General features: G+C 37.6%; 1 protein-coding gene across 1 annotated transcript; it reads right to left on the minus strand.

The window, feature by feature from the left end:
- Positions 1-57,121: 57,121 nt before the first annotated feature.
- Positions 57,122-119,749, minus strand: AVPR1B (arginine vasopressin receptor 1B). The gene is made up of 3 exons (XM_044076844.1): positions 118,437-119,749; positions 58,118-58,363; positions 57,122-57,752 (listed from the first exon to the last, which is right to left on the minus strand). The coding sequence occupies exons 1-2, from the start codon at positions 119,416-119,418 to the stop codon at positions 58,146-58,148; spliced, it is 1,200 nt and encodes a 399-aa protein (XP_043932779.1). The 5' UTR covers positions 119,419-119,749; the 3' UTR covers positions 57,122-57,752; positions 58,118-58,145.
- Between the last annotated feature and the right edge of the window lie 16,648 nt (positions 119,750-136,397).

The following is a 136,397-nucleotide window of genomic DNA, read 5'->3' on the forward strand; positions in this document are numbered from 1 at the left end:
AAGAAAAATAAACAACTGAATTTAGAAACCCCAATCCTGCATCTTCACTCACAACACACTTCTTTTCACTGGGTTTAATCTTGAACCCTATATGAAACTAAACACCACCTGTACAGTTTCCTTTTCATATTTTTGTGGGGTCATATAAACATTTAACATATGTGCTACTTTTTCCATTAATACAGAATTCACCAGATAAACCCTTTTCCTGCATGCTAATCTATGCATGCTCCACAGAAGACATATTTATTTCATTTCTTTTATCAAATCTTCCAATGTCATCATAACTCCATCAATTTCCCAAATGTTATCCTCAGTAAAGACAACTTTTACAATGAAAAATACACCCCCCAATTTTCACCACCTCACCCAAATTCTTACTTTTATCTTCATTCAAGGTCATTCCCATTTCCTTTAAATGTCCATTCAGACAAAGCAACACTTACCTCTTTTATATTTTATTCTTAGCAACTACAACTATATCATCCACATATGTCAAAACTACTGGAATCAGCATCTCCTTTTGCATCACATATTTTGCATCATTCATTTTATAAGCTATTTCACTTACCACCATATTTATTACCACTACAAACAGTATTCCACTCATGGGACAGCCTTGTCTTATACCACAATATTTGTATATTTCTTTTACTCTGCCACCCATTCACTTACACTCTCACTCTACAATGTTGATATGCTAACATACAAACTCTTCTATTACTTATTCCCTAGTTCTCCATAACATCCCACAAAGCATTATGTCCTCCTGTATCAAATGCCAAATTGCTAGTGTCACATACCATAAGTTTCAGATCCTTCCTTTTACTTATATCATCATCCACAATTTCTGTCACAACTAATAACAACTATTGACATCCTGTCCCTTTTATACCATATATACCTTATTCCATAATATCCCTTATCATTCCTTCTATTCTCCTCTGTATTCTCATAAAAAGTTACAATCTTTGTTAATTAGTGTGATTCATCTCCAGTTTTATATTGCATTCTTCTTATCTTTCTTTCTTGTAAATTTTAATACCCTATCGCATACCTCTTCAGAAATGAACCCTTCATTCAACCATTCATTCAGTACCTTTACACAATATTCTGTTTGCTGGTATGCTGACATTCCATTCCCTATATCTTCTGGGCCTGATACTGAACCAACATTTACTTTCCTAAGTATTTCATCCAGTTCCTTAATAGTAATTTATTTTTCACATTTTTCTTTAACTCATTCTGGAAAATTGTTTATTCTGTTTTCTCTTATTTTCCATTTTACTCATATATTTTTTCCACATGCTGTACTGCAATACTCATAATTTATTCATGTTCATTTTGCCTTTCCTTTTACATTTTTACTTTTCCTCATTATACTAATATCCTTCTTTACTATTTTACCCAAATATGTGGATGCCTCCTCCCTTCTTATTTGCAAAGTATTTCTGCCTAAACAGTAATGGCTTATTACCTTCTTGATTTCTTTTATATATTTCTTTTTCCATATCATAATACCCTCTTGTATTATTCTCTAACTTTTTATACCTCTTTTTATAGTCAATTCACCATTCGTAGTTGTATGATACTTCCATAATTGTAGTACTTCCCACTCTCCAATTTCATCCCATAATCTCCCATTTATTCTTTTTATTCCCTTTTCTACTTTAATATACTCTCTTTCTTCCATAAATGGTCTGAAAACTCTTCACAACGGTGTCACCATCTGCTACCCCCAAATCTTCTAACACAAAATAATCAATTTCATATTCAAGTGCCCCTTCTATAAGTCTATTGATTTAATTTGCATCTTTTCACTACCTGTATTTTTTACATCTTTCCCTTTATTTTCACATTTTCTCCTTAAATCACAATTAAAGTCCCCAGAATTATGATTTTCATGTTAACCACCACACAGGCCAATATTTGATGAAACTGATTCTCTCTTTCCTTGATAGTTATATATGCATATAATGCTATAATTATATAAACATGTTTCCTCCACCTCACATCCACAATAGTTAACCTTCCTGTCCTTACCATCATTGCATCTAGTATTTTCACTGCTTTTTACACAACTCAGCCACTCCCGAACAATGTTCACTTCCTTAGTTCCATATTATATTTCCATTTCACAATTTTTCTATTTGCAGTCTTTCTTCACCTGTCAATAATTTTACATCCCCTAACAGAATAATATCCACATCACATTTAGCACACCATTTCAGTACCCATATCTTTCTTACAGTGTTAATAATTCTGCTCACATTTATTGAACATACTCTAAAACTGTTGTTTTCCTTCTTTTTAAGTTTAGGAGAAATATTTTAACATTTTTATCCCCCTATTTTCACTCTTTCCCCAAAGAATATTTTCCTTACTTTATGTACAAATAATTTTTGATCCTCACAATCAAATTTTTCACTGACTAGAACTTCAATTATTAGTGTCGACACCTTCTCCTGACCTCTCTTCCTACATACACACTCTCTCTCTCTCATTTTTCTTCGTCTACATATTTTTTTCTTTTCCTACAGTTTCTTCACCTATATCACCCTCTTTCCCAGCCTGTTGCTGTTCTTCTTTGTGTATGTTTTCTTCCCTTTAACCTTCTTTTTCAGAATTTACTATTTGCTCTTGACAATCCACCCAAAAGTTTCCCTTTTTTACACAACCCGCATTCAGGCACACGCCTTCTTGCTGTATGTCTTTTCTACCCACAATGGTTACATTGTACCTTGCCACATCAATTAAACGAGAAAAGTCCCCACAAAAGAAACATGATTTAGGCTGGCCAGCATATCTTAATGCCCTTCTATGACCAGCCATAAAAATAACACTTTGCAAATGTTTCCCTTTGTTTTTTTTTGTTTGTTTTTGTTTTGTTTTTTAACATTTCAAAACAGCTTCCAGCTCTGCCCTCCATTCCATACATTTTTCTCATCTGTAACTTTCACAGTGTTATCAACAGTTTCAGACAGACCCTGCATACATTTTTTAATACAGTCTTCTTCCAGTTCATCAATTTTAAACTGCAAAGTAACATTTTTTTAAGTTGCTACCAAAAAACAAATTGTTCCAAGGATAAATGTCCTTTCTGTTACATAGTTCCAGAAATGTCACCAGTCCATCAGTTTCAAATGTTAAGTCACAAAGTCTCTCTCCCAATATGTGTAAAAACTGAATTTCTTTAGATTTAAAACCCAGAAGAGTTACCAAATTGTCCAGTACATAATATCCATCAACAACAGTGTCACGTTTTTGTTCTTATTTTAACAGTTGATCTTCTCTTCTGTTTAAAAACAGTTTTACTTGTAGTTTGTTGCTGCTCTCCTTTTGCTTGCTCTCACTACTGTATAAGTTTGTTACTGTGTTCTCTGCCACAAAAACAGACACGTTCTCACTTTGTCACGGCTTTCATCTTATATTTTCACTCACTGCTGCATTCTCTGCTGCCCATCACCTGGTTCCTTTTCCACATTACCGTCCTTAGCACTTCTGAAAAATGTATCTACCATCTCACCGCATGAAACAGCAGAACCGTCACTCAGATCATCCTGCTATGATTATTTTTAACAGAACATCATTAACAAGCTCTCCTGATGCCAGTTCTGTTATCTGCACCACTTCAACAAACTTACTTGCTTTCTTCCCCGGGGAGACAGCTAAACATTGTTCATTTGCAACATCCACCACAAAGGAATCTTTATTTACATTCTGAAGCTCCATATTGAACATTTTTCTTCAAATTCTCACTTTCCACCTTCAAAACTCTTAACAACGTTTCTCTCCACCTCCATGCTGCTGCTTCCCTTAGGCTTTTTCCTTGCTGTTGTAGGAGCCCGTCTGCTACCATCTAGCAGCTCCAAAGATTAGGGGAAGTTCCTGGATGCCCTGGCCAAATTTACCCAGTAGTATAAATAGCCCCTCAGGTCTCGCCTGAAAAGTGGCCACTAGCCTAGTGGGACTAATCTAGTCAGCAAAGGATAAATAAAATATAACTTTTTTTCTGGTGAATCACCAAGGATTACTGTCAGTCAATAATGCCAGAAATTGCAGTTTCATAGATTTTATTATTTAGAGAGTAGACATCCATGTGTCAAGTATTGTTCTGTTAATATTTTATGCGATTTGAAGTTGTCAAACAGTTACATTAATGCCTGTTTCCTATACACAAAAGTACAGGTTTTGAATCCTTTCACTTCATTTGCATACTTTGTGACTTTGAGTAAGTCACTTAATAAGACAGTGATCCCAGGTCACCCCTGATGAAGTACACTTAGCCCACTGAGTTTACCTGGTTGACAACACTATCAGCTGCACAGTGGCATAGCTGATGGTGTTCTTAATTTACAGCAAGAGGGGCCCTAACTGGATGTTTGGCTGGGGTGTCTTCTCTGTGGAGGCTGCATGTCCTCCCTGTGTTCATGTGGGTTTCCTTTAGGTGCTCCAGTTTCCTCCCACATTCCAAATACATGCATTAGGTGGATTGGGCACTAAACCAGCCTTGGGTGTGTGTGTGTGTGTGTGTGTGTGTGTGTGTGTGTGTGTGTGTGTGTGTGTGTGTGTGTGTGTGTGTGTGTGTGTGTGTGTGTGTGTGTGTGTGTGTGTGTGTGTGTGTGTGTGTGTGTGTCATGGAAGAACTACCATGATAAGGTCAGCCACCCGGCGGTGTAAACTTTGGCAATAGATGATGGTCACTGTTGAAGTGACACCCCAACCCCATGTGCAAAAATGGGAAAAAGAAGCTGTGGAGGGATGGATGGAAATTCATAAAATAAGAATTAAAATGTGTCCATTTGTGCCCCCTATTATTTTTGGCATTGCCCAGAATTCTTAAACAAAGAATGTGAGAACTGTATTGGCCTGCTCCATGTAAAATGTGTGGCTTCTAGCAAATTGTTATGGATTACAGTCCTTAAATGTCAAGCACGTGAATGCCAGATTTTTGTATGCTTCAGAAAATGCTTAAAATGAGAAGCTTATTATTCTCTTAACTTTCTAAGTATATAAAATAAATATTTAAAAGCGGTTTCTGATCATGCTCCTTGTTTATGATTCTTGAACTAAGAAGCTGAGAGGGCAGAGGGAAGTTTCATTGAACGATTCTGATATCAGCTAGCTGAGATACATTTCCGGACCTTTTTTTATGAATTTATTCATTCACTTTATCTCAAGCAAATATCTGAGCTACACAGTCATACAACTGGCTGTAATTGATGGCTGTGTGTGGAGGATGGGTCAATGATCAAAGTAGTAGCAACATAGGAGGTAGAATGAAGTAACAACAGCTGACATGGGAATAATGGCTAAAGTAGTTTGTCACTGAAGAATTTGTAACTAGATATAGTGGGTGTCGGTGTGTGTAAGATCAAAATATCACCACTGTAGTGGGTAAAATGACGTGATAACTTAGATGGGGAGAAAGACTAATGCAGTTTGCCACTGAGAATTTATAACTAGACATGCTATGAGAATATGAAAATAATTTGCCTGTGTGTTGGTGGCAGAGGGTCCTGGGCTTTTCAAATTACTTTCAAGTCTCGAATGTTTGAAAAGCTGGGTGTGTCATAAAACACAATATATCACAGTTGTTTAACTTTTTTGTCTTAAAAGTAGTGTAAAAGCACGAACAACCTTACACATTGGCAAACTAGGCAATCACCTAGGGCGCCATTGTTATAAGACTACCTTTTTCTCCATATATATTTCTTTATTTTTTTGAGCAATATTTCTCCGCTCTAAAAAAAATAAGTAAATAAACAGCCATACTAAAAAAAAAATGTCTGCAGCAGGTGCCGTAGGGGGTGGGGTGGTAGTCTAGTAAATTTAACTTGATGTTCACTTCACATTAAGTTAAAATGTTGTGAGGTGACGGGAGTACAGACCTTGCATCATTCAAAACTAAGCACAAAAGTGCCTAAAGAAAGTTTTTTTTTTTAATTTTATTTTAATTTAAATTGAGGTGGGAAGCATAAAAATGCTGGGGATGTGATGCTACAGAGATTGAGGAGTAGCTGTGAGAGATGTTTGTGATATGATCAGTTAAGATAGTTTTGGCAATATTTTCTGGCTTCATGGTTTTATGTAGATATCTGATGAGAGAAATGGCACCATAAGATGAGTGTTATTACTGCTTATTTTAATTACATCAGCAATTATCAGACACGTATATTTTGACAATCTTTATATGGATTTGTGATTTATGAGGAACAACTTGACTGGAATACTAACCTGTAAGGCAACTTGTTTGTGTGGACTGTGGAGCATGTTGTTATTGTTTTTTTCATACTAACAGGAAGGATCAACCAGATATTTTTGGACAAGTGAAGACGTGAAACAAAGTTCCTCCCTAACCCAATTCAAGTGCAACCTGGACAATTGAATGGGGAACAGGAAGTCCATCCCTGGTCTGGCACCTATTTCTTTAATGGACACAGGCAACCTATAAATGGTTCATGTCTCAGGTCCTCACTTGTAAACGTTTCATCCCCCAATCCCCTGCTTACTCTTATCAAGAGTATCAAATCTTGTCAGAGATTTGGGATGCATAGCTAGGCTTAAAAAGGCCCTTGTGGTTGTTAGCCTAGTAAACATCTATGAACAATACTTCCCTGGCTTTGTGATTGTTGCAAAAACAGTTATTCTGTATCTAAAACACCTAAATGTTGTGATTTTTATGTGGAAGTCGAACATTACTATTTTTAGACCCGATTTTCCCCTACACAGGTTGTCCCTATTTTTGGAGGTAGACTACATGACCAATATACTAGTGGCAACAATAATGAAAGAGGACAAGAATCTTGCATCTCTCTTTTTCTTAAGCAAAAATAAATCACCTTGTGCGGTATAATTATGCAATAATGTCTGCAGACTACACTGCCTCTTTGATAATGTGCTTATCCCTTCCCCATCATTTTTGTGACTCTGTTTTTTGAACATGTGTTTATGAGTAGTATTCATACTGGAAGCAGGGATAGTTATGTGCTGTTTGTTATTCATATTTAATGCTAATTAGATGTTCAGACTCTTATCTGAATGTACCTACATTGCAGGGCCTTTATTCCTATTTTCAATGTCTGTAGATTGAGAGAATTGCTGTAGAGGTAAAATAATAATAAATAATCATCTGATGTTGTGGCTGTAACTGCTTGGTGGGGGTTGTGGTTGACAGGATCATGTTGTCAATTGTTCAGTTTAAACTGTTACTATCTGGCTTCGTAGGCCCAGTGTGCATTCGTGAGAGTTAAGATGGGCTTCTTAACTGGATGTCTGATATGCACAGACAGTTCAGGCATAACTGCTGAGGCTATCTTCCTTGGAAGACAATGGCTCATTTAAAAAATGAACCACCCAAAAGGAGAAAAATTCTTAAATTATTCCAGTAGTTTACTGAGTGACAGTTTAGGACTTTTGGCCTCTCTAGCCTTCATCAGAACATCATAAATACTAAAATCAAACATTAAATAGACATTCCCCTGTTTGACTGATGCTGTATGCATATTATTTTGGCTTTGCAGGAATACTGTAATTATGTGATGCAACATGCAATATTTTAATGTGCGGCAACTGTTTGTTTGGACAAAGGTGAAAAACATTACAGGGTCATCCTCTTTTATCACAGTCAAATGTCCAAACTGTACATACACGTGACTATAACTGCCTTGTGGTGGGTTTCTGGATGAAAATAATTTACCCTGTTGTCATTTGTATCTCTCAAAAAAAAAAAAGACATAAATGTGTCATAGAATACCAAGACATTCAGAACTTCTGGTGATTGGTAGCCCCCATGCACCAAGGCTGTATAAGTGGATTTTGACATGGGCATAGTAATCACCTCTACCCTGAATCCCACATAATTTAAAAAACATAGTTGTACACAGGCTGGGAACAATGTAATTCTTTGACATTCCTCCCAAACCTCAACAGTCATTCTATCTTGTGTTAGGCTGAGGATGGTATGGTGATTATTTCTCTAACTTTCCTTACAAAATTCAGAGGGATGCACAGAGGGTTACAGTAACTTGTATAAGAGTGTTCTACTGTCCCTAGAAGTAACAAGCTGGAAATATTATTGAAATATTTTTTTTGGTTCTATTTTTTTATTTTCCTCATAATCAAGCATCTGATACATGTACAAGTGTCTATCTTTTGGGGAGGAGTAAATAAGAATTTGGTTTATATATGACTGAAAGCAAATATGTTAAGTTCTATTTCTTTTTTTAGTTTTGTCTCCATCTGATATCAGAATGGTATACAGAAGGTGGCTATCTTTTGGGGGTTGAGAGTAAACAGGTATGCTTTATATAAATATGACAGTAGCAACAGCAGCTTTAAACATGACTCTGGGCATTTGTTCCTTAATTTTAATTCCAATTTGGCACCAGAAAGGAATGCATAACGTGACTACCAGGTTGTTGCAGTCCTAGTTGTGTCCATCCTTTGGATAAGACTAAAATAAGGCCCCATCTGTTGGAGTCAGTTGTAGTACAGGTGTATGTGAAACTCAGATGGCACTCATCAGAAAGTGTAGGGGTCTTTTATCTATATACAAAAATAACTCTTATTTACAAAATATTTACATATTTATAAATATTTACAAATGTACAACTATATAGATATACAAATCTCTTTACACATATTCATAATTTCCTTTACAATCATACTAACTTTCCATCCCTATTAAAGACCCACTCCTTTTCCATAACCACCATCTGATTTTACTTAATATTGTTGCTAAAATCCATTTACCATTAAATATTACTTCATTAATTCTTTCAATCCATTTAACCCATATACATAAAATATTTTTTTATCTATTTTTAACATATTCATTATTTCTATTCTTATAATATCCACATTTAATCATATCCATGTTAATTTTATCCACTTCTATTATATCTTTGAAAAAAATCTTCTTTACATGGTTTCCCCATAACTACTATACTCTTACATTTCAAAAATGCATGTTCTGTAGTTTTTTTCTCGACAATGTAAACATATTCTATGATGTTTCGCTTTATATGGCATATTTCCTTTTACTGGCAATTAACCTATTATCAGTCTCCCCAAAAACATCTTAACATCTACTTTCTGATTACACCATTTGCTTCTTATTTTTATAGCTTTAGTTTTTTCATCTGTTAGATTTTCCCATGGTTTTACATAGTAATCTTTTGTCATTACATTCTTATTCTGTGTTTTTCTATATCATCAATTTTTATTTTCCACAAAATGTTTTTTCTTGGTAACATTTTATTTCTTCATTTATATACTTATTTTCTCTTTTATTCTTTTGTACCATAACCCTAAAATTATCATAGTTATATTTATACAATTTTGTTACTAATCTCTCATCTTTTTCATTTATATACTTTAACACTTTATACAAATGTAATGAAGCAGCATATATATCACTGGGTTAATTAACCCCACACCTCTTCCTTTACAAAACTCCTCTTTTTACTGGCTTTAATCTGAAACCCCATTGAACTGAAAACAAACTATTTGCAATAATTACTTTTCAAATACTGTTGGCAAAATAAATATACTTGCTAAGTATGCTATTTTTCCAACAGTACTGATTTTATCAAATAAGTATTTTTTCTGAATGATAATTTATATGTTCTCCATAAAAAAATTCTCCATAAAAGACGTTTGTTTTATTTCTTCTATTTTCCCATTGAATTCTACTTACATCTTTATTCCCACATTTTATACATAATACAAAAAATAATTCATTATAAAATATATGCCCCTATGTTTACTACATCACTTAAACCTTTAGTTGTCTATTTATTTAAAGCCATCCTCATCACCTCTAGACACTCAGTTGTGCAAATTATTACTTTTTTATCCAAAATTAGTTTTTTGAAATTATTATAATGTCATCTGCATGCATTAACAGAACTGGAATTCTTAATACTGCAAGTGTTATATACCCACCTCCTTCATTTTGTAATTTATTTTGTATACTATTACATTCGTAACTAATGCAAAGAGTATATAACTCATTGGATAGCCCTGTCTTGCACCAGTCTTCATATGCACCGCTTGACTTAACCAGACATTTACAAGTATTTTTACTTAATTATTACTATACAGTGACATACTTAATTTCCTACCTTTCTCACTTATATTATATTCTTTCATTATTGCCCATAAGATTTCATGTCCAATTGTATCAAATGTGTTTTTAATGTTTCCTATCATTATTTTCTACTTCTCCTTTTCTATTCATAATATCATCCACAATTTCTCTATCATTAATAATTCTTGACAACCCTTCTCTTTTATACTGTATATACTATATTTCATAATATTTTCCATTTTAGTTTCAAATTTCTTTTGTATTATTTTCATAAAAATCTTATTCAATACTACATATTTTAATTGCTTTCTATTTTCCTTCTTCCATATGAATTTAAGTATTCTACTACATAATTTTTATACTGCTGTTTAAATTACATGAGTTTTCTTTTTTGTTTCCCTGGTAAATGCTTTTATCACATAAAGATTTCATGGGTTGCAGTCTTTTTTTTTCATATTCTCCAAAAAATGTCTTTGTTTAAAGGAATAAATGGTCTTGTCTCATTTGCTTTTACACCCAAAGGGACTATTTAATTGTACTGTGGTGGTGGTGCTGCGGTAGCGTTGTCGCCTCATAACAAGACGTTGTCCCATTTGATTCTCAGCTACAGCGTCTTCTGTGTGGAGGCATACATGAATGGGGCGTGCCTTCGTTGAAGGTTGTGCATCAGGGCTCGTAACCCGGTACGTAAAAATCCACTACCAATCATTAGCGGACCGGAGTTCCACTGTGGCGACCCCTAACCGGGAAAAGCCAAAAGACACAAACAAACACTTCATGCCTGCCCATTTCTTTGTCTGCTTTAACTTGAATCCTTACCACGTACTTCCATTTTTCATTTTCTTCTGCCTTCTTTTCTGCTACTCCACTTTTGCCTTCTTTATCTTTCTGTGTATATGTTTTCTTTTTCATCTCAGCACCATTCTTCAGGATTGTCACTGCAGCCTCCTTTTGTATTTTCTCCATGATGTCTCCCAAGGAAACATCTCTTTCATTTTCTGGCTCACTCTGCAACACCATTTCTTTAGGTAAATCATCCGCAGCTCTCCCAACTGAAGGGTTGTAATTATACATCCATCATTTGCTGACTCATCTCCATCAAACAGATTTCTTTGAAACAATTCCTTAGAATGCTGCACACATTCTTCGGTCTTGATATTTGCTTTCTCTTCCATTTCTTTCACTACTTCATCATCTCCTTCTCTCTTCTGCCTCCCTGTTTGTCTTGACAGCCTCTGTGCCTAGAATGTAAACAGGAGGTACTCCTCCAAAATGGGTCCCACTCGCAACAATGATGAGTAGGGAGAGTTCACCAGTGTACTGGCAAATCTTTCCCTAGTTGGTATGAATACCATTTTGGGTCTCCCCTGAAAAGATGCTGTTGGTCTAGTGAGACTAACCAAGTCTGCAAAAAGTATGTATTAATAAATAATGGTTGCCATTATTTATTATTTTACATTTGTACTCTTGACTATTTTAATGCAGCAGTGTCATTAAGTGGTTATGGTTATTCTATTTCAATGGATCTGCCACTGTAAGCAGGCTTGAAGTTTTTTTTTTCTCAGAATCCACTCCAAGCTCCCTTTATATGAGTCAAACTAGACATAAGGAAATGATTTTCTTTTTTAACTTCAATGTAAACAGAACAGTAATAATATGAATCACAGGCATGTTGCACAGCTTCTGCCATCTAACTTTCTTTCTAATTTTCCGCTCAGAATACTCTAATTTGTGTTCCCAGAACAGCTCTAAACTGCATGTTTTAAGGCTTCCAGATTTCAATCCAAGTACTGACAGACCCTCTCCCACATTCTTCCTGAGGTATCAAAGCTATCACTGTAATCCAGGAGTGTTTAAATGACCATTCCTGCCTCAACTTCACAGATCTTTTAACAATCTCATTGCCACCTATCTGGTATTTTTCCAGACTACTTAGAAATCAGAATGTTGGTCCAGTAGTCCAGAAAGTACTGTACAAACTCCAGTATTCTGTGTATCTGCACTAACAGAATGCTGGAGTTTGTAAAAAAAGCAGGATGGAATACTTTTCAATTGAAATGCATCTCTAAAGTAATGTGTTTAAAACTAGAGATTAAACAAGAGAGAAAAGGTAAAGGAAGGCATTCCACCTCGAGATGGCATAAGTATTTACATCATAGAATATGTGGGAGAGTGGGCGGGATGGGCAAGGAAATGGGCTGAGAGAGGCAGGTTGTAGGAAATGGAAGGGAGTGTGGCTTTGGTCTGGTTTTCACAACATAGAAAGGTGGCAACCCTATTTAACAAGTATATAAATTACTTTGCTATTCAACAACGGCTTCAGTGAGAAGCTGTGTGTTATCTGTTGAATATTGGAAAAATGTACTTTAATTGTTTTAACAATATTTTCCTTATTTTACACAGAATGTTTGGATTAATGATATTTTTTCTCTTTTTAATTAGACACAAATGTCTTTGTGCATGATATTTTCCCACCGCTGTTGTCTTGCTAGCTACACCCTTGATTAGTTACACTGCAGCATTGCAAAACTTCATCTAAACCACAATCATTGAGCATGACGAATTAATATTTTTTCCTGTGTTGTGAATATTGTCTGGATTTGTAAGATTATAGCATTCACTTTTATTTCTTTATTTATTCATTTATTTTTGTAGGGACATGAAATTTTATTTTTAACAGTGAATTATGAATGTAGTTGTTACCATGTATCATATATTATATACATTATTGGTATTTTTTTCACATGCCCTACATTCCCCACCTGCTGGCTATTATGCCCTAGCAAGAAAAGAAACCTGGAGAAGAACTCTGACTGTAGTGGAACTGTGATTCCATTTCTGTAGGAGTTCCACTGTAATGACTTGAAAATATGGGAGTCATGGCCCTTATTTGAACTGTTTATTTTACAACACTGGACAAACAAACCCTACTGAAATGCATTTCTGCACCTCATTTCCTGCGGTCATCACTAGACTGGCAATTACTGGTAAAATGCATTCAAATGTTTTCCTTCCATCCTCAGTAGTGATACGTTTAAACTAGAGGTGCATTGAGTATACCTCACACCCTTTGGCTTAAACTTGTCCATGCCTGGTATACAACTCTGACAGGGGGCAGTATTCCTGCAATTTTTCATCTACATAATTCCTTTAGCTAACCACACTTGACCCTTTGCTTTCACAAGCTACCCATGTATATTAATCACTTACCACTTTCTCAGCTCACCTGCACATGCCTGTGTGCCCCACTTTCCATCTATTTTACTGAATGAGAAAACCATGCTGTATTTATTGAACTAATGAAATACAGAGGATTGATGGTCATCCATTATCTTAACAGACGTGCATAACAGAGTGGAAAATGAGAGAGCAGAGGCCATGTTTGACCAAATTATTCAGGGTGAGCTTGGCCTCACAGTGGGGATGCCTGTGCAGACACTGTCAGTATGTACTCACTACAGAGCATTGCCCCATGATGTGCAAGTTTCCAGGGGCATAGCAGATATTTTTCTAATTGTACCCCGACTTCCAAACTGTAGTCGCTCTCAACCCTCAAAAGCTATTTTAGGGTCTTCCTTCTCTCAGCTCATATGCCTTGCAATGTGAGGATCCCAAGGTTCTATTCTAGCTCCCTTCTCTTCTATCGTTCCATTAATAAACTAACATGTGACTTTCCTACTCTACAACTCATTCTCTATGCTGATAACATGGTAATGTTTAGGTCCAGCCATAGCCACTCTACAAAGAAAACACAGTTGCAAAAAAAATGTAAATTAACTCCCTCGATTACAGGCTCCTTAACCACAAACTAATACTGAACACCAGAAACACAAAAGCATGATGTTTGGCATCATCCAAAAACTTTAAAAAAATCATGAGATTCACTCAATAGCCCTACCCTTTGTGACACATTAATATTGACAATCATCTTATTCAAACATCTTGATTTGTCGCTAGAACAATCACTAACATTTCATGCCCATATTGTGAAATCAGGGCAAAATTAACTTGCTTTTCTTCTGTGCTAAGAAAATGCTACCTATCCAATCCAGCCAGGACAGCTCTAGGCAAAGGTGTCCTTCTGGCGCAATTTAAATATGGACTACCCATAATTAATTATTTATTTATTTACATTTGTTTACTGGGTAATGTCCAACTGGACAAAATGCCATTTTTCAGCGGAGACCCGGGGAAAAAAGCTCCAAACACATAGTTATACAAAATAAATTATCACAATGAGGTTACAAATCACACAGAAATGCAAATAGTTGTTAATAAAAAAACAATAAAAGCATTGATCCATTATATTTAAATAACAATTTACAATATATATATATATATATATATATATATATATATATATATATATTTTTTTTTTTTTTTACATTCAGTTGCAGCCAGAGTAATAAAATGGGGGGTTATAGGTTAGGAGCAGAGCAATAAAATGGGGGGGGTTATAGGTTAGGAGCAGAGCAAGGGCATAGTCAGTGGGATAGGAGGTACTGTCTTAGTGCCCAGTTAAAGTTACGAGTATGATCAGTAAATAGAATTTGTTGTGGAAGAGTTCCAGATTTTTGCAATTTTGTAGCAGTATAAGGAGTTACCACGTGAGTTGTGAGATTTATTTACTTTGAGTAGGACTTTTTCAACTGACCTACTCAAGGTTTTTATAGGTTTTTTTATATTTTTTTTTATAATAGCCACAGCTTATAGGAAAAAGTCCTCCACACTCCAGACTATTGAAAACAAAATCTGCTACTTAATCATTTATTCACCCTCTCATGATTACCACTGCCTCACCCTCAAAAATGCTAGATGGCCCCTAGTGCAGTGCAGAGCAGACCTACTACTAGGCTCTTCCAGCCTCAGATGTCTCCAGTCTAACTAGATGCTGAACTTATTCCAAACACATACAAACACACACACGCACACACGCACACACACACACACACACACACACACACACACACACTACAACCCCAGATGCATCACCCAAACAACCCTACTCCAGCCCCCACAAACCAGGGGCACTGCACCAACCACTCTTTCTCCATCCATACGGGAATCCCCTCATATCTAAATGAAATTAAAACCCTTTCACCACCTTCAGTGCTTAACTTAAAAAATCCCTCCACTCAAACCAAAATGTATTTGCCATACAGTAGGACACTTTTCAGACCTCTCAACTGTACCTGTTTTGCAGGAACATATCAGTTTTCAGGCCTGATTTATCCATGCACAAGATATACCTGTTTTTGGAGGTATGTCCCTATTTTCCCACTTGCTTTACCCTTAATACAATCATTCCTATTTTTCTCCCTTACCCTTTTTTTTCTTCTACCTCTTGCTCTCTTGAATGCCTCTGTGGATTCCTTCACCACCACCCATTCAGGTAATTCATTCCACAGGTCCACAGTGCTCTCTTAGAGCACTTTCAGAAATCCAAGGTGTAGTTAGTCCTGCAGTCTGCTGTCTATTCCTCCTTTCCCCAGTTGCACTTCCTGTTCAGAATATCCCTTCATATCTCCTTCCTTGAACTTTGAACTCTGGTATTATGCCATCTTCTGGTTTCAATTGACAACAGATCTAGATCCTCTAGCCTCAGGTTGTATTCATTCCCCTCCATCATACACATCTTCCCAGTAGCTTGTACACCCAGGCAAAGGACCTCCCAAACAAAAAGAAAGTCAGTGTACCTGGAAATGTAATGCAGTAGCTTCCCTCACCCAGCATTATGCTGGTTTGAGGGCTGCTTGAGGCCCAGAGGGCCACAAGTTTGTAATCTATGAAAGTATCATAAAAGGGCATTAATGGTGTAAATGAACTGTGAATTTGATTAAATTCAGTTAACACATTTTAATAACAATTCTGACTACATTGTGTATATTCATTTTTATTTTATTTATTACTTGTTAACCAGCTGGTCTACGGTCCCTTCAGACTATTTTCAAGTATAGACAGGGCCAGCAGGCGACAAAGTCTCACTCAAAATTAAAGCACAATTCAGAGCATGAACCAAATCAGAGTACAGAAAGCATATTAAAGGAAGACACTAACAAAGTTGGCTGGGGGGGGGGGGGGGGGCTGGCATAAATTTCACAAAAGGTTAGGCGTGAAAACAGAAATGGTCTAATCAAATAACTGTATGCATATTAAGTTACAAGTACCAAAGTACCACATAGTTAAACAAAAGTAACACTATGGACTATACTTCACAGAAAGAAGGAGAAATTAACTCTGAGAGGTAGGATTTATATTGGTTATCTCTATGGCAGTTACACTGATTAAGCAGCAGTAAGTGTGTTAATTAATGTATATTTATTTACATCCATCTGTTGGCTTGTATTATCTGATTCACTGTAAAAACTGAATCACTTCTACATTTCAGAATATTGTGTGACTGTCACAGTACTGTTAGATTCAGGAACAGTGTGCCCTCTAGTGTCATTTTAATAGGAAAATGTTCAGATTTTGTCTTTATACAGAAGTTTAACAGCGATAATAAACAGAGATTGTGTATGTGTAGAGGAACAGAATATAATCCTTTTCTATAAAATGTTAATTATTTATCTTGAAACATCACAATACAGAATCACATGTACAATCACTGTGTGTAATCTACATATATATGAGCCTACATGTGCAGCAATTTATCTTCATTTGAACACTTATTTTAGCTCTTAAACATAATCCTTTGTGTTGATGCCACATTCTTGTTTTGGAGCTGTTATAAAACACAAAATAATGGCTTGCATGTATTTACTTAGCAGAGCACCCTCCATTATAAAGGACAGTTTCATAGACTCATATGTATAGATTTCTTTTAAACTTAAAATTTAACACAGCACTTTGCAGCTACCTACCAAAGTAACTATTCAAGAGACAACTAAGTAGTACATCATATTGTATTTAATTTCTCCTTGATTATTTCCTTAAGTGAAGTTAACCAATCTTGAAAATACTTAAATTTTCTTCTACCTTCACAACAAAATCCTCTTCCTCACTATCAGTATAAACGTATATACTACTGTATAAGTTTGGTACTATTGCTACTCTCCACTTGTTATGATAGCTCAAACTAGCCCAAAGGTATTGACATCAGCTTATCATGTTTTATTTCACTGATGTTAGCATTTGTTTTTTTCTTTATTTGAATGAAACCTCAACCTCTGCATGAAACTGTTATAATATTGTTTATGTGTATAGCATTTTAAACTTCAGTATTTCCACTGATGTTTAACTTCAGCCATGTCAGAATTCTAAGCGGGATGTCTCTATTTCAGTTGGTAAGACTTGCAGCACCTCTTCATGTACTGGAATTTTCTCCCCAGATGTCCACTGCTAAGAGACACTTCCTAGACAGACTATCACTTTAAACAAAATTAAAAAAAATAAATAAATAGACTAAGCAATATTGCATTATCTTTTCCCATTACTTCACAAACAAGTGGATGATTCCTTCCAAAAGAGGTTAAAGAAACTATTTTATTTGTGTTATCTCTTCACTATTATAGGTTCATAGGTACTTACTAGGCTGCAGATCTGCAAGGATCTTAAGACGCCTAGTTTAACATTCCTGTGGTAGATTTTAGCTTTTATTTTGTGTACAAATAACCCATAGGTGGGCAAAACAAAGATAACTTTGTCAGTGACATAACAGGCAGCACAGTCACCTTTGGTGCAGAAGGCTATGAGTTCTACTCCAACATCAGGTGGAGGGATTGCTGACACTTCAGTGTAGTATGGGGGGGGGTTGCTGCACTACTTAGTGTGTCACCCTTCAGAAGAGATGTTAAACTGAAGTATTATCTGAATGAGTTGGTGCTAGCTAAGGTGGATGTAAAGCATCCCAAGGCACCTATCAGAAAGAGTAGGGAAACCTTCCTGCTGTCCCACCAACCTCAGGTGTCCCCTGAAAAGTGGCTACTAGCCTAGTGGGACTAATCCAGTCAACAAAAGATAAATGCCATAAATAAAATGAGTTGGGACATTTGCACGTTGCCCCTGTCTATGGTGGACATGGGTGTTAACCTTGAATGAATTTGCTGTTTTCCCGTCCGTTTGTCCTAATTATGTTTTAACAGAGTAAGATGCATTCTTTGCTTTATGTGGAGCAATATGATCCATTATGCTCTATTCACTATTTATCCAATTGAGTAAATTTGTGATTAATATAATGCTATCCATTAATTATTTGAAGTGGAGTAGTGGACTGATCCAACAGAGCTCACTTTGTCCACAGCCCAGGTGGAAAGTATTTTTAAACATGAAAAAAAAAAAAAGGGAACAACATGTGTAGACACAAAACTAGCTAAGTCAAATATAAAGTACATTTATGTACAGATAAATATGTCTAACATATGGAACTGTCATGTAACATTCAATACACTATTATGTCTCTCTTATAAGCCTTTGCATTACCGACTATTTATAATATTTATATAGGTCAAGGCAGAGAACTGCAGTGGTGGTGCTGCGGTAGCGTTGTCGCCTCACAGTTAGACGTTGCCTGTTCGATTCTCAGTTAGAGCGTCTTCTGTGAGGCGACATGTGTGAATGGGTGTTCCTTCATTGAAGGTTGTGCGTTAGGCCTGGCAAGCCAGCACGTAAAAATCTACTGCCAATCATTAGCAGACCGGAGTTCCGCTGTGGCGTCCCCTAACCGGGAAAAGCCGAAAGACACAAACAAACATATAGGTCAAGGCAGAGGATTACATGTAGGGCTTATATTAAAACTAGGGTGAGTAAGAGATGTGGTTAAACCTGAGCTGGTGAAGGCATGAGCTGACTTTTTGCAGACATTCTAATCATTTTTTTACCTGAATTCTTTATCTGTTTGGCATTTTCTAATGCTGTTGGTGAGTTGGCTTCAAGGTTTGGAAGCACAAAAGGAGTATTTATGGTGAGTGAATGATAGATTATTATTGGGTCTCTATTGTACTACATGAACTAGAGTTCAGTTATTATATAAATTATCTTAGATATTATAATTCTGCCACTCTTCTACCAGTTAAATCATCATATCGTGATGGTCACCTTTTGCTGGTGCTTCTGTCCAGCATCCTCAGATCCCACTTCAGTGTAATAGAAATCATGTGGCACCATGCTGAAAACATTTCCTTGTCTCTTCCTCTGCTTACATCAAACTATATTATTTCTTACAGAACGTCTGGCAACATTTTACTGCTAAGCATAATCAGTCTATTTCTGGCTCCATCAGTTGAAATTGCCATTGACAAAACATAGAGTGTGAAACAGGCATATCACTTTAACACCATGCATCTTTCATCCTCACTTAATTAATTATCGAAATTTAAGTCGCTAGTCCTTTATGTAACTAATATCATCAAACAATTTGCTGTCTACCTCAGAAAAAAAAAAGTTAGCTTGGTCTCATAAACTTTTCTTTTTGCTACATGCGTTTTGAAAGAAAATATTGGCATCATCTCATATTTCATTTTATATATAGTCTTTCCTTTCTGAGCTTTACAATTAAATCAAATTCACCAGAGTTGAAATCCAGCCAACTTCATTCAACTCTTCACTCATCAACTTGCTTCCAGTACCAACAGACAAAGTAGCCCTCTCTATAGTCTCTTCTCAAGGCTCTCAAATCCTATATACCTTCATACTTATAATTTTCCTAAGAATTGCTTCCCCATGTCTGCTTAGGTGCATTACATTGTAAAATAATCTCCAAGCTCCTTTATTTCTCTCTAATAGGCTATCATATTATAAAATGCATCCATTTCCATGCCACTGGTTTCATCAGTATTTATCAGGATATTAATACCACATTCAAATCACACTGATTTCCTCATTTTTCACACTGTTAAATAAAATTGTGGCTCAAAAATTAGGTAACATTGCTTTCTCCCAGTAAGAGATAGTTTACTGTACACTAGGAGTTTCTCAGCATTTGACATCTAATTATCAAATATTCACTTTCAATTTTAGTCATGCTAATTAAACATCTTGGGTAATGTTTTGTTTGAAGTTAAGCCTTCCAAAGTTTGAACATACTAAGTACATTGTGTTTTCATTATGCAGGAATAATATAGTAAATTAACTGTTTCATGATAAAAGGACTGCATGAAATCACATTGATACCACATACGCATCATATTACTTTTCACTGTCATACATTTGAACTAAATGTGTAGCTCAGATTATATATCATCACACACAGTTCTTAATTTGTTTTCATAGTATCAATGAGCAATCAGTTATGAGCACCTCAATTAGATAACTATTTCTGAAAAACTGTAACAAATACAGTATTTTATAGCATAGGGCTGTATTAGCTCTCCAATGAACAAAAAAATAAATATAAGATGCATAGGATCAAGTATTATATTTCATTACACCCTTCTCATGATTATTTTCAGGATATCAGCGTAGCAGAATAGGTATATCCCATTCCCATTTGTAGGCCATTTTTGTGTTCAGTATTAACAGTGCTTTTACTAGGGTGGCCACTGTGGTGCAGTGGTTAGCATTGCTGCCTCACAGCAAGAGGTTCTCCGGTTCGATCCTCAGCTGGGGTGCCTTCTGTGCGGAGTCTGCATGTCCTCCCTGTGGTCACGTGGGTTTCCTCCGGGTGCTCCGGTTTCCTCCCACATCCCAAAGACATGCTGCAGGTGGATTCGACACTCTAAATTGGCCCTAGGTGTGCGTGTGAGTGTGCCTTCTGTGGAAGGTTGGGCGCCGGGCTGGCAACTCGACACCGTAAAACTCCACTGCCATTCAATGTGCGGACAAGGTGATCCGCTATGGTGACCCCTAACTGGGAAAAAGCCAGAAGAAGAAGATTAACAGTGCTTTTACTCTGTAATAAAGATGATTACTTAATGCATTTTAATTTATAGACTGTTGCTGTAATTGTTGGGTATCCAAAGATGCTCTCATCACTTACTGAATTTATTTAAACATGAACTAAAGAAAACAAATGGAACCTTCCATTTTAATTAATGTTCGCTTCACTTTCAAAAATTTTAGTAGGCAGACAATTTTCATACCTTCCATATAGTGATCGTACTGTCACTGAATCACATCTCAACATTGATTAGTCTTCTGAAATGTGCTTTATATATCAATACTTAAGTGAATAAATATGAACATTTTAATAAATCACATTTTCATATAGAAATTATTTTCAGATTTTCAAACTTCAGTCATCTCCATGAACTGTAACATTTACTGTTACATCAAAAATCAAACATCACTATATCAATCAGTGCATGAGTGTCCATAGGGAGATGGGGATAAATCTTCCCCTGGAAAATCAAGTTATATATATTTTTTCAGTACTGATGCTACCTGTCCCACAGCTAAAAACATAATTTATGTCCAAGCCCCCCACATTTCACATGACTCTCCCACTTTGTAGTTCAATTCCTACCCATTCTGACGAAGTCTTATCTTGATGAAAAACGTTGAACAGGATTGTGGTGTTTAAATAAAGCTGTTTTTCTACTGAAATACTGGATTTTTCTACTGGATTTACCTTATTGTGAGCTGTTTCAATTGTATCATTTGTTTGGTGGTTTCTGCCTGGAATTACATTTCGTTTCAATTCCTACCCACCTACCAGCCTCATATCCTGCAAAGATTGCAAGACTTTTCTTTGTTGTCCACAAAATAGTTACTACTTAGTCAAAAAGAGCAGCCTAAAAATAAAAGAAAATAAGAATGTTGTGCTATAAGACATCAGAGTACGCCTTCTGCCCCTACCCTGACTGCCATTGCTTTTGTAGGTGATATAGTCCAGTGTCAATATTAAAGACACTTACCTTAAAGACACTTACCTTATACAGTCTGTAAACTACTGCGGTGGTGGTGCTGCGGGAGCATTGTCGCCGCACAGTAAGACGTTGTCCTGTTCGATTCTCAGCTAAAGCGTTTTCTGTGTGGAAACATGTGTGAATGGGCGTACCTTCGTTGAAGGTTGTACGTCAGGGCTGGCAACTCGGTACGTAAAAATCTGCTGCCAATCATTAGCAGACGGGAGTTCCGCTGTTGCGGCCCCTAACCAGGAAAAGCCAAAAGATACAGATACAGACCTTATACAGTCTGTACTACATCTCCCAATGTACACTGCACACAGGTCACATACTAGAGTAGTGGAGAAAATATCACACTGTTTTAAACAAAAGCACTTACATCTTTTATATTTTTTCTACATTCAAAACTTTTGTTTTACATCATCATGCTTTGGTTTTTGTGCTTGTTGGAACCTGATCTGCCAGACTTTAACTCCAAGATCACACAATCCCCAGGGTGGGTTAATATTCCCCTACCTGGGGATTGTTAATCTCCACTATCTGTATAATCAACCAAATGTGGTCAGTTAAACAGCTGTCAACCAAACCACCTGACAACCAAACCAACAGAACCCATATATGAATATGAATATAAATATATACACACACATACATACACACACACACACACACACATATGTCACTTGTTGACATGCTTATTGCAAATAAAATTTGGATTTTATAGTCAAGAAATGAAGATGTTATTTTGGGTATACTTTCTGATGTGCTAATGTTTAAATTTTGAGGATCAGTAAGTTAACTGACAATAGACATACACTTTGCAGAGCATTTCAAATTTTCAATACAGCTAAGTGGCAATCTATGCAAGAGTCTCTGTAAAAGGAATGCAGTTTCCTTATAAAGTTCTTGACAGTTTGAACTGCTTTCTCTGCTTGACCATTTAACTGGGAGTACTTAAGTCTTGAGTTAATATGCTGAAACTCCTAGTGTCCTAACAATTCTCAGACTACACACTTGCTTACTGTGAGCCATTATCTGACATTAATAAGTCTGGAAGGGCATGACTTGAAAATATTGCTGTCAATGGGTTGATCACACCTCTGCTTTAATCAACTGTTAACTTCGTAACTTTGGGAAACTTTGATTATTATCAACATAAACTATCTTGAAACTAAAAGAAATATGTTCCAGCTTTATGCTATTGCCTTTGTATATATATATATTTTGGTTTAGTCTACTTGGACATAAGTATCCCTTTTCAGGGGAACCCATGACCGCTGTCTGGTTAAGTGAATTTCTCAGAGTCTCACAGTAGGGCAAATGGAAGCAGAAGACACTGCACTTTATCAAAGGGAACAGCTTGTTAATAGTTCCCATCCTTAATCTTCTGTGCTAACTACCAGACAATCCTTCCGGAAGGGAATACTGAATTATGTCTTCTCTTGAAATCCAACTGTGTTAGGTCTAAAAACTCTTGCTACATACCCAAAATAATACAGCAGTAGCTATTTCTTTGCACATCACATTTTTCAGAATTGACTTGCATTCCAGCCACTGTTTCTTAAATTATTGGCTAATATCAATTTGTCAGTACTGAACATCAGGACTCTATAAACAGATAAACTATTTTCTACATGAAACATGAAGAATTTCCTTCTTCACAGCAAGTTTTCTGTTGTGGGCAACCCTTAATGTAACCACTTATCAAAGTATTTGGATTTGTGGCTCTCTCATTCTGTGTCTCTCTCAGGACATTACAAAAATATTCTAAGCTTTATATCACAGGAATCTGTGGAATTATCTTTTAACTATCAATTCATCACAAAGCATATATTGTTGTTGCCTTGGTAAATATAAATGACTCAGAATATATGCTCAACCTATCTTTTCCTGGTTTCTTCTCTATAAATAAGTTCTACCCTTGGAGTCACAGCAACAGTTTTTACAGTCTCGGTGGAGACTTCTCCAACAACGACTTCAGTGTACTCTCTCACTCAGTAATGTCTTATGGTCACTTTCTACCAGCACTTTTTCACACACACACACACACACCTGTATTTATATATACATCTCAATAGTTCTATATAGATATAGACATGGTTATAAATATCTGTGTGTATCTATATCATACGTACAAATAGATGTATACATATAACATAGCAACTAACAGGAAATAAGTATAAAGCATGATTCTAGAGATAATCATTTTTAATTTATGCAGGTTTTATTAAAGATAATTTGATAGAGTAAATCAATAATCAGTTTTATCTTATCAAAGTTTCATTGGTTCCATATGAAACACCTACCTATAAACATTCACAAACTGTTCAGAATAAATAGGTAATGTGAAAGATGGGGGTGTTTCTGGGATATATTATACCCAATGGTAGAAGCTTGCTGGAAAAAAATCCCTCAGAACTAGTTAAGCTACATAAATCCATACATGCATACATACATATTTATGTATGCTACAGTCCATTTGATCTAAATTTCATTTGATCTAAAAACAAAAACAGTGGCCCATTTGATGTCAACCACAAATGACTGAATCTCATTTGATAGAAAACTGTTAGCCTTTAGAAAATGACTGTTTGATTGGTTTTGGAGCATAGGAATTACAGTGCAAATTAGTGTTAATCAGTATTAGCTCCTTTCTAATGGCCACTGTTAAGTTGTACCTTCATGTCTAAACGTTTGTGTATGTATATCATCAGTGTGTCAGGAGTTGTATTTCCCATGGGTGTATGACTGTAGAGTTAGTATATTTAAATTTGAGGTGCCAGGGGGTGCAGGGGGCTTGTAATTCTGAAAAAAATTATTCTGAAGATATGCTTAGCATATTTGAATTTTTCAATTAAATGAGTTTCAATGTTTTGTAATTTTGATGTATATATGTATGTGTATATATGGATCTACTTCATATGGTCGACATTCATATGGCTGAGACCATACAATAAAAAATACAAACACAAAAAAGTACTTTCACACTGCTAGCAGGGAGGCTATGCCCACCTGCACCCCCCCATAACTTAAATATACCAACTCTGAGATCGCACTACAGTGCGGAAGATAGAAATCTTTCCATTCTGCACTGTACAGAGATGTCGGTTCTGCATGGTCGACATTTCAATCATATGGTCTCAGCCATATGAATGTTGAGTTGACATTCTGAAATGTCGACCATGTGAAGAGAACCAATATTTTTTTTATTTATTTTATTTATTTTACATTTGTTGACCGGGCTAGTCTAACTATATATGTCCATTTTCAGTAGAGGCCCGGGAGAAAAGCTCCACTACAGCAATTATACAAATATACAGAACTGAAAGAAAGTGACATAAAAGAATAATATTTAAAAACTAGTACATCATAGTTACCACTTTAAGTAGATAACCAATAGGAAACAGAGTGACTTGAAAAAGTAAGTACATATATGTAACGTATGAGAAACTTAGACAACAGTAGAAAGAAGGAAACATTTATACATGTAAAAATTGATCATATTAGAAAAACAAAATTTTAAAAATATAATAAAAAATAATGAAAACATTTTTTTTTTTTTTTTTTTTTTTTTTTTAATCAGAGAATGAATGTTATGGTCATGTGAAGGTGGTGAGTAAGAGAAGGCAATGTCAGTCAGGATTAATACATGGGCATAGCCATTGTGAAGTAAGAAAGGTTCAAAGTTTCAATATATATATATATATATATATATATATATATATATATATATATATATATATGTGTGTGTATAAACTATCATTGTGGTGAGGTGGAATAGTTTTCTAGCCTTAGGGTGGTAACACTTCTCCCATCCATAAGGAACAACTTTAAATCACAAAGTTGCAGGCTGAGACTTCTTAGAATCAGAAAAAAAAGCCATTGTAGAGACTTAGATCAAAATACACCTAGAGGACTTCCATGTCAAAAGTAAGGGCATATTCAGATGTCAATACTGCAGTGCCTATAAGTATGCCTTTTTACAAGATCATTATAATATCAGTGGACAAATTTTGAGAGTGGCCAACTAAATTAACACATTTGTGAATAACTGTACACTATTGCTCATAATTTGTATTATACTGAATAGTCAATTTAGATGGTAAAAACCCTAATGCAGAAGCATATTAAGGAATGCATTAATGGTAGTGAATTCAACTATTTTTGGTGTCATTCGAAGGGGATCCAGTTCCTGTCTGCCTGGGAAACCATGGGCGACAAACCTTGCTGCTTTGCCAGAGATGGTTTACACCTGGCACCCCTAGACTTTTGGCTGCTGGCAAAGGCTCTTGCCTCCCCCATAGTGATTTTTTAGGCAAGGTCCTGAAAACAAGATTACCAACATGAAATTAACCAATCAGAACAAAATAAGGATCACGCTGCTAAATGCTAAAACCAAAACCTGTACTCCCTGGAAGCACTTCTATCACAGGAAGATGTAGATGTCTGTACAGTCACAGAAACCTGATTTAAGGCCTCAGAGAGTACCCTGGCCCTGCAAGGCTACAATGCCTTGCAAACACCTTTAGACTGCAAAAGGAACATGTGAAAACCAAAGGAGGTGGCATTGCAATCTGTGTTAGAGATAAATTCACCTTCCATCTACTTAGACAGGACAGCTCCATAGAAGTACTCCAGGTGCAGCTTACAGTGGCTAAGACCCCCATTCAAGTCCTAGCTAGTTATAGATCCCCCTTCATGGGTCACGATACCCATTAACCAAACTGAAGACAATCCAAATTGTACAGAACACACTGGTTAAGGGAGATTTCAATTATCCCACCATCAGCTGGGAAACCTACTCTAGCCCACACTCACTAGCACCAAAGTTCCTTAAATTTGTGAGTTCAAATGCCCTGAAGCAAATTGTCCATACCCTGACAAGGAGAACAAACATTCTAGATCTGATCCTCACCAACATGTCAAATAGGTGCAATGCTGCAAGTGTTGGACCCTCATTAGTTAAAACTGACAACAAATCTGTCACCTTCGAACTGACAGTAACATTCACAAAGGGTGAAATCAGACTAAAAAACTTCACCAAGGCAAACTGTACTCTCCTAGTTGAAGGTATAAATGCATTCCAAGCCACACCTCAAGCTGAAAGTGGTAAATATGGCAAAGCTTACACTACAATCACTTGCATAAGTGTATAAACTCAGCGGTACCAGATAGAATGAAGCCAGAGCCCCAGGTAAAATCAAGCTGCCAGTGCCATGGTGGACTTCCAGTATCAAAAACTCTTCAATAAAATTAAAAAGTTAATGTCCAAGAAAACAAAGACAAGGACCCAACAATGGAAAAATACCATCCTCAGCCTTAACAGGCAAATTGTCCATGAGCTCCTTTGACAGAAACCTAGAAAGTACTGCCAAGGATAACCATAAGGCCTTTTACAGCTATGTACGTAACCTAAAGGGTAGGACCTGAGCATGTGCAGAACTGGTGGCCAAAGGTATCACACACTGACACCACAGAGATAGCGAACCTGCTAGCAGATAGGTTAGGCAAAAATTTCACTCCCTTATCCCCTCCTAACTTACAACAAACCCTCCCCCAAACTACCCCCCCTCACCTTACATATCTGAAGAGCAGGTCCTAAAAGCCCTGTCCAAGGCAAAGAAAATGGCCTCTATGGGAACAAATGACATCCCAGGCTGTCTTTTAAACAGGCTAAAACATGAACTAGCATCATCACTAAGTACCCTTTTCAATCATAGTCCATAGGCTTTGTTTCTGCGGAATGGAGAACAGCTACAGTTGTTCCCCTCCACAAAGGTGGCCTAGCAACAGACACGGGGATTTACAGAACCATCAGCCTAGCCAGCCTCATCTGTAAGGCCATGGAAAGTATCATTATACCATATAAATAAAGACATAGGTGGCCTCTAAACCCTGAACCCTACCCAATTCAGCTTCATGAAGGACAGATCCTGCCTGTTAAACCTGGTGATTTCTTTGAAAGTGTGACCAAGGCCATTGATGAGGGCAAATCTGTGCACACAGCATATCTTGACTTGGCAAAGGCTTTTGACACAATCCCACATTCAGGCATTACCAATAAACTAAGCAAACTGAACGTAAACCCCTTCCTTGTAAGATAGATTGCCATGTGGCTCACAAACCAGACACACACTATCAAAGTGGGTGACTCCACATCAACCAGCAGACCTGTTACCAGCAGGGTGCCACAGATGTTAGTGCTGGGCCCCCTACTGTTTGGTATACACTTCTTAGAATTTCAGGTCAAAACTAAAGGTTTGTGGCTGACCAAATTTGCAGATGACTACAACTAGGTACAATCATTGAAACCCAAATGATGTCAGTATAATCCAGGATGATCTCACACAGACCAGTGACTGGTGTGTTGGTCATGGTCTCAAACTGAATGTAAACAAATGCATCATCATTCCCTTCAGCACAAACAATGTCCCCTCACAGTATCAAATCAATAACAATACTCTAAGTACCCATGAAGTGGTAAGAGACCTGGAATCACAGGTTGACCGCAACTTTAACTTCGACCACCACGTGTCAAGTAAAGCTTTCCACATAGCTCACTTGATTAGTAAACACATCGCCTTGAGACCAAAAGAAGTTATAACCCCCTATAGTCAGCACTTAGCTAGCCCATAATTGAGTATAACGCCCCATTCAGAATGTACTGTACTAAGCATCTATAGTAATTAGAGAGACCTCAGAGGTTTCTAGCAAAGATCAAGGACCTCCAGCATGTGCCTTACACAGACCAACTAAAATCCCCGTCACTATACTCTGCATCATATAGACTTCTTAGGAGAAACTAATGCCTGGCCTATAGAGCAATCCAAAATCCAAATGTAATGAACCTCTATGACACTGTTCAAGAGAAACCTGGATGAGTGGATGGTGCACTATAAATTCTTAACGGGAATAGTGCCCACAACCCTCCTGGACATGGTTAGTCATCACTAAATGCAATCTTAGGTATTGACTATTACCTCTATGGTATTACATTGGCTTGAAACAGCTAGGCTTAAAATGACCTCGGGGTCAATAGATTAGTAATCTCCTATCATCCTCGTAGTGCTTAAGTGTCTTTTAATTCAGTACGTGATGGTAATTTCAACTACATCTCAAATTCATGGTATTGCATCAATTAAGATTACCCCAGGTATTTAGAGTAGAAGCTATGTAAACTGTTGGAATAAAAATAAGCCATGTTTATATTGCCAATATTTCAGGTTTCAGCTCTGCATTTCCATGAACTGTGTTAATTTGATGAATTGTAATTAATTAACTGGTAATCTTGTTTCATTAAAAGTCCTTAAATCATTATTTTGTCTTGCTGTGATTACTATAAAAGGATGCATTTATATGAGATGTTATGTTATTAATAGGATATGGAGTCTGCATATATACTTTTGCTTTTGGGGGTTGATTTTATGGACAGGAGGTAATTCTCTTTTTCTTCTGCCTGCCTCAGAATATTTCCATGTTATATGCAACCCAATGGCTTGGTCAGTCTGGCCTTTGTTGCACTGGATCTCTACTCACATGGCAAACACTAGTTTGGCTCATAAAAAAGAATTTACAGTTGTATTTATATATGCTAGTAATACATTTCACACTGTATGAATTGCATAAGGAGTCAATTCTGGGTACATTGCAGGTGCTGCAGAAAGTACATTTTGCTAGCATCAAAGACTGAAACAACACTGATCTCATGAACATGAACCATATTTTGACTTAAGAATGAGGTCCATTCCCATCATAGTATTAGAAACCCAAATGACTTGGAGAAATTAAACCCAGGGTGAAACTGTACTTTATTTTTAGCACAATGAAAGGTGATTTGCATTAAATACATTTTTACATATTTTCATTGTTATGCATATGGTATGAACCATGTCTGGAAGGGTTGCCAGTTCATTTCAGGATACATAAAAAAATTAAAATTTATGTATAGGCAATTCCTGTAACTGTATATCTCTGGGATATGGGAAGAAACTAAAAGACATAATCCAAAATATATGTGGACACAGTGAGGACACAAATTCTACAAAGAATACATTAGAGTTGGAACCAAATCAAGGCAGTGCTACTGACAAACTCTTTCAGCTTCTCTGGGTAGTAGTTTCTGGCTTTCAACCCTTGTAGCTACTGGCATTTTTTTTAACTACTACTATAATTACTATTACTTTTACAAAGTTATACATGCTGTAGGTGGATTGGACACTCTAAATTGGCCCTAGGCGTGTGTGTGTGTGTGTGTGTGTGTGTGTGTGTGTGTGTGTGTGTGTGTGTGTGTGTGTGTGTGTGTGTGTGTGCCTTCTGTGGAAGGTTGGGCTGGCAACTTGACACTGTAAAACTCCATTGTCAATCATGAGCTGACAGGTGATCTGCTGTGGCGACCTCTAATCGGGAAAAGCCGAAAGAAGATGAAGAACAAGATATTTGACTAATTCATGCTCAACATACAATCAGCAAACAAAAGTAGAATTTAACTTATTTAACAGGTGTTTCATCACCCTCACCTACCTAACATTCTCTATAGGGTCTCGTGTCCTAGTACAATGAACCTAAGATTGGTTTCAATACTATATAATACTACGGTACCTTATTATGTAATACATCAACCACTAGGTCCTGTCTTATCTGTAAAGTATTAATCTTGCTTGACTCTGCGTTATCCTAGATGAAACATACCGTTTTTCTATAATCTCTAAATCTGTGAAAAATACTATATTTTGAGCTTTAAGATTTTATGTGGAAAAACAGGTTTGTTTGTTTTCTAACAAATATGGAAGGAATTTTAAAGCACATATTAAGCATGCAATTAGTTGTGAGGGACTTGAGCACCCAGGTTGATAGCAACCTGACTTTTGACCACAATGCTGCCTCCATTGTACGAAAGGCTTTCTACATGGCCCACCTCATAAGTAAGGGTATTTCATCCAGGAACAAGGAGGTCTTACATCCCAGGACTCCTCCCTTATCCGACCCATTATCGAGTACAATGCCCCTTTGGTATGTACCTTGCCAAGCACATGCAACAGTTCGAGAGACCACAGAAGTTCCTGACCAGGAAAATCCAGGGTCTCAAACACCTATCCTATGCAGACAGGCTAAAAGCCCTGTCCCTCTACTCAGTCTCATACAGACTGATCAGAGGTGACCTGTGTCTGGCATATAAGACTATCTCAGACTCAGCCTTGATGGAGTTGCTGCATATCTGTAAGTCAAACTTCACTCATGCAACCTGCATGCAAGGTCTCAACCTGGTCTGTGACATTAATAGAACTTGTTGGCGGGATAGATTTGTGTCCCAGTGACTCCCCTTCTGTAGAATAATCCAAAAAAAAAAAAAATCCAACAAAAAAAGTCACAGGATACCTTCTCCTTGAAAAGAACCAGACACCAGGCAGAGTAAGGTTATAAGTGCTTTCGTTCCCTTTATTCACACTCAATACAAACGGAACTTCATCAGATACAAAACCTTACACACTTCCCCCCTTTTTTATATACAATTCAATTGCTTAATCACAATCAATTAACTTAAATGAATTAATTAGTTAAATGTGCTCTCAAGTTAAAAACACATTAATATGTTCCTTAAAAATATATTGCTATGTATAATGCATAAATAATTCTCCTATAAAAACACATGTATAATAAACATTTCATCTGTTAAAATATATATATATATATTTATACTAACTTAATCGCTTCTATGTTCAACCACTTAAACCATTTTCATCTAATCTCATCTGCCTTTAAATGAAGCAAGCTCCTTAGAGAAATCCTGTCATTAATACCAGGAAAAACAGTAGCATTCAACAACACCTGCCAGTGTGTTTCCCTGTATTCTAACAAACAGGGCGAATTACCCCCTACCCCTCTCTACCTACCTTTTCCAATACACAGAAGAGGAATTTTTTAAAATCCTTACAATTTATGCTATGTCTAAATAAGGCATTTGTTTTATCTTGTCTCCTAATTGCATAAACGTGTTGGTAAATTCACTTTTTTAACTTCTTTTCTGTTTTTCCTATATAATATGCACAGCATGACTGGCACAAGGCCACATAGACAACTCCTTTTGTATTACAATTATAATTCCCTGTCACTGGAATTATTCTATTGTGACCCTCTATCACTATATTCCTACATTCATAGATGTACCTACATTCTCTGCAGCCATTGCACTTCCTCATATTACCTAATGGAATGCTATCTTTGTCTTTCTTCCTTTCAAATAAGTTCTTAATGTTGGGTCCTCTTCTGAAAACTATTTTTGGTTTATTACCCAGTTTTTCAGCTAATCCATATGCCCCAAAAACACAATTCCAGTTCTTTTCCACCATTTTACAGACCTCTACACTATCCTCATTATATGTTAGCACACAGCAAGTAGTTGCCTCTTCTGTCTTCTTAACATTCAACAAACTCTCAGGTTTCTTCAATAATGGGGAATAAAAATCTTCTCATCTGCTTGTTACATAACTCTCCTGTCCCTCTAGGACACTAGTTGGGCAACCCCTTATTGCCAGCATAGTCTTTAACTCTACCGTTTGATCTTTAAACCTGTTGTCATCTGTCGTTAGTCTTGATATTCTAATCATTTGGCCCTTTACCAAATTTCTTTTTTACCAAAAGGGGCGGTCACTCTCAAAGTGCAGATAACTATTCGAACGGGTGGGCTTCCTATATATACATGCTTCATAACATCCATCCCTTCTATTTTTATATAGGTGGATGTCCAGATAATTAACTGTTTCTTTCTCAATTTTACTAGTAAAATTTAAAAAATCAGTAGTGGCATTGATATAGTTCAAAAAATCATCTGCCTCATCAAACCCACCTTCCCATAATATTAAAATATTGTCCAAAAATCTATAATATCTAAAGATATTTTTGCTAAACTTTGAATTTAACACAAATTTGGTTTCCCAATACCAAAGAACAATATTAGCGAATATAGGGGCTACTGCTGCACCCATTGCTACACCTCGGGTTTGCTTGAAATATTCCCCCTGAAACCACACAAAATTATTTTTCAGAACCAATTCCATGAGGGTAGCTAAGACATACACCGTATCCCTTGAAAATCTGGTTCCTTCCCTTAGTGCTTCCTGAAAATATCCCATTCCTTCTTCATGTGGGATACAAAGAAAAAGGTCCTTAATATCAATAATCAAGAAAATAACTTCTTCCTTGAGCTCATTTTTTGCCACACACTGTAATAAATGCCAAGAGTCCTTCAAGACATGTTTTTTATCCTCAAAAAATCCTTTTAAATGGAAATCTAGCATTTTTGCTAACGGTTCTGTTTTACTCCCACCTCCTGCCACTATGGGTCTCATTGGTGGATCCCTTAATGATTTATGAATTTTGGGAATCCCAAAGAAGGCTGGGGTTACATGATTGTTCACCTTTAAGTATCTCACCTCATCTTCACTGAAGGTATATTCCTGGAAGAGTTCTTCCAAAATCATGTCTAACCTAGCATTAAAGATGTTAACCTCATTCAGTGATGCTGCACTAAAGTAGGAACTGTCATTGAAATATTTCATCATTCTAGTGGTGTAGTCATAATGTTCCATTACAACTACCCCTCCTCCCTTATCGGGCTTCATGATTCTTACTTCTTGGTTCCTCATTAACTCTGTTAATGCCTGTTGTTCGTCTTTTGTTAAATTCTGGTTAATCCATCTAGTCTTATTCCCTATTAAATTCCTGTTCTCTATTTCATTCAATCGTTCGAAAAGAGCCACCGGTGGTAATGGGGGGGGGGGGGTTATAAGTACTTTTTCTTTTTAAGGTCACTCTAGTTGTGTCACTCACCTTCCCATTCTGCATTACCAACTTTAAATTTATGGCCCTTGCAAACATTTTTAAATCTAAAATGGTGTTAACCATATAATTCTGTTTTTTTAGGGATAAAACTAAACCCTTTTACAAATAGTTCTGCATGGGTGTTATTATTTAATATGATTCCACTGTAATTATAAATGTTAAGGCCCTTATATTCCAGAATACAAACATTTCCATTTTCATTGTTAATACTACTGTTCCCTGTATTATTACTACTATCATTATACATAGCTTCAGCAGGGACATTGTTAAACTCAAAATCGTGCTGTAAAAATATATCATTGACCTTCATTAGTTGTGTTCAATGCATCTAGATTTTGTTTGTTCCCCAAAGATTCATCACAGCATGTATCATGTGTAATCTCAACACAATGCTTTTCCATATTTACATCAAAATCATTATACAGTTCCTTAAGACATGCTTCATTAGATAAATCATTACATTCTACAGCATACTGTAACAATGAGCCCTTATTGCTAAAACTTTAATTTATAGTATTCAGTCCATTTCCAATGTCCCAGGTATCAGCAACATTCTCTTGAAACAGCATAGTACAAGGAAAGTCAGTATAACACTCAGTGCTGTCATTTCCGCCAAACACAGGTGACCATTCATTTGTTTTACTGTGGATTCTTGTATAATCGATCTTCCCCACACATTTATCACCAACAGTCTTATGCATCACTTCAGTACTAAAACAGTTAGAAAAATACTTCAAGTTGTCATTAACAACAAACTGAGATGGTCTTACTGTTGGTAGAATGGTTGTGGTGGTGGTCTCCCCTTCCTTCTGTTTTGACCCCCTTGTTGCACATGATAGTCTCTCCAATATTGTTTTTTGTTGTTGTTTCTGGGTGTCCAGGAACCATACTTGCTTTTCAGCCGTGCAGACCTTCTTGGCAATGGTCGAAAATCCTGCTCTAAACCAAACCCTTGCTCACCAAACACCTCCGGTTCATCAACCTCATCTCCTGGCAAAATTTGCACAACTTCTTCATCCGTTTCTATGAATGAAACTCTTGGTCGACCACCTGCACCTGGAATCGGGTATGCCCTCTTCTGCTCGTATTCCTCCTGGTCTCTTTTCAGCTTCTTCTCTTTTTTTCTTTTTAATGTTATTTTCGTGTTGGTCAACCCTCGGGAAGATGGTGGAATAAACCCCTTTATTTGTTTCAAAGAGGCTATCAGCAGTTATTTCTCTTTGTAATGTCACAATTTCATGTTTCAAACTGCAAATTATTCTGGCATTGTCTTTAATTAGTAACCGCATAAAGTCAACGCCTGTCCGGTCAAACAGTTCTAAAAGTTCCCGGTGTAGAACTGAACCACTCTGAATGTTATTAGGGAACTTACAGATTCTTAGCCCCTTCGGTACTCTTCCCAGGTGTATACAGTCTTTGAAAAACATGTTGTCAAGCTGTAATCCCCTGAATTTTTTCAGAGTTTTTTCCAATTTATAAATTTTATGTTTATAATTGGAAACAGGATCATCACCTTCTCTTGGCTGGCCCCCGAATCCGTCCCACAATGGTATCGGTTCCCTGTTCAGCCAGGAGAGGAATTCTCCATCACCCATTGCTTGCAAGCCTTTTCCATTCACTTCACTTACTCCACTGGCATTCACATCTCTCAGTACCGCCCCAGAGTAGGATATTCTAGCTTCCTGCAACTCACCAGGAGGCTTTTCAACAGCAATACAGTTACTAACATTCATTTCTGTAGCAGTATGAATTTCTTTTGCTCTACTAGAAAATACTAAATCTACTTTAGTATTAATTTGGGAAATTAAAGCCAAAAGCTTTGCAAGGCTTACACTGTCATCATTAATAATATTGTCCACATACTTAGCCATTGCCAGGAACTTGTCAGTAAACACTGGTCTCTAATTCACAAAAAATACTTGCTTGTAGTTTCTCTTTTCAGAGCCAGCTTCTAAAAAAGTATCAAAGTCTAAATTTCACAACAAACACTTGACTGTACTTTCTCTCTTCAGAGCCAGCTTCCCAAAAAGTGTCAAAGTCTATGATTCACAAAAAAATACTTGCTTGTAGTTTCACTCTTCAGGGCCAGCTTGCCAGAAGGTGTCAAAGTCTATGATTCACAAAAAATACTTGCTTGTAGTTTCTCTCTTCAGAGCCAACTTCCAAAAAACTATCAAAGTCAATAGTTCACAAAAAATACTTGCTTGTGCTTTCTCTCTCTTCAGAGACAGCTTCCAAATAAGTGTCAAAGTCTTTCCTTGATCGCGTATCCTGTGTACCAATGAACACCAATATCACAATAGTAAAACACATGAAGCAAATAATCCAACAAAAAAATGTCACAGGATACCTTCTCCTTGAAAAGAACCAGACACCAGGCAGAGTAAGGTTATAAGTGCTTTTGTTCCCTTTATTCACACTCAATACAAACGGAACTTCATCAGATACAAAACCTTACACACTTCTTCCCCTTTTTATATACAATTCAATTGCTTAATCACAATCAATTAACTTAAATGAATTAATTAGTTAAATGTGCTCTCAAGTTAAAAACACATTAATATGTTCTTTAAAAATATATTGCTATGTATAAATACATAAATAATTCTCCTGTAAAAACACATATATAATAAACATTTCATCTGTTAAAAAATATATATATATATTTATACTAACTTAATTGCTTCTATGTTCAACCACTTAAACCATTTTCATCTAATCTCATCTGCCTTTAAATGAAGCAAGCTCCTTATAGAAATCCTGTCATTAATACCAGGAAAAACAGTAGCATTCAACAACACCTGCCAGTGTGTTTCCCTGTATTCTAAAAAAACAGGGCCAATTACCCCCCCCCTCTCTCCTGTCTACCTACCTTTTCCAATACACAGAAGAGGATTTTTTTTAAATCCTTACAATTTATGCTATGTCTAAATAAGGCATGTGTTTTATCTTGTCTCCTAATTGCATAAATGTGTTGGTAAATTCGCTTTTTTAACTTCTTTTCTGTTTTTCCTATATAATATACACAGCATGACTGGCACAAGGCCACATAGACAACTCCTTTTGTATTACAATTATAATTCCCTGTCATTGGAATTATTCTATTGTGACACTCTATCACTATATTCCTACATTCATAAATGTACCTACATTCTCTGCAGCCATTGCACTTCCTCATATTACCTAATGGAATCCTATCTTTGTCTTTCTTCCTTTCAAATAAGTTCTTAATGTTGGGTCCTCTTCTGAAAACTATTTTTGATTAATTACCCAGTTTTTCAGTTAATCCATATGCCCCAAAAACACAATTCCAGTTCTTTTCCACCATTTTACGGACCTCTACACTATCCTCATTATATGTTAGCATACAGCAAGTAGTTGCCTCTTCTGTCTTCTTAACATTCAACAAACTCTCAGGTTTCTTCAATAATGGGGGATAAAAATCTTCTCTCCTGCTTGTTACATAACTCTCCTGTCCCTCTAGGACACTAGTTGGGTAACCCCTTATTGCCAGCATAGTCTTTAACTCTACCATTTGATCCTTGATGGAGTTGCTGCATATCCGTAAGTCAAACTTCACTCGTGTAACCTGCATGCAAGGTCTCAACCTGGTCTGTGACATTAATAGAACTTGTTGGCGGTATAGATTTGTGTCCCAGTGACTCCCCTTCTGTGGATTAGACTTCCTCTCCATGTCAAGCAGAGTACCTCACTAGCCCTCTTTAAGAAGAACCTGGACGACTGGATGGGAAACAGAAAATTTACCCCTCGGATACCACCTGTGTCCCTGCTGGACAGGGAAAACAGGTGCTGACTTTGTGAGAACATGGGTGAAATTCTTGCCTAGGCTTATAAGGGCCTCTGGGTCAATAGTCTAGTATCATCGTATGAACCTATGAGCTAGTATTTTACCACAATGTTTCACATTTCACCACAATGTTTGACATTTAATAATGTTTGCAATGAAGGAATTGGCATCATTGTAAATTAATTCACCTTAAAAAATTAAAATAAGGAAACGTATAATAAGGGGAAACTACTATTGTTATTAATTTTGCCTGTAGACATAAAACACTTTATAAAATGTAAACATATGTATGTATGAATACATATATATTCTAATACTCTACATACTGCTCATTCAACATAATTCAACATAAAAGAAATCTGTGTTGTTTAGGCCAAACCCCTGATGAAGGGAAATAAATTTATTCTTATGAAGGTTTAGTAATATTTTCAACTAATGCGCAGATCCCTTAGTGATGTTTTACAGGTAGATAAAAATAAATACTTTGGCCCTGAGGCACTCTAAAAGTTCAAAAGCACACCAGTTGCTATTTTCAGCTTGTTTTCCATGATTCCTTTCTTAAGACATTATACATAAATTTATTTCCAAGTTTGCATAGCAATTCATTATTTTACGCATGCCTTTTAGGAAGTTATATAATGGAAGTACAGAGCCTTATTTTTAAGGTACTAAATAGGGATTCATGCATACTGATGACTGGAACCCTTGAAGCTACAAGGAGTATGTTACATTAAATCTCACATATGTGATCTTTTATTCCAAAAAGTTTCTAAAAGCCACCTACAACATAAACTAAACCTGTCCGTTGCAGTGGAGAACCTATTCACATTCACACATGCGCACGCATGCACACACACACACACACACACACACACACACACACACACACACACACACACACACACACTCTCTCTTCCCATTTAGAAATATAATTCATCAAAATGTGCATTTTGCCAATTGATAAGAAAAATAAACACAAGTAGATTAGGTAATAACATGTATAAATGTTTAAATAGAGAAATAATTGAAATAAGCTGTTATAAGTCTTGGACTGCTACAGGTTGCTCAAAGAAGTGGGTTTCCTTTTAAAAAACAATGAAATAATTTCAAATTGTCTCTACAGCTGTTATATATTAGTACCTTGTGTTACTTTTTCTAGGCTTAACTGGTCTGGGGGAGGAGATACTTATCAAACTATAGCTCATGCTGACGGATCTGTGTGATGTGTGCTTCATAAAATATAAAATTATGAGGAAAGTGGAAATTGTGTGTAATGAGTAAAACATAGCTTGCATTGCCACATATTGACACAAGTTTCCAAGTTCACTTTAATTTTATTATTAGTGTACTACACAGAAGATGGCTATCTTTTTTGAAATAGGGAGGCAGACTGTGTTACAAGATCACTGTTATACAATCATTGATATGGTTTGTGGAGAGACCAGTGTGTGTCTAAGTGATGTACAAGTTGAAAGACATTGTTGTGGCCATTATTTCTTTCATTTTTATCTTAGCGGGCAGCAAAAAGTGTCTATCTTTTTTTTTTTTTGGTGGGGTTAAGCAATGTGTGAAACTAAAGACAATTGTCACTATTAAATGTGCACTTGTGTAACTCATTTTGGGAAGAGGGTAATATACTATCTCTAAGGCACAATCTGAAGTGATTTGAAGTCCAGTAGTATGTCCATTATATTTGTGACTTCTGCCAAATCACGGATGGTGTACCATTTCAAAATGAGCACATTCCATTGGGGCATTATGTGTGAAAAAAGAGCTGTCAGTACTTGCTATATTTTAGAAACATGGTGAAGATACAAACCATATTTGACATTCAAGTTGTTACTTTATTAATACTGAAATTTCATAATAACAATTATAACATTGTGGTCCATAGATGATTGTATTAAATCTCATGCACCCATAATAAGCTGTTACTTAATAAAATTATGCTGCTCACTTTCTTTATAATGTATTTTATTAAAGTAGTACAGATAATGCATGCATATAGGCCTTTATGCCTTAATGACTGTCTCTGTGTTCTGCTCTTTGCATAATTGCTGCTTGTAGTAGTAATATGAGCATTTGAATATTCATATTTATGCCAATTAGGTGTACTTGATTGCACTCCATTTTATGGTCCTTTGATTCTTTCATCTAGTGGTGAGAGTTATGCTTTTCATGGCATATGAGTGTCAGAAAACAGATACAGCATAGGTGGAAGACATTATTTAGGCCAATAGCTTATTCAGATGTATACCCTTGTATTCCAAACTGCCTATTTCTTCTGATTGCAGATGCAATTTGTGATGTCCAGTCAATATCCCACTGAACTGCCACCAATATGTGATGCCCCCTCTATCCTGGGTTAGTAACTAAGGAACATCAAACCTCACTACAGACTTCAGTGTCAAACCATGACTTAAACAGGAGTAATATTTCACAATTTTCCCTAACAGCACAACAGGAAGATGCTCTATAACCTCCTAATAGAACTCCTCATTACACACTCCAGAGTGTTTTGCCTAGTTTAAGACCTCTGATACACTCACTTTTAAATAAATTGAATTTCACACATCCAAACACTTCTGGGAAAGCCTGATACAGATTTTCATCTGTGTCCCTTCCCCCAAATGATACAGTAGAATGCTGCCACCAATCAGAGTGTCTATATGCCCTTTCAAATGGGTGTCCAGTTATTAAAATTAGATATCAAAACAAATGGTAGCATATGACCTAAAGCAGCCAGGCTTCTGGAGTGGCCCAGGAATTATCACAGCAGGTATAAGCACTCTCAAATCACTAAAGAATACACTGATTGACCAACCACAATGTAAGGTAATAAAAAAAAAAGATTTAATAATAAGCAAAATTATTAAGAATATAAAACAGTAATTTCAATAAATATAATTTAATCACCAGGAAAATTAAATTAATACTGAAGGATAGAAATTCAATATTTAGAAAAACTCTAATTAGCTATAATTTTCCTATGTAACTGATGAGCACTGTCCCTAATCTAAACTAAATATTACAACAGGGCAAATGCAGACTTGCAGTTCTTGGTGAGTTTTTTTGGGTGTCAAGTATTCCACTGCTCAGCACGACTGTGAACACAACTCAACTCAGTTGTGAACTGAGAACTGAACTCACCTGTAACTAAACTTTCTTCTGCAGGCTCCTTTATAAGCTATGTTAACTGTCTTAACTGTTCCAGTTCTTATTTTCATTTCACTCTTTGAAAAATCAACAGAAAGCTGTTTATTGCAGTTCCTTCCTGTCTTTCAGTCTCTGACAGTAAACACAGAGCAAGTGGAAACATTCTGATCACTTCATCTGTAGATCAGCTGACTCTGAGACAGCCTGCATTTAGAATCTCCTGCATAAACATTCGCAGTTAGAAATTTAAAAGAACATTGTTTAACTCTTTAAACATTGTGTACAAGCAGAACATTTATCAACATATAAGAACGTATTTACAATATCATAGCTAGTAATGTTGGCATATATTACACAGGTTAATCTGAAATTATGTACAAAACTTCAGCCAGTCATGCTAGCAGAGATGTGATCATCTAATTTCTTCACATAGTTGATGAAGTTTTTTTTTTTGTCAGCAGCAGTAAAGGTCTTATTAGAGATCTCCTCCCCTAGGATGAGGAAAAACAATGATATAAAGAATGACAAACTACAGTCCCACAATTTATGTGGCTCAGAATGGGACTCCCTTGCCCCCAGTACAGAATCAATTCTTCTTGCATGACCGTACCCAGGTCAATATAAACATACACACATATACATGCATATACACACACACACACACACACACGCGCGCACACACACACACACACACACACACACACACACACACACACAGACACACACACACACACACACACACACACACACACCTTCAAAATTGCATGTCTCAGAATATACATGTTCATGTAATATAAGTCAGCAGGTAAAAGCAGTGAGGAATATGTGTCAGTGCTGCATAAGCTAAAGGTGTTGCCTCTTACATCTTGGGATTTAATGTTTAAGTAGTTTGCAGCACAGCCATTTTGTTGCATATCCAGGGTTGAAGAAAGAGGATAGGGTGGGATTTTTTTTTTTTACTTCAGGCACAGAATAAATAATTGTGGTTGGAATCCTAATGCCTCATTTACACTATTTTCTGTATTGTGGCATGAACCTTAACTGATATTAATTGCAGTTTGTGTTTAACTAATTTTCCTTGTGAGTCTAATGGTTTGAACAAAAGGCCACATTTTGTCTCCTAACACACAGTACATATGATGAAATGTTAAGGTGCTGGAATCAATGCCTTGACATCTAGAACTATCTTGTTTTATTAACCACTCTTTCTTTGCCCTATGGAGTGGATAATATGATGACTAGATTGCACATTCTCAATTTACAGTTGGAAGGCCAGTGTGGGACACACAGCCTTTGGCCATGTGTTGCTCACAGCCCTTCCACTGAGGGCTAGTTTATACAATACACTAATCCTTTGACTCCATTCTACCATCTACTCCATCTCATATGAGCTCTTGAGAGGTAACCATTTACCAGCATTTCATGCTATGAAATGGATAAACAAATGTCTGATCCAAAGACCTAAACCTCCACTGTAAGATAAAAAACACCTGTTAGAAAGCCTGAAAGATATCATGGAGTTACCTTATACAGGACATAGACCCTCATTGTGATGGAGGAGAGAAACCCCCATGTAAAAGTAAATGTTTAAATCCTTTTTAGTGATCAAAAATGCAATGTGCATGGGCTTCCAAGATGGCTGCACATTGATCAATAGCTTAATTTTAGCTCTCCCAATATAACTAAAGATATTGAGTAATTCTGCTAGCTTGAGTTAAATTCAGTTACTGGCTAGTAAGCACATTGCCTGGATGCCAGCAAAGAAGAACTTTGAAAAATCTAAGTAAAAAACAAGTAGAAAAGGTGAAGAGAAAATGCTGGCAATAATCCTGTAGGTGTTCAGCAAAAAACAGTTCAAGCTCCAGCTTTAGTACAAGAGATGGCTTCCAATAACTTAGAGGACACAATAAATCAGATGTACTCAGAGCAGATTACAAGAAATAAAACACTAAAGGAATATATTAACTCCAATATCAAAAGGCTGGAAAAACAGAAGAAGCTTTAACTAGCTATCCAGATGAATTGATAAAACTGCATAAATCAGAGGATGAAATGAAGAAAAGGCTGGATGAGTATGAGACTTTTCAAGAACAGCTGTATCAAAAATGGTGGAGTTAGAATAAAGAACACAAAGAGAAAACCTGAGATTTTATGTTGTACCAGAGAAAGTAGAAGGGACAGACTGCATTAATTTTATGAAAGCAATAATAAGCAAATTGATTGTTATTCCACAGTAGAATTTGTAATTGAAAGGGCACATTGAGTGGATACTTTAAACCTGGTCATAAAAAAGCAGCCAAGACCTATATTAGTAACGATGCAATTATACCACCAGAAAGAGTTGATGCTGACAAAACTGTGGCAAAAGGGCAAAGTATCAAAAATTGAAGACAGTAGAATCTTTATGAAAAATGATTACTTACTGTATACCAGGCAAATGAGAAGCAAATTTATCCCGGTTATCAGTGAATGTCAAGAGACAGGTGTGAGATTCAAGATGCTGTATCCACCTGTCTTCAGAATAGTTTTTCTTGAAGGATCAAATACTTTTTTGATACTGAACAGGCCAAGGAATAAATATAAAAAAGTTTATCCAACAAAAAGTGAGCCATCAAACATAAGGGGACTCTGCTTCTCATTCTTGTGACAATGCAGTTCACAGAGAGAATTTGCCAAAGAAAACTGCCTGGGAGACAGAAAAAAGCATAGGAGTTGATTAGAAGAATCTGGAGTACCATGTACTTAAACCAGAGTCTGGTGCTGGAGGATGGAGATGAACTGGAAAAAGACCAGCAATAATAAAATTAATGAATAAATGTGAGACTATAAAGCATCAATCACATTGTGAAACTGGCTTTGCAAAAAAAAGTGTCTGAGAAAGACTGGACTTCTACTGACTTTGTTAAACATGTGGGTGGACTGTAAAGCATATACCCCATTTTATGTCATTAATGTTTGCAAGAACACTAAAAAGGGAAAAATTAACCTATTAAAGTAAAACGTGTTTTTGTTTTAGTTTTAAGAAATATAGGCATTACAATGTAGAAACAGATGAAAGGCTGGACAAAATCAAGTTTACATTAATATAATGTAATTGTGGGATGTTGGGGTTGTGGGATGGGGTGTAAAAGTGCACTGATTATATTATATTTAGAGATGAGATGTTTTCTCCTATTTTTGCATACGTGGAGATCTGTATTAATGCCTTTAGCTTAATCTAAAAACTGTGTTTTCTGTAAGCAAGTAGGCTTGAAAAATAAGACAAAATGATGAAAGCCATGAGAAGTGCTATGTTTCCTGCATATGTAATGAGGTCACCTGCTTTTTTTCTTTAGTAAATGCTTGCTATCCAATTTTCTGAAGTTGAAGTCAATACCAAAGGACATGGGCTGACTACGTCTGCACATGACTATAAGCTAGGAGCAGCCATTTAATCCCAAAATTAATTGGCCATTCTGCAGGAAGGTTTATCTAAAATAAATGGTACCAAAATCATGGACTTAAACTAAATACCAAAAATGCAGTCTTGCATCCTTTGGGAAGTCATCTACCCTAGGGAACTACCCACATTCACAATACACACCTAAGAATTGACCCACTTATTTGGGAATTTAACTGGACAATAACCAAACTTTTGACCAACATGTGACTCTTGTGTAAGCCAATAAACAAAGGGATTGTGTCTGGATCTAGAAATGTCACTGTCCTTCTTTACTGCTCATTAGGCCAGTCATTAAATATGATACCTCCTTTGGCATGTGTCTATCCAGACAAAGGCAACAACTGGAATGCCCACAGAAATACCTTACTAAAAGGATAAAAGGCCTTAACAACATGGGCCAACTCAAAGCTTTCTCACTATACTCTGTATCCTACAGACTGCTAAGAGGTGACCTGTGTTTGGCATACAAGGCATCCTCTGACTAATTACTGATTGATTTACTACACATCAACAAATCAAATGACATCAGAAATGCTTAGTATAGGGATCTAAACCTCTTCTACAACATCAACAGAATGGTTTGGAGGGAGAGGTATATATGGCAGAGAATATTGGTGCTGTAGAACAGACTCCACTCCCCATCCACCTAAAACAAAGTTCATCCCTGTCCATGTTCAAGTGCAGCTTAGATATATTGATGGGAAACAACTTGTCCCAGGACTGCCCCTGTAAAGCTAATGGACAGAAGCAGCTCCTAAATGCTTTATCCCATTCATGGGTCCCCTCAAATTACCTATGGTATGATCTCAATTATTTTCATTTGGAGTAATACATAATTATCAACCATGGGATAGGTAAGGCCAGTATATAACCAAATGGGATAGGTTATTTCAAGTACAAAAATGGAAACTGGTTAGGCTTAGAATAGCCAGCAAAGGGCAGCAAGCCTAATGCATACCCATGAACCAATTCTCAGTGGGAATTAAGAAAGCTACAGATGAAAACAGTTGTACATTCTTTTCTTATCTTTCCATAGAATTGAGCTGTCTGCATGTGAAAGCAATTACTGTTGAGAATTCTTCACATCATTTTCTGAGGGAAATAGATAATTTAAAGGTATACAGGCAAGCAGTTCAGTAAAACATAAATTTAGAAATTATTGGAAGTAAATAAGTGATAGCAGCTTCCCTAGCAGCCTTAATACTTCAATGCATTTTACAGAACAGTGTATACTTATTTTTATTTAAAGATAGCCAGTGCAGCTTTTCTTAAGGTTACAATTTCATTTTCCTTTTTTCTGAAATATAACAAGCAGTTTTTTACATCTGGGAGGGAAATATGGGTAAAAAAGAACAGATATCAATCAGTGTAAGTAGAAGCATAGGCTGTAAAGTATGCTTTAGTATTAGTAATCTTAATTATAGGTTAAGTAATGGGTGTGGATGCAGCTGTCATTTTGGGGCAATTCTTCCCGTCATGAGAGTGAAATTTCACTTTTTGAAGATGCACATATAATTTTTGTTTGTTCTAAGTTAATAGGTTTTGTGACTGTCCTGAAAATGTTTTAAGGGAGTTCATTAAAACAAACTGTCTTGAAAAATGTGACATAAGTTAAAATGGAGATGTAAAAAAAACAACTGTATAAAATATCAACTTGCCAAAGAGTGTGTACACATAACACAAAAATCTGGAAATACACACTCAGATAAGCTGTCATGTATAACAGGTGTGAGCAGTAACTTCTTATAATGGCTATGCTATTCATATTATTTTGGAACATAAATGGCCTTACAGGAATAGACAAAAGGGTAAGAGTACTGCATTATATTAATAAATGCAAAGTGCAAATAGCAATGCTGAAGGAGACACATTTGGAAAGAATTGAGAATGTGAATTTGACAGAGAAATTATTTCCGGATGGGTATTTAGAAGACTATCAGGAAGAAAAGAAAAGGGGAGTAATTATACTAATTGCTAGAGGAGCTCCAATAGTGATAGAAGACATAAAAAAGATAATGGTAGATTTATGGTAGTAAGCGGCTACTGGCAAGGGAGGAAGATTATGCTAGCAAGTATTTTATATTCCACCAAAAACTGCTATTATGGTCCTTAAGAAAATTTTGGAATAAATGATCAGCTTTCATCAGGGAATATTACTTATAGGGGGTTACTGGAGCTCAATTTGCAACAGTAAGGATGTATTTGGGGGACCTAGAAGGGAAAATATAACAGAAGAGGGTAGATTTCTGAAGAAATGTATGAAAATATTGGATATAAAAAACATGAATTCAGAAGCAGAAATTCAGAGAGAGTGTATATTTTAGTCCCAAAAGTACAATAATTTGGCTGGAATAGACAGAAATTATATTTTACAGGAACATATGCATTTAATTGAAAGCTTCGATACATATCCAGTAACTATTTCAGATCATGCATGAGTAAAAACTAAGATAAAAAATTCAGGGTAATGAAGTGAAAATGAGACATTGGTGCTTTCACACATTTATGTTAAAGTACGGAAATTTAAGGAATGGGAGTGGAAATTATTCAACAGTTATTAGAGAAGACAGAAATTTCTTCAGACGTTATAACTAGTGAAAGGGATAAAATGACAATCGAGTTTAAAAACAGGGTAGAAGTAAAAGAAAAACAGTTATGGTTAAGAAGTAATAGGATTTATTTAGAGGGACTGACACAAATATTGCAGAGTAAGGACACTCACAGAACAAGAAGATGCACAAGTGCAGGCTGCTAAAGAAAAAATAATGGAGGATCTGGACAATACACAATAGTTTAGAAAGATTGCTGTTAAACAACTGATTTTTAAAAAATAACTCCAGAGCATAAAAATATTTTAATGCACTGACTTAGGCAACAGAAATTAAAAAGGGTTGTTGCCAAACTTAGGGATCCTATAACAAGAAAAATAAGCAGGCATCAGAAATTTTATGAAAATTTGTATAAAGCAGGGAAATATAGAACTCAAGAAAGAGTGCAAATGGAAATATTTGTGGAGGACTTAAGCATGCCAAATCTAGAGGCAGATGAGGCTCAGCAATAAACAGTTAAGATAGGAGGAGATGAAATAAAATGGTGATGTATAATCAATCTGCAGGAAGGCCTCTAGGAAAAGATGATTTTCCTGTAGAAGTTTGAAATCTAGCAGGGAAGAAAGTAGTAAAGATCTGGAAGGTTTTGTTTAACAGTATTTTAAAAAGAAGGGAAGCTCTAACATCTTAGAAAGGAAGTTGTGTTGTCTGTAATACTTAAAAACAGTAAAGGTAAAGACCCTTTTCAATTTTAAACCAAGACTACAAAGTGTTTATGCCTGAACTAGCTATAAGTGTTATGTCTATACTAGCTAATAGAATGGCAAAAGTGTTAGCAAAATTGATAGGTATGGATCATTAAGGTTTTGTGGAGTTGGGGGTGGGGTGGGGCAAGAAGTTGACCGCATTAACAGGGAAGCAGAATGTAAGAAAATAACACTGTTGTCTGTGAGTTTTCATGATGCAGAGTAAGCATTCAATAGAGTGAGCTGGAATTTTGGGTAGGGAAATGAAATCATTTGCATTCCTTGATGTAATAATAAGGTTAATTAGGAGGGTATATAATGGATCAGAGGCAAGAATTAAAGTGAGCGGGTTTATCTCTGATAAGTTGTATAAGAGTAGTGGAACCAGGCAGGGGTGTCCTCTTTCCCCTTTGTTATATGCTTTATATTTAGAGCCATCAGCAAAGAAAATAAGGGACTTAAAAACTGAAGGATATAATTGGTATGGCAATCAAGAAAAGCTGTCTTTATTTGCAGATGACATTATTTTATATCTGATAAATCCAGAAAAGGGCATCTCAGTGTTGTGGAACATTTTGAGACAGTAGCAAATCTTTCTGAGATATTAAATTAATGAAGATAAAACAAAGGCTCTAGCTGTAAATTATGTACCAACACATGAATTCATTCAGCAATACTCATATTTATTGTGACATGATAAGATGAAGCATTTCGGCGTATTGATTAAAAGGGCGTCTGTTATGGCAGCTAAGGATATGTGAGAAAAGACTAAACAAATGATAAACAAACTGAAAAACTGGAAGCTCTTGTTTATGGGTAAGGATAATAAAATACAAGCAGTGAAAATGTTTTAATTCACTTTTTTTATATACAGGTCAGGCATATTTTTTATCAACCAGAGGAGAAATTGTAGACAATAATTAATAAAGAGTTGAAATATTTATCTGGGAGGGGATGAGAGCAAGGGTTAAGTGAGATAAGTTGATATTTCCAATATAAAAAAGTGGTTCAGGATTTTCTGATTTGAATATTTTAGAGCTACAAAGTGAAGGCTCATATACATAAAACAAGCAGAAAATTATAATTCAAAGTAGAAAGGGATGATAAGAAAGCAGGAGGAAATTCAAGAAATAGGGAGAGACTGGGATTTTGGATGCAGATCCTTAAGGAGAATAACAGACATGCAGGATATTATATTCTTAAAGTAGAAGAAAGTATTTTAAGAACTAAGCCAACATGAGAATGAATAAGGGAAATTTTGACAATAGGGATGACTGCAAGTGTGAGTACAGAAAACAGGCAAGAGGGAATTGTAATTTACTGAGGGAAATCTGGAAAGGCATAAATGTATTGGCCTCAAACAACTAGAGGGGAATTGTAATAGAATGGGATGAGGCAAAGAAGATATTAAGACTGCAGCTTAGAGACTGCCTCTTTTACCAGGGATTGGTAGCAGAGTAGAGGCAAACAGAAAGGGATAAGGAAATCATAAGTTAAAGACCTGCTCTAGTAAAATTTTTAGTTGAATCTAGATCAGAACCTGATGTTAAAAGGGAAAATTCATAGGGCATATAAAATATTGCACAATACATATACAAATCCATCAGAGGAGGCAAGAAAAGATTTGGAAGAGAGACTGGATAAGAATTTACAAGGGAACAATTGGAGGACAGATGTATGGCTCCCAAGTATGTAACAAAGTCTGGAAGGTTTAATATTTTTACTTGGAAGTATTTGCACTGGTATCTTTTGTATTCCTGGCAGACTCCAAATAATTTTTCCTTAGGTAGATGGCAAATACTGGAAGTATAATGGGAACATAAGCTTTGGTAGTGTAATGAGTTGGCAAATTTTAAAAATTCCTTCAGAGTACTCTGGCATAAATATTGGGTAAACAAATGGGTGTAACTAAGGAAATGATTCTTTTGAGCAGGAACACAGGATCTGCATTGCCTAGGCATTGTAAGGCCTTGTTACATTTAATTCTGGTGTCTGCCAACAAGGCAGTTACTAGAAAACTGAAGTGAAAGTCTAAACCAGCTGTACCTGAATGAATATTGTAAACCTGATAAAAGAAATAGAAGTGGTTTCTTTTGAAAAGGGAAGGAGCAAATTACATATAAATAAATGGAAACAGTGGCAATAATAAGCACAGAATGCTGCTCTGGAGGAAGAGTGAGGTTTCAAGGAATTCAAGATTTGAGCTATTTATGTAATGGGCTGATAAAAAAACAGAACATATGGGATGTATAATGTATTTAACTGGAAAGATCTTAATATGCTTTGTTTTATTTTATATTTATGTATGTTTGCCTATGTCTTAAGTGATAATTCAGTAAAGGTGTTAAAAATGTAATGTGTATGTTTATGTTTACAGGAACTTGTTTATAAAAAAATGTACATGTGTATAATTTTGAAGAACAAATGCATGTACATCATACTGTCAACAAAGTTCCTTACAATCAAAGTTATTTTTTTTTCTGAGTAGCAATGTATGGCTGCTAAAGATGGACAATAAGTAATTACTGTACAAATGAAAATAAATACTTCACAATTGTGGGTTTGGAAAAAAATATTTATTAATTCCATGTACTACAAGATGAAAATCGGTCAGTATTGAAGTAAATTCACTCAGAGGGTACACTGGAAAGTCTGATGGTACACCTAAAATTAAAAAGCAAATATTTTGGCTACATAATATGAAGGAATTATTTACTAGAGAAGACACTGATACTTTAAAATATTGAAGGCAGCAGAGGAATGGAGAGATAAAGGGTAATACATACAGGCAGTGTTACTAAAGTGATGAATACAAATTTCAAGAACTTAAAATAAGCACTTGCTGACAGGCAGGCCTAGTGTGCTAAAGTCCTTGAGATCACAAAGCATTGACCTCAACAAAATTATTAAATAAGTACTACTTGAAGATCCAGAATGTTGAATTTTGAAGTTCTGTCTATGATCCTATGATCCAACAATCCACATTGGCCATCATTTTAAACATATAATACTGCTCTCTGGCACCATTGCAGAAGTGATAAATCTTGGCAAACTACATTTTTTTTGCTATAATTAGGTATAATACAATACACATTCTTGCAGAAATGTTATCAAATTCTTCCGGTTTACTACTATTTATCTATCTATCTATATATATATATATATATATATCCACGACAAACACGAAACCACCGACATAATAACCACCGACACCACATAAAACACGAACCATACAAAATACACACCACAATAACTGCTAAACGAAAACACACAATAACACAAAAAACACAACACACACACCACACACACACATAAACACAAACACACCACACAAAAACCCAAGCACACCAAACTAACCCACAAACACTCAAAGTCTTACTATCGCACACTCCCTACCCTAACTCACTAAACTACCTGTCGGCCACTTAACTTACGCTCCACCTAAACCCTACTCCTTGGCTTACCCTAACCCTCCTAACCTTAACCCACCCCTATCGCCCCTAACCCTAATCCTAACCTCACTTAACCCACCTAACCTACCTACCCCTACCCCACTTACTTAACCCCTACTCTCATCCACCCCCCCCCCTATCACACATACGTCTCCAATCCCGCACCCTACTTGCGCACTTAACGCCCTCGCATACCAGCATACCTCCCACCTTTCTCCTCCTCAGTCGGCATCCTCGGCGTTGTCATTGTCATCTCCGGGGTTCTTGTCGATCGATGTTCTGCCACTCGCCGCGATCGGTCTTCTTTCACTTCTTCACTTCTGGGCTTCAGTTCCGATGTGGGTCTTCGGCTTGCTTTTGCGTCGAAGTCAGGTAGAACCATATATATATATATATATATAGATAGATAGATATAAGGTTTACCTCAGTTATTGCCTGCATGCATTTTATAGCATGTTGAAACACTGATGTTTTTTTTCCACTGGTGCTGTTGATTGAATTATGTAATGTTCAAAGTTCAATATATCAACTGTTACACAATGTCTAGCCTTTTCCTTTTTCTTCATGTTTGTGTGACCCTGGAGTTAATAGATTTAACTTCTGGGGGGTGTGGGGGCATAGCTGTAATGTAAAAGTTTTTTTTTTTTTTTTTTTTAGTTCCAAATGTAGCCTGTTGATTTACATTTGCAATTACTTTTTTTTATTGATTTTAGTTGCGATTAATAAGTTTGTGTGATGTTGTATGGTTCAATCAAACTCACCAGTGATTATTCATTATAAACTCATGTGTGTGCATATATACACACACACACACACACACACACATATATATATATATATATATATATATATATATATATATATATATATATATATATATAAATATATAGATATATATATATACACACACACACACACACACACACACACACACACACACACATGGAAAATCTGGTTCCACTGTAATAACCCAGCACTCTACAGCACAGAGTAATTATATATTATTTATCTGCAGGACAATAATGCATATAAAATGGATAAACTAGTTTTGCTTCCACTTCAATATCTGAAATGCTCTTCTTCCATGTCACCTTTTATACAAGCCACAATCATGTGACCTGAAAGTCAAATATGCTAGTTATACACTAAAGAATAAAGCTTAAAATGCAATCAAAGTGCTTCTAAACATAGAAAGCACAACACATGATATTACAAATCAACCCTTATGTCAAAGAATCCTCAGTAAATATGTACTAGAAGTTATTCATTTATTCAATAATGTTCATTTAATCTTGGTGGGAACAAGACACCAGTGTTTACTAACCAAAATCTATTTTTCTTATCCAATAGATACTTTAAATTGCTGTCATCTTTTATGGAAATAACTATATCACTGCCAGTGAATACAAATCTGTCTCCTCTATGTGACTTACTATATTTATATAATGCACTTATTTGCTTTTCACACTTAATATCAGTCAAGTGCACTTTACAAGTTCCTTGAGCATTCCTGTTTGCCATATAGAGAATGTACAACAAAAACATTGTGCAAGATACACGGACCCTTGGCAAGGTGCAACATGCACTTAATCTAATTTGGAATGTGCGAATAGTATTTGGAAAATTCTTGACTAACCGCTATTTTATCACAATGTATGCATCTGCCTCATGTATTACAACCTTTTAAATATTTCTCACTTTTACTAGAAAACTCTATAGCTATAAATCAATATCTGTATAACTCTCACCTTCCCCTTCCCCTTTTTGCTCAAAGTGTGAGGTTAGAAAATCAGTTCTAAAACAAAACTTTGGTGATGGATACTTTAAAAAATAGCTCTTTTAAGCAGCCCACTGCTTTTCTGGCACAGTGAAGACTGTCTTACAAAGATCTAAAATATGCTCATTTTCATATAGTCGTCTCTTTTTCTCACAAGCATCCTAAGGTTTCAATGCCTTTAGGATGCTACTGAAAACCCATCCTTGGATTAGCTCAGTTACAAAAGCTTTTATAAGTATGAGAGATAATAGCTGGAAACTATCTCAACAAAGGATTACCAATTTACCTCTCTCACACTAAAGACTAAGGCATAAATGTAAACATTAACAAAAGATCCAAAAACATTTTTACTTGTCTTCAAAGTAGTAACACTTGAAGAAAGATGCTTTGTGGAAGAAACATGTAAATTTGACCACAGATGTAAAGAAAATGTTGATCCCGTTTTCCTTTCTCCTGTGGAATGGAAGAGGATGAGTTATTATATTGTAAAGTACTATTCCAAAAATGATAGAGAGGTTGTTCTGAACTATCATAAAACATATGACAAAGAAGGCTTTCACATCATCAAACTGTGGAAACTTTCATTTGCACACTGAAGTCTCCACCCCTTTTTGAATTTCTCCAAATGTTTTGGATTTCTAATACAGTGATGGGAATGGAACCCATTCCTTTGTCAAAGTATGACTAAAGTTCATGAAATTAGTATTATGTCAATCTTTTGATATCAGCAAGAAGTGTTCTTCGCAGCACCCACAATGATAATGACTCCTTCTGCTGTTAGCCAGGCTGGTGTCTGTTCGGGGTTTGCGTATAAATGGTTCTTACTCATGGCTAAATCTTCATGGAAAGACGTTACTACTTTTAGCCAAAAGTTAGGTACTGCATCTCAGCCTGGGGTTTCCAATTAGAGGTTTTTCTTAACTTTGTTTCAATCTCTCTGGCTGTTATTTCATCCCATTTCATATCCTGTATCTTTAAACTTATTATTTCTTTTACTTCTTCTATCCATTTAGCATCTGTGTGATGTTCCACAGGATCTTCATAGATACTTCTCCAAAATCTATTTTTTTCTTTTTTTTTGGTGGTCTTTCAATTCCTTTTACCTTGTTTTTCAGATCTCTATAAAACTTTTTTTGGTGATCAATAAATTGCTTATTTTTTACTTTTCCTTTATATTTATCTGTGTATCTTCTAAGTTTTTCCGCCTGTGCAGAGATTTTTAGTTTATTTGTGATAGTGCATGATATATCTGGATCTGTTCTAATACTGCTCATTGCTTTTATCACACCAATCTTTCTTAGTATTTTTGTTGATCTGTTCCCTTTTCTGTATTCTTCTAACAGTGACACTTCTTGTCTTAATTGCTTTATAGTTTTCTCTGTTTGAGATTTTCATGACGGTATTCAATTTCTCCCCTTCCTTTCCCTCACTACCCTGTGTTATTGTGGTAGAACTTTATCAGTTATTACTTTAGCTGCACAGTAATATACCATGTTTATTTCTGTTATATCGCTTGGATCTCTATGGACAGTCCTAATTACTGTGTTCATTTGTTTTATCAAACTTCTAACTTTTGGGGTTTTATTGACCTTCTGCAGTCCATTTATTTCATTGACCTTAATATATCTATCTGTTTCTATTAAATCAAGCAACTCTTCTCTTGGCTCATTTTCTTCTAAACTGAGGGCACATTTTTTATTTTCCATTTCCTGCAGGCACTCTAGAGAAAGTTCTATAGCATCTTCCCATGGCACATTCTTTTCAATTTCATCCTGGGCCATCCGTTGCTCTGTCATATGGGAGCTCCCTGGCCTATCACTTCTCAACAGTTTCCACAGTTTCCTGCTCCTTTCTCTGTTGTCCAGCTTCAAGTGAAAGTTTATACTGGTTTCCTGTGGAAGGCTCCAAACTATCTTCATATGGCACCTGACCAATTGCTTCATATTCCACTAGTCTCCCCTTAATTTGTATATCCATTACTCTATCCTGTTGTGGTGCTTTCTGAATTAGATTTTCCACAGTGTATCCTTCACTTCGCAAGTACTCCATAACCCCAGTTTCTATTTCTTTAACCTCTCCATTGCTAATCTCCTTTTCTTCTTTTCCTTTCCTCTTTGTCTTCTTATTTTTTGTACTGTAAAGTTTTCCATATCTGGATTCCTTTGCCTGTATTTCTCTTCAAATATATTTGGTGCTGCTCTTTTTGTATTGTTTAGTTTTGCTTTCTCCTTTGCATGAATATTACACCATTTTAAATCTCTTTTTCTTTTCCATGTCCATATTTCTTCTTCAGATGTCTCCTGATTTTCCTGTTTCTCCTTACTTTGTGGATTCACTCCATCATGCTGTGATGTAACCTGTGTTAGACCTTCTACACCAAATCCTTCACTTCACAGGTACTCCATAACTTCAGCTTCTATTTTATTTTACTTCTGCTTTGCTAATCTTCTTTTCTATATTCCCTCTGTGTAATATTATTTTCTGTATTGTGAAATTGTCCATATCTGGATGCCTTTGCCTGTATTTCTCTTCAAATATCTTTGGAGTTGCTTCTTTATATTGATTAAGTTGGCTTTCTCCTTTGCATAAATATTGCAACATATTAAATCTCTCTTTCTTTCCCATGTCCATATTTCTTTTTTATACTTTTCAGAAACCTCTAGGTTTTGTTGTTTATATTTTCTTGCTTCCTCAGATGCTTCTTTTCCCAGATAGATCAATGTTTCTTGATCTATATATTGTTTTTCACAAATTTGTTGTATTAATGAAAACAAATTTTTATTTGAAGCTTCTGACAGTTTTTCTTGTAGAAGTATATTTCTTTCCTGTAATTTCTCTCTTAATCATTTTATATATCTTATGTCTGGAAATTCTAGGCTTTTTGTCTGATAGTAACAATACATAATTTCTTTTTTATCCTCAATAGTCCACTTTATCGTATTTATGGCTCTTCTCTGGCCTATTAGTTTTAGTGATTTTTGTGGTCTACAACTTCTTTCTATAACAAGGGGGCCATCCTCCCCCTGGGTCTGGCCTGGCCCCATTGTAGGAATGTTTCCATATTTTGAGGATTCTACACTGTTATCTTTTCGGTCCTGGCACCTGAGTGCCTACCAGAATTGGGCACTATTTTATCCTGGGCATTTTGCACCCAGATATCTTTTTTAAATTTTTAACTTTTAATTTTTAACCTACTTCTGTCCATTATATATGCTATATAAATACAGCATATATATATCAGTGTTGTCTTGGTGAGATTTTGTGAAAAACAGGGTCCACCTCATGAAGGTACTCACCAAGACTTTAGGATGAATTCATCAATTTCAGCAATACTACTTTCCTTTGCTTGCTGACTTACCATATCTCCATTTGGACCCTTATTGACAATATGTGTTGTATATGAAGATCACATTATTCAGTAAGTTTTCTTCTGTATTACTCTTAAATATAACAGCAACAAACATCATACTTAATAGTTGCAACAATTGCCTTTAATTTTATAGATTACCTGTACCCCATATGCTTTGTGGTCATATTTCTGCTAATTTTACTTAATTAATCTTAACTTTTCTTTTAGATGTATTTGTATTATTTTAGCCTTATATACTATTTCCCTGTATTTTTATCTAAGTATTAGTCTATGACTTGTCTACACTTTACTGCTTGTGTCTGGTGGTACATTATTATACAGGTTTGTTTACTGCTCATGTACTGTTTTGATTTTCATTTTTAATTTGTTGGTCATGTCATGTCATGTCTGAAAATCATATTGTCCAACATCCATCCAGTGCTGTTGAGCTTTATCCGTCTCTTATAGTGACCCTGCAAACAGTAAAAGTAATTCTCAATTTACGAGGCAAGTTGGGAAGGGAAGATGATTGGCAGGTCTTTCTTCCATATTGTGGATGCACATGCAAAAATAAAAACACACACATGTACACATACCTACACCTATAGACATCTTAGATTCACCAGTCCACCTTCTAACAGGTCTATCTATTAAAATTAATAAAATAATCAGTTTAATTTTGAAAACATTTGCACAGTAAGTATTAGGCTGTTTGGAGCACTTAGAAATTAATATATTTAAAATAATTAAACTCTTGTGGAGTGATAGACTGTTAAACTTCTTAATCTGTTCTCAAAGAACTTGACTAAGGCATATAAAATGACTGCTCTGCTTTTCAGTGATGGATTCAAAATAATCAAACAAACTCTGTAAGGCTTGTTGTTTTTCCCAGTATTAAACTTGTTGTGATGCTACAATTTCCAGGCTGGGTTCTTGTGATTCTCAGTATTAAATACATCTTTCATGATTCTTTTTTCAACGTTTATGCGTGCTATACTAAACACTTCATAAAAGTGTGAGTATTGCATTCAAAATGGCACCCCACCCCCATTAATATTAGGAAAGCCATCCATACCAGAAAATACTCTTGTTATTTCTAACATTACTTTTCTGGTGACTCCCTGAAATACCTGTGGGAGCATTTCTATAGTCCCACATCTTGACAAAAGCAGATATACTTTGTTGTACTTTATTTTGTTTTAGTTATACCAATGGTAACTTTACACAAGAAACAAAATAAAGTTCATAACACTATTGCATTATACTTCCATAGCAGTAGTTTTCTAAGAATTACAGAAACTAAAGTTAGAAGACAAAGATTAGAAATAAATTTAGTTTTTGCTGTAAAGTTGTTTAACTTAAAGTATTACTTCACACAATATACAGATAGCAGTCTTTAAAGAGAGTTGGTCTGTTTCTTCCATGCGTACCTTCAGATGAGAAGGTCATTCAAAAGGAAAGAGCATAAGGCCCACATGCAAACAGCCTCTTTATGCCGAAGACTCGTGGACGTCCATATTCTTCATTGAAAACTACTGGCTATACACAGTTGGAGGACCATTGTCAAATTAATTTCTCTTGATTGTATTACTTTGTTTTGGAATTAAAACACTAATACCAAACTAAAAGAAAGAACAGCTTATTGACAATGCTGGTTTTCTATTTTTCATTTACAGATGGTGAGGTTATGTCCTGTGTAAATCAAGTTTCCAAGTCTGGTCAGTTTATCTGGGAGCCACTAGCTTCTGACGGTGCATCGCTGTAAGTTAAAACAAAATTTCTGTTTATAAATTCATAAATGTGAAACTTTTAGTATGAACGGCAGCTGGTTAACAGAAAATTTGGAGTATGTTCTTAATCTAAAATATTACATTAGTTTTGATAAGTTTCATTCCTAATAGAATTTTATTTATGTTATTAGTGCTGCCTTCATAGAATTTGGAAAGGTAAATACATTTTTATAGGCAGATAGAGCTAACTCCATGCACTTAAAATACTACTGTGCTAGCTGTCTCTCTAAATTTTCAGTGTCATACATGTTTATTAAATAAAATGCATTAACAACATCTGGATCACTATGACCCAGACTTAGCAGCAATATTTCAATGACTCTGAGATATTTACCTGTCAGATTACATGCCTTGATGGTGCTTCAGTGGTTTAGCTTGGTCAGAAGGGTGTTTCTTCGACAGCTTAGACTACCATTAGAGCCTTGTCTCCTTAGCTTGTACTGGAACCTCCGACAGCAGGGAATGTACCTGAAGATGTCTTGTATGAAGTGCCCACTAAAGGCCATGTAGATCCAGGGGTTGCAGCAGCTGCTCAGGCTACCCAGAAGCATGGTGATGGTGAAAGCAGTGTCATCCGAATCTGTGAAAACAACATACAGTTAGAAATGAAGCACACAGAATACGTCCGAGTTTGTGAATACAGCATACAGTTAGAAACGAAGCACACAGCATAAGTCCAAGTCTGTGAATACAACATACGGTTAGAAATGAAAGAACACAGCATAAGAACAAGTCTGTGAATACAACATACAGTTAGAAATGAACCACATAGCATATGTCCGAGTTTGTGAATACAACATACGGTTAGAAATGAAGCACTCAGAATACGTCCGAGTTTGTGAATACAACATACGATTAGAAACAAAAGAATACAGCATAAGTCCAAGTCTGTGAATACAACATACAGTTAGAAATGAAAGAACACAACATAAGTCCAAGTCTGTGAATACAACATACGGTTAGAAACGAAGCACACAGCATATGTCAGAGTTTGTGAATACAACATACGGTTAGAAATGAACCACGCAGCATACGTCCGAGTTTGTGAATACAACATACGGTTAGAAATGAAGCACTCAGAATACGTCCGAGTTTGTGAACACAACATACGGTTAGAAACGAAGCACACAGCATAAGTCAGAGTTTGTGAGTACAACATGTGGTTAGAAATGAAGGACACAGCATAAGTCAGAGTTTGTGAGTACAACATGTGGTTAGAAACGAAGGACACAGCATAATGAATATTATGACTACAAGCAGGTAGCACCTTGTGTACTACAGATGGACATTAGAGCTAGGATAAATTACACTGAAATGTATGCAGTAAGGTAAGGAAGTCTGTTTTGTGGGATTGTGAGCAGAGGGCATCCTAGCTAAAATAATGTGAAATCGGAGTGCATGCTGTCCTGCCTAGTAGAATCAAGAAGGTAAAGAGTACCTTAAGTATTACACTTGTTATAATATAGTGTCCTAGTAACTATGATAGAAATTATAAATTTTCTTGGAAATCTGGGTACATAGGTACCACAGTTGGAGTCGACATGTACGCTCAGTATTAAAGTGGCTGTGTGAGAAATACTTTGGCAATCACATAGGAGTAATGTGAAGTTTCACATGATTTATTGTGTACAGAAGTGGTAGCTAAAAGATTATGTTTGAGTAATAAGGTATGGAATCACAGAGTGAAATCTCAAAGCACCAAGATGCCCTGTGTAGTATGGTAAGGAACTAGTTTGCACCCTCCATAGTCGGCTAAGAAGTCATAGGGTATGACAGGTAGTTGGGAGGTGATAACACTGAGCACATGTATAGTATGGCATAATCACAGAAAGGCATTGGTAGCAGGAGGGTGCCATATGGTATATGGTTAGAAGTCTACAAATCATAAGATGTCCTAGGTATCTGGCTAGATATCACAAGGTGACCAACAGATGAGGGACCTCAGTTTGTTAATGTAGTAGACAGATAACTCAAATCCTGTCTTGGGCACTAGGATAGACAACTGCAGGGTAGGAATCATTGGCACTGTGATAATAGAGTAGGTCATCATAAGATGCCCACTGTAGTAGGATGAGGAAACCCATGACACCTTTAATACTCGAAAAGCGAACCATAAGGTGCCCTGGATTGTAAGTGGAGAATTATAATGATATTTAGGTAGTAAATTGGGAATCACAGTATATCACGGAATGAAAGATTTAAAATGACATAGTACCTTAAGTCAAATGGTGTAGTACAATACTTTCAGAAGAAAGTTTGCTTTTCTCAAAGCTCGGTCAACTATTCATGAACAAGCTATACTGGCTATTACAACATTCTGTCTTAAACCTGATGATGTTTTTCGATTCAGGGAAGAAGCAGTGTGTATTATATCCACCTTCTATTTCAAAGTCAGAGACCATGTCCTAGAATACGATGGATGTACTACTCATAGTTAAAAAAAAACAAAGATCATAAACCAAACTGGACAATCAAGAATAACCTGCTTGGAAATCATCTTGTACTCAGTTAAGGTCTTGTGTGTTAACCTTCCAACATCAAAAACCTTCACTTTTTTCAGGACTAATGTATTTCCTGAACTGTAAAAAATTATATTTTACTTGAAAGCTTTGATTTACCCTTGATTCATTGAGTTACTATTCTTTTACATAAGTTGTCAGTATACTCCTATTAGTCCAAAGTCACACAATATTCATCAGTCATCATTTAGCATGAGACTGGATTTCTTCTCACTGTCCAGGTGTAAATCTGTTTTACCCCCCTTGTGAGCTGGGGTTGACCTTGTAACAACATGTGTCTGCTTAGTCCATACTCCCCCCAGTACCATGTATTTGGAATTTATTATCCCACTCCAGGTCGGGGCCACCAATCCCCCCCACCTACCATTCTGACATGTGATTTCTTAAGAGAAGGCGTGGATATCAGAACTGTCACTGCTACCAAGAGTGGTTGGGTTAGTCTGGTTTTGTTGAGCTCGTTCTACCTGCTTATGGCCAGTAGGTGTTGATATAGACTTACTAACAAGTACTCATGCATGTTTCTTTGGGTGAGCAGGCAAAGCCTCTTCATTCCTATCCCTCCTCTTGCCAACTCCAGCCAGTTTCCATGCCACTTACTGATCATTAGTTACCCGGGTCGTAGTCAAGGCTTTATTCTCCTACACCAGTAGAGCTGGAATAAATCTGTAGTTGTGGACCTAGACCTTAGTTACCACTGCCATGTAACTGCTACTTGTTCTTAATAACAAAAAAAATAAGGCCAAGAAGATTTATTATAGAATTCTGCCCTACCACCAACAGGAAGACCTCTGGAATACTATGCATGTACAGAATGGTCACGTATAACTAAGAAAATAACTGTATCCTAATTTAACAAAAATTCTTGAACATTCTGCTTCCATTTCAAAACAGGTTTTCCCACTCAGAATAAGATGTATATGTGACATACCAGCCCCATGACTAAACTCAGAGAAGTCCTAAAGGTTATTACTAGCAGCTCTTCTTGAAAGGTTTACAAAAAAATCTACTTCCAGAATAACCAGTAGTAGTAATAATTAAGGAACTTGTGAAAAAAAGCTGGTTAGTGAAGGCAAAACAACCATTACGAAATAAGGCAGGTGGTAAATGCAGGCAATCCTTGAAGATTCTAGAAGGAAGTTAATACAAGTGGAAAAGTAATCAACTGAAGACATTTCCTGTAAATGCTGATGAAGAATGTAAGATAAAACCAATCTGCACTGCTGCTGATTGCCTACATTTTCTTGAAAATTAACTTTGGAAAAACTTGCCAGACTTGGAACAGCTGCCTACTAAAAGCATTTAAGGGATTTTTGGCATTTCTTCTTATCTTAAGTTTAGCACAGTTTCTATATGAAAAGTAAATAAATGGTTAAGAAGCTTCCAAACCATTTGCCTATGTTTTAAATGTAACACTTTTATTGCCATTGTAAACACCATAATCTGACTTTAAGTACATGCATCTTCAAAGAATTCTGGGAAATGGATCACATTTTGAGTCATTCAGACATATTTCATTGCTTTCATCTTTAGCTAAAGTTTTGGAAGAAAGTTGTGGCCTTTCAGATGGAAAACTACATAATCCCCTTTGAAAACATAATGAACAGCATAGATTCAGAAGAAGGCATAACATCTGAGACATTTTATTTAGGAGCATAAGCAAAGAAAAGTTGACTAGTACCATCTGCACAGACTTATAGAATGCTTTTGATTCTGCATAGTATAAAAAGCTGCTGCTAGAGCTAGCTATGAATGGTCTTGAAATATAAAGATGAATGTTTCTTCAACTCTCATAGGCTTTTTAAGTTGAACATTGACTTCTTCAGCCCTGTCTTCTGCTAATCATATGAGGTATTCCTTAAGGCTCAGTTTTCGGCCTATTAAGGATGAGAATCACTGGGTATCCACAGGGTAGTAGTCTGCAATTCACAGGGTATCCTAAATAATATGATGAGAATCACATGGTATTTAGTGTAGTAGGATGTGAATCACAGAGTACTTTACCTACAGTACACTGGATAGCAGAATGCAAATCACAAGGCACCCTGGGTAGTAAGATGTGAATCACAAAGTGTTGGGTAGTAGAATGTGAATCCTGTGGAGCCCTGCATTATAAGACTGTGACTCATAAGGTATCCTGACTAGTAGAGTATGGGAATTATACTATGCAAAGAGTAATATCCTGGATAGCAGCATAAATAATCATAGTTAGTCCTGGGTAGTAAGATGAGGACATCAAGGTATATTTTTACTTATTCATTTGTTAAATGGGTAATTAAATTGGTCTGTCTTGAATTTTTTTAGAAATGACATAAACCACAAGAATAAGGACATAAACGATTTATTTATTAAGTGCTTAGAGAATCAAATCAACTGGTGTGTTTTGAGAAGAAGGAAACCACAGTAACCACTGAAAACACACGCAGTGGACGACATAGATAATGCATACTAAGTGCTGTATGGGTAGATTTGTAGTCCAGGTTGAGAACCTGTGAGGCAGAGATATCCTAAGGTTATACGATGGAAAATCATCACTTTTCCTTGGTAGCAAATTGGGGATTTGTAGGGTCTCTTGTGAAAGTGTGAGGAATGTTTTAGCATCAGTTTCCTCTTGTTAGGAAAATCTGTATTGTATAGTGTAATTTCATCTATTTCTCCAGTCACTAGTCATTGCTTGAAATGTTTGACTCTGTAGATGCTACCAGGGCTGCTGCCACTGATACTGTTTTATGGAGTTTTGCCTCCTGCATTCTTAGAACCTCCCAGAAAATGTCAGAAATGAAATTTTTAATTCTCCTTTGGATAGAAATTTAGTTTTAGACCCTCTGCAGCAAAGGTTATCAAAAACTGTGATGAGAGTGGTAAGCTGATTCGTCAGATTTTTCATCTTTCCTTCTCTAAACTCTCCAAGGGATTCTCTGCTCCCAGAAAACTGGTAAGCAGTTGTTTAAAAAGCAATGACAAGGAGGTTCCAAAAAGAAACCCCAGAACAAAGGCTAGTCAAATAAGTCAGAATAAGTATATAATGGACCTTGTCCCCCACTCCTCACCCTGGTAGTGCCTTAACCCTTCCAGAAAGTCTGAATCTCTGTTTCACTCTTTGGCAACAGTTTGTTTCAGACAAATAAGTGCTGAATGTGATCCATCTAGGATAGAGATGGTGGTGGGAAGAAATTCCTCCTTTCCAAGAGGATTCCTCTTCATTCACCAGACCAAACTTTTCTTTCTTCCTGTCTTATATCAAATGCTATCTCAAGGGGTAATTGAATCTGTTCCTCCTCCTTAGTTTGGGGGAGGATTTTACTAAAGAATGTTTTAAGTGCCAAAGAAAGAAAACTCTGAGACCACTTTTGGATCTTTCTTTCTTTTTTCTTTCTTTCTTTCTTTTTTCCTTTCTTTTTTCTTTCTTTCTTTCTTTCTTTCTTTCTTTCTTTCTTTCTTTCTTTCTTCCTTTCTTTCATCCTTTCTTTCTTTTTTCTTTCTTTCTTAGGTTCATAGGTTCATATTAGGCTATCTGCCCGAGGGCATTTATAAGCCTAGCCCATAGTTTTGTGGCTTACGCCACCCCTTTAGTTTGGAGAAACTATGCCCATTATTTTGCTGTGCCTCTGTCGAGCAGTGACACTGAGGTAACCCCTGGGGTGTATCTGCGATCTCCCATCCATTGGTCAAGATTCCTCTTGAACAAGGCCAGCGAGGTGCTCTGCCTCACATAAACCGGGATTTTGTTCCACAGCATAGGGAGTCTTTGGGTGATGAATCTTTCTTCCTTTCTTTCTTTTTTCTTTCTTTCTTTATTTCTTTCTTTCTTCCTTTCTTTCTTTTTTCTTTCTTTCTTTCTTTTTTTCTTTCTTTCTTTCTTTTTTTCTTTCTTCCTTTCTTTCTTTCTTTCTTTTTTTCTTTCTTTCTTTCCTGAATCGGTTTGAGATACTGCCCAAGTTCAAATGCTTTCACTTCGCAACCTGTTGCTCCTCCCTACCCATTTGTGTTTTCTAGTAAGATTATTTTCAAGAGATGCACAGCATCACGTTCCTATTCATTCAGATCTTTTTGTGTGTATCTTGATCATGTTATCAGTTGCGTGCCTCACCCTTCGGACTATCCGCTGCTCTGAAAGTGTTCACAAAGTGTGTAGCTCCATTTATAGCTCATTGCAGACTACAGGGTATCCACATTGCTCCATATTTAGATGGTTTATTTATCTTTGTAGAGTCTTTTCAAAGTGTCGGGAATCTCTCTCCTGGGTAAGAGATCTCCTATAAAGGCTGGGTTTCCAAGTGAACATTCAAAAAAATTTTGACTCCATCTGACAGGATTGTATTTCTTGGGAGCCTCCTACATATCTCTGTACAAAGAGCTTTTCTTCCTTAAGAAAAAGTAGATCTATATTTAGATCTATTCTTGGGGTTTTCCATTTCAGCTCCTGCCATACCCAGTGAATATCTCAGGATTCTGGGTCTCATGGCTTCCATGATTCTCATGACTCCTCGTGTAAGACTTCACATGAGAAAGAAACAATAGTATCTGAAATCTCCTTGGTTCCAACATCAACATCCTTTGACTTTTTAAATTCCAGTTCTGAGATTTGTGAAAACGGAAATTGGCTGGTGAAGACATCAAATTTCTCAGAAGCCAAGTCTCCCTTTCTCTGCTCCAAAGTATTCAGCACAACAAATGCCTCAGACTTTGCATGGGGAGCTGTGTGTGTGGGTATAAGAGGGCAGGGTCCTTGGGACAACAAAGATAGAGCTTGCTTCTCTTTTATGTTTATTTGTTTTTGTCTTATAAAGGGTTTCAACTCTCTGAATCATCGGTGGTCCCCAGGACTTCTTCAAGTGTTTACAGACAATACCACAGTGATACGGTACATAAACAAGCAAGACAGACCCAGATATTGCCCCCTATTCAGACTAGCAATGTCACCATGAGATATTGCTTTATAGCACAATATCACTCTACAAGCATCTCGCATTCAGTAACTCTGCGTTAGAGAAGCTAATGCTTCTCCCATTTAAACCACTTCATCTGACTGATGTGAGATTCTTAACATAAAATACAGTTTTGTTGATTGCTCTGACTTCTGTAAAAAGAGTACCTGAGTTGCAAGCTCTCATGGTGGATTAACCTTTTATCATCTTCCAAGGAGATAGGGTTTCTTCAAAAATGATGGAGAAAGAATATTTCATACCATGGATGGCCACAGACAGCTTGGGTACTATCCTGACAGAACAAAATCTTTCAGAAATTCTGATCAGTTTTCATTCCTTATGAAGGCAAGAATGGCAGCAAAGTGTGTCAAAGCAGGCTATTTCCAAGATGTTTTCACAGGCTATTACCTTTTGTTATCCCCACCACAACAAACTATTCCAGGCAAGGTGAAAGCTCACTCTACCAAGGCCTCGGCTTCATCCATGGCTTTTTGGAAAGGTTGGTCCCTAGAAATATTCATAAACCAGCAACTTGGTCTGCTGTGCATAGATTTACCAAGCACTATAAAGTAGATTCCTTCTCCGGGTATATAGTCACCAGGGGGTCCTGGACCCTTCCACCTCCCCATTATATTAAGTTATGGTAATCTACCCACACAGCTAAGGCTACTGCAGCAGTGATCAATATGAAAAACATAGTATAGTTGTGTAAGTAAATCTACCAAAACAGTAGATGTTGGAATGATCACTACTGCAGTAATCACTCCCTTTCTCCACCTCCATTGTTTTTCATGTGTTAAGATATGTATTTTTTCTTTTCCTTGCACTGTCTTCTCGGGACTTAGCATCCCTCTTAAAGTTGGCTTGAAAGCTCTGAAGGGCTTGTTGCCCAAACCTATATTTTTAGGGAGTTCATCTCAAGCCATCTAATAGTTTGGGTGCGTGGAATGCTCTGAAGCTTTGGGAGCTGGCCAGCTGTTATATCTAATACAGGTTATAAAACATAAATCTTAGGCTAATGCAGCAGTGATCGTTCAAACATCTACTGTAATAATAAATTTACTTACAAAACTGTAGTTAATTTTGCCTGAGGTATAGAGTACTGGTTTTATAAGTAATCAGGGACACTAAGTTTTGACCAGTCATACAGAAGTGTGAGGTTTCTGTTTATGGTTGCCAGTATAATTCTGAAATGGAAAAATAAAGATCAAGATAGGTATGGCCATTTAGTATACATTTTTCTGATTTTTAGGGCATTATTTGGTATGCAGTATCTGCACATATATTTGCATGTGTTTATGTGTATACAGTATTTATAGATATGGGCTCCTTACTAAAGATCGAATTTTCAAAAAAGCGAACGTTAAATCATTGCACCCACATTGCCGAAAACCTGGAAGCTTGCAAACTACAACAATATTACAGCATATAATTCTTTGCAGAGGAGCAAGACCCTCTGCTAATTATATATACAATCTCCAAGATTGCACTATAGTGGTTAAAGGCACAAAACCCCAGTCCACACTATACCAAAATCACACACAATAGAGGCCCATACTGTTCAATCTTACAGGTTTTCAGCAATGTGGGTTTGATGTTTTAATGTTCACTCTTTTGAGTGTTCAATTTTTATAGAGATATATATAAATATATATATATATAGTATATATATATGTATATATATATATATATATATATATATATATATATATATATATATATATATATATATCTGTGTGTGTATGTGTGTATCTGTATATATTTATATACTGTTCCCCTTCAGAAGGTCGAATGACTGAAATCTGAAATCTTGAAATGCAAATGGTCGAGACCATATGCTCGAAATTTCAGAAGCTCGACCTTCTGAATGGGGATCAGCATACAGCGCAGAATGGGAGATTTCCCTTTCTGCACTGTAGTGCAATCTTGGAGTTGGAATAAATAAGTAGTGGGGGTGTGGGGTGCACAGGGGGGCTTGCCCCCCTGCAGAAGCATTGTTTTGTGTTTTGTTTTGTTTTTTTACTTCCCTTTCAGAAGGTCGAGCTTATGAAATTCGAGCATATGGTCTCAACCATATGCATTTCGAGATTTCAGCTGTCCAACCTTCTGAAGGGGAACCCTATGTACATATGTATACGTATATTTATATATAAAACATCTTACAGTCTTATGTTTTGAATCAATCATAATTTTTCAGTTTACATAAATTAAAAAGGATAGTTATGGAACCTTTTTTTATTAAAAAAAAGGAATTTAAAATTGATTTTGTTTTGAAAATAGTCACTTGGATATTTGATCATTCAATATGAAGGCTGTATTAATAGGGAAATATTCTACAAATATATTCTTCTTTGGTAAAAGTCATCTTGCTGATAGTTTGAAATTCAATTTGTTCCATTTTTCTATCTACCATAATCTGTTCCAATACAATTGTTAGACTACTTTTAAGAGAGAGCCTTGGGTGGGACTTTGTGCCTCCCTAAATTAACAAACTGATGAATTTTCATCTACATTTAATTAAAATGTTAATAGGGAGATTTAGATGGTACATGAAGACCAGTTATATGATTTCTAATAGATAGAGGAAACCAATGGCACAGTACAGTCACTGAAACTCCCTGTCCCTGATGCACCAACCACGTGGGTGATTCTGTGTGTTTGGGAAGTGGAAGAGAGGTTGGATTACTGTAGGATGTGGGGAACACGGTCCTAACAAATAAAGAACTTAAAAATCTCTAAGTTCGCAGTATTATTATTTTAGAGTAGCCCGGCTGTCAATGTTTATTTTTACCAATATGGTTTCCTAAAACATACATGTATCCAAGGGGGTAGATGGAGCATTTATTAGTATGTAACTTTAAATATCTTAGCAGAACAGGAAATTTCATGCACTGTGATTGGCATTGAAGAAGTTGACTTTGGTAAATATACATGACTATCATCTGTAAAAGTTATAAATTAATTTTTTTAATTATCACTCTTTTTCTTCTGGAAATGATTCAGTTGCACAAGATAAATAAGGGCACTATATGTAGAATGAAAAGAAGAGGTAGAGGATAAATCCCTGTCTTATGGCAGATTGGAGTTGGCTTTGCTATGTGTTAGTTAATGAAAAGAATTGAACTGGAAGGGCCTGAAAATTCTACAATGTTTTGGTGCATAATGAGTTTTTGAATCAACCCTAATACTTTGTTTCATTAACTTAGGCTTCAGTATTATGCTTGTCCAGTATATCAGTTAGGTGTGCGTGCATGTACATATGGATAGATTGCTAGATAGTTTATATATTTGTATATAGTCTATATCAGAAGAAAGGCTTATTTTTGTTGCCTTTTTCATTTTACTTCTTTTATTTTCAAGAGAGGGACTGAGTACACTGCATACAGAGCGGTGCTATACATGTCCACTGATTTTACTATACAATAAGTAGCATGGATAGCATAGACAGAGAAGCAGATACATTATTTGACTCCATTATTCCCTTGGATTCTGACCAGCTAGCAGAATTGTAACCATTTTCTCCTTGATCATTGCAATATTACTTCTAAAACTCGAAGGCTATTTTGTTATCTACTAAAGCAGGACAGCATTTGTTTAGCTAGCTGAAACCCAGACTATGTTCATTCAGATATCTTCAATGTTGCAACATGGAGCACACTGCTCAAGTTGTAAAGCACACTGACTAGAATGTACAATGCAGGTTGCACAACTGTGTTCACTTAATTATCCTTACCAAACCTCTCTCCTAAATAACTCTTTTCACCTCACCTCGATGCTTCTAATCTCATACTCACCCTCCTGCATAACCTTCTTCACTTGTTCTAACCCTATGTCTACCCCCACCGCTGTTCAGAACACAACCCTACACATTCAGGTACTGAACTCCCTTTTTGTAATTGTAACAATACACAAGCAGCACACACATGCATTTGCGCATACACATTCACATGGATCTACTTTAAATTATCAAAATGCCATATCACTGAGTTGCACAACAGCGAGTGAAAATCACAAAAGTTTACATTACTGAATGTCCAGATTGTCTGAAGTTTTCAACACGTAAGTAAACACTTGGCCAGCCTGTTGAACTCTGCCCTTTTCTCCACTGTAGTGCAATCTTGGAGTTAGTATATTTAGTTGGGGGGTGTGACGGTAAAGCTCCCCACTTGGGTGGGTTTTGTTTGCTTTGTTTTTTTTTTTTTTTTGAAGTTTTGTTGGCCAAGTGTTTACTAACGTTGTGAAAACTTCTGACAATCTGGACATTCAGTAATGTAAACGTTTGTCATTTCCACATCGCCATTTTGCAACTCAACGCTATAGTAATTCATTGTTTTGACATAGATCCCTTTCTTTGTGAAGTTTGTGTATACTCCTTATATTGCTTTGGTTTTACTTCAGGAAGTCTCACATTCCAAAAGCATGCAGTAGCTGAATTGGCAACTGTAACTTGTCCATAGATGTGTGTTTGGTACATTGGTGATGCATAACAAAAGTCTGGCATTCTGTTTCCTTTCTCTGGCATGTCTAGTAAAGTCTTTAGAAGATGATGGCTATTTATGAGGTCAACTAAACAGCTAATACAAACAAAATGAAAAATATAAATGCTGTATTATAGCATTAAAGCTTCTTGAAAGCCAGTAGTTTATCAGCTTGACAGCTAAACCCATGAAATAAACATTTTTTGTAGCTCTGCTACATGAAGTGGCAAGATCTCTTCAGTGGGATTTCTGAGTCAGTCATGCATTAATAGGTGATGTTGTTGTTTGTCTTTTCCCGGTTAGGGGTTGCCACAGCAGAACTCCGGTCTGCTAATGATTGGCAGTAGATTTTTATGGTGCCGAGTTGCCAGCCCGACGCCAAACCTTCAGCGAAGGCTCGCCCATTCATGCATGTCTTTCGGAGGCCACTCGACCACAGGGAGGAAATGCAGACTCCACACATTGGCGCTCCAGCCGAGAATCGAACAGGAGAACTTCTTGCTGTGAGGCAACAACACTACCGCTGTACCACCATGGCTTTTCATGCATTAATAGGTGATATACTTGATTAATGGAAGATGGGTGCTTGCTTGTGCCCTTGTTCCCATTTATAGTAAAACCACTTCATGACATGTAGTGGGCCATAGACATTATAAGTGGCGAATTCTAACTAATGTACATTATTCCAGAAAATAATGATATGCTTTATGAAACCCATAAACACCTGGCTGAGCCAACCCTCTTACCTGCTAGGAAATAAAAACACATACTTTGTTCAGTTTTGGATCATGGCATTCAAAACCCGGCAAAAACCTAAAGTCCTGTTTTAAAATATGCATATATTTCCTTTTTAAAAAGACTACTTTCAGGAAGTTTCTCCTGAGCTGTAGAGTTCCAATGTGTATTTGGGCCCTGTCAGATTCCCAATCCAGTGTATCTTTAAAGCAAAAATCATAAAACTGAATATTAATAAATGTTTATAAGAAGGGATTCAAATGCAAGTCTGTGGTAACTCTAAAAATTAAATAACTTGATAAAGAACTTGCAAGGTAATGTTTATGCCATCAAGTAGATGGATTGGAAAAGGAAAAAATATGATTATAGACTATAGCTTCATAAATGTCTGCTGATTGATAGTTTAGCACCTATTGAATACATACCATTACAAAAGTATATTGAATGTCATTCCATCTCCATGTATGCAGAAAACATTGCACCACTGTTCAAGAAATCGTTAAAAAATATCTGTCCTTAATGTTGCTTGCTCCTAGATACATGAAATAGATGAATGGAAATTTTGACTGGAAGATTGATTAGAAAGATCACTTGTCAGTAATAGCTAGTTGTTGAGCCTTGATTGACAGGCCAAAATGCAGATAAATGTTGGTGGTGTGTGTTTAACTCCTCTGTTGCAGAAATTATTAAAATAATCCTGTTACTGTAAATTAAAATGCACTAGTTTGACTATGTTTGTTTATAAAGTAGTTCCACTTGATTTATGTATCCATGTAAACAAAGTGGGAAGGGCTTAACTACCTTACCATTTCAACCTTACTTTTGACTGAACTGTTGGTCTGAAATGCCAGATTAGCATTAGCAGTATCTTTTCCGGACTTACCTATTGCCTGGAGACTGTCTACCCAATAATTCTGCAGCAAGAGTCCTGGATAAAATTGTAAGGGCAGAGATGACGAGATACCGCATTTTGAAGTACTTGTAATGTATAAGTATACACGTGGTAGTACTAATGTGAAATAAGGCTTAGCTATAATTTACTTGATTAGAAACATTTAATTTTTCCTAATAAACAGGTAGCTCAGGCAATCAACACTAATGTCGTTTGAAGGCAGTAAACAACCATAAAAATACTAGTCTGCTGAAAATAGCATTGCATATATTGTTAAGACAGTTATTTATTATGTTGAGCATAACAGTTGGAAACCAAAGAAGAGAGTCTGGGTTGAACTTCTATGAGTGAATTGTTTTGTACCAGCATTATGTCTTGTTTCCAAGTTATAATGCTTTTATGCCTAATTTATTTTTCATTACTAGCTCTAATACTTCCCTCCCTGTTTCAGAGTTCATGTTATTTTCAGACAAAAATATTGCAGCTTCCATAACATAATTCAGAGTTGCAGTACATGGTGTTCAAAATGAACCTGATACCGCAGAGAAATGTATTTCTACTTTTTAAGCATGAAATGAATCCACTCAAGAACTATTGGGTACATTTTATAAAAATGAAGCAGCCATTTTTTTTAGTCTATGAACTAAGTATATAGCAGTTTAAGCTTCTCCACACAACTGCACTGATTTAATAAAATCCTGCAGTAAATCTAACATAATGAGTATGATTCATCAGTTACTCGTCACATTAAATGCTTCAACTCTTATATGATAGTGTCAACTATGCAAGTGCTATATTATGAAAACTGGTCAGCTTTTCCACAGGTTTTTGAACAGATATGCATATGAAAGCAGTTGCTGATATTTACTGACATGGACTACATTTAATCACCTTCTTAAAATGCATAACTTTCAGCTACAAACACATAAACTATAATCCAATCCCACAAACTGAAATTATCTGACAGCTTAGCACTTGGTGCACCCTGGTATTATTTTGTTTTTGTAGACCAACTCACTTCATGAAAGAATATGAAATATCACAACACCAGCTCACACGTGATCATGATCAATGAAGTGTGTATTTCCTGGTAAGAGATTAGTATTGTAAGTGATAAGACTAGCTTACAGTGGACATTACAGATTCAGCAAGTACCTGGTAGCAGAAAAGTGAGGGGAGGCAGGACAAAATGTGGGCAGCATCTTCCTTTTACAAGACTCTGCAAATAAAATAGCACAAAGTAAGAAGACAGCCCACCACCATGCACATAACTGAAGCCACTGCTTCACTGAGAACAGTCTCAGTCCCTTTACTGAATCTAACTTAGGCTGTTATTCCTGGAAGAAGGGGCAACCCAGGTAGATAAAGCCAGTGGGCTATGACCCATACTACTCTTAAACTTCTGATGAAAAATTTACATCTGACTTTGGGGGGCTTGCCCTGGAATAGATTAAATAGTTAGGAAGGTGCTGAGATGGTGACGTTTTGATAGAGAAAAGTTCTGCCTAAAAATCTCCTCATACACCAGACGTAAGGTAAATATAACCAATCTCTGGAAGATTTGTTGGGCTTCACTTCAATCTACAAAACTCCAAAAAAGGTTAAGAGCAGGCTGAATGGGAAACAGAATGTTGTAGCCCAGCAAGTCTTGTTGTGTAAAGCAAACTGTGTCAGACTAGAATGAAAAAAATGCAGCTAACCTCAGGATGACAACACTTCTCTGTGGTTTGCAACACAGACAAGGCGAGATGGAAAAAGAATATGATTTGGAAAGATGCGGAAATGAATAATAATCTCACAGACCTAAAAGGCGGAAGTAGGTATAGCATGAGCCCCAGGATTACCTGAGCTGTAATAGCAGGAGCTAAATATTTAAGATGCAGAGCCAACATGAGGGCAACAGTGCAGGTGCAAGTGCTTTGCATCACATATGGAGATAATGGCCATATCACCACTATATGCCTAAACCAATGACATGTAACATAGTAGAATAAGGAAAAGACCCCATCTGAGAGAGCTGATTATTGCTACTTACAGCATACTTACTTAGATAAATTTCATCTGATAAAGCAGAGTATGGCATTTTCTTGTCTGTGCTAGGTAATGGGATCTTGAGGATATACTGGTAAAGTAAACTCTGGTAATAAAAACTACCATGATGGCTGATCAGTGGGAACTGTTTGTACTCCTTATGTACAAACCAATTGACTAATAACAAAAAAAAAACTGCTTCTCAATCGTAAAGTGCTCATCAGTCAATATAGTTTGAAGCCTTGGTGAATGTAGAAGGGTATTTGGATATCCTTCAGTTACACACTATATGAACACATATCACTATCCATGAGTAAGATGTACTGGTGTATTATTAGAATGTTATGAATTCAGAAGCATCTGCAGACTTACCTCCCACCTGCACAGTGGCAAATGATTTGAGATACTCTCTAATCATTTACCTGCACAGCACCGACAGGTGGGAGATTCTCCTGGACAACATCAAAAGGTGATGTGAGATCATCCCTAATCATCTGTCTGCACAGTATCAACAGATGGAGTGAAACAATCCTTAATCATCCAGCTGCGCAACACTGACAGATGATGAGACACTCTCTAATCGTTTACCTGTACAACATTGATAGATGGTGTGCAATGCTCCCTAGACATGCAGATGTACACTGACAGATGATGAGACACTCTCTAATTGTTCAACTGTACAGCATTGATAGATGGTGTGAGATAGACATGCAGCTGTATACTGACAGATGATGAGACACTCTCTAATTGTTCAACTGTACAGCATTGGTAGATGGTGTGAGATTCTCCCTAAACATGCAGCTGTACACTGCCAGATGATGAGACACTCTCTAATTGTTCAACTGTACAGCACTGGTAGATGGTGTGAGATGCTCCCTGGTCATACAGCTGTACACTGACAGATGATGAGGCACTCTCTAATCGTTCACCTGTACAACATTGATAGATGGTGTGAGATGCTCCCTAGACATGCTGCTGTACACTGACAGATGATGAGACACTCTCTAATCATTCACCTGTACAACATTGATAGATGGTGTGAGATGCTCCCTAGACATGCAGCTGTACACTGACAGATGATGAGACACTCTCTAATCGTTCACCTGTACAACATTGATAGATGGTGTGAGATGCTCCCTAGACATGCAGCTGTACACTGACAGATGATGAGACACTCTCTAATCGTTCAGCTGTACAGCATTGGTAGATGGTGTGAGATGCTCCCTGGTCATACAGCTGTACACTGACAGATGATGAGACACTCCCTAATCATTCACCTGCACAATATTGACAGATAATGGGAGACACTCCCTAATCATTCACCTGCACAACATCAAAGTCATATCTGGCTGCACTACCTTTACAGATAATGTAAGATACTCCTTAAATATTCAGCTGCACAGCAATGACAGAAGATGTGAGAGAGTCCCTAATCATTCAGATGCTATGAATTTACAAGTCATGCAAAACACTCCCTGTTCATCAGCATTGACTGATGATGTGAGACACGCCAGTAAAACTTATTTTAGCTGGTAATCATAAACAGGCCACCATAATCTATATTGCTCAATTCTCCATTTAACTTGAGGGCAGTTTGACTCTCAAAGTGTTACCAGTTTTGATGTTTCATTGCACACAGCTTACTTAGTATTGACAGGTGTTAAATAGTCACTGGATGGTTTCATGAATACTATAACAAAATAACTTGAGCCAGTCAACCAATATGTGGAAAGGAACCAGACAAAATCCTTAGTGCTTTCATTCTTTTTAATATAAAATAGGACTTCTTCAGAAAACAAAAAGATGAATACTGTCCAGTGCAAACAGAATAAGGGAGATAAGCATTACAGCATAACTTCATGCTATGCACAGTGCAATACAATACAAAATGAATGTGAATGGATGGGCTTGAACCTTTTTGGCATGTCTAAAAACCATAGCAGCATGTTCTGTAAAAATGATCAAAAAAAGTTTTCTAGGATATGAAATTTTCACTAGCTTTTACACTTTCGGATAGGGTGTTCCATTCATCAGCTATCCTTTCTGTAATCCATTTTATATTTTTTCTATAATATGCACATATTAAAATGAAATGAAACAGACTGCTAACATTCCTTAGTCCACATCATTCCCATAAAAGGGGTCATTAAATGCTTGAAATACCTGTATTGACATCTATTTGTTATCTGCAACTTACAGAAAACAAGTTACACTTTGTCCTTCTTCATACCACATTATATTTTCTCCAGTCAATAATTTAGTAAAACTAGTTTGTACTTTCTTCAGTTTCAGACCTTTTTTCTTTAAATGGGTAAAATAATTTACTGCTGCATTTGAATTAGGTCATATTAATGAAATATAATCTGTTTTTATCAATTAATTATTATTTTGATTTTAAGAATTGCCTTAGTAATTCTGTGATTTTACAGCATTCATTAATGACTTGGCTGTGCAAATGGTTCCCAAGATCTCCTCCTGATGATGTCTCCTTTGGAGACTTCCTAGAGATTCTAAAGCAGAGAGGTGACTGGAAGCCGAACAATCCTTCGTCTGAGGCATCTGTGTGCCTGGAGGATTTTGGTACTCATTCATCTACCTCCTGGGTGACTCTACCCACCAATGAGCTCATTCAATTGATCTCTCAATGGGCAGGGAAATCCCCCAGTACCATTGAGCCGATTCCTCAGAGACTGGACAAAATTATTACTGCTCCTGAAGAAAAGCAATTTTGGACTAAATGCATGCCTGTGGATGTTATGGTCATGGTGGCGGTCACAAAAAAGGAACTAGATGAGGAATGTCCCTCTATCCATCCCCCCCAACAAGGAGTCTCGGGAGATGGATTGGTTCAGGAAGCATGTCTAAGCTTCAATGACCTTCTCCTTATGGTCTCTGAACTACCTGGCAAATTTCACTAGGTTATAGAGGGATCTGATTAAAGAGCTTTCTGATACCCTCTCAGGATCCATTTCTGAGGAAGTACAGGTCTCTGGTACTTCTCAGTTGGCTACCCTCCAGGTTATTTCTAACTCTTCCATGAGGCTCATTTCTCATTCAGCCGAAGGAACGGGTCTATATTACCAGAATGAAACACGTAAATAGCAAACATGCTTTGAGCGACACATAAATAGCAAAGTACTAAAATGTCGAATCACCTAAGTACCGAAAAATATAAAAGCGAAATTTTATAGTTGGCCCAGACTTCCCTACTAAATGCTTTTTGTGTGATGCAAGTACATCAGTTAGGAATTGTAAGCACCTGTAATGTAAATAATATATACGTATTTTCAACGATACGTACTGTATAATCTATACACGTGAAACTTTTCATTACATAAACTCTGTTACAGTATTCGTTATAAACTGTTAACCTGTAAATCCATTTCAGTTAACACGCATTATTCTGCAAATTCAGGAAAGTACATAAGGGATGTAATCTGCTCAGTTAGTTGTGCGTATGGCATGTGTTCTGTAGCAGTATGGCTACTGCTTCGCTAATCGGACCTGGCATGATAGGTGGCAAGTATTGCACTGTGCAGTCTCAAAAAGGGAAACAGATGTTAATAGTAGAGGGGTTCTTGTATGTTTTGGAAAAACAGTTACGATTAAAGAAGTACTGAGGTTGTCGACTGAAGAACTCCCACAAAATGTAAAGGTAGGGCAATAACTACATCAGTAGGGGTAGAGGAACTGTTATTAAAATCTAAGCCACACAATCATGCTTCAGACCCAACAGAGGTGGAGAGGTATCAGGCGTGTTATAAATTAAAGGAACTCTCAAAAGACTGTAGAAGCACCCCTGCACTGTTAGTGGATGGTGTGTTTGCTAGCACATCCATACAGAGTGTAGTTAGCTTGCCCAAGCGAAGGTTGATGTTACAATGTGTGGCCAGGATACATTGCAAAAGGTTCCTAACTCAATCTCCACCCTGTACTCCCTTGAGTGATGTGTGCATAGACAATCTCAAATTGAAGCAATCCACATTTATACAGGAAAGAAGGGTAGATATAGCTTTAAATGTACATGTGTTAGTGTTTAGTACTGTAGAGAACCTTGGTGACCTGTGTAAGAGTACCATGTGGTACATGGATGGAGTATTTCTCACTAAAGGAAGGTTGTGTAGACAGCTATATAGTATACACGCATTAATCGTTCAAAATGATGTACAGAAATGTCTCCCTTTACTGTATTGCTTGATGTCTAAAAAACCTATAAGACATACAACTACATGTGGGAATATGTGCTCGCGTTATGTACAAGATGTCAGTTAACCCCTACAGTAAGATTTCTTCTATGTGACTTCGAATTGGCTGCAATGAAAAGTATTTCAGCCAACTTTGCAAATGTTGATAGTAAAGGTTGCCTGTTTCATTCTCACATTTGGAGAAAACTGCAGCAGTTAGGTCTGTTGAAATTGTATGGCACATGTGTAGACTTCCAACTTGCTGCTAAAGAATTGATAGCACTAAGTTTTCTATCAGAGAGTGACGTTATCCCTGCCTTCACACAGTTGAGCAAAGCTTTCCCTAGTGTGGGTCATGAGCTTATAATGTATTTCTCTGATACGTATGTGTTAGGTTGGCTTAGAAAATAGATTACTCGGAATGTGTCACCTAGCAGATTTTCTCCCATGTTTCCTATTTCATTTTGGAATGTGTCCACCTTGAACGATAATAATTTGCCACATACTCAAAATCAGTGGAAGGATGGCACAGCAGAATCAGGTGCCTACTTGGTAGGCGCATTTGTGACATTTCATGTGTGCTTAATATGTTAGTACATGAACAGAACAAGGTGGATGAAGTACGTTGTCAGATGTTATCCACCTGTGCAGTTTCTCCAAAAAAAAGAAAGACACTGTATTGCAGAAGAGGAATGAATATACCATTGCAGAGTTTATTAGGGTGGTCACTATGTTACTTAAAGTGTAGTACAATTCAAGTGGCACTTTAGTGCAATACAAATGGTTGCTCAAGCTGTATCATATATTGTTATCATTTATTTGTTTATGTAGGTATACAATATATTGTTTAGGGTACGTTTGCTTCAGTTTAACGTAATACAGACATTATGTGTTATAGGATGGAGTTTGTACATAGTGGTGAACGATGCTAGCATTACTATACATTAACAGCACATTGTTGACATTATATATGAGTTACAGATGTTAACAGGGTACTTCTGTTTACAGTTTCGCAGGTGACAGTGTGAGGGTATAGGGTTTGTACATAGAGGGGAAGTTTTTCAGAGTTAATTTGCAAGTGCAGCACATTCATGAAATTATTTAAGCGCGTCATTTACGTTATCTTTTACATTGCTTGTCACAGCAGGTTGCGGAGGTTGGCCAAACAAAAATTTTCGATATTTTGCTTTTCGGTGTTTAGGCGGTTTGTCTATTCAGTATTTCGCCATTGATGTGTCACTCAAAGCGCATTTGCTATTTACATGTTACGTTATGGTAATATAGACCCGAAGGAACAAGTAGAGCAGTGGAAGTCATAAGGAGTCATGCCTGTATACTCTTGTGTGACTTTGTGGAGCCTTTCAAGTCTACATTTGTCAATGCTCCATTTGACAGCACATCCTTATTTGGCCTAAAGGTAAAAGATACATTGTCCAGATGTGACAAAGATGGGAAGAACCTGTTTTCTGTTGGTGTATATTTCACCACTCCTCATATATTCTTCTCCATAAACCAGCAAAGTAGTGGAAAAATGTGGTTCAGAAAGACCCAAGTGTCTTTTCATAAAACAAATGGAAATAGCTCCCCCCAGGTGCAGAGGGGGGAACTCCAATGGTAGACACCACTCTAGCGGCAGAGGAGGTCCACAGAACCAAGGGTCCAGAGAAACTTTCTTTGGCAAATCCTTCCAGCACTCAAAAACAAAGTGAACCCTTGCAAGTACGGCAAGTGCACAGCCCAAAACACCTCTATGTAGAACAAAAATCAAAAGGCCAGCACACAGTGGTGTAAGAATCCTTGTACAGTTTAATAAAACATGTTATTCAGGCAAAAACAGACTGCTTTCGGCAAAAATATAATAATGCCTTCTTCAGTGTGAAAAAATCAAATAAATGATGCCCTTATAGATAACATGAACAAAACAATACTCCTGCTGATTGGTTGGCTATAATTGTTCATTAAGACCAGGTGGAAACAATCCCACCAGCTTGATAATCCATTTCTTCTCTTTATTATTAAGTATGGTGTGCCAACCTGATTTGTTAACCTTATCCCCAGTGATCCTGTCAATAATAGTAAACCTAAAGTTAGCTTAGTGTGTACCAAAGAGTGTTTATACAATGCATTAGTTAATCTTTTTTGCCTGATGTCACTCATATGCTCAGATATCCGTATCCTGACTGGTCGGGAGGTTTGTCCTATGTAAAAGGCTGAACAGGAACATGTTGCCAGATAAATGACCCAATCCGTTCCACAATTAGCCAGAAATTTTATATCAAAAACTGTTCCTGTGTTTTTACTGGTAAACTGTTTGGATTTCACCAACCTAGCACAATGCACATAATGTCCACATGGAAAACAACCATATAGAAGATCCCCTGTTAGTGTGCATTGGGATTGCTGACCACCCCCCCCCCATGGTAGATCCATGTTTGTAGTGACTGAAATGTGACCCGTGGGTTTTGCCTCTGCGAAAAGAGAAAAGACATTTGTCATGCAAAATCTCTGATAATCTATGATCAGCTAAAAGAATATCCCAATGCCTATTGATGCTGTCTAATAATGTATTATTGTTGCGTCCATAACTGGTCACTTATCTAATATCAGACTGACCATGTTGCCATTCCTCCTTGTAACCATAAAGTCCTTCCTATCCTGTGAGGAAACCCAATTACTTACCATAAGTATCGTGCCAGTTTTATACCCTCGGGCCTTGAATCTGTTAATGAGGTCATGTTTGAAATGTTCATATCTATCAGGATGAGAACAAATCTGTTTCATGCTGAGAAATTGCAATTTCTGGATGTTATGTGTAATGTGTGTTGGGTAAAAACTAGATGCATGCAATAATGAGTTGTATTGTGGATATCCGAAGTTTGATCCATATTCCTTGTAACCAAAACATCCAAAAATGTAATTTGTACCGCATGATAATTGACTGTAAAGTGTATACCCCACTTATTACCATTGATGTATTCAAGAAATTCATGCAAATAGGGAACATCAGGCCTCCATACCATCCAGCAATCATCAAAGTAGCATCTCCATATGTCAATTTCATCAAGAAATAGATTGTGGGTGGGATCATAAATAAGTTGTCCCTCCACAAAGGCCATGAAAAGGTCAGCACAAATGGGAGCAAATGTCTGAGATCCTTCCAGTGCTCCTAAATGGAGGCATGATTGCCCTCCCCTGGAGGCAATTGGGGGCTTGACTGTCCCTGCACCAGAGAGCCTGGTTAGAAATAACATCAGACACCTGGGTGCAGAGGATCATTTCCAGAGGTTATAGTATACCATTTTGCCTTCCTCCTCCCTATTGCAGGAAAATTCCAATGTTCCAGCCAGTCAGAGGGAACAGGCAGGTATTCAAGTACAAAAGCTGTTAGAAAAATGAGTCATCCAAAGTTCCCAACAGACCAGAGAGAATCCGGAACGTACTCAAGATTCTTTTTAGTGCCAAAGAAAACATGGACTGGAGACCAGTCTTGGATCTTAGCAACTTGAACAAGTCAGTTTGACACAAGTTCTGGATGGTCAAGGTTCATCCATTCTTCTGATTTTGGAAAAGGATGACTGGATATGCTCGATAGACCTCCAGGATGCGTATTATTACATAAAGATTAACAAGCGATCCAAAAGGTACTTACGTTTCTGAATGGGAACCAGTCATTATCAGTTCACAGTTCTGCCCTTTGGCCTCACCACAGCCTCAGGGTGTTTATCAAGTGCATGGCAGTAGTAGCAGCTCACTTGAGACTGCATGCATTCTGAGTGTTTCCGTATTTAGACAATTGGCTCATTTCTGCCCCAACCAGACATCAACTATTGGAAGCAAGAGACTGTGTTTTCCAGATGTGTTCACATCTGTGGATATCCATAAACTATGAGAAATCCTTTCTAGAGCTCACTCACAGTTTCAACTTTATAGCAGCAATTCTAAACACAAAAGAAACAATAGCCTCACTCCCCCCTTCAAGAGTGGAAACAATCAGATCACAAGTCATGAAAATAATCTGCAGCAACAAGATCTTAGCATGACTGGTACTTCAGACTGCAGGGTCCATGGTGGCAGCAGTAACGCTAGTCCCATTGGCCAGCTTTCACATAAGAATTCTGCAGTGGTTGCTATCAGCGCAGTGGTCTATCATTCACCACTCAAAGTCAAATCAGATAAGGATCACCAATATATGCAAAAAAAAAATCTCAGATATCGGATTCACTCAGATCAAATTCTACAAAAGTTATCCATTTATTCTCCCTCAACTGAAGGCCACGGTGACCATGACTGCTTCTCAGCTAGGGTGGTGGTGGGAATTTTCTGGGAAACAGTCCAAGGCACTTGGCCCCCACAGATGCCAGCTTACATATCAATGTCCTAGAGATGACAGCACTGCTTTTTAGCATTGCAGGCTTTCCAGGATGCTCTCCCCTTGGGGATGATTGCAGTTCACACAGACAACATGTCAGTAGTCAGGTACATCAAAAAACAAGGGGGAACCAGATCCTACCCCTTGCATTGAGAAGCTCCCAGAGTGTGGCAATGGATGATCTTATCCAACTGCTTTCTCATAGCAATGCATATTCTGGGGAAGTCCAATGTGATGGCAGACAAATTGAGCAGGGGGATTCTTCTACCTCACGAATGGTCCCTCAGTCATAAATGTGACAGAAAGGATATTTCATCAATGTGGTCAGCTTTGCTACACTCTTTTCACATCTCCTCTAAACAAGCACAGAAGCTACTTCACCCTGATCCCCCCTCGTGGGAGTCACCAAGGAATGCTCATCTTCACAACTGGCCCACCAATCTTCTTTATGCCTTTACCCCGACTCCATTAATCTTGAAATTTCTGCAGAAAGCAGCAGGTTAAAGAGCAAAATAATCCTCATTGCACCATATTGGCCTCAACAGATTTGGTTGCCTTCCTTTGGCCTCACTTACTTCACCAACCGTGGATTATTGATCCAACTCCAGACCTCCTGTCTCACCCAATGGATATGATTCACCCAGATATACTCAATTTCAGGCTGACTGCCTGTTTTCCCAGTTCCATTAATAGTCACATCCCCAGTTTGACACATATTTCTGTCTTCCCAAAAAACATCTACACATAAGCTTATACTCCAGTAAATTGAAAAGATTCATTCACTGGGCAATGCAAAATAACATCCTTCCTTGAGTCCACCCAGGATCTAAGGTAGCTGGGGACTCTGTCCCATAAGTTGAGGCTAGAATGAAAATTGACAACATCAGATAAAGAAGTTATGTACTCAGCATAACATTCCATCTGTGTTTTCCATTTTCATTCTTCCTGAACTCCCCACTCACCAACCCCCTACGTTTGAACTCCTAGAAGAGTGTTCTCAGGTTGGCACTTCCCTTGTACTGAGCTCCATATATATAGTCTCCCTGGATCCTTCTGATATTTTATTTTACTTCTATTAGCAAACAAGATCTGAGGAACTTAGGAAGAGTGCATTATGGGTAAGGAAGAAGCTTGAAAGTTTTTTGGTTACCACAAGCTATTGTACCGGCTGAGTCGGATCCAATGGATTGGATCTGAACCCATGGGTTGAGGAAGAATGAAAATGGACAACACAGATGGAACATTAGGGTGAGTACATAACTTCTTTTTTTTGCACACTGTAGCTTGATTTATGTCACAGATGCCCTGTAATAGTGATATATTCCTGGCAGTGTATGTCCTGTTTTAGACAATACTATTCTCTTTTGTTTTAAAAGTGCAATGTAGCATGTCACAACTACAGTCAATATCACACTTCCCCATCAGGCATGTCAGAGTAGAGCTCGGCAGCATCCTAATAGTGCTATACTACTAACAAGATATGTGCTATCATTTTAATTCGAATTTACAGTTTTAAAGTTTGGGTTAATTGCATATTTTAAAATGCTGTAGCTTGCTTTATTTTATTGCTCAACTCCTGTGTATTATGTTGTTATCAATGTGTTTTCCTTTTTTTGGTCAGTGTTTGTGTTACTTCTCTGTTACTGTAAATGTTAAAGAAGAACGAGGCATTTCAAGTCAGGATCTCCCCACCCCATGTCACAGCTGCAGTCAGGATTTTCCTCACTTCTTGTCACAACTCCTGTCAGGATCTTTCCTGCACCATGTCACAGCTCCAGTGAGAAAAGTACAGTTCAGGAATTTCAGGAAGTGCGTATTACCACAGAACAGAGCTATACTGTAAATAACGTGAGTTCTCTCTAATAAACTGCAAAGAAGAATGCCACAGGAATAGTTTTTCCAGTATGGAAACATGCAAAGAAAAATGCCATATTTTTAATATCTCAGAATGTAACTCATTAACAACGTATGTTCCTTTTCCAAATGCAAAGGACAATGTCCCAGCTCCTTGTTGGAAGTACTACAATGCCAAATGTTGCTTTCTATAATTATTTTAAAACTGTGTATGCTAGCTGTCTGTTATGATAACATTTAAAGCAAATGTCACAGCTCTAGTTGCACACACCCCAAATCAGGCATTTGCTATGGTGCTGGCAATGTATGCACCACTCAGCTACTATACCTTGCTTTATGCCACAGCTCTACTCTTCCAGTGCTGTGTAAGAAAAAAATGGGAGTCTTGTTTGCCTTTTTAAATTCAACACTGGTTTCTGCACATCTGTATATGTTGCTTCGCTTTTATGATAACATGACGACACGCAAAGCAAAATGTTCCAGCCGAGATATCTGACAGCAGCACTTATAAGGGAATAATGTTATATTACTAACCATTTGTCGCCTGTTGTTTTTTCCCAGTCATAATAAATTGCAAAATATACCAGTGCTCCATTCAGGGCGGGATTGCAAACCCAAGTGATATTTTGAAAGTAATTGAAAATACTATGTTACTCCTGTGTTTCCTTACCTGTTATTTCTTTCTTTCTTGGTTCAGAGCTGAAATTGATCCATGAATCAGACCACCTACCCAGTTAGGAAATAAAAATGAATAAAATAACTAAAACATTCCCAACCCCACGACAGTAAGCATTTCATTTAAATCATATTTTTGCATTTGTTTAGCAGATTGCTGAGTTGGTAAGTTGACAATTTTCCACCAGAAACAGGCCAGAGTACAAAATAAAGCAACATAAGATTCGCAAATAATGCAAAGAATGTTACAGAGGGAGGGAGGGAGGTGTTGGAGGAGACATCATCTCACAGCATGAAAATAAGATGTTGGAGAAAACAATGGGAGAAATATAATGGTGAAGAGTGAGCCACACAAAAAAGACTGTGTACAAAAGTATACGTGAGCCTAAAAGGATGGTAAGGGACATTGGAGGGAAATTTAAAGCTGATAATGACCCATTTAGGAAAATAAGGGAAGGAAGTTGGGAGAGAGGATCAAGGAAGATGCATTTTAGGTACATCACTGACAACAAAAAGTTCACGTCTGACAGAGTCCTTCTGGGAGTAGGACTGACATGTTAATGACATGAGAGAGGAAGTTTATTCGCTGTCTATTATGGAAACATAGGGACCTTATGGTGAGCAGAGGATTGGATGGAGAGGTCATTGTAAAATTCTACGTACTACTGCAAGATTTATTGATTGCAGAAATTCATGACACGGTGAAGGGTATATGACTTAAGTAGTTACTCTAATGATGGTTGTGCCATTACTGGTTGTTTTACTAATCATGTTGTTGCAAAGTGGTTGCATGAAAGATGAATCAAAAAAGATAAACACATTTCCATTCTGACCAGTTATGTCTTGCTATTACCCTCTCAGGCTAAACCTCCTTTCTCAAGGAGGGCCATACCTGTCAATCACAGACTACATTTTTAAACACCTATTTAGTCATCTACATTATATTTAAAGGACAGTAGTGAGTCACACTGCTTGACATGCAAGGAGGTTGTTTAGAGAGTTTTGGGAGGTGCTGGGTTATAAACCTGTCCCTCCACTGCTGATGAAGATTTAGGTTCTTGGTTCTAGTATTGGTGGAAACATTAAACTTGTAAAGATACAGGAGGCCCAGGACAACTGTATTTCTAATAAAGTAGTGAACAAGACAGAGATCTTTCCTCAAAAGTATATAAGACACTGAATAAAGAGATTAAGCTTCCAGCCTCTTTTGGCAGCTCAAAGACTTTAGGCTTATCATCCTTTTGGTACTTTAGGCTTGTCATCCTTTTGGTACTTTAGGCGTGTCATCCTTTTGGTACTTTAGGCATGTCATCCTTTTGGCACTTTAGGCTTGTCATCCTTTTAGTAATTTAGGCATGTCATCCTTTTGGAACTTTAGGCTTGTCATCCTTTTGGTACTTAAGGCGTGTCATCCTTTTGGTACTTTAGGCTTGTCATCTTTTTGGTTAGGCATCTTTGTTTTTTTTTTCTATTTATTTGATATATTTAGTGAGATACATGCCAAAAGTGACATTGTGCTCAATAACTGATCTGATCAGTGCTGAGTATAATTAGTGACTGCATCTTTAAACCTTGAAGGTGTTACTTTTGCAACCAGTTATGCTAAAAATAAAAGGATGTCCTGATGAGAGAGGGAACTCCTCATATAGATATACAAACTTACATACATGCAAATATTTCCCTTCCAGCCAATCATTCCCATAATAAGTGTCCAAATTCTTTAAAAATATCTAAAATAGTGTTTGCTTTAATATAATTTGGGAGTCTATCCCATGTATCAGCAACTGTCTCAGAGAACCCGTTAGTATATCTCTAATTCCTATATAATCTCCTACATAGGCTGTTCAAAGATTTTTTACTACTCTGTGATACCCCTAAACATTCCTAGAGGTAGTTATCTGCAAAAGCCTTATATACTTGAATGAGGTCTCCTCTTAATATCTATATGTGATACTGTAGAAGTTCAATTATTTTAATCTTTCATAATAACTTAGCCTTTCACATACATGGATGTCCCTGGTATATTTTTGCTATACTCTTTCCAGCTTACTTATGCTAAATTTCTTATAAGGTTTCTGCATTATTATTCCATATTCTAGTTTGGGTCTATGATAACTTGCAAGCAATGAATCAAAGTCTAAACCAGCTGTACTAGAAGTAGTCAATATAGTAACAGAAATAAAACAACTGGAATTGGGATCTTTAGAAAAAGGTAGGAGCAAATTACATAGAAAAAATGGGAATTGTGGGAACAATACATACAGGGGAGGAATGAGGTTTAAAAGTAGGATGCAAATAAGCTATGTAATGTTTGACTGATGACTGAGTAAATATTAAGTGATGTATAATGTTTGAAACTAAAATTATTAGTATGGTTTGTGATGACTAATGCTTGCAGTTAAGATTGTCAATAAGCACAAAAGGAGGGGGAGTATCTATATTCATCAAAGATACCTACACCTCCAGGTTAGTGGCACTGCACGAAGCATCGGAAACCATCCATGTGCAACTAACAGCGGGCAAAACTGCCTTTCAGTTTGTAGCCTGCTACAGAACACCCTTCCTATTACAGGAACCCCACTTGGCATTCCTGAGAACACTGGAGAATATGAAGGTCTCTCCAAACACTATGTTATTAAGTGACTTCAACTACCCAAACATTGACTGGGAAAACTACTCAAGCCCAAACACCCTCACCCAATGGTTCCTTGAATTTATAAACTCTAACACGATGGAACAACTGGTCACCACTCCCACAAGAGGGAACAACATATTGGACCTTGTCATCACCAACATGGGGACTCTATGTTCCACACCAGAGGTAAACCCCTCATTGGTAAGATCAGACCATAAACAAATTTCCCTGGGCATCCATATCCCGTCCCCACCCCCAGCCAAGGAAATCACTGTAAAGAATTTCTCAAAAGCCAACTTTGCACTTCTCAAGACTGAGGTGGAATCCTTCAAAGCCCCCGGGCCAGAGGATAATACAGCCCAATCCACAGAATCCTTTACAAATGCATTCTATGAGCACCTGCAGGAATGCATGGATCATGCTATCCCAAATAAAACCAAGACTCACTCCTCCAAAAACAGGAGACCTGTCTGGTGGACCCCAGCCATAAATAAGCTATACAACAGAAGGAGGAAGCTACTACATGACAGAGCAAAATCCCAAAAAGGGAAGGCATCTCTGATCAGTATTAGCAAGAAACTTAGATCCCTCAAAAAATCATCAAAGGCCAGTTTCAAAAGAAAAATTGCCCTAGACACTAAAGATAATCACAAGGCCTTCTTTAGTTATGTCAGGAATATGGGTGGAAACTCCCAGATATGCTCTGAATTGTTGCATAACGGTACAAAATACACCGAATCTACAGACATAGCCAACATCCTGGCAGACAGATTCAGCGCAAACTCCCCCCCCCTTCCCTCCCAAAGGAGCAAATGCCTATCCCAACTGAATCTAACCACCCTGACATCACAGATGCACAGGTGAAAGCTGCCCTCTCCAAAGCAAAAAACACAGCATCTATGGGACCGGATGGTGTCCCAGGCTGTGTCTTACATGAGCTCCAAGAAGAACTGAACCCTCACATTAAGGTCACTGTTCAAACTTAGCCTTACTACAGGATATGTACCCAAAGAATGGCGTACAGCTACAGTGGTCCCACTCCACAAAGGTGGTGCCACAGCAGATCCCGGGAACTATCGCCCCATAAGCCTGACTAGTCTGGTCTGTAAAGCTATGGAGCGTATTATCATGAAACTCATAAACAAAGACATTGGGAGCCTCCAGACACTGGACCCTACCCAATTTGGCTTTGTTAAGGACAGATCTTGCCTCTTAAACCTAGTTGATTTCTTTGAAACAGTTACCAAAGCCATAGATGAGGGCAAGGTAGTCCACACAGCCTACCTGGACCTCACAAAAGCCTTCTACACAATACCCCACTCTGGCATCATAAATAAGCTTACCAGCTTAAATAACAACCCCTATATCACAAGATGGGTTGCAAACTGGCTCAGGGATAGAACCCACATGGTCAGAATCGCAGGTGCCATGTCCGAATCCAAACCAGTTACAAGTGGCGTCCCACAGGGCTCAGTTCTGGGACTTCTCTTGTTCGGTATATACTCCTCTGAGATTCAGGCTAACACGGGGGGATTATGGCTGACAAAGTTCGCAGATGACTGCAAACTGGGGGCCATAATCGACTCTCCAGCTGACACAAGCATCCTCCAAAAGGGTCTCACAGAGACATATGCTTGGTGCCAGAGCCACAGCCTCAAGCTAAATGCTAAAAAGTGCATAGTCATCCCCTTTGGGAAAAACAAGGTGCCCACAAATTACCACATAGGTGGTAATCCATTAAGTACGGAAGAAGTAATTAGAGATTTGGGGACCAACGTAGATAGTAATCTCTCCTTTGATAATCACGTTGCCAAAGTGGTTAGAAAGACCTTCTATATAGCCCACCTTATCATGAAAGGGTTTGCATCTAGATCAAGAGAGGTCATTGTGCCCCTCTACTCATCACTCATCAGGACCATAATTGAATACAATGCCCCTTTTGGGATGTACCTTACCCGACACCTGCAGCAACTGGAGAGACCCCAAAAGTACCTCACCAAGAGGATCATGGGCTACAATCAAATGTCCTATGCAGCTCAACTAAAGAAACTCCAGCTCTACTCAGTTGCTTACCGCCTACTCAGAGGCGATCTATGCCTGACGTACAAAGCCATGTCAAACCCAGAATTAATGGACATGCTCCACCTCAAAAAATCCAAGTCCCTTAGAACTACACGCTCCAGGGACTTAAACCTCAGCACAAAAATAAATAGGATATGCTGGAGGGACAGATTAATTTCCCAGAGGCTCCCCTCACTCTGGAATAGAATCCCAATTCATGTTAGACATAGCCCCTCACTGACCCTCTTCAAGCGAAATCTGGACGTGTGGATGGGAAATCGCAAATTCATCCCTGGAATCTCTTCTGTGTCCCTGCTAGACAGAGGCACAGTAAACTAATCTTAAAGGGTACCTTATGTGACCTACTTTACGGAGGCACAGTAGGCTAATCTAATAGGAAGGCGGAAGCCAAATACACTCTGGCTAGGCTTATAAATGCCCTAGGGCAGATAGCCTAGTATCTACCTATGAACCTATGAACCTATGATTGCATATGTCATAAGTGATAAACAAAAATCATCTTTATTAAATTAAAAAAATACTTCAGTAAGCTATGTAATTGGGCGTATTGCAACAGACAGTTAATAAACAAGAAGAAAACCATTGTCATGGTATTCTCATCCTCTAAGAAATTATCCAGCATCTCTCCAATGCACATTACTGGCCTAAGTTGTAATACCATTCCCAATGTGTATGAGCAAAACTACCTAGGTAGGACTTGTGCTTGTCATAGCCCTCAGCACACAGCATTCTGACAGTACAATAAACTTCTTCTTCTTTCAGCTTTTCCCGGTTAGGGGTCACCACAGTGGATCATCTGTCCGCTCATGATTGGCAGTGGAGTTTTACTGTGTCAAGTTGCCAGCCCGACACTCAACCTTCCACAGAAGGTACACACACACTCACACTTAGGGCCAATTTAGAGTGTCCAATTCACCTACTGCATGTCTTTGGGATGTGGGAGGAAACCGGAGCACCCGGAGAAAACCCACGCAACCACAGGGAGGACATGTAGACTCCGCACAGAAGGCACCCCAGCTGAGAATCGAACCGGAGAGCCTCTTGCTGTGAGGCAGCAATGCTAACCACTGCACCACCGTGGCCACCCCTGACAGTACAATAAACTAATAAACCCAATTTAAACTATACTATACAATCACACACCTTATCTCCCCAAGGGCTAAATTGGCTATCAGCAAAAGTGCACTAATATCAAAATAGGAATAAGGACTTCCATTCCTAGTCTTTTACTCTGCTCACAACACTAACAAAATACAAAGAACTGAAAATTAAATATTTAAATTTGTCTTCCTAACAGACCTCTGATGCCACCACTTTACTGGGAATACTAATTGTCTCTCAGTACCCAGCAGGCCTACCCTTCTGTTAAGCACACTAATTTTCAACTGCCCACACTAAAAAGGAAACTGCCTGTATTAAATGCCACATACTAAACAAGAAGCTCCCAGGGTAACTCCCTCATGCTTATAAGACCAAGATTCAAAACTGCGCTCAGTGAAAAAAAACTTTCTCCAGATTAAGACCAGCTACCTGGAACCATTTATCCACTGAAGCACAAAAAAAACAGAAATCCAGGAAAGATTAAACAATTCTCTGAGAAAAGTGTATAATAGATGCATCTTCTTCTAGATGCATTACTGACAATGGCTAACCACTGCAAATGTAACATATCTTATACAGTACTGCATAATTTGTGAACTACAGAAATGATTATATGACACCACTACAATGCTGAAATTACAATCCTGACATTTACTGATGTAAATAGCATGTAAACTTTTCTATATTCATTATAAACACCTGGCATTCATCTTACAGTGTTGTATTTTACATGTATGATTTCTTATGTGCTCTGTTTAACTGTCTTCTATTGTCTATTTTCTTATGAGTCCAAGTCATTACTGCAAGAGGACAACTGACCAGCTCACCCACCCAGTTATCAAGCAGTAAATAAATAGAGACATACATACATACATACATATATACTTATTTCTGATTTCCTTAGACTTCAATAAATATTTTATGTAGCCAAACCCAGTTATTAAATAGTAAATAAATAATCATTTCTGAATTCCTAAACTTTAGAAATTTTTTTTTTATATACCCAATAGTTTTATAACCATCATTAACAAACTGGTTGATATGATCAGGAAAACTCAAAAGTGGATCTACCCATATACGCAGGTCCTTAAATGAATCTACATTTGCAATCAAGGTTTGGTGTATTAAATATTAACCCTTAAGTCTATGTTTTCCCAAATCTGTTATGATTAGCTTTTGATATATTTATCAGCATATTAACCCAAGTTCCTATATCCCTCATTACATATTTATTTTGTAGATTTGTATTGTCTGTAAAGTATTATGAAGTTGAGAATAGTCTACTAAAAGTGACATTACACCTTTTTAGCATTTCATTTGAGACAGCTTTTAGTACATCAAGAGTTTATTAGGGAGCGTTCATGACGGATGGATGATGTATTAGAGGGTGAGTTAACAACAGCCCCCTAGGAGTCCTCTACAAGCTTTGTTAGCCAGAGGTTTAGCAGGGTCTGCTAGCAGTATTCATTTATTATCTAAATGGGTTTAGAATTCCTTAGTAAAGTTTGCTGCTATATCAAGGTTAGATGTGGTGCACTCAAAAGTGAATTTTGATATTTCTTCAGAGTATTTTGAGAATGGCACATTCGTGGTTATTAAATTCAAAGGGCTGTGCTATATTGGCTTTTGGGAGTTTAAAGAAGAAGGTCAGAAGTTTGTAGTAATACTTCACTAGAGAAGAAAACACCAGAGAAGTGGTGCAAGAGGTGGCCATATTTGTAAGAATCAGGCAAAGAATGTTGTGTCCTCTAGAATATTTATTTAGCAACTGCTCAAGGCAGATTTTATTTATTTAGTCTAGGAATTTTTTGCATATCCTATATTGGAGGTAAGTTACCTCCTTGTCTTTGCACCCACAACCATGATACTTAAGCTTTTGGTGTTTGTTTAATTTTATATTGTTTTTATTTTTCATATATTTCTCGGTTTTACTACTTGTATTCTTTTCAATATATTTATAAATGATTTCTACAAAGCCATTCCATTCTCTAGCATCATCCAATATGCAGATGATTCTACCATTATCTGCTCTGCCACATCTCCCTCTATGCTCCAAAAGCTTACTCAAGAAGCTTTCTAAATCACTGCACATTGGATGAAAACAAACCACCTGGCTCTTAATGCCTCCAAAACTAAACTTATGGTATTTACCCCTTCAAAAAATACTCCATTCAATTTTAATACATTCTCAATTACTAGTGAAAATAATTCACCCCTGGAACTGGTGTCTGAAACCAAGTTACTTGGTGTCCAAATTGACAACCAGCTTAATTTCAACTCACATCTACAACTAAATATCAAAAAAACCCATCAAAAAATAGGCATGCTCTATCGCCAGAATCAGTACCTCACAAGCCCCTCTAAAATCACTCTCTCTTCTTCCTTTCTTATCCCCTCCCTTCTCTACGGAGCCCCTCTGCTAACCAATCTTCAGTCCTCTCTAAAAAACAACTTTCCTCTTGCTATAACAAAATCGCTAAGTTCGCAAACGGTCATAGGTCCTCCACTCACCACTGTTCCTCTCTCCAAAAACTAAATTGGCTTGAACTTCCTAATCAACTCAACTATACTCAGCTAACCTTAGCTCACAAGCTCATTCTCAACCAATCTCTCTGTCCCTCCCTGTCTTCTGCCTTCAAAATGTACCTACCAGATAGAGTTTTAAGGTCAAATAATCAAAACCTACTAGAAGTACATAAACCAAATCGTCCCCCAGGTAAAAACTTACTATCATTTAACCTTGCCCGCCTCTGGAACTCACTCCCACCATCCATTCGCAGCACTCCCAATCACTACATGTTCAAAAAAATCTCTACATATGTATCTAAGGTCCCAATGGGAATGCTCTTGCTCCCATCCCTCATAAATATATGGTATTTACATCTTATTTTCCACTCATGTTACCTGACTGTACCTTATAAAGCATATGATCCTTATAAAATTAACTACTCTGTATGTGTATAGTATCATCACTTTCACTAGATTGTACTGTTTGAATATGTCCTGAATTTTGAATTTAATGTGTGTTGTTTTTACAATTTTACAATTTTATTTTATTTTATTTTTATTATCATTCTATTGTTTGTACCTAGTTTGTTAGTTTCCTGGAGCTTTTCTCCCCAGGACTCCATTCAAAACGGGTTATTTTGGCCCAATGGACCATCCTGGTAAACCAACTGCAAATAAATAAATAAATAAATAAATAAATATTCCTATCACTCTCTCTAACATGTATGCTTTCCTTGCAAGGCCTCATATGTTGGGTTTGGAAATTTGCAGATAAGAAGTACAAACCATTTGGATGTCCATGTTACCAAAATATGTGTGTGTGTGTGTGTGTGTGTGTGTGTGTGTGTGTGTGTGTGTGTGTGTGTGTGTGTGTGTGTGTATACAAAGAGTGAGAGATAGAGAGAGACAGAGAGTGAATAAGAAAGAAAGAGAGAAGATGTCTATACAGATATAAAAATATACAATTCCAGTAGAAAGTGCAGTGCCTCAGCTCTTACATCATTTCATCACTTTGTGTGATACTGGATTGTTTTCTCTTCCAGTAAAGTGCAATTGTGTGAGGGTTCTGCCTGGATGTATGCCTGTAGCTTCCTGGACTGCAGTAAATGGTTCTTGAAAGAATCATTGATCTGAGTTGTCCAAGACATTATGTAAGTCCCATAATGGATGTAAGTTTTGCAACTGAGTTGATATCTACTTCTTTTTTTAAGCCTGTTACCTCAGCACAGAAAAATTACAGAAAAATAATTCTGCTTTCTATATATTCTGCTTGCAATTCAAATACTTGGGAGGACAAATTACAGTCTTATAAGCTTTTTATTTATTTTTTAAAGCAAAGCAAGATCATTTGGACAGTGCAGTGGTGCAGCAGTAGCGTTGTTGCCTCACAGCAAGAGGCTCTCCGGTTCGATTCTCAGTTGGGGTGTGTTCTGTGTGGAGTCTGCATGTTCTTCCTGCATTCATGTGGATTTACTCCAGGTACTCCAGTTTCCTCCCACGTTACAAAGACATGCATCTGGAACATTTCTCCCTGGGCCTCTGCTGAGTGTTTTTTTCTGTACAAAACAATGGACATTGTATTACGACATGGATATAGAAAATATGTTTAAGTTATCCAGTGTCAAAACATTTACAGATAGTTTCTTGCTTGAGATGCTCTTTAGCTTTATTTTGTACACTTCTCCTCAATGTTCTGATTGAACCTCAGTGGGGAAGATGATTCCAAATGTTTTTAAATACTCTTTCACCAGTAGGAGCACTGAAACGTGGTCTAACAAGAAGCATTGTTCTTCTCAACTATCCCTCAATATGTAAGTTGGTTAGTTTACTGGTAAATGGGTCTTCAGAGGAGAAGCATTGGCTGAATGAATGACTTTCAATATAAGAGATGATGCTGAACAACAGATAGGTGCCCTTACTCATGAATATTTCCTGACATTCACCCCTTAATAGCTATTTTCTGGGTTCCAGGAAAAAGAAACTAGGGTGTGCTATGTAATCTCTTTCATAGCCAGGCTCCTGCTAATAGCTAAAGTTTTATAATGCAACCGCGCACATCCCTAGGAATATCAAAGTGCTGAAAGAGAGCAGTTAGAAGGACAGACATCTGTCATTAAGTATTCACACTGGCTTTATAGTTTCTTGCAGTTATGACAATTAAACGTGCACTGCTTTTGTGAGCATGTTCACAAAAAATGACTGCCCTCCTCCTGTAAAGTGAAAGCAGTGATATTCAGTGGATGTAGAAGAATGCACAGTACCTCTTTATGAAAAAAAAAAAAAAAAACAGTTTGGTTAGCAAGTGTCATTTTGCATTGCAAAGTGCAACATATAACCAACCAAGTCATTAAAACAATACCATACCTTTTGAACAAAATGGCACTTGAGGACCCTTATTTTACTTTTTAATCTCCATGCTTTTCCTTTATCACTGCGCATCTTGCAGAATATAGCTATGGAAAGAAATTGTTGTAACACAGGCAGTAAAATGCATCCATTTAGTTAACAGTCATGGAGAATGTCGATCTGTTTTGGTAAGTGGCTTGTGTGAATCATGGAATTTACAAGTGGAGCATACAAGCCCACATTCATCAAACACTAATAAAGATGCCTGTTAATTAATAATTCTAGAAAGCAAGCACTAAGTATGCCAGCGAGTTTATTGTACAAGATACAGACCATTGGCGGCGGCTACCAAACATATAATGCAGTAACAGCAGTGTATCGAACCATAACAAAAACCTTAATGGGAGCCAGGGCTCTGCTCTGTGATTTTATATTCCCATTTAAGTAACAGCAGGTGAACTCCATTCTTGGAAAGCTACATTTCTAAGAAGCTGGTCCACTTTTCAAAAGAAATGGCTTTTTAACGATTACTGCGGTGAGTGTCTGTCCTTATAAGACACTCTCCTTCTCCTCTTCTCTGTCATCACTGCTTTCAGTTTTAACTATCATACAAATATGTCTCTTTTAAGTACTTTGAATAGATTGCAATATTCTCCTATGGGAGGTCTACTTCCTTTGTTTGATGCTGGTACAGTTTGCATTACATGTCATAAGTCCCTGACTTTGCCTCAGTGTTTTATTGTGTGCCAAATAAAATATATTATTTTATCACAAAACCATGAGCAACAGTATCATTGCACAGCAATGAAAACTGCAGCTGAGCAGCCAACCTTCAGAAAATGTGCAGTGATATGAATTCTTGTTACAACAATTTGTAAATGAACAATAATAAACTGTGTCATTAATTGTAACCCATTGTTCCTCATTATTTTGAGTTTTGCAACTGCTTTTTTAGTGAAGAGATTGAAAATGATGCTTACCAGCTGCAAAGAAAGCAGAAACTATGCAGAAACAATTATTTTACTCTGATTTGTTTTGTTGATCTATTGCTTCAGATGATAAAGTATAAAAATGGCTGAATATACGATAGGGTCAAGTGTGGATTTTTCAAGTAACAGAATGTGTTATGATTGGAGTTTGCTTAACCAGAGCTGATATATTTGTAGGTTCCAAGGAGAAAATAAGGAGAGCCATGTGTAACACTGGCAAAGGACACAAGGAGAAATGTATGTACAGGACATACAGATGATTAAGCAGAGCCATGTGTAACACTGGCAAAGGACACAAGGAGAAATGTATGTACAGGACATACAGATGATTAAGCAGAGCCACGTGTAACACTGGCAAAGGACACAAGGACAAATGTATGTACAGGGCATACAGATGATTAAGCAGAGCCATGTGTAACACTGACAAAGGACACAAGGAGAAATGTATGTACAGGGCATACAGATGATTAAGCAGAGCCATGTGTAACACTGGCAAAGGACACAAGGAGAAATGTATGTACAGGGCATACAGATGATTAGGCAGAGCCACGTGTAACACTGGCAAAGGACACAAGGAGAAATGTATGTACAGGACATACAGATGATTAAGCAGAGCCATGTGTAACACTGGCAAAGGACACAAGGACAAATGTATGTACAGGACATACAGATGATTAAGCAGAGCCATGTGTAACACTGGCAAAGGACACAAGGACAAATGTATGTACAGGACATACAGATGATTAAGCAGAGCCATGTGTAACACTGGCAAAGGACACAAGGACAAATGTACGTACAGGACATACAGATGATTAAGCAGAGCCATGTGTAACACTGGCAAAGGACACAAGGACAAATGTATGTACAGGACATACAGATGATTAAGCAGAGCCATGTGTAACACTGGCAAAGGACACAAGGACAAATGTATGTACAGGACATACAGATGATTAAGCAGAGCCATGTGTAACACTGACAAAGGACACAAGGACAAATGTATGTACAGGACATACAGATGATTAAGCAGAGCCATGTGTAACACTGGCAAAGGACACAAGGAGAAATGTATGTACAGGACATACCGATGATTAAGCAGAGCCATGTGTAACACTGACAAAGGACACAAGGACAAATGTATGTACAGGACATACAGATGATTAAGCAGAGCCATGTGTAACACTGGCAAAGGACACAAGGACAAATGTATGTACAGGACATACAGATGATTAAGCAGAGCCATGTGTAACACTGGCAAAGGACACAAGGACAAATGTATGTACAGGACATACAGATGATTAAGCAGAGCCATGTGTAACACTGGCAAAGGACACAAGGACAAATGTATGTACAGGACATACAGATGATTAAGCAGAGCCATGTGTAACACTGGCAAAGGACACAAGGACAAATGTATGTACAGGACATACAGATGATTAAGCAGAGCCATGTCTAACACTGACAAAGGACACAAGGAGAAATGTATGTACAGGATATACAGATGATTAAGCAGAGCCATGTGTAACACTGACAAAGGACACAAGGACAAATGTACGTACAGGACATACAGATGATTAAGCAGAGCCATGTGTAACACTGGCAAAGGACACAAGGACAAATGTATGTACAGGACATACAGATGAATAAGCAGAGCCATGTGTAACACTGACAAAGGACACAAGGAGAAATGTACGTACAGGACATACAGATGATTAAGCAGAGCCATGTGTAACACTGGCAAAGGACACAAGGAGAAATGTATGTACAGGACATACAGATGATTAAGCAGAGCCATGTGTAACACTGGCAAAGGACACAAGGACAAATGTATGTACAGGACATACAGATGATTAAGCAGAGCCATGTGTAACACTGACAAAGGACACAAGGAGAAATGTACGTACAGGACATACAGATGATTAAGCAGAGCCATGTGTAACACTGGCAAAGGACACAAGGAGAAATGTATGTACAGGACATACAGATGATTAAGCAGAGCCATGTGTAACACTGGCAAAGGACACAAGGAGAAATGTATGTACAGGACATACAGATGATTAAGTAGAGCCATGTGTAACACTGGCAAAGGACACAAGGAGAAATGTATGTACAGGACATACAGATGATTATGCAGAGCCATGTGTAACACTGACAAAGGACACAAGGAGAAATGTATGTACAGGACATACAGATGATTAAGTAGAGCCACGTGTAACACTGGCAAAGGACACAAGGAGAAATGTATGTACAGGACATACAGATGATTAAGCAGAGCCATGTGTAACACTGGCAAAGGACACAAGGACAAATGTACGTACAGGACATACAGATGATTAAGCAGAGCCATGTGTAACACTGGCAAAGGACACAAGGAGAAATGTATGTACAGGACATACAGATGATTAAGCAGAGCCATGTGTAACACTGGCAAAGGACACAAGGAGAAATGTACGTACAGGACATACAGATGATTAAGCAGAGCCATGTGTAACACTGGCAAAGGACACAAGGACAAATGTACGTACAGGACATACAGATGATTAAGCAGAGCCATGTGTAACACTGGCAAAGGACACAAGGACAAATGTATGTACAGGACATACAGATGATTAGGCAGAGCCATGTGTAACACTGGCAAAGGACACAAGGAGAAATGTACGTACAGGACATACAGATGATTAAACAGAGCCATGTGTAACACTGGCAAAGGACACAAGGAGAAATGTATGTACAGGACATACAGATGATTAAGCAGAGCCATGTGTAACACTGGCAAAGGACACAAGGAGAAATGTATGTACAGGACATACAGATGATTAAGCAGAGCCATGTGTAACACTGGCAAAGGACACAAGGACAAATGTATGTACAGGACATACAGATGATTAAGCAGAGCCACGTGTAACACTGGCAAAGGACACAAGGAGAAATGTATGTACAGGACATACAGATGATTAAGCAGAGCCATGTGTAACACTGGAAAAGGACACAAGGAGAAATGCATGTACAGGACATACAGATGATTAAGCAGAGCCATGTGTAACACTGGCAAAGGACACAAGGAGAAATGTATGTACAGGACATACAGATGATTAAGCAGAGCCATGTGTAACACTGACAAAGGACACAAGGAGAAATGTACGTACAGGACATACAGATGATTAAGCAGAGCCATGTGTAACACTGACAAAGGACACAAGGAGAAATGTATGTACAGGACATACAGATGATTAAGCAGAGCCATGTGTAACACTGGCAAAGGACACAAGGAGAAAAGTATGTACAGGACATACAGATGATTAAGCAGAGCCATGTGTAACACTGGCAAAGGACACAAGGACAAATGTATGTACAGGACATACAGATGATTAAGCAGAGCCATGTGTAACACTGGCAAAGGACACAAGGAGAAATGTACATACAGGACATACAGATGATTAAGGAGAGCCATGTGTAACACTGACAAAGGACACAAGGAGAAATGTACGTACAGGACATACAGATGATTAAGCAGAGCCATGTGTAACACTGACAAATGACACAAGGAGAAATGTCTGTACAGGACATACAGATGATTAAGCAGAGCCATGTGTAACACTGACAAAGGACACAAGGAGAAATGTATGTACAGGACATACAGATGATTAGGCAGAGCCATGTGTAACACTGACAAAGGACACAAGGAGAAATGTATGTACAGGACATACAGATGCTTAAGCAGAGCCATGTGTAACACTGGCAAAGGACACAAGGACAAATGTACGTACAGGACATACAGATGATTAAACAGAGCCATGTGTAACACTGGCAAAGGACACAAGGAGAAATGTATGTACAGGACATACAGATGATTAAGCAGAGCCATGTGTAACACTGGCAAAGGACACAAGGAGAAATGTACGTACAGGACATACAGATGATTAAGCAGAGCCATGTGTAACACTGACAAAGGACACAAGGAGAAATGTACGTACAGGACATACAGATGATTAAGCAGAGCCATCTGTAACACTGGCAAAGGACACAAGGAGAAATGTATGTACAGGACATACAGATGATTAAGCAGAGCCATCTGTAACACTGGCAAAGGACACAAGGAGAAATGTACGTACAGGACATACAGATGATTAAGCAGAGCCATCTGTAACACTGGCAAAGGACACAAGGAGAAATGTATGTACAGGACATACAGATGATTAAGCAGAGCCATGTGTAACACTGGCAAAGGACACAATGACAAATGTACGTACAGGACATACAGATGATGAAGCAGAGCCATGTGTAACACTGACAAACGACACAAGGAGAAATGTATGTACAAGACATACAGATGATTAAGCAGAGCCATGTGTAACACTGGCAAAGGTCACAAGGAGAAATGTACGTACAGGACATACAGATGATTAAGCAGAGCCATGTGTAACACTGGCAAAGGACACTAGGAGAAATGTACATACAGGACATACAGATGATTAAGCAGAGCCATGTGTAACACTGGCAAAGGACACAAGGACAAATGTACGTACAGGACATACAGATGATTAAGCAGAGCCATGTGTAACACTGGCAAAGGACACAAGGAGAAATGTACGTACAGGACATACAGATGATTAAGCAGAGCCATGTGTAACACTGACAAAGGACACAAGGAGAAATGTATGTACAGGACATACAGATGATTAAGCAGAGCCATGTGTAACACTGGCAAAGGACACAAGGAGAAATGTATGTACAGGACATACAGATGATTAAGCAGAGCCATGTGTAACACTGGCAAAGGACACAAGGAGAAATGTATGTACAGGACATACAGATGATTAAGCAGAGCCATGTGTAACACTGACAAAGGACACAAGGAGAAATGTATGTACAGGACAAATAGATGATTAAGCAGAGCCATGTGGAACACTGGCAAAGGACACAAGGAGAAATGTATGTACAGGACATACAGATGATTAAGCAGAGCCATGTGTAACACTGACAAAGGACACAAGGAGAAATGTATATACAGGACATACAGATGATTAAGCAGAGCCATGTGTAACACTGGCAAAGGACACAAGGAGAAATGTACGTACAGGACATACAGATGATTAAGCAGAGCCATGTGTAACACTGGCAAAGGACACAAGGACAAATGTATGTACAGGACATACAGATGATTAAGCAGAGCCATGTGTAACACTGGCAAAGGACACAAGGAGAAATGTATGTACAGGACATACAGATGATTAAGCAGAGCCATGTGTAACACTGGCAAAGGACACAAGGAGAAATGCATGTACAGGACATACAGATGATTAAGCAGAGCCATGTGTAACACTGGCAAAGGACACAAGGAGAAATGTATGTACAGGACATACAGATGATTAAGCAGAGCCATGTGTAACACTGACAAAGGACACAAGGACAAATGTATGTACAGGACATACAGATGATTAAGCAGAGCCATGTGTAACACTGACAAAGGACACAAGGACAAATGTATGTACAGGACATACAGATGATTAAGCAGAGCCATGTGTAACACTGGCAAAGGACACAAGGAGAAATGTATGTACAGGACATACAGATGATTAAGCAGAGCCATGTGTAACACTGGCAAAGGACACAAGGACAAATGTATGTACAGGACATACAGATGATTAAGCAGAGCCATGTGTAACACTGGCAAAGGACACAAGGAGAAATGTACATACAGGACATACAGATGATTAAGGAGAGCCATGTGTAACACTGACAAAGGACACAAGGAGAAATGTACGTACAGGACATACAGATGATTAAGCAGAGCCATGTGTAACACTGACAAATGACACAAGGAGAAATGTCTGTACAGGACATACAGATGATTAAGCAGAGCCATGTGTAACACTGACAAAGGACACAAGGAGAAATGTATGTACAGGACATACAGATGATTAGGCAGAGCCATGTGTAACACTGACAAAGGACACAAGGAGAAATGTATGTACAGGACATACAGATGATTAAGCAGAGCCATGTGTAACACTGGCAAAGGACACAAGGACAAATGTATGTACAGGACATACAGATGATTAAGCAGAGCCATGTGTAACACTGGCAAAGGACACAAGGAGAAATGTATGTACAGGACATACAGATGATTAAGCAGAGCCATGTGTAACACTGGCAAAGGACACAAGGAGAAATGTATGTACAGGACATACAGATGATTAAGCAGAGCCATGTGTAACACTGACAAAGGACACAAGGAGAAATGTATGTACAGGACATACAGATGATTAAGCAGAGCCATGTGTAACACTGGCAAAGGACACAAGGAGAAATGTACGTACAGGACATACAGATGATTAAGCAGAGCCATCTGTAACACTGGCAAAGGACACAAGGAGAAATGTATGTACAGGACATACAGATGATTAAGCAGAGCCATGTGTAACACTGGCAAAGGACACAAGGAGAAATGTATGTACAGGACATACAGATGATTAAGCAGAGCCATGTGTAACACTGGCAAAGGACACAAGGACAAATGTATGTACAGGACATACAGATGATTAAGCAGAGCCATGTGTAACACTGACAAAGGACACAAGGAGAAATGTATGTACAGGACATACAGATGATTAAGCAGAGCCATGTGTAACACTGGCAAAGGACACAAGGAGAAATGTATGTACAGGACATACAGATGATTAAGCAGAGCCATGTGTAACACTGGCAAAGGACACAAGGAGAAATGTATACAGGACATACAGATGATTAAGCAGAGCCATGTGTAACACTGGCAAAGGACACAAGGACAAATGTATGTACAGGACATACAGATGATTAAGCAGAGCCATGTGTAACACTGGCAAAGGACACAAGGAGAAATGTATGTACAGGACATACAGATGATTAAGCAGAGCCATGTGTAACACTGGCAAAGGACACAAGGAGAAATGTATGTACAGGACATACAGATGATTAAGCAGAGCCATGTGTAACACTGGCAAAGGACACAAGGAGAAATGTATGTACAGGACATACAGATGATTAAGCAGAGCCATGTGTAACACTGGCAAAGGACACAAGGAGAAATGTATGTACAGGACATACAGATGATTAGGCAGAGCCACGTGTAACACTGGCAAAGGACACAAGGAGAAATGTATGTACAGGACATACAGATGATTAAGCAGAGCCATGTGTAACACTGGCAAAGGACACAAGGAGAAATGTATGTACAGGACATACAGATGATTAAGCAGAGCCATGTGTAACACTGGCAAAGGACACAAGGAGAAATGTATGTACAGGACATACAGATGATTAAGCAGAGCCAGGTGTAACACTGGCAAAGGACACAAGGAGAAATGTATGTACAGGACATACAGATGATTAAGCAGAGCCATGTGTAACACTGGCAAAGGACACAAGGAGAAATGTATGTACAGGACATACAGATGATTAAGCAGAGCCATGTGTAACACTGGCAAAGGACACAAGGAGAAATGTATGTACAGGACATACAGATGATTAAGCAGAGCCATGTGTAACACTGGCAAAGGACACAAGGAGAAATGTATGTACAGGACATACAGATGATTAAGCAGAGCCATGTGTAACACTGGCAAAGGACACAAGGAGAAATGTATGTACAGGACATACAGATGATTAAGCAGAGCCATGTGTAACACTGGCAAAGGACACAAGGAGAAATGTATGTACAGGACATACAGATGATTAAGCAGAGCCATGTGTAACACTGGCAAAGGACACAAGGAGAAATGTATGTACAGGACATACAGATGATTAAGCAGAGCCATGTGTAACACTGGCAAAGGACACAAGGAGAAATGTATGTACAGGACATACAGATGATTAAGCAGAGCCATGTGTAACACTGACAAAGGACACAAGGAGAAATGTATGTACAGGACATACAGATGATTAAGCAGAGCCATGTGTAACACTGACAAAGGACACAAGGAGAAATGTATGTACAGGACATACAGATGATTAAGCAGAGCCATGTGTAACACTGGCAAAGGACACAAGGAGAAATGTATGTACAGGACATACAGATGATTAAGCAGAGCCATGTGTAACACTGGCAAAGGACACAAGGAGAAATGTATGTACAGGACATACAGATGATTAAGCAGAGCCATGTGTAACACTGGCAAAGGACACAAGGAGAAATGTATGTACAGGACATACAGATGATTAAGCAGAGCCATGTGTAACACTGACAAAGGACACAAGGAGAAATGTATGTACAGGACATACAGATGATTAAGCAGAGCCATGTGTAACACTGGCAAAGGACACAAGGAGAAATGTATGTACAGGACATACAGATGATTAAGCAGAGCCATGTGTAACACTGGCAAAGGACACAAGGAGAAATGTATGTACAGGACATACAGATGATTAAGCAGAGCCATGTGTAACACTGGCAAAGGACACAAGGAGAAATGTATGTACAGGACATACAGATGATTAAGCAGAGCCATGTGTAACACTGGCAAAGGACACAAGGACAAATGTATGTACAGGACATACAGATGATTAAGCAGAGCCATGTGTAACACTGGCAAAGGACACAAGGAGAAATGTATGTACAGGACATACAGATGATTAAGCAGAGCCATGTGTAACACTGGCAAAGGACACAAGGAGAAATGTATGTACAGGACATACAGATGATTAAGCAGAGCCATGTGTAACACTGGCAAAGGACACAAGGAGAAATGTATGTACAGGACATACAGATGATTAAGCAGAGCCATGTGTAACACTGACAAAGGACACAAGGAGAAATGTATGTACAGGACATACAGATGATTAAGCAGAGCCATGTGTAACACTGACAAAGGACACAAGGAGAAATGTATGTACAGGACATACAGATGCTTAAGCAGAGCCATGTGTAACACTGGCAAAGGACACAAGGAGAAATGTATGTACAGGACATACAGATGATTAAGCAGAGCCATGTGTAACACTGGCAAAGGACACAAGGAGAAATGTATGTACAGGACATACAGATGATTAAGCAGAGCCATGTGTAACACTGACAAAGGACACAAGGAGAAATGTACGTACAGGACATACAGATGATTAAGCAGAGCCATGTGTAACACTGACAAAGGACACAAGGAGAAATGTATGTACAGGACATACAGATGATTAAGCAGAGCCATGTGTAACACTGGCAAAGGACACAAGGAGAAATGTATGTACAGGACATACAGATGATTAAGCAGAGCCATGTGTAACACTGACAAAGGACACAAGGAGAAATGTATGTACAGGACATACAGATGATTAAGCAGAGCCATGTGTAACACTGACAAAGGACACAAGGAGAAATGTATGTACAGGACATACAGATGATTAAGCAGAGCCATGTGTAACACTGACAAAGGACACAAGGAGAAATGTATGTACAGGACATACAGATGATTAAGCAGAGCCATGTGTAACACTGACAAAGGACACAAGGAGAAATGTATGTACAGGACATACAGATGATTAAGCAGAGCCATGTGTAACACTGGCAAAGGACACAAGGAGAAATGTATGTACAGGACATACAGATGATTAAGCAGAGCCATGTGTAACACTGGCAAAGGACACAAGGAGAAATGTATGTACAGGACATACAGATGATTAAGCAGAGCCATGTGTAACACTGGCAAAGGACACAAGGAGAAATGTATGTACAGGACATACAGATGATTAAGCAGAGCCATGTGTAACACTGGCAAAGGACACAAGGAGAAATGTATGTACAGGACATACAGATGATTAAGCAGAGCCATGTGTAACACTGACAAAGGACACAAGGAGAAATGTATGTACAGGACATACAGATGATTAAGCAGAGCCATGTGTAACACTGGCAAAGGACACAAGGAGAAATGTATGTACAGGACATACAGATGATTAAGCAGAGCCATGTGTAACACTGGCAAAGGACACAAGGACAAATGTATGTACAGGACATACAGATGATTAAGCAGAGCCATGTGTAACACTGGCAAAGGACACAAGGAGAAATGTATGTACAGGACATACAGATGATTAAGCAGAGCCATGTGTAACACTGACAAAGGACACAAGGAGAAATGTATGTACAGGACATACAGATGATTAAGCAGAGCCATGTGTAACACTGGCAAAGGACACAAGGAGAAATGTATGTACAGGACATACAGATGATTAAGCAGAGCCATGTGTAACACTGACAAAGGACACAAGGAGAAATGTATGTACAGGACATACAGATGATTAAGCAGAGCCATGTGTAACACTGGCAAAGGACACAAGGAGAAATGTATGTACAGGACATACAGATGATTAAGCAGAGCCATGTGTAACACTGGCAAAGGACACAAGGACAAATGTATGTACAGGACATACAGATGATTAAGCAGAGCCATGTGTAACACTGACAAAGGACACAAGGACAAATGTACGTACAGGACATACAGATGATTAAGCAGAGCCATGTGTAACACTGGCAAAGGACACAAGGAGAAATGTATGTACAGGACATACAGATGATTAAGCAGAGCCATGTGTAACACTGACAAAGGACACAAGGAGAAATGCATGTACAGGACATACAGATGATTAAGCAGAGCCATGTGTAACACTGACAAAGGACACAAGGAGAAATGTATGTACAGGACATACAGATGATTAAGCAGAGCCATGTGTAACACTGGCAAAGGACACAAGGAGAAATGTATGTACAGGGCATACAGATGATTAAGCAGAGCCATGTGTAACATTGACAAAGGACACAAGGACAAATGTATGTACAGGACATACAGATGATTAAGCAGAGCCATGTGTAACACTGGCAAAGGACACAAGGAGAAATGTACGTACAGGACATACAGATGATTAAGCAGAGCCATGTGTAACACTGACAAAGGACACAAGGAGAAATGTACGTACAGGACATACAGATGATTAAGCAGAGCCATGTGTAACACTGGCAAAGGACACAAGGACAAATGTATGTACAGGACATACAGATGATTAAGCAGAGCCATGTGTAACACTGACAAAGGACACAAGGAGAAATGTACGTACAGGACATACAGATGATTAAGCACAGCCATGTGTAACACTGGCAAAGGACACAAGGACAAATGTATGTACAGGACATACAGATGATTAAGCAGAGCCACGTGTAACACTGGCAAAGGACACAAGGAGAAATGTATGTACAGGACATACAGATGATTAAGCACAGCCATGTGTAACACTGGCAAAGGACACAAGGACAAATGTATGTACAGGACATACAGATGATTAAGCAGAGCCATGTGTAACACTGGCAAAAGACACAAGGAGAAATGTATGTACAGGACATACAGATGATTAAGCAGAGCCATGTGTAACACTGGCAAAGGACACAAGGAGAAATGTATGTACAGGGCATACAGATGATTAAGCAGAGCCATGTGTAACACTGGCAAAGGACACAAGGAGAAATGTACGTACAGGACATACAGATGATTAAGCAGAGCCATGTGTAACACTGGCAAAGGACACAAGGACAAATGTACATACAGGACATACAGATGATTAAGCAGAGCCATGTGTAACACTGGCAAAGGACACAAGGAGAAATGTATGTACAGGACATACCGATGATTAAGCAGAGCCATGTGTAACACTGGCAAAGGACACAAGGACAAATGTACGTACAGGACATACAGATGATTAGGCAGAGCCATGTGTAACACTGGAAAAGGACACAAGGAGAAATGTATGTACAGGACATACCGATGATTAGGCAGAGCCATGTGTAACACTGGCAAAGGACACAAGAAGAAATGTATGTACAGGACATACAGATGATTAGGCAGAGCCATGTGTAACACTGGCAAAGGACACAAGGAGAAATGTACGTACAGGACATACAGATGATTAAGCAGAGCCATGTGTAACACTGACAAAGGACACAAGGACAAATGTATGTACAGGACATACAGATGATTAAGCAGAGCCATGTGTAACACTGACAAAGGACACAAGGACAAATGTATGTACAGGACATACAGATGATTAAGCAGAGCCATGTGTAACACTGACAAAGGACACAAGGAGAAATGTATGTACAGGACATACAGATGATTAAGCAGAGCCATGTGTAACACTGACAAAGGACACAAGGACAAATGTACGTACAGGACATACAGATGATTAAGCAGAGCCATGTGTAACACTGACAAAGGACACAAGGAGAAATGTATGTACAGGACATACAGATGATTAAGCAGAGCCATGTGTAACTGGCAAAGGACACAAGGAGAAATGCATGTACAGGACATACAGATGATTAAGCAGAGCCATGTGTAACACTGACAAAGGACACAAGGAGAAATGTATGTACAGGACATACAGATGATTAAGCAGAGCCATGTGTAACACTGGCAAAGGACACAAGGAGAAATGTACGTACAGGACATACAGATGATTAAGCAGAGCCATGTGTAACTGGCAAAGGACACAAGGACAAATGTATGTACAGGACATACAGATGATTAAGCAGAGCCATGTGTAACACTGGCAAAGGACACAAGGAGAAATGTATGTACAGGACATACAGATGATTAAGCAGAGCCATGTGTAACACTGGCAAAGGACACAAGGACAAATGTATGTACAGGACATACAGATGCTTAAGCAGAGCCATGTGTAACACTGGCAAAGGACACAAGGAGAAATGTATGTACAGGACATACAGATGATTAAGCAGAGCCATGTGTAACACTGACAAAGGACACAAGGAGAAATGTATGTACAGGACATACAGATGATTAAGTAGAGCCATGTGTAACACTGACAAAGGAAACAAGGAGAAATGTATGTACAGGGCATACAGATGATTAAGCAGAGCCATGTGTAACACTGGCAAAGGACACAAGGAGAAATGTATGTACAGGACATACAGATGATTAAGCAGAGCCATGTGTAACACTGACAAAGGACACAAGGACAGATGTACAGGACATACAGATGCTTAAGCAGAGCCATGTGTAACACTGGCAAAGGACACAAGGAGAAATGTATGTACAGGACATACAGATGATTAAGCAGAGCCATGTGTAACACTGACAAAGGACACAAGGAGAAATGTATGTACAGGACATACAGATGATTAAGTAGAGCCATGTGTAACACTGACAAAGGAAACAAGGAGAAATGTATGTACAGGGCATACAGATGATTAAGCAGAGCCATGTGTAACACTGGCAAAGGACACAAGGAGAAATGTATGTACAGGACATACAGATGATTAAGCAGAGCCATGTGTAACACTGACAAAGGACACAAGGACAGATGTACGTACAGGACATACAGATGATTAAGCAGAGCCATGTGTAACACTGGCAAAGGACACAAGGAGAAATGTATGTACAGGACATACAGATGATTAAGCAGAGCCATGTGTAACACTGGCAAAGGACACAAGGACAAATGTACATACAGGACATACAGATGATTAAGCAGAGCCATGTGTAACACTGGCAAAGGACACAAGGAGAAATGTATGTACAGGACATACAGATGATTAAGCAGAGCCATGTGTAACACTGACAAAGGACACAAGGAGAAATGTACGTACAGGACATACAGATGATTAAGCAGAGCCATGTGTAACACTGGCAAAGGACACAAGGACAAATGTACGTACAGGACATACAGATGATTAAGCAGAGCCATGTGTAACACTGACAAAGGACACAAGGAGAAATGTACGTACAGGACATACAGATGATTAAGCAGAGCCATGTGTAACACTGGCAAAGGACACAAGGACAAATGTATGTACAGGACATACAGATGCTTAAGCAGAGCCATGTGTAACACTGGCAAAGGACACAAGGACAAATGTATGTACAAGACATACAGATGATTAAGCAGAGCCATGTGTAACACTGGCAAAGGACACAAGGAGAAATGTATGTACAGGACATACAGATGATTAAGCAGAGCCATGTGTAACACTGGCAAAGGACACAAGGACAAATGTACGTACAGGACATACAGATGATTAAGCAGAGCCATGTGTAACACTGGCAAAGGACACAAGGACAAATGTATGTACAGGACATACAGATGCTTAAGCAGAGCCATGTGTAACACTGGCAAAGGACACAAGGAGAAATGTATGTACAGGACATACAGATGATTAAGTAGAGCCACGTGTAACACTGGCAAAGGACACAAGGACAAATGTACGTACAGGACATACAGATGATTAAGCAGAGCCATGTGTAACACTGGCAAAGGAAACAAGGAGAAATGTATGTACAGGATATACAGCTGATTAAGCAGAGCCATGTGTAACACTGGCAAAGGACACAAGGAGAAATGTATGTACAGGACATACAGATGATTAAGCAGAGCCATGTGTAACACTGGCAAAGGACACTAGGAGAAATGTACGTACAGGACATACAGATGATTAAGCAGAGCCACGTGTAACACTGGAAAAGGACACAAGGACAAATGTATGTACAGGACATACAGATGATTAAGCAGAGCCATGTGTAACACTGACAAAGGACACAAGGAGAAATGTACGTACAGGACATACAGATGATTAAGCAGAGCCATGTGTAACACTGGCAAAGGACACAAGGACAAATGTATGTACAGGACATAGAGATGATTCTAAGTGAGCAGTGTGTCATTATAGCAACCAAGTGTGTAGGGGGTACATAAAGGTGTAGAATTCTTTCAAATGTGGTGGGAAGATGTGAGGGTACCATACAGAATACAAGGACATATAGTCATTTATAACATGCATAAACAATTTTGGGAGAATTTAAAAGTTCTATAAAATACAACGTGAGCAATTCATAACATCACTCAACGCACAAGGAAACCACTGGCAAAATGATAAATGGTTTATACTGCCAACAGTTTGTATATAAGCATAGAGCAGTGACCATATGTAAAGGATGCCAGGGATTGCTGGCTAATGTATAAAGATTGTAGCTTGAGCAGTAGATGGGCAGTAAGCAGAATCTAGTAGAATGTAAGAAGAACCCTGAGCAGTACCTGTAAGAGACATAGTATAACATTATGCATCTTCTATGAAAGATGCACAGAAAAAGGGGTCCAGTAAAAGCTGTACTTGTAAATCAGTGCAGCTTAAAATCATGAACACACTTCACAAAGATATACAACAATACTGCCCTGACATTATTATGCCCCTAACCTTACCAATCACTGACTTTATCTTCAAGGAGAATGCACACAGAGATGACCAGCACTCATAAATGTGGATGTCACATGGTGTATTTGAGACCATGTGGTGGTAGTAGTTGGTTCTGTTACTGTCCACATGCCATTCGCCTACTTTTCTTTTGCTGTCAGAAAGATCCTTCACCCATGAATAATGAAGTAGCAGTCTGCCGGACCAGACTATACTTTAGGAAAGGAATATGTAGCACTCATAATGAACACAAAAACGGTTGCCTGTGGTATCCTTGAAACATTCATAAAAATTAGTGCGTTATCCATACACTATGTAAGGAAAGCAGTCTGTTGGACCAAAACAGATCTAAAGAGCACAATGTGCATATAGTACACCCCAACAAGCATAAGGATAATTGTCAATAGGTAGAATATATAAACAGTTTTGAGAAAGCTGTCTATAGAACATCTAAACGATGCAGCAAAACACTATGAATGATTCATAAAATATATAGAGAAAGCTGTCATTAGGAGATTCCATAGAATTCTCTGTCAGCAATGGAACATTCTGATAACTGACAGTAACATAGCAAGGAATCAGCCTAGGCTAGAATACCCCAAGTTATGCATTATAACGTACCTTGTAGAGAAACTTATGATACACAGTCCTACTCTTGTGACTAACAAGAATAGGACAACTGTGTGTCATCATTGTGCACAAATTAAATGTCAGGTATGTTCATGCATGCTGCATCAAGCAATTAAGAACCTGTAGTACACAGTATAGGGAATCTTGGTCAGATCTCTGACCATAACCAGCTTCTGTGTCCGAGTCATGGATGTTAAATACCTCGAGAGAGCAGTGAAACAAACATCAGTAGGTTAGCCTTAACATTGGTTCCAAAATGTTTAACAAGTGAGATATAATCAGACAGACCCAGTCATAAACTTCTGATTGCTGCTTTATCTGCTCCATGTACTTCCAGGTACGAAAAAAATGTACATGCATTCAAAGTGTTTTACCACTTTGAAAGCCATAGAACACTCTGAGCTACTAAACAGGCAGTGTACAGAAACAAAGTTTCTTTCTGAAGAACAAATAGTTTTAAAAGCTGTTACACTTCACGCTTGGTCTTTTGTGACGGCAAAGTGTATAACGGCTTCTAAACGTGAGAAAATGTTTTGGATATAGTTCCATGCTGGGTGCTGTTATGTTCTAGTGTACGACTAGCATTTAAGAGTGCTGAAAGGTATGTAACAAAAAAAATGGTGAATATATATAATAAATACAATCGCATGAGTGGAAGAAGGAATGGTTTTATCTTCAAAATATATTGTTTTAGACAACAGTCCATTCACAGTTTTCCGCTGACTGTTTTCTCTATTTTGCGTGAAACGTTCTGCTTATTAGAAGATCCCTTAGTAAACCACTAGACATTGCCTCAAACTGCAGACAGAGTAAGAATCCAAGCTAATTTGGGGGTTGGCACAATGGATAAGGTGTTTACCTCACAAACAGAAGGTGCAGAGCATGATTCTCCCTAAGGGAAATTGGTTTGGATTAAAATGGTCCACAAGGGCAGCTAGCCTAGTACTCAACTGAAAATAACCTTCTCCTTGGTCATTCCAACTAGATTTAGTCTGTTCTCCTACCTACTTTTTCACAGTGTCCCCTCACTACTTGACTTCCCATCTTATCACATACAGCCATACCTCTTAACTGTGCAAAATCTTGCAGAAAGTCCAGATATTTCCCTCATATCCGTTCCTTGTAAGATTTGTAGTCTCCTAACAAATTATTGAGGACTGAGGTTGCTAAATAAAGTCAGACATTTGAGGTTCTTATTTCATATCCTTAAGACAATGTATGCTAATGCAAAATCTATTCTATCAATGCTCTAAGTTTATAAAAGCAATATTTTAAATCCTTCCCTGATTTTGGGCCTTTACCCACCCATTATCTCTGGCTTTGCTCAGATTTCTTGTGCTGAGGTTGATTGCTATGAGTTCCGCTACACTGTAGACTTGGGATTATTTTATATATGCTTTACTGCTTGAAGTTCATGCCTGCATTAATTTTTAGCTCTGTTTTATTGGATGCTTAAACAATATTCAGTCATTAGTCACTATTTTGTGTTTAGATATTTTTCAGTTTAGATCTTTTTACTGCCAATCTTTTGCTGTTAGATCATTTTGGTATTCCTATTTATATATTTCTCTCCTCCATCTATACCTCTCAAGCTCTTAGAACAAGAAACCTGGGCAAAGACATAAATAATGGGGGACAAAAGCCCAAAAACAGGCACAATTTTTAAATACTGGTCTTAAAAACTTAGAAAATTGATAGAATAACAAGTTTTACATTCGTATGACTTTTCCAAAAGGTGTGAAGTCTGAAACTCAAATGTATTTCATCATTTTCTGACTTCAATCCTCAGTGAGGTCACAATAATTTCCCAGAAAAACATTTATGAGGAGCAGACCAAAAATATAAGACAAAAATGTGGAAATTCTGCAATAATCTGGACAGTTGAGAGCAATGCCTCCATCTTTAATAGCTCTGTTTTCTTTCTATTTGTAGCACTAAATTAACAGAGCACTTGATGAGAGAAGCTTGAGTAGCTACTTTGTGAGCTGTCCTTCAGTTTAATTTTAATGGACAGCACCCACATCCCCCCCCATTTCAAGTCTCACCAACTGCTACCTTCCCCGAATTATCTTCTCTCTTGGATAATTTCCTGTATCTATGCTGCTCCTGGGAGAGGAACCAAACCCAGGCTATGGAGATAGCTCTGCTTATACTGGCTTGGAAGAAGACAAGCAAACTCTGGCTGCAGCATGATCCTCATGGCTGCACTGGAGATTTTAACTATAGTCCTAAGCCCCTCCATAGCAGCCACTAAGCCTGCTATCAAGGCAAGAACAACGATTTCAAGCCACTGATGCATATCTACTTCCATTTCTGTAAAGATTCAAACTACAGTGCAAAGCATAGTTTGCTAGCTCCATGCATATGGCTCAAACATCTGTGACAGATGCATTGATCTATAGCCTCCACTAGAAGTCATCAGTGCTACAAATAAGGCTACTTTCCGCACCTCAGGATGGGACAGACAGTGAGAGGCATTCAGTCTCACCACAAATCTAGCAATATGAAGCATTGAGAGCTATATCATTATTTATGTCTTTTGTCCGTGACTGGATCATGACTGAAAAAGTGTCACTGGGGACCAATCCACTTACTGGTTATAATAAAATAAAGTAACTCCAACAAGACCAGAGGTCAAACAGAAGTATTAATTAAAACAGGTTTACCTTATTTTTAAAAATTGCCATTAAATGAAGCTATTTCATTGGATAATGGAATCTGTTATGGAGGTAAAATTATTAAGTTCAATACATACCTAAATTCAAACCTGTTACCATTTCATCACTAGTCACAAGTCTTTGAAAAAGAGTTTAGTAATAAAAATACACTTACTTTCAATGCCAAAGATTTCCTGTATAATAAACTAAGGTAGATTGCAGTTTAAATTAAAAAAAAAGTTAAAAACATAACCAAAACAATTCTTGTTATGGCATCAATAGCATAAACTCTACAGATTATATGTACTCCATGTGCTTAGATGTGTAGGGAACCCTAAATCTGTTCAGTTTGTTTAAAAGATGCCTCCATTTTTCACAGGAAGCTGAAATGCCCAGTTCCAGGCAATACACATGTAATGGGGTCATTTTTAAAAAATATAAGAAATATAATATTAATAAACAGTGTTATATTATGAATGTGATGATGGTTTTACCCCCATCTACTAAAAGGTACCCATTCAGGCTTCATTACAATGGCTAAATCATACCTGTCATGAGTAAATCTTATGTTGCTGACAGTCAATTTATAATTACTTGTCTATTAGCTATCAGTGCATAAATGTGCCTATCCTTAATAATTATTTTGAGTATCAAACTCAATGTAAAGGCAAACCAGAAAAACATTATGTTGTAATTACAAGTAACGTAAACACTGTTACTCTGCAAGTGTGCTGTAACAATACTGGTGTTACACATCTTAAATGCAGTAAAACTGTTCTATATTTTGGTAAATTTCATGAAATAATTTTGAAAAGAAAAGTCTGGTTCAATTTTTGATGACATTCACAACAATAAGAGTGCTTTTCCCTTCACCTGTTGATTCTAGAAAACTTTTGTCAGCCATTTAATAATGTATGGCCATATCTGGCACCACATCTTCCTGTATTAGAAACATTTGAAGTAAACCTCAAGTTGTAACTTCATTGCATTCCTTGATATGGGAAAAGAAAGGATTTACACATTTCTGTACTAACTATGGACCCCATGTCATCAGCTGTATGAATGGTTCAAACATTCACCACCCATTCTGTAAAGAAATGCATATATTCCTCTGAACTGACACCAGTTAAGAGAAAGGATCCTAATTTTGGCTCAACATTTTGTTTTTTTGTCTCCTAAAAGTTCTGAGATATTAATACCAGTATTTAAAACTGTCTCTACATTGAGGCCTTTTCCCCTAATGATTATTATTATTATTATTATTATTATTATTATTATTATTATTATTATTATTTTACTTTGCCTCTAATTCTGGAAATAAAAGGTTAAGAGCTATGCATGATCTTTATATTCTTTTTAAAGCATATATTAAAATTTTTAATTAAGTGCATGTGATGAAATGGAGTACATGGGATGATGCAGCGGAAACATTCACTAATTTTATGCGAATCTACGGTGTGTGTACTATATTTAAGAAGTGCTGCAGGAAAGCAGGAGATCAGAACTAGAAGACACAGTGTGGACAATGTGGGGAGCTCATTGCTTAAGATGCATATATTAGCAGTAGCAGTCAGGGTTGCCATCTTCTGAAAAGCAAAAAACAAACTAAAACTCCACCCTTTGCTCCATCCACTGCCTCACTAATGTCTATAAATAAATGTGCATTAATTCTATTTCAGCTTTAATAATCATTCTAGCAGCAGTTAAACAGTAAATCAAGTAGTAAATGCAATGGATAAGAAGTGTGTAAACATTCTGCACATGTTTAAAGATATTTGTACTGTTGTTTTAGCAACTGGTATGTTTGTTGAAGTTATTAAACTAGACACGCATTGGGATCTAAAATCATACTGTGGAAATGAGGACAGAGAGAAGAATGTATATTTGTACAGTGTTTGTTGCAATGTGTACTTTACAATTTTTCTGAATCTGGGTTTTATTAGTGTATGCAATATTGTTTATACTGAAGACAAAAATCATATGCAGTTTTACCACAAAGAACATAAAGATAACTGGAGGACAGATCCATTGTTTCACTTTTATTATAAACAAAATCAAGACTATGTACTACTTCTCAGACACATAATGAAAAGGATTCTTTTTATTAGTCTAAGTGCTTGCAAATGGTCAAGTTTCATATCACCTAGGATCCAGTTAAAACAAAGGACTATCCTGACAGAATGATAAGAAATGCAAGTGAAACCGTTAACATTTTGGCAATGTGCTTCAGCTTCATAAATGTCAGCTATCTGAATGTCCCAAAAAATATCAACAAGTACTCTAACCAATAGTCAAATTCCTGATTTCCTGACAGAAACCCTGATTTCCTTGACTGGCAGGGAAATTCCTGACAAGTGACGACCCTAGTAGTAGACTCAGCTTTACAGGTGTGGATGCGACTCCGTTGCAACGCTGAAGTGTTGCAGATGATAAGGAGGGTAGGGGTGAAAGGATGAATAAATGCAAGGGGTCTGATGAGCAGGTTTACAGTCAGAAAATGTGACTGAATTCAAAACAGCCTAGCAGAAGCTACACGCCAATGTGCAGCTATTAGTTTTTAGGGAGGTCCCTTAGTTTGGCGCAAAATGTTCCTCCTTTCCTCCTAAAATCTGATTTTTTTAAATAAAAGTTAGTGTGGATTTAGTAAACACTGATAATTATCGTTAAATTCTGGCAATCATCACGATCGGAGTTTTTATGTAGGTTAATTCACATCCTCTTTTTCTATCAACGTTCAAACTTAATAGTACCAAGGGTCCCTAAATTGGGACATTTTTCCTTCGTATTTTTTTTTTCTCTTTTTCTCTAATTCGGGAGGTAAGTGGTTAAGAGCTACATTGCATTTCATTTGGGACATGACGGAAAATATGTCATTAAATGGGATGTCATTGATGTTCATCATACAAGGGGAATTGGCAAATTCGGTGACTAGATTATGAACCATTTTGATTAGACCACAGGTTATATAAATTAGCGGGCAGGCATATATTCCAGTCAGATAAAGAACAGGAGAGGAAAATCCGAAACAAAAGAGAACAATAACTGATACAGTTTGCAAAGATATTATGGCTTTACTTAAAACTGTTGGGGTTGAGGTTCCAAGATATATATATATATATATATATATATATATATATATATATATATATATATATATATATGTGTGTGTGTGTGTGTGTGTGTGTGTGTGTGTGTATTTTTTTTCAGCATTACCTCAGAAGGTGCGCCTATACCGCTCATCCTTTCATCTCCAAAATATGGAACATTAAATGGGCAAAATGTAGAGCACTGCAAACAGCTTACTATCAGATCCATATAGGAAACTCCCGCCAAGGTTAAACTATGTTAAATTAAACTTATAAAAAAGTTATTTTGATGAGCTAATATGATTCGATATCATTTACCATGCATATTACCTAGAAATGAATGTGTGACATACAATTTCAGTGTGGAACAATGAGGAAGGTGCACTTTTTTAAGAGTCAGATTGAAGAATGCTCCTTATAATGAAATACAATTGAGAGGTGTGGGTCAGCCTTGGTCTTGCCACAAAACCCACCCTGACTCCTCATCAGCCTCACTAATCACCATATAAGTGAGTCCTCCTCCGCTCCAACTGTTCAGTTGTACTGTGCTTTCCTGCTAGATTTCATAAACTCCTATCCTATGTACTAACCTTTTTTACTTCAGAAAGCCCCTGCTATAATTTATAGAGACTTTAAAATACTGAGGAGAATATTTTAGTATTCTTATAACCATTTAAACATACATTTCAAATTAAATGTCCGTTATTCGTCAATCAGAAATTACTCTAAAATCATACCTTCTTTTGGTGCATTGACATCCCATACAGACCACATATGGACACTGAAGAAAGGTGTCCAGCATGCGATGTAGGTGAGGACAATGACAAAGGCCATCTTGACTGTCCTGATCTTCGCTCTGGAGATGGACCTCACGCTGCTAACCCGAGAGGCAGCTAGCTGACTGTTCTGAAGTCCATTCTTTGACTTCCTTGTCTGTGTCTTGCACCGAAAGTTTTTGTAAATTTCATAGCAAATTAAGCTGTAGCAGACAATTAGGATTGCCACTGGAATAACAAAAATCGATAAGGTGGTCCAGGTGATATATGCCTGGATACCCCAATCGAACTCAAAAGTAGCCCAGCAGTCAAAGACGCACGAACCCTCCTTCACTTCTTTAAGGGAAAATATAAACATCTGAGGGATGCTCAGGGCGCCGCTAACAAGCCAGGTGACTGCGATCATGAGGTTGGCTTGTTTGCTTGGTTGTTGGATTGTCTTCAGAGGGTGACAGACAGCTATGTAACGGTCCACTGTCATCATAATAAGCATGTAAGTTGATGCAAACATGCAAAGAAGCTGCATGTATCTCACGACTCTGCAGAGGAAATCAGGACCAACAAACCTGTAGGTAACCTCCCAGATCATCTGTGGCAGCACCTGGAAGAGGGCAACCACCAGGTCTGTGAACCCTAGATGCATTATGAAGATGTGCATGCGGGTCATTTTCTTTCTCATCCTGTACATGGCAAGTAGGACACCGAGGTTGCTCGCCATAGCCACCACGAAGATAGTAGCCAGCACCGCAATCTCCACCTTGGCCAAGTTCTCATTCCTCGGGAGAAGGGAGCTTTCGTTGTGAAAACAGGAGATGGACCGTCCATCAGGAGCGGATGTACTCTGGTTCAGGATTCCAGCCACTCTGCAACTGACTTGATAGTAATCTGCCACTGTGCAGTTCCCAGTCAGGCTGGCATCCTGCTTTACCTCACTCTTCATCATCCTAAATTGAGATTGCAAGCTTTTCCTTCAGTCAACACGCAGGAATGCTTTCCAGCTATTCCATTGACCAGCTCAGAATGACAGCCACACAGCGTAATAAATTAAGTTGTAAATCTCTGCACTTAAATCTTGGGGGGCTAGAAAATCAATGGCAATTAGCAGCAGTGGTATTGTTTACCCACCTTGAGCAAAACGCTTTTAATTTGATTTCAAATAGTTGTAATATTTGACTTGCTTTGTTTTTTGCTAACTTTCCAGCTAGCTGTATTTAGGCTGCGACTTACCGCTTTTTGTTTCTCCCTAAATGAATTCCAAGCTGTTATTCTGTCAGTTCCCCTGGCTGGTCCTGTGTTTTATAAACAATCCAGCTCAGGACCCGCCTGTGGTTGGCCAGCGCTGCCACACCGTTGCCTGGATGCAGCCGCGCTGTACTCACCCCCCCCCCCCCCCCCCTCTTCTTAGTAGGTCCACCTGTAACGCTAATTTCTCTCTCTCTCTCTCTCTCTCTCTCTCAAAATCTGATGCAACTGAAACAGCATTTTGAGTTGAAAAATGCTTGATAACACAGACATGTTAACAAATAATGCTGCTAGTGCTTACTGAATACTGTTGAAGAGTCAATAAACACAGATTAGCCTTAAATGTGATTTAGTGACAGAAAGCAAATGTTAGACCCAATGTGCCTTCAAAAAGAAGAAATGGGAAAAAAACAGAATGTATGTATCTTCAGAAGTTACTTATTAATGTGTATTTGGGTCCATGTAGAATAGCCTAATGAAAATCATTTGATCAGTTAACTACAGTATAAATAAAAGCAAATTTAATTGTAGTAACAATACTCTGATGAATTAACCACAGTATAAATAATTCCAAGATGTTTTTAAATCCTTTGTTTATTGTCCCAAACTACTTGTATTGCAATTATACTTCAGAAAGCTTGGTTCATAAGTTAACTATCTACACAGAGCAGTTACAATTTACATAACTGCTCCAGTTCATTCTGTACTTAATCTAACCGGCTCTACCATGTACTACTTTTAAACAGATCTGTTTCTTTTGGTTAGAAATTGATAGCATTTTTAAGAGTACTATGCCATCCAATTCTTAAGCCAAAAGCAGGCATTAGAAGTATATAGGACCATAGGATTATAGGAGATTACTACAAAACCAACCAGGAGGTCATTTTAAGTCTAGCTGTTTCAACCCAATGTAATACCATAGAAGTACTAGTCAATACCCAAGATTGCATTTAGTGATGACTGCCCATGTCCAGGAGGGTTGTGGGTGCAATCCCTGGTAAGAATTTATGGTGCCCCATCCACTCATCCAGGTTCCTCTTGAACAGTGTCAAAGAGATGTTCTGTTTCACATGAATTGGTAGCCTGTTCCAAAGACATAGCAGTCACTGGGAGATAAATCTGTCCCTCCAGCATGTCCTATTTAAGTTGCAGGCCATATTTATGTCCCTGGAACATTTACCCTAGAACCGTTTAATTTATGAATATGCAGTAAGTTCATTACGTCTGGGTCTTGGGTTGCTCTGTAGGCCAGGTATAAGTCTCCCCTAAAAAGTCTATTTAATATGGAGTATAGTGACAGGGATTTTAGCTGGTCCATGTATGGCACATGCTGGAGTCCCTTGATCTTCTTTGTTAGAAACCTCTGAGGTCCCCCTAATTGCTGTAGATGCTAAGTATAGTACATACCAAATGGGATGTTACACTCAATTATGGGCTGGATAACTGCCAAGTATAGGGGGATTATAACTTTTTTTGCTCTTGAGGCAATGCCTTTGCTAATCAAGTGAGCTGCATGGAAAGCTTTCCTTACAATGGTAGACATGTGGTGATCGGAGTTAAGGTCTCTGCCAACGTGTGATCCCAGGTCCCTTACCACTTCATGGGTACTTAGGGTATTGTTATTGATTTGATAGTGTGAAGGGACATTGTTTCTGCTGAAGGGAATAATGATGCATTTCTTTGCATTCAGTTTGAGACCGTGACTAACACACCAGTTGTTGGTCTGTGTGAGATCATCCTGAAGTACATTAACATCATTTGGGGATGCAATGATTGCACCTAGTTTGCAGTCATCTTCAAACTTTGTCAGCCACAACCCTCTAGTTTTGACCAGAACTTCTATGAAGTACATACCAAACAGTAGAGGGGGCAGCACTGATCCCTGTGGCACCCTCGCTGGTAACAGGTCTGCTGGTTGATGTGGAGTCACCCACTTTGATAGTGTGTGTCTGGTTTGTGAGCCAATTGGCAACCCATCTTACAACAAAGGGGTTTACATTCAGTTTGCTAAGTTTATTGATAATGCCTGAATCTGGGACTGTGTTGAAAGCCTTTCGAGGTATGCTGTGTGGACAGATTTGGCCATCAATGGCCATGGTCACACTTTTAAAGAAACCAACCAGATTTAACAGGCAGGATCTGCCCTTCACAAAGCTAAATTGGGTAGGGTCCAAGGTTTGTAGGTCACCTATGTCTTTATTTATGAGGTCCATAATGATACATTTCATGGCCTTACAGATGAGGCTGGTCAGGATTATGGGTCTGTACTTATCTGGGTCTGTTGCTAGGCCATGTTTGTGGAGGGAAATAACTGTAGCTGTTCTCCATTCCAGAGGAACAAACCCTGTGGTTAGTCTATGATTGAAAATGGCACTTAATGGTGATGCTAGTTCATGTTTTAGCCTATTTAGAAGACAGCCTGGGATGTCATCTGGGCCCATAGAGGCCATGTTCTTTGCCTTGGACAGGGCTTGAGGACTTGCTTTTCAGATATGTAAGGTGGGGGAAGTTTGGGGAAGGGTTTGTTGTAAGTTAGGAGAGGATAAGGGAGTGAAATTTTCACCAAACCTATCTGCTAACAGGTTTGCTATTTCTGTGGGGTCAGTGTGTGTGATACCTTTAGCCACCAGTTCTGCACATGCTTGGGTCCTACCCTTTAGGTTATGTAAATAGCTGTAAAAGGTCTTATAGTTATCCTTGGCAGTACTTGCTAGTTTTCTCTTAAATGAGCTCTTGGATGATTTCACAAGTTGTCTTATTTGCCTGTTAAGGCTGAGGAGAGTGCTTTTCCATTGTTGAGTCCTTGCCTTTGTTTTCTTGGACAGCAACTTTTTGCATTTATTGTAGAGTTTGTTGATGCTGGAAGTCCACTATGGCAGCTTGATTTTAATTGGGGCTGTGGCTTTGATTCTGTCTGGTACAGCTGAGTTTATACACTTATGCAACTGATTGTACAGGGCTTTAGTGTAAGCTTCTGACCAGTGCTGCCCACCACCTTCCTATACAAACACAACAGAAATCCACAAATTAAAATGATCACCCTGTCACAATGTACTCTGTTCAGCTTTCTCCTCCTTTCCTCTTCACCTCCCTCAACTACTCCAACCAATTCCAAACATCTTCATAAAACACTTACTCAACCAGTACTCACATCACCATGTATTACCACTATTTCCATAACAACAACACCACCACCACCACCCCCATCATCCAGAAATCAAACCAAACCCACCACACATAGGATCACTTTTCTATATAATTAGAAAGACTTAGAAACATGTTTCATTCTCCTTAAAAACAGCAAGGACCTCCTTCAGACTATCCTCCATAATCTTTATACTCTTTTTGAGTAACGCTGAACCCAGCCCAAGCCAGATCCAACAACTCCCTTTCCTCAAGTGCAGAACTAGTCACTTCCTTCACTGGCCTGTGTCCTCCTCAGTGTTCATAGCATTAAAACAAACTAGACCAGATAAGTGCTTTTATTTCTTAGCAGAGCCCAGACATTCTAATAGTCACAAAATCCTGGGTCAAACAAGACTTCATCAACTTCTAACACTTTCTAACCACCTGCAAGTATGTCAGCTATGCCATACAAGGTAGTCATTCTGGTGGAGGATCTTTAATTATGTACAAAAATAGCCTCAATCCAAAAGTCATTGCCCAGGGGAAACTCATTGTCAAGACTCCAGTCCTAATTGGATTCTCTTAAAATTTCCAATTCAGAGGCAAACCACTCCTGATTGTTACAACCTACCTACCACCCCTTTTTCCCTAAATAATTCCAATTCTCTTATTAACATCTTTAATAATTGTCCTCAAAAGGATACCATACTCATTCTAGATGACTTCAGCCCTTATTATCTTAGCCTTCTTTCATTCGACATAAGTACTATCCTAGCAGACCCAGATCTCCTTCAACTCATAAAAGAACCAACAAGCCCTAACCTCAGATCCTCCATACTTGAACTGATTATTGCAAACATGCCAAACTACATCACCAACATAAACATTATGCCACCATCACTAAGCAACCACTGCCCAGTCACCTTTACAGTTATCAACCATCCTATAAAACTGCCACTAATATTAAAAGCCTTCAGCAACTAGTGTAGCATTAATACTGACAAATGCAAAAACCTTTTCACATCTCACAGCTGGAACCATCTGCTCTCCTTATATGACCCTAATACAGCAGCCATAACCTAACCAGCTGTAAGACAATTTTCCCAGTTTATAGACAGACGTTATAAATGCAACAAAACTGAATAACTATTTATTGAACTCAAACATCTTCTTACTCTGAGGGATGAATAGTGACAAAAATGGAAACAGATTCCCCACAACTGACAATCATGCTTCATTTATAGCCTTACATAACCTAGAAGTCCATCACCATCATCATCAACACTTTTCTTTCCCTTCTACACAGGGTTGGGGTGTTGTGTTAACTGTCACATCTCTCTCAATTCAATGCCACACTCCTGCCTTCTTTGACATTCATGCCTGACTGTTGTAGATCTTCTCTCACACAATCCATCCACCTCTTTGCTGGATGCCCTTGTTTCCTCTTACCTTCTTCTTGTCCCAAATCTTCTTCACCAGATTGTCTTCTTCTTTTCTGCATATGTATCAGAAGCACCGTAATCTGTTCTCCTTGATCTTTTTCTCCAATTGGAGCTACTTTGGCTTCTGCTCTTATGTCCTCATTTCTTTGTCCCACCAGTGTACACCTTACCATCATTCTCAGGCATGTCATTTCTATCACTTCTAGCTTTCTCACCTGCTGTGTCATTACTGCCCAGAATTCTGTACCATACAGTAGTACTGGTTGCACCACTGTTTTCAACACCTTATTTTTCATCCTCTTTGGTATTCTTTTGTCATAGAGTACACCTGACACTCTACGCCAGTTGGCTGCAGCCCCTCTGATTCTAGCTTTGACCTCTTCATTCAGACTTCCCTTCTCCTGAACCACCCCTCCCAAACACTTGAAGCTGTTAACCTGTTCCACTATTTTTCCTTCTATTTTGATTCTCAGCTTCTTCTGATTTCCCTAGTTTGCTGCCATTACCACTGTCTTATCTGTACTTAGTTTCCTCCCATGTTTCTTCAGTTTTGCATTCTATTTCCCTATCGTTTGCTGGAGTTTTTACTCAGAGTCTGCCTGTAAAGCCAGATTGCCTGCATACAGCAACTTTGTTGATCTGTCCCCTCTGACCATTCTGCTAAGTAGTCCATCACCAGTATGAACAGCAGCAGACTCAGAGATGAACATCAGAAGACATAAAAGAAATCTCCAAAAACTGCACTCTTACATTCCCCAAAACACTTTTGGAAAGAAGATTACCTTCGTACAGGAAGAAAACCTCATGCAACTATTTGTACAAAAACCATTCAATGTGGCACAGTAAATGGTTCTCCAGACATCTTCCTTAAAGAATTTACAAGTAATCTCCGTGGTATCCCCAAAGTCTCAAAACAGCCCACTACAGTGTAGTGGGTCCAAAAACAAAAGAGTGTAAGAAACTTCTCTGTGTGGAAGATTTTCAGTCCATATATTTCTAGTTAATCACTGCATATTAAACAGATCAGACAATAGTAGTAGAAGTAGCGAATGTAAACCTGTCAAGTCAAAACAAAACAAAAAGTAATAATAGAAAATATATAATTGTAAAGCATTACTAAGTATTTGAAAATAATCCAAGCAAGGCAGGCAGTCTGTTTCCAGTCGAAAATCCTTTATTAAGTACACAGACAAGCGATCCAAGTAAAACAAAAATAGAGTAATAATTTCCTCACAAGCTTTCTAAATATATATATACTTTTTATCAGGCATGGGAGTGGTTTATTGTGCTGTAAAACGAAGTGTTATTGGTACACATGTTAAATTCACATCTCTTCCCCCATCAGTGTGACATTAGAGCTGGTCCTGCCCTACCTAGTAGCTGTAATAATAATATATAACCCTTATGTACTTTAAATAAAATTTATAATGATGTGGTACCTCTTATTTAACCAAATTATTAAGTAAGTAGATTATTAAGTCTGTGATTTTATCCAAGACAATATACTACATGGCTGGAAATATATCAACCTTAGTTCATTTGGCAATCAAAAAATATATATAAATATATACATATACATTTTGCATGTAAAAATCAATTTCTATTTTCATAACCTATTGTTAACAAAGATTGCTTTCGTCCTTCTAGACTTCTTCAGGTCTGTGTACAAGAACCCTAAAAACCTATATAATTGTATAATTAGTTAGTATTGTTATTACACATCATTTTGAATAAAGTGGAAAAAAGAACCAGAAAAAATAAAAATAAGAAAAAAATGTATGTATGATGATGGAAACAAAATATACACTTAAATTTCAATTTCAACTGATTTAAAATGGTATTTAAAACCAATTTGTAGAATAAAATAAAATAAAATACAATTAATCATGTAAACAATGTGGCAATTTTCTAAGTTCCAGTGCACTTTTAATTGAACAATAGTAGTTTAGTCCAGGCTTCCTAAAAGAGTTCAGCTTTAATTGCCACATGAGTTCATGTTTCTCCAGAATATTCGGGATGTCTCCTTCAAGATCACCCATGTCTATGCGATCCAGGATCTGGAACTTAAAACCTGTGTGTCTTTTATGAAGAGAAAGGTGATTGGTTAGTGCATTATTTTTACATCCAGAGCGGATTTCTGACAGATGACATGAAATCCTACGCTTGAGTTTATTTACAGTCTTGCCCACATAGAATGCATCACATTCATTGCACTGAGCCTTGTAATTTGCTTTTTTAGTGTTACAGTCACCCCTTCACTGGTTTTAATGATCTTATTTAAATAAGGGCAATAAAACTATCACCTTGCTGTATAAATATACAAAATGTACAATTAGTTTCACATCTTTTAGTGCTTTTCTCACATGGTCTAGGTTTAAATTCAGCAAAACTTCTAATGTTCCTGGCCTTCCTATAAACAAATGATGGGGCTTCACCTAAGATGTTAATCAGAAAAGGGTTTCCTGTGACAATGTCCCAGTTTTCTTCAATAATATTTTTGATACTGTGATAATCCAAAGTGTATGGCAGGATGCAGCTATTTTTGCATTTATTATTTCTGTGGAATTACTTAACATTTTTCTACTGGGGAGGTTGAGTGAAGGTGCTTCAGTCTTTTTTCCACTTTATTCAAAATGATGTGTAATAACAATACTAACTAATTATACAATTATATAGGTTTTTAGGGTTCTTGTACACAGACCTGAAGAAGTCTAGAAGGACAAAAGCAATCTTTGTTAACAATAGGTTATGAAAATAGAAATTGATTTTTACATGCAAAATGTATATGTATATATTTATATATATTTTTTGATTGCCAAATGAACTAAGGTTGATATATTTCCAGCCATGTAGTATATTGTCTTGGATAAAATCACAGACTTAATAATCTACTTACTTAATAATTTGGTTAAATAAGAGATACCACATCATTATAAATTTTATTTAAAGTACATAAGGGTTATATATTATTATTATGGCAGCTACTAGGTAGGGCAGGACCAGCTCGAATGTCACACTGATGGAGAAGGGATGTGAATTTAACATGTGTACCAATAACACTTCGTTTTACAGCACAATAAACCACTTCCATGCCTGATAAAAAGTATTTAGAAAATAAATATTTAGAAAGCTTGTGAGGAAATTATTACTCTATTTTTGTTTTACTTGGATCGCTTGTCTGTGTACTTAATAAAGGATTTTCGACTGGAAACAGACTGCCTGCCTTGCTTGGATTACTTTCGAATACTTACTAATGCTGTACAATTATATATTTTCTATTATTACTTTTTGTTTTGTTTTGACTTAAGACGAGTTTATGTTCGCTACTTCTACTACTATTGTCTGATCTGCTTAATATACAGTGATTAACTAGAAATATATGGACTGAAAATCTTCCACACAGAGAAGTTTCTTACACTGTTTTGTCCTTAAAGAATTTACCAATCTTCCATCAATAAACTTTGCACTTCCCACAGATCATGCATTTCCCACCCCACCACCCTTCATAGGATCATAGCATCACAGGAAGTTACTAGGCTAATGGCCCCAGGGCCCTTTCAAGCCTTGCAAAGTTCTTACCCTTATTTCCATGATCAGTGCCTATTGCCCCTGTCAAAGAGGGACATAGATGGAACTGTTGGGGTGAATTTACGGTCACCCATCCAACCGTCCAGACTTTGTTTGAAGAGGGCCAAATAGGTACTCTGTTTGATATGAAGTGGGAGTCTGTTCCGAAGGTGTGGTAACCTCTGGGAGACAAATCCCTTGAGTAGGTTTTATTAATGTCACATACCAGGTTAAGGTCTTTAGAGCGAGTAACCCATGTACCATTTGACTTATGGATATGCAGCATTTCCAATAAAGCAGGGTCAGAGATTGCCTTGTAGGCAAGGCAGAGATCACCTCTGAGTAGTCTGTATGAAACAGAACAAAGTTAGAATGATTTCAGATGATCTCCATAGGACAGATGCTGAAGACCTTGGATTTTCCTTGTGAGGAACCTTTGTGGTTTCTCCAATTGCTGCAGGTGCTTGGAAACATGCCAAAAGGGGCATTGTACTCAATTACTGGCTTGATGAGGGAAGAGTACAGAGAAGTTATAACTTCTTTTTTTCTGGAGGCAATGCCCTTACTTATGAGAAGAGCAATACTGAATTGTCTTCTTACCACTGTGGAGACATGGTGGTCAAAGGTAAGTTTGTGTTAGCTTGTGTGCCCAGGTCTCTCACCACTGAGTGTGTACTTAAGGTGTTGCTATTGATGTGGTAATTAGTAGGAACATCGCTTTTACCAAAAGAAATGATAATACATTTTTTTGCCCTGAGTTTAAGGCCATGACTTTGGCACCAATCATTTGTTTGTGTAAGACCCTCTTGTAGGATGTTGGCATCATTTGGAGATTCTATGACTGCTCCCTGTTTTCAGTCATCAGCAAACTTTGTCAGCCACAGACCTTTAGGTTTTGCTTGTACTTCGGAGACATAGATTCTAAATAGTAGAGGTCCCAGGACTGAATCCTAGGAACCACTGGTTACAGGTCTGCCATTGGAGGTGGATTCCCCTATTTTGACAAAGCCAGGTAGCATCCCATCTAACAATATAAGGGTTTATGCCTAGTTGGGTGAGTTTGTCAGTGATACCCAAGTGGGGGATAGTGTCAAATGCCTTGGCTAAGTCCAGGTAGGCTGTATGCACAGATTTCCCTTCATCCAGGGCCTTGGTGCCTGTCCCGAAGAAGTTCACCAGGTTTAACAGGCATGATCTCCCTTTGTCAAATGCTAAATGAGTAGGGCCAAGTGTTTGGAGATTACCTATATCTTTGTTTATAAGGTCCATGTTGATTTGTTCCGTGGTCTTGCAGATAAGGCTAGTCAGGCTAATAAGTCTATAGTTCCTAGGTCAGTGGAAGCACCACCTTTGTGCATGGGAATAACGATGGCTGTTTTCCATTTAGCTGGTGCAAATCTGGTATTTAGACTATGAGTGATAACTGTACCTAATGGTGTTGCTAATTCATGTTGGAACCCATGTAGGACACAGTTTAGGATGTTATCAGCTACCATAGATGCTGTGTTTTTGGCCTTAGAGAGGGCATTTATGACCTGCTCTTTAGAGATACAAGGTAGGGGATAGGTGGTAGGGATGTCATGGGGTATGTGTGGTGGGGATAGGGGAGTGAAGTTTTCACAAAACCTGTCAGCCAATAGGTTAGCTATGTTCACAGGCTCAGTATATGTGGTATCATTAACAACTATTTTGGCGCACATCTGGGCCTTTCCTTTTAGGTTCCGGATGCAACTATAGAATTCCTTGTTGTTGTTCTTTGTTGAGGAAGCTAATTTGGACTCGTAGTTTGCTTTGGAGGAATTCACAAGAAGTCTTATTTGCTTGTTTAAGATGAGAAGGGAGTATTTCCAGTTTAGAAGGGTTCGCTCCCTCTTACTCTTAGACAGCAATTTCTTCCTCTTATTGTAACACCTGTTAACGACAGTTGTCCACCAGGCAGTTTTGCTCTTCTTTGAGGAGCTTCCTATCATTTACAGCCAAGTCAATGCAGGTATACAGGTGTTTATATAAAGCATTGGTGTAAAGCTGAGCATAGTTGCCATTCCATCTGAGGGGAGAAGGTGCAGTGAAGCTATTTATACCTTAACGTAAAAGGTCATAATCTTTAGAGAAGGTTTTTAGTTTAGTTGCTGCTGGGGGAGATCAGGTGTGATAGCTATTTCAAATGATACCAATTTGTGGTCAGATCTCACCAGGGAGGACCTCACAGTGGAGGCACTACAGTGGTCTGCAAATGCATGTGTTCCAAAGATGCATTCTACTTGAAAATATTACAACTGACAGCACTCCCAGATCTGACAACATACATCTCTGTTTCATATATTACTGCAGACATCATCTATGTATTCCTCTCACATATATATATATATATATATATATATATATATATATATATATATATATATACATATATATATATATATAGAGAGAGAGAGAGAGAAAGTCACTTCAGAATCCTGAAATTCTGAAACATTGAATGTCATATGATTGAGACCATATGATCGATGTTTCAGAATATCGAAATTCTGAAACAAATCTGAAGTAAAACAAAAAACAACTCTTTAAACATTTCTGCAGGGGGGTAAGCCCCCCCTGCACCCCCCACACCCCGCTACTTAAATATACCAAATCCAAGATCACACTACAGCAAGGAAAAGGGAAATCTCCCATTCCGTGCTGTATGCAGATATCCATTCAGAATTTTGAAGTTCTAAAACTTCGATCATATGGTCTCGACCATATGAATTTCTAGGTTTTAGGATTTCAAGATTCCGTACACACACACACACACACACATGTATATGTAGATATATATATATATATATATATATATATATATATATATATATATATATATATATAATTTTTTTCTCACCCAAAACATCATGACACATATCTGGAAAACTGTTCAAATTATACCCCTCCCAAAGCAAACCAAACCAAACCAAAAGATACCTCTCACTTTCATCCAATATTCATTCTCCCCATTTTGGGCAAACTTTTAGAAAAGATAGTCTACACACAATTCTGTGTCTATATCCAGCAGTACCATTTGCTCTGTTCCAATAAACATGGACAAAGTACTATGACAATTTGTTGGTCCCTAACTGATGATATCTTGCAAAACACTAATAGAGACATTCTAACAAGTACCCTATTCATAGACCTGACAAAGGTATTTAGTCTCATTCAACAATGTTTTCTCCAAAACAAACTAAATGAAACTGGTATCAGTCCAGATGGCACTTTCTACTTTAAAAACTTCCTCAATGACAGACACTTCAAAGTTAAAATAGGATCCTCCCAGTCTGAATCTGTACCTATTATCAAATGCATACCACAAGAGTCCATTGTTGTCCCCCTTCTCTTCTCAGTATTCCTTAACAAACTTCCTGGTGACCTCCAACATCTTCCACTCATTCTCTATGCTGATGACATAGTAATTTCATGATCAGGTCACTGTCACACCAGCATTCAATCCCAACTCCATTCTGACTTACATGAGCTCCACAAATGGCTCATAAACCATAAACTACTTCTCAATCCCACCAAGACTGAAACTATGATTTTTGGAACTCCACAGAAAATTCACCAAACACCTGACTCCTCGACATCTTTGACTTACACATCCATTTAACAGAAACTACGTCCACCTTCAAATACTTAGGATTATGGCTTGATCAGTTGCTAAATTTCCATTTCTGCATAGCGTGAGAGCCAAAATAAATTTCCTCCTTCTGGGCCTCCTCTTCCCTTTTCTATCCCAACCAGCTAGAGCAGCCACTGGGAAAGGAGTTATTCTTTCTCATCTTTAATATGGACTTTCCATTTTCACTTCTGCCTTCAAGAAAAGTATCACCACACTCCAAGCAATCTCTAAGCATCTGCCAATTCATTACAAACTCACCTCTTTGTCAGCATCACTATATCACCCTAGAAAAAGTCAAATGGCTGCCATTAAAACAAAGATCTAACCTACTGTTATGATTCCAGTTCTTCAAACTACTACAACTCCACACATTTATGTCCCTTACAACTAGACATAATAAAAAATCTCCTCATACAAACTGAGACACTACTCATAAACCACACCAACTCTCATCACCCCTAGAACCAAAATCCACAACACTACACATGCTTTCTCCTCTCAGGCAATTACTCTTTACCAAGCCTTCCTAATTGATCTAAAGGAAATCAACCCTTTTCCAAATTCAGAATGCAACAGAAAATGCACTTTCCATCCACGTCAAATGCTTCTGCTTCAACACAAGACATACCACCAAGCACATTATTCCTGTCTCCTTTTCAAGGCCTTCTCTTCTCTCATATTTACTGAATATGATTCACTTTATAAACATCTGCATACATTGTACACTGCACTCTGCTATTTCACTAGAACTTACACAGTCTGTCTCTGTAACTAAGTCAGACGACTCTGTTACTGCTTAGATTTCTTTGTTTGGGAAATGTTTTGTGTTTCACTAGGGCTGAGCCTGAAATTGTTCAGTACTAATCACTGTATTACCCCTGGTAAACCAATATAATCTCTCTCCCTCTCTCTGTATATATATATATATATATATATATATATATATATATATATATATATATATATATATATATATATATGCATATATGCACAGATGGAGACTACACATATATATAAGAACAGTGTGATTAAGGGGGTTCCAATCACTGCCTGTGAAATCTGCTTGCCCGGCGAAACATAAATCCTGACTCAGGATAATTGTCAACATATAAGGAAAAGAAGAAAAAGCAGGTAGCAGTGTTGCCATCGGAAGCTAACAGGGACATAAAACAGCTAGGCATTTACTGGTCAACGTGGATACGAATCATGAACTACTAAAAAACACTGCCCACTTCTGTACCCCAAATGCCACATATGTCAGAGGCTATCTGAACTACCAGTATGGAGGCTACGGCACTGCTGGATCTCCCTTGCAGGCTAACCTAGATGTGCATGGCTGGGCTGGCTGAAGAAACAATCCTACTGTTGTCAAGATGGGAGCTTGAGCAGGCAATCACCCAGTGAAGAAGGAGAGAGCAACTGTTTCGCTGTAATGCTAGCCTGATGTATTGGAATCGTGCTAGAAGCTTATCCACTATGGACTGTAAAGGATGATGCACAGGCTGTCAGTCACATACCTCTCATCCTCTTAGTGTTAGAAATCTGGACAAAGCCTGATGAAATGTGGGGACAAATGCCCCAAAAATACAGTCAGATTTTAAATAATTGCTTTTATAAACTTAGAAAGTTGCTAGAATAATAGCTTTTGTGTTAACATGCATTTTTCTGAAGGATTTGAAGTCTAAAACTTAAATGTATGCCATATTTAGTGACTTCAATCACCAGATCATCACAGTGATTTGTCAGAAAATCACAAATTTTATGAGGAACAGACCAAAAATATAAGGCAAAAATCTGGACTTTCTATGAAAATCTGGACAGTTGAGAGGTATACTGCCAGACAATATGAAACAAGACATGATTTTGGCAACACTTACAACCAGTAATTTGCAGGAAGTGCTCAGTGCAGGGATTGTCATGATGGATGACACCTTTTCAATTAAGTCATCAATATAGAGGCAACTACACTGCATATGTAACAACATTAACAACGGTAAGACCACAAAGTTCCCTCTTTGCACCAAGATTTAGCCATGAGTAAGAATGATTTATATGCGCACTATGAACAGACGTCAACCTGATTAACAACAGGAAAAATAATGCTCCTACTTAAGAGTGAACCTGCACATTATCCTACAAATTATAAACCAATAACGTGCCTTCCAATGATGTATAAACAATACACCGGAACTGATGCAGGCAGAGTTTAAAATTCAATCGTGGCCAGAGAACAAAAGGGTAATAAAAGAAAGTCATATGGAACAAAGGATCATTTGTTGCTAAATAAAGTCATAAAGGAGAACTGTACAAAGGTGAAAAATCTAAGTATGGCATAGATTGACTACAAAAAAGCATTTGACAGTATCCCACATTCATGGATAAAAGCATGCTTAAAAATGTATAAGGTACACCCTACACTGATCGACTACATTACAGTGACCATGAAACAGTGACAGACCACTTTGCAATTAAACCATGATACAAATTATTATTCCAGGGATAAAAATTCCAATGGGGCATATTCAAGGGTGACTCTCTATCACTGCTGCTATTCTGTCTTGCCAGTAACCCATTAAGCTGTCTACTTAACAGATTAGGCCATGGGTATAATTTGGCTCCTAGAAAACAACAAAGTGTAAAGACTTCTCATCTTCTTTTTGTCGATGATTTAAAACTATATAGCTCATCAGATGAGGAACTGAAAGCACAACTGAAAGTTGTCAAGACTTTTTCTGATGATATAAGAATGTCATTTGGTCTTGATAACTGCAAAAGCAACCTTTAAAGCAGGAAAACTGCAGCCCAAAGAAAACACCAGTTTGGGACAAAAATGTGATATAAAAGAACTTGAGCAAGAGGGAGTGTAAAAATATTTGGGAACTGACGAAGGATCGACAATAAAACATGAACAAATGCAAATAAAACTTTGTAAGGAATATTTTAGAAGACTTAAATTCATTCTGAAAATAGCATTGAAATCTAGGAACAAAATTCAAGCTATAAACCAATTTGCTCTTCCTGTCCTAACTTAGCAGTTTTGGAGTGACTGACTGCCCCCAAAATGTATTGGACAGATTAGATAGGAAACAAGAAGGATGTTTCATGCTAATCAAATGATTTATAAAAAACAATGCATCCCAAGATTATATATTCCCTGTTCTGAAGGAGGTATGGGCCTCCTTGAAAATGATTACCTGTATAGATCTGCAGTCATGACCGCACACATATCTGCTGACCTCACAAGACCCCAAACATAGTGAAAGTTTTGAAACATGAGGAGAATAAATCTAAGATGACTTCCCTGCTTAGTCTAGCAGAAGCATATCAGCATCAAGCAGGAATGGAAATCAAACCAGACGTGGATAAAAATCAGACAGCAACTGAATGTGCCAAAAACATAAGAAAGAATATAAGGTAAAGGATCAGATGAGAAGGCAAGAAATGTGGAAAATGCATAAATATACTTGCAAGTACAGAAAACTTCTGGAAGAACCTCATGTTGATCAGGATCAAATGCAGGAATGGTTAAGGAGAGGCGCATTCAAACCAAAGGATGAAAGGTTAATTTTGGCAGCCTAGGATAGTGGCCTACTTACACACTGGATTACAAAGTCCATTGAGCATGTGGGAGAAACAGACAAATGTAGGTTTTGTAAAACTGAATTGGAAACAGTTGCACACCTTGTTGCTGGTTGTAACATACTAATGGCAGAAGGACTGTATACTGAAAGGCATAATAATGTGGTAAGACTGTTGCACTAGGGATTGTGCAAACATTATGGTATCAAAGTAGCTGAAAAACAGTGGAAACGAGCCAAAAAGCATCATAGAAAATGATGAAGTCTACGTCACATGGGATCACCCATTACCAACAGTTCAAAAGATAGATGTAAGAAAACAAGATGTAGTTGTCCATGAAAAGAAGACCAAAGTAGCACTGATCATTGAAATTGCTGTATCCAGTGACTACAGTGTCTTGCGTACACAGAGAGACAAAGTCATAAAATATCAGGATTTGCCCACAGAAACAAGAGCAATGTGGAAGAAAGATACCCACACAGTTCCAGTCCTAGTAGGAGCAACAGTTCTTGTAAAAAAGAATCTACAGTCATATTTAGATTTGTTACCAGTACATGTAACTGTACAAATTGCAGAAGGAGTCATTTCTGGGCACATTACAGGTGCTGTGAAGAGCTCCTTAACATTAAAGATTGAAACAATACTAATTTCTTGAACTTTAATCATACTTTGACTTAGAAATGGGGTCCATTCCTGTCATGGTATTAGAAACCCAAAAGACTTGGAGAAATTAAAAAAAAGTTTCATCTACTTAAGTCGAAGATGGTTTACAGCTGTCTTTTTTTCAGCACATCACAGTGCTAATACAATAAGAAACCTTAAGTGAAGAACATCATTTTGCAGTTTTAGTGTTGCCACTGCCAAGTTTGTATTCATAGAACAATAAGCCTTCCCACATTGAAAAAAAGAGTACAAAATAGCTGTGCCCACACCTTATTTACCTATTAGAATGTTATGCACCTCAGAAATAAAGCTTTCTAAGAAAATGATTTAAAAAGATTATGCAAGACTTCCATTTTTATAGCCACATCAATAAATTAACAATCATGTGACACATTTAAAGTAAGAGAAACCATAACTACAATAAATCTTTAAAACATGAAAATTAAATGGAACCAGTATTATATTTAAAAATATTTTGTGCCTCTACGTTACCTAGAATTGTCTATTTTGGTGCATTTTCTAACATTTGGTACCACTGAAAATGAACAGAATCTACACTTTTACTCAAAAACCTCTTTTAACGGAATGACTGTAAAATATTTATAGTGCAGGCCACAAGAAAAGAATATATATATATATATATATATCGTAACC

This window comes from Protopterus annectens, chromosome 7.part0, assembly GCF_019279795.1.
Source record: "Protopterus annectens isolate FY-2018-M chromosome 7.part0, PAN1.0, whole genome shotgun sequence".
Classification (NCBI taxonomy): domain Eukaryota; kingdom Metazoa; phylum Chordata; order Ceratodontiformes; family Protopteridae; genus Protopterus; species Protopterus annectens.

Bases quoted from the DNA above. Each gene is read 5' to 3' on its own strand.
- AVPR1B (XM_044076844.1), bottom strand. From the start codon at position 119,418: ATGATGAAGAGTGAGGTAAAGCAGGATGCCAGCCTGACTGGGAACTGC. The intron at 58,364-118,436 runs GTATGATTTTAG...TTGTTTTCACAG, and splicing joins TGTCAATGCACCAAAAGAAG to ATTCGGATGACACTGCTTTC.